This window comes from Pecten maximus, chromosome 12 (assembly GCF_902652985.1).
Source record: "Pecten maximus chromosome 12, xPecMax1.1, whole genome shotgun sequence".
Classification (NCBI taxonomy): Eukaryota; Metazoa; Mollusca; class Bivalvia; order Pectinida; family Pectinidae; genus Pecten; species Pecten maximus.
Window position 1 is genome coordinate 23,086,749 of NC_047026.1, and position 144,179 is coordinate 23,230,927.

Sequence of the window (144,179 nt, forward strand, 5' to 3'; positions counted from 1 at the left end):
TACATGCGTGTGGTGAATATACTCAGTCACATTATAGTGACAATGGGCAAACCAGTTGTCCCACTCCCAAAATGCTGAAGACGTTAATCAGGAGTAGAAACTAGAATCTACTGTCATAGACTCTGGTTTGTCTCACCAGGGGAGATAACCCAAAGCTTTCCTCAACTCAAGTCCAAAAGTGAGGCAGTGTCAAGGGAGACATAATGAAGAAGAAAGTTGTAAAAAACAAAAAAAGGGAAGTTCCCAATTTAGCGTTATTTACGATCATGCAATGGGACGACAGGTCAGTAATTTGAATACATACGCAATAGTAGACTACCATACTTCAGTATTTACAGAGCTGCTAATCAACCTAAGTATCATACTACTGTATAGCTGTTATTCAACAGGGCTGAGCACTTACCAAAGGCGCAATATCCAAAGAATACTGGTATAAACCAAATGCAGCTACGGATATACAACAGACTCAGGGCAATCAGGAATGACATATCTGGATTTTCTAGGACCCGACCTGTAGAAAGGCACGAGAAAAAGTTCTTCAAACGTACTTACAGTAGGCAAACCTATTCATGAGAGTGGTAGACCTCAGGTCTTAAATGTTTTTGTTTTGGTTTTAAAATGATGTAACAAACGCGCTGACGCCAAAGTGGTGGCGGTTTCATCATGACGGTTAACAATTCACGTCTGCATGGAGAAACCGATTTGAATTTTCGATTTTATGTTCAACTGATGATATACACAGCGAGATATCTACTTTGTTGACATAAGACAAGTACGATCTTACCCAGAGTCGTGCAAAAGTCAAACTCGTCTGGATCTAGGCAGACTCATATTTTCCCGCTAGATCTAGTAAGAAGAGTGTCTAAACCGTGAACCGGAGAACGGATACACGGAATATGGAGCGAAACGGAATCGCCAAAATGACGCAAGAACTCAAAATCATACGAAACAAAATGACATATTAGCGGGACATAAGCTACGTATCGCATAATCCTTGCCCCAAAGGTGAAATATATATCCGACCATCTGATCTGGAGCTAAGCTTACATTGTCTGATGAAAGTGCCAAATTGACAGACAAACAGAAACGTTGAGAATAAAAATGGTTGTGTTTATTCAAAATTAAAAAACAAAAAACAAAAAAAACTTGGCATCATTTCCTAAGTGATCCATGTGGTCCCAAATTGTTAGAAGTCGACTTTTTAATATGATAAATAAATAATTATAATGATTTTAAATTCTTTTACTCGAGGACCCCATTGGAAATAAGCTGTACATCGGCTTTCATGGGCAATCCTAGGTAAAGCAAATTCACTCCATAACAATAATGTGCAATATATAACCAGAGACATATATAGATTGGAAATTGAAAATCTGATGTTTCTTAGATTGGACAGAAAAGACAAAAAATTCTTCTGGCATTGTCTTATGTAGTGATCTCTATGAAAATAGTCTACGTTTACTTTTGGCTAAAAAAACGTGTAGGCATAGTCGGGGGAAAATAAAAATAGCATATAGACAACCGATTTTACTGCCTTTTATTATTATTGTTATTGTTAGTATTGTGTTTGCCCACTCATTCTATGATTACTGGAAATTCCTTGTGTCGACTTCTGCAAAACAGAGCCTGATATATAAGTCTCTGTGCAAAAGTTGGTGGGTTTTCTTTCATTTCGGGAGTCGGGTGGTCGAAAATCTGGATCCGGGTACAGATACGTGGTACGTGACATCTATTTTTTTTCATTTTTTTTTTTTTTCGTATTTTGATTTGATGTTGGAGGGAGGTCTTGTTCAACATTTTGATGTAGCGCGGGAAAAAGGGTGTATTTCCTTCTACGAGTCTAAATGTAGTCGCTCCTTCGAACAGCGCCGCCTGCCGTCTATTTTGAAAACTATTTCTTTCGGTGCAATGTCGGAGTCGAGTTCAGACGAAGGCAGTGGTCCCGTCTCGTGGACTCCCTACTGCCAGAGGGATGATTGGCGAGACGTGGTGCCCGTTCCTCAGGATGACGGACCACATCCCGTTGTGCAGATTGCTTACTCTGACAAGTGTGAGTATATATACAAACGAGGGTTCAAACGAGGTGACTAGTGTTATGCCGGGTGTTAAGCATTTGTTTGTTGTTATTAGGCCTACAGTACCATTTATAGTCTACTGAGGTCACGTGTTTTAGTTAAAGAGATCGACTGTCCAGATTTGTATAACAGGGTTAAACGAGATGTTATGAGGATGACAATACATGATAACAGTAATGTCGGGACCAACTGAAAGATTTGAAAATATTAGTGTAATAATAATGATAACTTACAAGCGGCGACCCCCCCCCCCCCCCCCCTCCAAAAGAGTGTTGACCTATGCTACATAGGCTATAGTCTTATTAGTCAGTAATTGATGAATAGTTAGATATTACATGTATTTCGGTGATCAGAAAACCGTAGTTAGTTCTAAAACACATTGGATACATTACTGGCATTTAATAACAAAAACGGTTAACTTATTATGATTACTTAACATGTAAGATAGAAAAATATGGCATAAAAAGGGAAAGCCTGGATGAAAAAAAAGGTTCTTTTTGGCATAACTCTTAGCAGCGAGTATGCATGTATGGGAAACTTTCTGAATCGCATGCAACATCACAATTAAGTGGCATCCCCAGGGGGGTGTCCTCCCAAGCGATGTTGGTTTTAATATATATTTCATATTAGTTATTTAAGTACGTATTAAAATGTTTACTGTCTGATGTAACTAAATAAATGAAAGGTATACAATCAATCTAATTAAAATTAGACTTGTAATTTCTGCTACTCTACAATACTCTACGATACACTTCCATACAAGATCTAACGATGTCCTGTAGGAGGTCATCTCAGCATGACATTTGAGCTCAGTCGGTGTGATTTCATTCTTCGGAAGTATAAATACTTACACAACGTTCCCGAGGTATATTCCGATGTTCGATAGCAATGGTAAACAACATGGCTTCAAACACTCCGGCTCACCAAGATACCTCATCAAATTGATAATTTAACAAACGTTTGCTTTGTCATTTGGTTTTTTCTTCATCGTTCGAGAGATAGACATGCAGTGAAGGCAATATAATAGCGTCATGAAAAAAATTAGTGTGAAAGGGAATATTATAACGTGTACAGTAACGATTTTCAAAATCCAATTGGCAACACAATCCGTCCTGTTGACAAGAGAATATTGTTTAATCGTTTTCTGTTCTTCTTTCAATGTAATGTCCAGAGGATTAGCAATATTTCTATTACCGTGGCCATTAACATAATGCAGTTATGTTTGCGAAATTTTGCGTATATGTATTTCAAATCAAGCACTGAATTGAGTCGTAAATACTAAGGAGATGCAACCAAAGACTTGTATAAGCCTCTTTGTCATTGGTAATGGTTGATGAATGACATCATTGACCAGTTTTCATTGGCTTATATTTGAAGCTCAAATTAAAGGTCATGCTGAGATGACCTCCTACGGGTATCGTAGAGGAGTGGAAATTACAAGTCTAATTTTAATTAAATCGGGTATACAATGTAGCAAGGATAGACAAGAGCTCCAAAATGATGTGGTTGTTAACATATTACAGCATAAAAACTACTGCAGGAATTTAAAAACCAGCTGTAGGGCGAAAATCCCAGTTCAGTAAGTCCCTTGGTAAAAGTACTTTGAGATAGCACTAGGCACCTGTCACAATAACTGAGTTTAAAATAAGATAGTTGTAGGCCGTTGGATAATTATAATTCTAACAAAAGGTAGGAAAATATTTTTATATAATATAAACTTAAATGAGAAAATTTGTCCATGGTAATCGTTACTGTTATATCCAGGTGAGAAATGCAGGCCCTCTTGGCCGCTTGTTTGAAGCTTACCCTGATTCAAGTTTCCCCTAACTTTCCATTGCCTGTTGACAGAAAATCTGATGTCTCAATGCATATGGTAGGGAAGAGACGTCTCAACAAGAAAAAGGCACCAGAGAGAATTAGTTGGGCTTACATCAAGGCAGAATATAAAACATGGAGTGGAGATATTTAATGAATCAAAGACTATTATTGACAATAATAGTTATTCAGATAGTACAAGCCAAATAGGTATAATAAAAGTGCATGTGTATTAATATTTTATTATGAATCAAAGTTTCATTTCAGTGTTCAGTAATTATTTATACATTCCTTGTATTTATATTTCAATCTGCAATGTAACAAGGGCAATGGAGGAAATGGGTGTCGATAGAAGGGAAATAAAGAAGTGGGAGTGTAGTAAGATGGTCATTGTAGGAAGTGGGAGTTAAGTAAGGAGGGGGCAATAAAGAATGGGAGTATAGAAAGCAGGGCAATGTAGGAAGTGTGAATATAGGAATGGGAGTAGTAAGTAGGGAAATATAGGAATGGGAGTAGTAAGTAGGGAAATATAGGAATGGGAGTAGTAAGTAGGGAAATATAGGAATGGGAGTAGTAAGTAAATATAAGAAGTTGGAGTGTAGCAAGCAGGGCAATATAGGAAGTGGAAGTGTAGTAAGCAGGGCAAATTTACACACAGTTATCTGAATATAATTATATTGCAGTCAAGGATGTGTACGACTACTTTCGTGCTGTGATATCAAAGCATGAGATCAGTGAACGTGCACTCAGTCTTACAAAGGATGCCGCAGAACTGAACCCTGCCAACTATACAGTCTGGTAGGTTCTCACCATCAATGTTTCAGGTTTACTTAACATTATATACTGATAAGAGGATTACTCAAAACTTGCAATTGGCTGATCATATATTCAGTTTACGTGTTTTCTATATGATTATTTACATGGATCAAAATAAAGACTTTTCAATGTTATGTTCTAGTTTGTAATTTAAAATCTTCTCAAATTCAACATATGTCATTTTCTTTATTCATGATTAAATTATCATTGTGTCTCATGTGTCTTGACAAATTGTAAAGTTTGTGTTATTATAATCAATTAATCTATATTTCTTGTTCATGATCTCAGAATCTACTTCTTTTTGTTTTGAATTTCAAGTGCCTGTACAAGTAATATTATATGTTTAAATGTAAAAAAAAGCTGCTGCAAAATACTTCAGTGTTTTCATTGTTCATGTATGTATGTAGGTTGTTTTTTTAGGGGATGGGTGTCAAGGTTTCATATTTGTATAAAGTACATTGAAAACTTTTTGACACTATATATATAATATATATATATATATACTGTATATCTCTTCCATTAAAAATGTTTGTGGCACATGTGTTGTCAATATTATAATATTGAAGATGACGCACAAGTATTTGACCAGTGTTTTCCTGCCAATTCAGAAAGTTGTTTCGCAATATATATATATTAAATCTCATTTATTGTTTCTCGTGTAGGTCTGGCTATGGTTATAATATATCTATATACAGTGTGCAAATCTCCTGATTGGTAATAATGCTATCAAAATCTTATCACATGGAATCTTGCCAACAGCTTCAGATTTGGAATTACATTTCTGGCACATTGTCCATAAATATAGACATACAAACAGATGTACCATGCTACCACATGTACATGTAATCACAACCTTTCTGGACAGTAATGATTATTGGAATATATTTGTGTAGATATACCGTACCTAGGTTAGACTTGTGTGTTTACTTTGTACAAGTGCTAAAACAGGGAAACATTGATGATAAGATTTTTGGAATCTCCTAACTATACATGTAGCTATATGTCCATGTACAGTTTGTAGTTGATACTGGATACTTTATACTTATCTTATTTGATAGATTTATTTACAGCATATCAAGGATAAATCTTAGTCTTGAATGTTACAGAAGAAATTCATGGTTTTTGAAAAAAGGCCATGGGAATTTCCTATAAAATAAAGTAGAATATTCTAAAACTTTCGATGAGATTTCCGAAAATAAAAAAATAATTGGGGTAAATAAAATCCAAAGATTTAGACCCAAAATTGGCCTTGATGGTGGTAACATATTTTACCGGGTATAAGAACCATGCTCGGGAATAGGCCTACCCCTATTATTCACTGCATTGGTTGATTACTAGGCCTGCATTTGAGATAGCCAATACCCTTCTTTGAATGTCCAATTCCAACAGAAAAAAAAGTGAGAAAAAAAATAATTTTGTGAAAAATTGACATTTTCTTGGAAGAAAAACTAGATTAATACCTAATGAAAAATATCATCTACAATCTTGGAAACAACAGGATTTCAGAGTTGAGACAGCCTCTAGGACCTGTGTATTCAACAATTTATTTTATTATCAAATGTGACAATTAATAAAATGATGTATGATACTAAATTGATCATGAAGAAAAGAAATCAATTATGAAAAGCATTACATATACTGAATAATGAAGCATCAACAATGCGTACTAGCTATATAGACAGACATTGAAAAATATTTCAAAATTATGTTCACAAATTTTCTTATAAAAAGGAGGCCAAGATTTTGGCATTATTCATAACAAAATATAGACCTAATTGTTACTTGCCAGGTATATGGTTATGTATTGATGATGGTATAATGAGTAAACAATTAATACCCGGAGGTTAACGTTCTGATGATTGGAACGTTAACGCTACACACGAATCCAATCCTTTAACCTTGTGTATGATAGAAGATACAGTCAACTATATATATGGGCTAATTGCTTGTTGTGATCTACAGTGATTGCTATACATTCCTTTGAAGTGCTATGTAAGCTGGTGAATGTTTATATGTAAAATCTTAAGTAAGTAATAATGATTTTTAATGTCACTTGGGTGTTACTTGGCTGTCGGGATATGAATGGAATAAACAATGTATCACATAACATTTTATATAATATTTCAATCATACACACTAGTGTTGATCTCACCATTGTCTTTCTTTGATAATCAAAGACGGCTGCCAAATTTTTGCTCTTGCATAATGGTTCATATCTGTGGGTGAGTCCATGCCCTACTTTTGCCCATTTTCAGTTCACTAGCCACAGGGCATACATGTATGTGCACATATGTGTATATGTATATCCACATATTTGTACATACACATGAAAACCTGAAATTACAGAATGATGAGAAAAACAGCTACTGCAGGAAATTCTAAAATTTGTTTATAGTAACTTTTATAATGTTTTGAACTTTTGCAGGCATTACCGCCGAGTTCTTCTGAAAGCTTTGAAGAAATATATTAAACCAGAGCTTAGTTACATCTCTGATGTTATAGAAGATCACCCCAAAAACTATCAAGTGTGGTAAGTACTAACAATGAATTTTACAGGTATGGTGATTCTGACTTGTACAGGTATGGTGATTCTGACTTGTACAGATACAGTGATTCTGACTTGTACAGATACAGTGATTCTGACTTGTACAGGTATGGTGATTCTGACTTGTACAGGTATGGTGATTCTGACTTGTACAGGTATGGTGATTCTGACTTGTACAGATACAGTGATTCTGACTTGTACAGATACAGTGATTCTGACTTGTACAGGTATGGTGACTTGTACATATATAGTATACAAATGTTTGACAGATTTGTAAGGTGATATACAATGTGATATCACATGGTCTGATGTGTAAGATGATATTATACAAGTCTGACAGACTTGTACTGATGTTTTACAGGCATCACCGCCGTGTCATGGTGGAGTGGCTCAGCGACCCATCACAGGAACTCAAGTTTACCTCACAGATACTGCGAGGGGATGCCAAAAACTACCATGCTTGGCAGCACAGGTAAGTTCATCTTACCCAACCAACCTCTGTTGCAAATAGCTACACAGGTTGGTTATACCCAACCAACCTCTGTTGCAAATGGCTACACAGGTGGGTTTATACCCAACCAACATCTACTAGGCTACTATCAATAGCTACAAAAGTCACCTTTCCTGCTTATGTGTTACAGACAATGGGTGATCCAACACTTTGGTTTGTGGGAAGGTGAGCTGGACTATGTGGATGCGCTTCTTCAAGACGACTTAAGAAATAACTCCGCCTGGAATCAACGCTACTTTGTTGTCAGCAACACAACAGGTTTTACAGGAGAGAGGCTGGAGGAGGAAGTAAGGTACACACTATGGGCTAGTAGCATATAACTGCAATAAAGGGCTGCCAACTTGTCAAGTCTCTTGAGTTGAGATGAATGACCTTGGCCTCCTTTGAATGTCAGTAGAGTAAAATGTCAACGGGCTAAGGTTCATTATATCAGGCCAGTAGCATGCTCTGATGAAAGGTTCGCGAAGTTTGTTTGAATGAATGACCTTGACCTTTCAAGGTCAGTAATGTCAAATTTATTCTGATATTTAATTCACTTTTTAATGATCAAGCATGCCTGGGTAAAATGTTCCTGAAATTCTGTAAGCTTACTTAATTTGATGCACTCAAATTTTAGTGCAAAAATAAATTGAAACCGATTAGCCGAATGGTGAATTAGAACATCAAAAATGATGTATATAATTAGCTACAATTAGTGCAATCATAGTTTAGTGGAATAGTTCCAGTGCGAAAAAGGCATTAAAATAAAATTATAGTTAAATATGTATGTTTACAGTAAGAGTATTAATTTTAAATCCATGCCGATGGTATCAATCAAATTTCACTTTAATAAATCTGCCCTTTATAAGATGCACACCATTGAACAGATGAGCAGTACAGTTCCATTAGGCCTCTTACTAGATCTATCTATACACCAGTTAGTATGTTTTCACCTGTTGACACAAATTCCTATCACTGTTAATTGTGTAAGACAGAATATACAGTGTAACATATCCAATAACTCTGTGAGAGGGGAAGCACCATTGATGAATTGTATGGCTCTGTGCGACTACAATGTGTTTCTCTTTTACAGATATGCTCAAGATTTTATTAAAAAGGCTCCAAACAATGAAAGTGCTTGGAATTACTTAAAAGGGTAGGTACCCAATGTCTCTGTGAAGGAAGGTGTGTCATATCAGTGTTAAGGTAAATGTGTATCATATTTGTGTGAAGGAAGGTGTGTCATATCAGTGTTAAGGTAAAGGTGTATCATATTTGTGTGAAGGAAGGTGTGTCATATCAGTGTTTAGGTAAAGGTGTATCATATTTGTGTACTGAACATGTCAATTTTCATTGCCCTCGTAACTAGAAAGGAGGCAAATTATTGTGTGATCAACTCCTCACATGGACTGTTGGGTAAATTTCAGCACAAGTCTACCATGATTATGATGGTAGGTTGCTGCCATGGTTACTGAAATCAAAATGCATATAAATTGGTCACAATCATTTTTCCAATAAGACCTTAATTGTTTTTTTCTGAATTTCTTCAAACTTGGTGTGTAAGCATACAGGCAATTGCGATGGCTTTTCTGTTGCCATTGTAACTAGAAAGGTGGTTGGTTAAAATGTAGATATTATCTGATTGATCTGTAAATTGGCTGTTGGGGATGTCAAGGAATTGTGAATACAGAAAAGGGGACCTCTGATTATTTAAAGTTAGCTTCTCCAGGCAGTACTGTATACCTGGTAATTTTTGCCCCCGTTTAATTTTCGCCATTTTCGCCCTTTGATGATAGGGCGATTTTAAGATGACAGCAAAAATTTCAAGCTCAATTGCAGGATTTACATGTTATCGTACATAGGCTAATTGTAGTCGGATCCAAAACATACCCTCGTACTTTTCAAGTGTGTTTTATTCTATACAATCACAAGCAAAACATGTTATATATTTACACCAAATTTATAAAATAATTTATTGTTTTATTCCAATCTATGCATGTGAAATAAAATCTAGATTTAAATCTAGGCCTAGTAAATTTGCAATATCTTGTGGAGTTAAACCGAGAATATGGGCTAAGACAGCGTAATAGGCTTAGTATATTTGATTTTTAAAAAAAACTATAAATACTAAGTAACTTTTAAACTTCGATCATTTTTTAAAATGATGAATACGAAATAGCATCAGATTCTTGCCATTGTGAAAACTGATTAGTTCACCTCACTTGTGGCTTCCATAGATGACAAATGAACAAGAGAAAACACTGGTCAGTAATTAGTCACGGCACGGTGAACTTACCACGCGTCTTGTTTGCTTAAAATCGACCATGCATACCCGATACTATTTTAATCAATATAGGTTGAAAGTAAATCTGAACACAGGTAAACGTTGTTTATTTCACACCTAATTACATTTTACACCTTAGCAGGATATGCAAAGAAAAGAAAATGGGGGAATTCGATAAATACCGAGTGTTCCGAGTGTGATTGTATCAAGAATTCCGAATGGATTTTTCGGATTGTAAATGAGGAAAAGACATTTCTTAAAAAGTAGTTTAGGGCAAAATTAAAACGGGGCGAATACCTTTTTTGTTGCTCTAGGGTGAAAATAACCTGGGCCAAAAAATACCAGGTATACAGTATTACTTAAATACATGTTCTTTAGATGATCCTCCTAGCTCGTCCCTAAGTTGGCCTTAAAGAAGAGGTTGTACTTAATTGAGTGAGAATTGGTAAGCTTGTTGCCGTAGCCCTTGGTACAACAAATGTATAAATGTTAAATTTGTTGCAAGTAATAATTTTAAAACAGGTTAACTGTTTTCTGTGTGAATGTTGAAAAATTGAAAAGAAAACACAACTTTCCTGGAGGTTATAATGCCATTCTGTGCACAGGGCGCTGATGGACCATGATCTGAGTAAGTACCCAGGCCTGATGGACTTCTGTCAACAGCTGTATGAGAACCGGTACCGCTCACCGTACCTGATGGGCTGTATGGTGGATACGTATGAGGAGATGCTAGAAAAGGACTGTGATGACAAACACAATGTGCTAGACAAGGCCACAGCAGTAAGCATATCTTATCAACAACAAATTATATCATCATGTGTCTTATCAGAAACAGACTGTAGGCCATTGTAAGTACTAGTATGTCAAACCTGTCATATGTGACCTTCGAAGGGAGTCAATAAAGAAGGTCACATATGACAGGTGGTCTCTTAATCCAGGTTCAAACAAAATGACCCTAAAAGAAAAGTTCATAATTATTTATATATATTCTGCCACATATATCAAATTTACAAGCTATAAGTAGGGGCACAAATATGAAAAAGGAATTTCCTTAGTCATCAAATAAATAAAGACAATATATAATATAAATGATAATAATGAAGAAAAAAAACACACAAAAAAAACTAAATATTCACTCTTCACTTAATAAAATGTCTATATTAATGAACAATATATTAAAAATATCCCCATTTTTACAGAGATGGTAAAATATTTATTTTTAATCTAATTCAGTTTCTTTTATTTTCATTAATGTCTTTTTTAAATTCTTTCATTATGGCAAAGCATTTCACATCATTTTTTTTTTATTTTGAAATAAAAAATGATCAAATACAACTGTAGTTTGAATTCCTGGTCCGGACTTCCGTCCAGATTATTAGTCACATAACTATGTTTCCTACATGAAAACGGAGACGTTTTTCACTGGCAAATATCTGTCCTAATGTCTAAAAAAGAATATAAATCTCAGTTTAATAGTAAGTTGACTGTTTATGCATTCTTTTTTTATACTTTTCAAGCTAATTTTTGTGTTTTTATCAATCAAAACTTCGTAAAAATCGTCTGAATGGCTAGAACGTCTTTTCGCCCCATCCCCTCTTCTATTTCAGAAATGAAGTTGTTTTGTTCGTTTTTGGGTGTTATCGGGGCAAAACTATGACTTAAAGACATTTTTTAGACAGAATAAGAAATATGCATTTCTGAAGTATTTTTTTATCTTAAAAGTGGAAAGGTTCTTGTGGTTTCATCAAAGAATCAAGAAAGAAATTAAGCAGATTATCCATTTTAATATAGTTATAAAATACAAAGTTTTTATATTGTTATAAAACAAGATATATCTGAGGTTATACTGACTTGGTATCATATATACCAGGGTGGTTATATTGCACTTGCCTATCACCTAGGCAACCAGGGTTTCTCTATGTTTTCAAGTCTCAACAAACCATAAGGCCTAGCATTCCTCCATCAGTACCAACAGGTGTGATTAGTATTAGTTTACAACTTGATTCATAATTGATGTAAAATAAAACCAGTTTATATTGCAAGCAATCTAATTAAAATCTAGATGGTCATTTTCCCTACGTTACATGAACATCTAACAACATCCCATAAGGGGTCACGTCGGGGTGACCTTTTGGATTAGCCAATCAAATGACTACTTCCAGAATCTTGGAAGTGAATTTTATTTGTCCGAATTAGAATGACTAGAGTGCATAGGTGGCACAATCTGTCAATTTGTTTCAAGTCATGTCGTCCCAGAAAGCATATAACTACATGTATATACATGCTGTGCCGAAATGGTTTGCTTCCGATGCATACTGTGACGAAATGGTTTGCTTCGATGACATCGACAAATTCACGATTCGCCCTGAAAGTGTAATACATATCTCAAAGGTCACCGCAACGTGACCCCATATGGGATGTTGTTAGATGTTCATGTAACGTAGTGAGAATGACCATCTAGATTTTGATTAGATTGTATTGCAAGGGGAAGCAATAAAAGTGACAATCTGGAATGTTGGGGCGATAATGCTGGGGAATAAGTAGCTATCATTTTTTCTGTCTATAGAAATTATAATTATGTGAAAGTGTGTATATTGAAATGTATATTGTTTATTTCCACAGCTGTGCAAGTCCCTGGCAGAGGAGTTCGATACCATCAGGAGTGAATATTGGAACTATGTTTCGAGAGTGTTATCTACTAAATTTGGAAATACAAACTCAGACACAACTCCTACAGGACCTTCCTAGTCCATGTTGTACCAGTATATTAATACCTCCCTACTCGGTGCCCAGAAAATGCTGCACTTTGTTACTAACACTATTCAGGAAATGTTTGGAGAATTCTGTATTATCGGGATGTTCAATGTCTGTACTAGACTGGGATTTATATACAATATATCTCTTGACAAGTGACCAGTTTCCAGAGTCTCGGAAATCAAGTGATCTCAAACTCATGCTTTATATTATTGATATGTGATATCTGTGTAGAGGACCTTCACGTTTTTGTTTCATATGAGATCAGTGAAGTTAGAAAAAATATTTAATTGATATTTTTTCCATATATTTCATATGAAATGGAAAGAAGATTCTGTTGATCACATTGCTAAAAATTGTTTTGCAAACATTTGTGAAAACAGTAAATTCTCCGACTAAAATGATCGACAACCTGAAGTCCATCTGTGTAAGGTGTTACTTATCAATAACACAGTTTATGTATTGGGTATTGTGACACAACATTATCAAAGACTACTTAATGTTTTCACAATAGCAAGAATAAAGTTACATTTTATATTCAAAAGAAAGCACAGTATTCACTCAGTGTTTCTGAATATTTAATATTAAATGCCATGTAAAATCCCTTGCATGCACCTGTCATATAGTGAAACCTTCCTGTGTATATATCATATTCAATCAGGTAAATAAATTGTAGTTTTGTTTTCAAAATAAGCAATGTTAATCATGTCAGTGTGATTATAAAGGAAAAGCAATTTTTGCTATGGTAATAAGGTCACTATTTCACTCGAATCCCTTAAGGATTATCATATGCTATTCAAATATGCAGGGATCTGTACATCAACAACGAAATCTTATGGCTGCAAAGATAGATGTTCCACCTCCTAGAAAGAAATAGTCCATTTCTTAGGAACACAGATGTTCCACAGGTAATCAGCCAAGGAAAAATCATGCCAAACTGGAAATTATATTGTAAATATATAGTATTACATGATATGGTTTACAAGTCTACTGACACGCAGATGAACTCAAGGTTCTGCAGTGTAAGTATGCATGTTTTGTGGTATCATTCAAGTGCCAGTTAATGTGGCCAGAAATTCTGGTTGAGGTGTTGAATTGGTCTATCTTACCAGAAGGTCTGATGTAAGTGCACCTCGTCCCAAAGTCGTTCAGTCCACATCTATATGTAGCTAGGTGTAAGCCGTTGTTGAAAGAAGCTTTTTGAGTTGTGTGGTCCAAAGGTCTGGGTGAGGTGAGCAAGTTCACCTGGTCCAAAGGTCTGGGTGAGGTGAGCAAGTTCACCTGGTCCAAAGGTCTGGGTGAGGTGGGCAAGTTCACCTGGTCCAAAGGTCTGGGTGAGGTGAGCAAGTTCACCTTGTCCAAAGGTCTGGGTGAGGGGAAAGTTCATATGGTTAGGAGGTATTGGCAAGGTCAAAGTTCACCTGGTCCAAAGGTCTGGGTGAGGGGAAAGTTCACCTGGTCCAAAGGTCTGGGTGAGGTGAGCAAGTTCACCTGGTCCAAAGGTCTGGGTGAGGTGAGCAAGTTCACCTGGTCCAAAGGTCTGGGTGAGGTGAGCAAGTTCACCTGGTCCAAAGGTCTGGGTGAGGTGAGCAAGTTCACCTGGTCCAAAGGTCTGGGTGAGGTGTGCAAGTTCACCTGGTCCAAAGGTCTGGGTGAGGGGAAAGTTCATATGGTTAGGAGGTATTGGCAAGGTCAAAGTTTACCTGGTCCAAAGGTCTTGGCAAGGTCAAAGTTTACATGGGCTGAAGCATATGAAGGCATTCACTTGATTAAAAGTGTAAGGGTCTATGGTGTTATGTTATATGTCAATGCTAGATTATATACTCACACTGTGTTCAGTATGTTGATGGAAAGTGCTAATTGAGTTGTGATCATTACAGTATAAGTGTTTGATAAATATTTAATACTTAATTGTACATTACAGATTCAGATTAAATTTGTTTGTTTTTTTACATTATTGTTTTCTTAGTATTTGTAAATGAACATGTATCAGAAGCAAGCTTATAAGTCGTGTAACTGAATAGTTTTTATTAATTCAAAAGAGTGTTGGAAAAGGAATAATATGAAGAGTATTGGAGCTGCAGATATAAAAATTGAAATTAGATGTTGCAAAGAAGTTATAGATTAATGAGTACTATACAACAACTTTTTCCACTCGGGCTTTACACAAATTTCGAACCCACAGTCCTAAACAGTGCTTAATTAAAACACAGTTACATCCTGAAAGCTGAAGTCAAACCATACTATCAATAATGACACAAAATAAGGTCAAAAAGCATATAACATACAAATGTAAGCTAGTCGGTTTTTACAAGGTATGAGTGCATGTGCCTCTTGTGTAAAAAAATCCCCATTGGATTGAGATTTGACTTGGAAATTTTGTGTTGTAAGATAAAGAAAAACCATGGATTTTAATGAGATTATATACTTATGTTATTGCTACCATATGTTAATCCATGAACACTGAAGGAATATGAATTTGACTATCTTGTGTAAAAACTGAATGCTGTTCGATTTTCACATTTATTGTACAAGGAGAGGTGCATTTATTTAGGATATATTAGTGCTTAAGCCTATAGGTGCCAACATAAGCCACATACTTATTATATTATTCTAACACACCTGGCATGATAACCAGTGAGGTTATGGTTTGGTGCATTCTTATCTATCTAACTCACATGGCCTGCACTGAGCTTGTGGTTTGGTGCATTCTGATCTATCAGAGTTAATTCCCTTTGTTTCACTCGGCGATACAGTAGTATAGGGATAAGCTAATTGACAGGCCATGGGTATGGTGCAGCATCTGTCGTTGGTATATCAACTTTTTTCTTTAATTGAACAACATTTTTTGGAAATGTTTAAGAATTTTTTATATTTAGGCAGCTGATATTGGATAGAGTGCGATGAAGTTTCCTTGTAATTTTAAGACCATAGAGGTCAAATATATATTAAAGTACAATGTACTGAAATTTTCTGCACCAGTTCTGGAATATCCGGTGCCATTTTGACCATGAGGTTTCTTGGATGAAGTCATGTGAACGAATTTGACCTAAATTAAATTTTTAGGCAAGCAGTGTGTTCATATTGTGTTCACGGTCAGATAAAGGATCAACTTTGTATATGTACATTGGCAAATATCCATTAAAAAGAAAAATGACCTCTGATTAAATACTTTGCCATTAACGTCAAATATCCTTGTGAGCGTTACATGTCCCTTCAGCTTCTTTTTCAATGTCAAATTGTTGAAATAAATGTCCTCTGTTTGTAAGATTCTTGACTTTGTTTATTTCATCATTTACGACTACATACAGCTTGCACAGATTTGTAGCAGTCCTTGTTTCTTGGAGAAACAGTATTTAAATTGTCTTTGAGTGAGCTGACAGTTCAGAATATATTGTGAAGAAAAGAAAAACAAATTACTACCGATTACTGGTTCATTCTCCTCTAAATGGTCAAATTCGGTTATGATATTTCCTTTAGCTAGTTATAATTTTTATTTCATTGTACTTTATAAAGTAGTTAAATATGCATACATGCTTATCATATATGTACATATCCCATTATGGTACAAAAGACTGCTTTGTGGTACTGACTAGTCTGTGGGCAAGTGAAAATATCCTGTTGTAAAGTTCAATCTGTTCCTGTACCAACAGTTTAATTGGCTTACAAATCTACATATTAAAAGCGTGTCTGCAGTTTCTGTATACAGCTCGAACGGTTTTTACAACTTCAGGTTGTTGACACTGGTCGACACACATTTCTCAAACGTAAATGACATCTTCATATAGATGTACCAAAAACTTAGTTATGCCATTGACGGAATTGAGAATTCAAGTGCATGAGTGACCCATATGCAAACATAGATTTACAAGCATGTCATCATACTCGCAGAGATAATGAAGATGAGAAATGAATTATGAAGAGAATGAAATCAGAGTGTATAAGTTGCATATCTAGGTCTCTGAAATGCAGATATATGCATACCATGTTTTAAAGTCCTGGACCAGTACTACATTAATTATAACACTAAAAAGAAATACTTATGACTAACGCCAGTTTTGAATTAAGTGAAAGTTTGAAATATTTTATCTTCATCGAATTGGACATTTGGAGGAAAGGAGTTATACCTGATTGCTGGAAAAAGGCTGAAGGATGTTTTGTACCAAAAGAGGAAAACTCTGAGGAGATCGGACAGTGAATCAGGATAATCTCTTTTCTGAACGTGGAAGGGAAGATCTACTTTTCAGTGCTGGCGAGGCGTTTAACAACATACATGACATCTAACCAGTACGTAGACACATCGGTACAGAAAGGAAGTATTCCGTGTTTTTCAGGATGCATTGAACATACCAGCATCATCAGTCGACTCATTGGTGAAGCAAGTGTGCATGAAAAGAGGAGACTTGATTGTCGTTTGGCTGGATCTTGCTAATGCCACAAACTGATCGAGGAGGCATTGGAGCACTTCCATGTCCCAGACCACATACAGAGAATGATCAGAAGCTATTTCAGCACCATTCAACTTAGATTCTCTGTAGATGACTTTACGACTTCGTGGCAGAGGCTAGAAAAGGGAATAGTGAGTGGCTGCACTATATCAGTAATGCTTTTCGTGATGCAGATGAACATGCTGATAAAGGCTGGGGAAAGAGAAACTAGGGGTCCAAAGACTGACACTAACATCAGGCAACCACAAAGCAGAGGGTTTATGGATGACTTGACCATCATGACAGGAACCCATGTTCAATCGCGGTGGGTACTGACTGCATTAGAGGAAACAACATGGGCGAGGATGCGCTTCAAACCTCAGAAGTCGAGGTGCCTCATCATCAGGAAGGGGAAGATTACACAGCAGTTCCAGCTGAAAGTCCAAGGAGAGACGATTCCATCAATAGTCGGCAACCCGATTAAATGCCTGGGGAAATGGTACGATGAAAGCCTCCGCGACACTAGCATACCAGTCACAAGAACGCTCATCACAATCGTTGACTTAGTGCAGATGAGCTAAAACTCGTGAACAGTGTATTGTATCTATCCAAGTACTTGAGATCTCCATGTCCGTTTTCCAGTTTTGATAGGTATGGTTATATTTGTTGAATTTCCTCCAAGACATCAACTCATAACACGGAAGATCAGAAAAAGCTGCTGATCCTGAAAGGGAATATCATTGATCAAACTGAACAATCAAATTATGTTTTACCCTTCCAATTTACATTAGATCGAGTTACATGCTCTTTCACTCAATAACAAGCAAAACCATTAAACTGTTGATATGTAATATATTTATTGGGTTTGATTATAAATTCAGAAAAATCATATTAAGTTATATACAGGTATACAATCAACCTATAGCATTTCTGTTTTGTGTACACAACCTGAAATCTCATTATCGTAATGCTGATCAAGGAAAATATAGGAGGACCAATGGACCTGTGTTGCTCGCCGGTAGCTTATGTAGAGAAGACTGCATGCACAATGTTTGAAGATTTTATTCATGTTACTTTCAAGTACTATTGGTCTTATTGTGGATCCTAAATCAATGAACCTTCTGGTATATTAAACATTGTAATTCTCTTCTCGTTATTCAGAAAAAAAAGGATAAATATTTTGGCACTTTTGACCCCGATGTAGGTCAAGGTCATTCATTTGTACAAACATGATAACCATTCATTTGGTTTGTTTTTGTTTAACGTCCTATTAACAGCCAGGGTCAAACCATTCATACCATGACCCTAAATCAAATGGTTTTTTAGAAGAAATTGATGCATGATGGACAATTGACAGAGTGATTGATAATGTACCACAATATAAAGTTACTTTCCACATTATTTCTATTACCCGGTATACCATAGACTTATGACATATGTAATAATAGTGTATATATACCTCTGTAATAATACACGAGCATTCAATATGTAACGAGAATTGTAAACAGAAGCTAACACATGTTTATATATAAGGGGCATAACTCTTGATAAAATAACTAAAATAAAAATCATAAACGGAGAGCACTGATCACATAAAGCTTATTTCAAAAGCATGGTTGACCGAGTGAACAAGAACTCAATTTATTCCACAACAATTATATAATCATAAACTGAAAATTATCTTAGCATCTTGATAATACACAAATATATATATATATCTGAATTACATTCACAACTGAATTCTTCCATAGTACAGGAGAACATCAACCTGATTACATATGACACTAAAAGTTCTTATAACAAAATCCCATCTACAAGTGTAGGTCATGTTTTATCATCAAGGTTATCACAACCTGGGGAGGATGTACTTGGCTGCCATGGCAACTAGTGGTGAACCTGTGGGGACCCCTGGGAAGGGTCCAGAAGATCCAGCTATGTCCAGATGTGAATAAGGAAGTGGCTGCTTGGAATCCACACCATGCTTTAATAGAAAATATGTGTTCATTGTCTAAGTATCTTGAATTTACATGAAATTAGATATTAAAGAGAGATCTTGGAAGTCCAACTATGAATGATCTCTATTAATTGGTTCTATGTAAAACTCATCTTTTCTCTTCTTTAATGATTTGATAACAAGGAGAACCTTATACATCTGAAATCTAAGAGAGATCTAAGGAGAACTTTCTGTTAATTAGATATAGCAATACTAAACTTCAACTCTCAGACATTTTATTTTCAGGGTCAGACTAAAAATCAAATGGGCACAACTAGGGACCAAGGGGGAACCTACATATGAAGCCTGAGAAAATTCCTTCCAGTACTTTTCAAGTAATAGTGATAGCAAGGATTGTTTATGAATGCACCATAGACCACCAATGCATTATCTGATAATGGTGGGCTAAAATCATGCAATATGTGTCATGAACAATTTGAAGTGGCATTTTCTTTTTCGATAAATCAGAAAACCCTTGATAGCCCATGTCAGTATGGCACGCCATTCTGTCATAAAATACACAAATCTTTTGACCTTAAGGTCAAATCAGTTTAAATCTTTTGACCTTATGGTAAAAAAAAGATTGGTTAGATAATGGCAAAAACGACTATTTGACATTATGTCCACTTCTATTTATGTTAAGGAGTAAGACACATAATGTAAAATCTTTTTACCTTATGGTCAAATCTTTTGACCTTAAGGTAAAAATTTGTTTTTACCCCATTATGTGACGTCAGACATGTTGACGCACCACTTGTAGGATAATGGAATCGTCCTCCGCATTGGACATGCGTAGTTTCCTCTGTTCGTCATATTTGAATTTTACAAAAGAAAAATGGAGGCGGATGCAGTTTTATCTAATCAATGGAAAAGGAAACACTTAACTTCAACATTGAAAAGTGTGTAGAAAATTATATTCAATATTTAGACTATATCAAATCATTTAATATTACAAGTGAGATTTATTGTGGCCATAATGGCAAAAAAGTTTATTTACCTTAAGGTTAAAAAATCATTTGACCTTAAGGTAAATAAAATTTCGACATTATGGCCATAATGGCAAAAAACTTATTTACCTTAAGGTTAAAAAATTCATAATTGTTATATACACTTATATTTCTGAATATAAACAATTTAAGAAGCATGCACAGAGAAAATGAGGAAAGATTGGACAAGTCCATTATGTTCAGGGTACAGTTTGAATCATGAATTTGGGTCTATTTTGACCTTAAGGTTTGACCTTAAGGTCAAATAATGTTTGTTTACCTTAAGGTCAAATCATTTGACCTTAAGGATAAAATCACATAATGTCAAAAAAAATAATTTGACCTTAAGTGTTTTGAGTATTTTATGATAAAATGGCATGCTATATGTCAGTATATATCTAGGACGTCAAGGCTATGATTCCCAAAATAAAGTGTAACACAATATCACTGCTAAGGTACATTTACACAGGGCACAGAGTCATGAAATGTCATCTGGGAGGATTGTATTGTTAACAAATGGCAAAATCATCATAACATTGGTAAAATATTTGGAAGGAGGTTGATGTTTACTTAAAGTGCTAGAAAATAATTAAAAATGATAGTAAACTGACCTTGTCAAGCCCTGAGGACATGATGAGGAAGGCAGATGGTGTCTGGTGTCCACGGGGTGTAGCAGACGACGGGATATTGTTAGCCTGGAGCACATCCTCATACTCGGACTTTCCTGTGTGGAACTCAAAATCCTGTTGACATGACAGTACAGGAGTAAAACACAAAAAATGTTAAACAGGATTTTTTTTGTTTATTTAAGGTGCTTAACTTCATGAGATAAATATGATGAGTTAATTGCTAACAATAATAAATCAATATCTTCCAATTTTCAAAACCTGAGGGGAGTTTCAGATAATTGGTTAAATTCAGTGACATCAGACATTTTAACGACCATTTTCAAAACAGATAAACACTGTAACTGTAAAATACAAACAACAAAAAATAAAAATTCCTAAAATTTTATCGAAAGTAATATGCAATGAGAATAAGAAAAGTGTTGTTATTGGAACTTCTACAAAACTTACTTCACGTCGGATCGTCGAGACCTCAAAGGGGTCACCCCAGACATCTCCAACCTCCTGCATAGAACGAGCTGTGTTAAGTTGTCGAGCTGGTCCATTGTCCATGATGATCTGCAGAAAGAGAAATGTCAAGGATGTAAATCATTCAACCAAACAATGATCGAGTTACAAATGGTCAATTTGACCTTTAACCTTTGCTCTGTGTCAAAAAAAATGATTTAATCAATACATGCCCATGTAGAATATTATAATGATTGAGAAGTTATTAATAAATTATACAACAGGTAAAAACCTTTTTCTGACAGACAAAACATCCACTTGAACGTGGTGGTTAGAGTAACACTTACAGAATATGTTGGTCCCATGGCTCGAATAGCGTGGCCAGTTAGTGTTGCTATGGTGAACAGCTCTGGATTGGTAGCATCAAGTGCCTAAAATAAAGCCACATATGAACGAACAGCTGCTGCATCTTTTAATCAAATGTGTTTCTGTGATTGAATCGCAAGCAATCTGGCACAGTATAAAGCGTTGCTGTGACAATGTTCAACATAGTGCCAAAATTTGGTCATAGTAACACAACTGTTATCAATCAGAATCCTCACTACGTTTGATTCATCTGTAGCGTATTACCAAGAATTTCTGTGACATCGATCAAAGTGACGTAACAATCACATCATGTGATCTAGACAGCCCAGATTAACATTAGGGTAATGGGAGACTGGTGTCAAATGTAAAATATAGTAAATACAAGAGGCCCAGAGGGCCTGTATCGCTCACCTGGTTTCATGAGATATGAAACAAGAATGATGCTTAAGTATATTTGTTGCTGGTATAAGTGGTATTGCTATGTCAATATATATCATCAGCATTTTATATGGGTACATGTACATTGGTTTTATTTTAATACTACAAATGCCAAAAAGTGCATTAATCCATGAAATTGACTTTTGGCGCGAACCTATATGGATGCTACCACACAAATGTGAGTGATATTCATTGCTTAGTTTCAGAGAAGAACTTGTTTAGACCAATTGACCCCTTTTGACCCTGCCCTCTGCCCCCTTGGGGGTCAGTTCCTTCCTTTATGCAAATATAAATCCCTACCCCAATAGGATGCTACAAGTGAAACCATTGCTAAGTTTCAGAGAATAAGTTGTTTAAATCAATTTAGCCAAATTGACCCCTTTTGCTTGGTTCAGGAGAAGAAGTCAATTATATGAATATAGCCCGATTGACCACATTTGGCCCCGCCCCTCAGGCCCCTGGGGGGTCAGCCCCATCATTTGTAAAATTTTGAATCCCCACCCCAAAGTGATGCTACCAGACAAATATGAGCGACAGCCATTGCTCGGTTTCAGAGAATAAGTCGTTTATATCAATATAGCCGGATTGACCACATTCGGCCCCGCCCCTCAGGCCCCTGGGGGGTCAGCCCCATCATTTGTACACTTTTGAATCCCCACCCAATAATGTTGCTACCAGGCAAATATGAGCAATAATAGCCATTGCTTGGTTTCAGAGAAGAAGTCGTTTATATGAATATAGCCGGATTAACCACATTGGCCCCGCCCCTCAGGCCCCTGGGGGGTCAGCCCCATCATTTGTACAATTTTGAATCCCCACCCCATAATGATGCTACCAGGCAAATATGAGCGATAGCCATTGCTTGGTTTCAGAGAAGAAGTTGTTTATATGAATATAGCCGGATTGACCACATTCGGCCCCGCCCCTCAGGCCTGGGGGGTCAGCCCTATCATTTGTACAATTTTGAATCCCCACCCCATAGTGATGCTACCAGGCAAATAGGAGCGATAGCCATTACTTGGTTTCAGAGAAGAAGTCGTTTATATCAATAGCGCCAAATTGACCCCTTTTGGCCCCGCCCTAGAGGCCCCCAGGGGGTCAGCCCCATCATTTGTACAATTTTGAGTCCCCTACCCATAGGGATGGTTCTGACCAAATTTGTTCAAATTCCGATCAGCTGCTATGAAGAAGAAGTCAAATAAGTCAATTGTTGACGGACGGACGACGGACGGACGGACGACGGACGGACGGATGGACGACGGACGCCACGGTATGGCATAAGCTCACCTTGGTCCTTTGGACCAGGTGAGCTAACAATGTATATTGAAATGGAATGACCAATACAATATATATTGTAATGGAATGACCAATACATAATGTATATTGTAATGGAGTGACCAATACAATGTATATTGTAATGGAGTGACCAATACAATCTATCTCAGTTGATTAAGCAACTGATTCTATTAACTCAAACATGTACAATCACCAGAAGCTATCATTGCAATGAGTGTTTGGTCCAAATTTGTCAATTTTAGAAAAACACTGCTCAGGTTTTGAATTTTTCATCTAAATTTGCGTGAGTACACAATATTCCTGGGTGTACCAAATTGTTTACATTCTTTTTGAAGTTTTGAAAATCTGAATTTGAAATATTCATATGTCACCTTTAGAATGAGTTCATTTCACAAAACTTTCAGAATTAAGCAATATAGGTCTACACATATGTAAAAATCAAATTTTAAAATTAACATCAATTTATTCTTGTTAATATGTAACCTTCACAATTCTCACAAGCTTGTCATTGTGGTCATCTCTATGGCAAAAAACACTAATTATAGTAACAATGTCCTAATTCTTAATTCAAGATACCTACCATTTCCTTACAGTGACACAATACATCTGCCATCACCATACGACCTTCAGCATCAGTATTTCCTACACGAACTCTGACCCCAGCCCTGGAGGTAATGATTTCGTCTGCCACATAACACTCTGTAATAGAAAACAGATTCGATTGTAAACGTCAAAGAGATAAATAATATTGGGGGTTTCTAGAAAAATTAGTTATATTTCACAAGTGTTGTAAATCTTTCGATACATTACAGGAATAATTAATAGGAATAAAAAGGATGAAAATCATTCAATCACAAAATAAATGTTATTCATCAAGAAACTATTAAGACAAGAATATTCTGCTTACTGTTAACGTATCTATTTTTGTGCACTTAAGTTTTGGCACATAACTAAATTTAAAAGTCTAGATTATTTGTACTATAATGAATTGGAGCAACAGTCAATATCAGAGAGGGTCACCAGTCATGATCAGCTATAAGTTATCATTCTCACAAGAGGCCCATGGGGCCTGCATTTCTCACCTGGATATTTCAGGGGTAATGTCAAAACACTGCAAGTTATATTGCAAATTCTTTTCCCAGTTTAGAATCTGCCACTCATTTAAGATTAAAAGCTTTCTATGTTGAAAAGCACTTAAAGTGCTTCTTAATCTAATGACTTATCTCTAATATAACTTTTGGGTACCCATGGGTAATAACAGCCATCATTTATATATAATATGTTAATAGGAATTCGCTAGTATACTCAAGAAATAGTGGCAAGAAGGACTGTATAAAGACGAACGGACATATACATCGGATCACAGACGAAAGGCGTTTTCAACATAAAAATTGATGCTACACAATTAGGGTTTATGGCCAAATAGACCATCTCTACAACATTTTGTAATCCATACACAACTGAGAAAAATATATTTTGATGTATGAATAGATCCTGAATGAAAGGTGATTTGAAAAGCCCATCAGCTGATGATGGTAGGCTAAAAAAAAATCAAATAACCAAAATTGAATAATTGCAAAAAGGTCACTTTACCTGATCCAACACTGTTCCTAACCATACAGAGAGCTCCAACCACTCTGAGGCCTTTTGGTTTCAACTCTGATAATGTCTGAAATAACAAAATATCCTGATTGATCATTTTATCATAGCAATCACTCACATGACCTTTTCTTCTCTCTCAAAGGATATCACTCTTAATAACAAACAATTAAATGTCAAAAATCACATGGATATCAGTATTATTGATATCAACAATGGCATTATTATCATTGGAATCTCTGACCTCAATGGTGAAATCAATGAACTACATACTGATATTACATGATAAAGATTTGGAGTACCATATCACTGCCTTACCTTGTAGACCCCCATCACTGCCTTACCTTGTAGACCCCCATCACTGCCTTACCTTGTAGACTACTATCACTATGCCATATACCATGTAGACCCCCATCACTGCCTTACCTTGTAATCTCCATCATTGCCCTACATTGTAGACCCCCATCAAAGCCTTACCTTGAAGACCCCCATCAATACCTTACCTTGTAGACCCCCACTTACCTTGAAGAATCCAGCCACAGTAGCAGCACCACATTTGTCTCTGTGCATGCCAGCCATCACTCCTCCAGCCTTTATATCAGCTCCACCTGTGTCATAGGTGATCCCCTACAGAGGTCAAGGGCAGTTTTTATGTTAACAATCTAACCTTGAGAGTTTTAATCTTAACAGGTGATATACAGGTGTTTTGAAATATTGAATTTAATTCTTTATTTTTTTCAAACAAATGTAGATGTTCAACTCCCCCAAACTTTATCATTATCATAAACAGGTTTAGCATATGCTAATATAGCATCTCAGTCTTTCAGTGGATGATCATTCCCCAAACCAAATCAGTGGATGATCATTCCCCAAACCAAATGTCAGCAATCTAGTACATAATTATATCAGACTGCTATATAATACTGAATAGTTTTGATACCTGAAGCTTACAAGCATATCTACACCTTCTGTTGCCTCATTGTTGTAACATCTGGACATCCTAGCATTAATATTGTTACAGCATAACAAAGATGTTGTGGATAAGGTGTAAATATCTCAAATCACAAAAAGAGACAAAGTTGTAAAATTCTCTACACATCAGAAATAGGCAAAACAAATACATGTACCAAGGAGATGCTAGAGTGATTACAAGACCATTGTTCTAAAACAGCCAGACAATGACTGACAACTCAATAGAAACATGCAAGAATAAAAAACAGAGAAATGTAATACGTAACTATGAGAAAAACAGTGATTTTAACTAGGAATCAAAAGAAACCTAGCTACCCCTGATGAACTTCTCCAGATATTCTCTGAGAAATACAAATAATGTAGAAACTTTCAAATGTTAAAATCTGAAATAGCCACTTAGGAGATATGCTTTGTTCTAGCATTAGTCCCACTCTTGTAAAACAACTACCAGACGTGTTTTGTTTGTTTGTTTGTTTGATTGCACTGTGAACAGCCAAGGTCATTTTGAGGTGGGGTCTCCTTGTAGTAGTTGGTGACTACCTCACTGAACAACATACAGGAGGCCCATCGCATACAATCCAAAACAATTAGGGTAGAGTGTCTTGCTCATGGACATAACCATGAAAGCAAAGACCAGCTCATTTCTCAGCTTCCTGATAAACACAAGACACCAATAAGATAAGAGTCGAGCCATGCACCTCGGACCATTACCTGAGGTTACGTTAACTTCCAGGAAGTTAATGGGAGGTTTTGTCAAACAGGAACCAGTAACAGAAGTAATTAACATGATGAATGTCAAATTTACTATAGGGTGGTAATGCAGCAATGCTGCCACAAAGAAATGGAAAGTTCTATATGCCACAAAGAAATGGAAAGTTCTATCTGCTAATTGTTATGTACCTTTCCCACCAAAAACAGGGTTTTCTCCACCTTGCCCTCCCCTTCATACTCTAGGAAGATCAGACGACCACGGTGTCTGTCCACTTCTGCAAATAAAACACATGTGGGAGTACATAGGATTAATTTGTCACCTATTAATCAAAACACAGTGTCAGGAATTGATAGTCAGATTAAATTAATATATTGAAATAAATATGACATCATTTGGCCAAATTGGAACCTAATTGATCAAAGGACTGCATTGTATATGGATCTACATACCAAAACATGTTTGTAGTGACCAGATTACCATGACAAGCTACATTTCCACCACAAATAGTGAATACACGGCTACATTTGGTCCCTAAAATTCCTTTGCTGTTTGTAATTGGTTATCTTAAAGGGAGTAGTCTGGACAAGGTTTGTCCAAAATGGTGAATTTTTATTTGGTTACTGTGTTAACAAAATGACCTTTATTTAGAAAAAAAATTACCATTATGATTGAATTCAGTGTTTAAAAAAATACCATTATGAATGAATTCAGTTTTAGGTTGTATGAAGATCTAGAAACAAGCAATGTTTTTTAAATTTTAGGTTTTGATTACTTACACCATTTGACCAAATGTGCATAGTGACCATGTTACCATGACAAACAAGAGGCCCATGGGCCTTAACGGTCATCTGACAAACACTTACACTTACAGCAGGGACACACTCCTCAATCCAGCATTATTACCATAAATTATTTATCGCAGCCAGTTATGTTTTAGATCAAATTTGGTTTTTATCCATTTAGCTTGTCCAGGAAGAGCAGCATCTTAAAGCAAAATTTTAGCCAAGTTCCCATTTTTGGGGCATGCCCCTCTGTCCCAATGGGTCAGTCAATACTCATTTATATTAATTAGGATTGCCTTTCCCCAATGATGTTTCATACTAAATATGGTTGTAATCAATTAAGGCATTAAGGAGAAATTGCATTTTTTAGAAATGTTTAACCTAAGTGCTCCTTTTGCCCCATCTTTTTTTCCCCAGGGGTCAGACCTGTCTCATTAAAAAATATGATTGCTGTCACCTTATGTTTCACATCAAATTTGGTTGTAATCCACCAAAAGGTTAGGGAGGATTAAGATTTAACAGCAAATATTCACCAAAGTTCCCCTTATGGGGCCCTGCCCCTCAGGCCCCAGGGGTCACACTAGCCTCGTTTATATAAAATATGACCACCCTTCCCAAAGGATGTTTCACACCATATTTCGTATTAATCCACCCAAGGGTTAGAGAGAAGTAGGATTTATAGCAAAAATTCACGAAAGTTCCCCTTTTGGGGCCCCGCCCCCCTGGCCCTAGGGGTCAGACCAGCCTCATTTATATAGAATATGATTGTCCTCCTCCAATGATGTTAAACACCAAATTTGGTAATAATTCACTGTGGGGGTTAGGAGGAGTAGTATTTTAAAGCAAAATTTCATCAAAGTTCCCCTTTTGGGGCCCCGCCCCTCTGGCCCCAGGGGCCACACTAGCGTCATTTATATAAAATATGATCGCCCTCGCCGAATAAATCCACCAAAGGGTTAAGGAAGAGTAGGATTTTATAGCAAAATTTCATCAAAGTTCCCCTTTTAGGGCCCCGCCCTTCTGGCCCCAGGGGCCACACCAGCCTCATTTATATAAAATATGTCCACCCTCCCCCAATGATGTTTCACACCATATCTGGTTGAAATCCATTAAGGGTTAAGGAGGAGTAGGATTTTATAGCAAAATTTCATCAAAGTTCCTCTTTTGGGGCCCCGCCCCTCTGGCCCCAGGGCTCACACCAGCCTCATTTATATAAAATATGACCACCCTCCCCCAATGATGTTTCACACCAAATTTAGTTGTAATCCACCCAAGGGTAAAGGAGGAGTAGGATTTTATAGCAAATATCCACCAAAGTTCCCCTTTTGGGGCCCCGCCCCTCTGGCCCCAGGGGCCACACTAGCGTCATTTATATAAAATATGATCGCCCTCGCCGAATAAATCCACCAAAGGGTTAAGGAAGAGTAGGATTTTATAGCAAAATTTCATCAAAGTTCCCCTTTTAGGGCCCCGCCCTTCTGGCCCCAGGGGCCACACCAGCCTCATTTATATACAAGAGGCCCATGGGCCTTAACGGTCATCTGACAAACACTTACACTTACAGCAGGGACACACACCCCAATCCAGCATTATTACCATAAATTATTTATCGCAGCCAGTTATGTTTTAGATCAAATTTGGTTTTTATCCATTTAGCTTGTCCAGGAAGAGCAGCATCATAAAGCAAAATTTTAGCCAAGTTCCCATTTTTGGGGCATGCCCCTCTGTCCCAATGGGTCAGACAAGACTCATTTATATCAATTAGGATTGCCTTTCCCCAATGATGTTTCATACTAAATATGGTTGTAATCAATTCAGGCATTAAGGAGGAATTGCATTTTTAAGAAATGTTTAACCTAAGCGCTCCTTTTGCCCCATCTTTTTTTCCCCAGGGGTCAAACCTGTCTCATTAAAAATATGATTGCCGTCACCTTATGTTTCACATCAAATTTGGTTGTAATCCACACAAAGGTTAGGGAGGATTAGGATTTAACAGCAAATATTCACCAAAGTTCCCCTTTTGGGGCCCTGCCCCTCAGGCCCCATCGGTCACACTAGCCTCGTTTATATAAAATATGACCACCCTTCCCAAAGGATGTTTCACACCATATTTCGTATTAATCCACCCAAGGGTTAGAGAGAAGTAGGATTTATAGCAAAAATTCACCAAAGTTCCCCTTTTGGGGCCCCGCCCCTCTGGCCCTAGGGGTCAAACCAGCCTCATTTATATAAAATATGACCACCCTCCTCCAATGATGTTTCACACCAAATTTGGTAATAATTCACTATGGGTGTTAGGAGGAGTAGGATTTTATAGCAAAATTTCATCAAAGTTCCCCTTTTGGGGCCCTACCCCTCTGGCCCCAGGGGCCACACCAGCCTCATTTATATAAAATATGACCACCCTCCACCAATGATGTTTCACACAATATCTGGTTGAAATCCACCAAAGGGTTAAGGACGAGTAGGATTTTATAGCAAAATTTCATCAAAGTTCCCCTTTTGGGGCCCCACCCCTCAGGCCCCAGGGGTCACACTAGCCTCATTTATATAAAATATGACCGCCCTCCCCAAATGATGTTTCACAACATATCTGGTTGAAATCCACTAAAGGGTTAAGGAGGAGTAGGATTTTATAGCAAAATTTCATCAAAGTTCCCCATTTGGGGCCCCGCCCCTCAGGCCCTAGTGGTCACACCAGCCTCATTTATATAAAATTTGACCGCCCTCCCCAAATGATGTTTCACAACATATCTGGTTGAAATCCACTGAAGGGTTAAGGAGGAGTAGGATTTTATAGCAAAATTTCATCAAAGTTCCCCATTTGGGGCCCCGCCCTCAGGCCCTAGGGGTCACACCAGCCTCATTTATATAAAATATGACCGCCCTCCCCAAATGATGTTTCACACAATATCTGGTTGAATTCCACCAAAGGGTTAAGGAGGAGTAGGATTTTATAGCAAAATTTCATCAAAGTTCCCCTTTTGGGGCCAAGCCCCTCAGGCCCCAGGGGCCACACCAACCTCATTTATATAAAATATGACTGCCCTCCCCCAATGATGTTTCACACCAAATTTAGTTGTAATCCACCCAAGGGTAAAGGAGGAGTAGGATTTTATAGCAAATATTCACCTAAGTTCCCTTTTTGGGGCCCCGCCCCTCTGGCCCCAGGGGTCAGACCAGCCTCATTTATATAAAATATGATTGCCCTCCCCAGATGATGCTTCAAACCAAATTTGGAAGTAATCCACCCAAGCGTTAAGGAGAAGTAGCGTTTTGAAAGAAAAAGTTTACGGACGGCGCACGGCGCACGGCGGACGACGACGGACGAAGCACGATGGCTATAGGTCATCCTGACCCTTTGGGTCAGATGACCTAAAAACTGTTAATTATATAACCATATCAACAATCCTTATCCCAGATTGCCAGATTGTGAAGCTCAGAATCTATAAAAATCAGATTCCTCCGATTGTTGACTAGGACCAGCTGTGGTGCTTACTGTTAGCAGCCCTGTTAACTGCAGACAGTAGTGGGTATTCCTGTTGGAACTGACCAGCATCAGCATGCACTGTTACCTGTAAATCAATAAAGCATTAGTCAACAATACTGCACAATCAGTTTTTCATTAAGAATGATCATAAAAATACATTTTTCTAATTAAAACTGATCAAAAAGGGATCTTGGCACCTACCAATTAGTGATCTTATTATTAAATTTGGTTCTATGATAGCCAGATTTTTCTCTACTGTTCACCTGACATCTAAGAGAGATCTAAGGAGAACTTTCTGTGAATTAGATATAGCAATACTAAACTTTAACTCTCAGACATTTTATTTTTTGGATCAGACTAAAAATTCAATTGGCACCATGCACCAGGTACCAAAGGGAACCTACATATGAAGTTTGAAAAAAAAATTGTCAAATTCTCAAGAAATAGTGATAACAAACTTCAACTGTAAAGATCAAAGATGACTGCCTGGTGGCTTTTTGTTTTCTGGATCAGACTCACAATCTGTGTTCAGACCCACGGTTTTTACAAAACTGATTCAAGGACAAAATATACCAAATCCTTTCATTCCTTTTAGTCATTTTGTGCCAAGGCCCGGGGATGACCACTATAAGAGTTATTCTACGCTGACCACTGTAGTTAAGTTAATAGTAACATACCTTGACCGCCGTGTTCCGGAACATTGATGTAACATACTCCTCTACCCGTGGGGCGGCCATGCGTTCTGGGTCTGATCCCCCGATGTCACGTGTCATGATTCTGTCAATCAAGAGAGAAAACATCTAATTTATAAGCAATCTGCCATTATTAGATAATTTTTATTATGTGTATTGATAGTTCCTTACAAGTATTTAGGATACTACATGACTTTTGATGATGGGCCGCAGTAGCTCAGTTGCATATATTCAGGCTGTAACACATACATGTATGAGAACCCTGTGACTTTGAAAGAAGGTTGAGGTCATTCCTTTAACAAACTTGACAGCCTTTGACCCCAGCATTCTATCGACAAAATGCCAGATTCATATCCTTTGACCCCAGTATGCTATTGACAAATATCAGGTTCGTGATCATTGACCCCCAGCATGCTATTGATAAAATATCAGGTTCATGACCCTTGACTCTAGAATGCTATAGACCAAATATCAGGTTCATGACCCGTGACTCAGGCATGCTACTGACCACCAAATATCAGATTCATGACCCTGGACCTCTTGATTATTAAAAAAAATGTACATTCTTGTATTTAACTAATTTGTCCCCATAACCTTTAAAAATCACAGGCTAAACGTGGTAGCCCTTGTTATGCTACTTTCTAATATCATTTCCCTTAACCTCTTGGTTACTGAGAAGCTGATTAAAGGAAAACATTTACAGAAGAGGCATGCGATACCTTGGCACAACCTGTAAACAATGGCCATTTTACTGGGAAATGACATTAGGTAATCAACTGATCATGCTAATTGAATCATCTCAGACATTCTTTCCTTGTTAGTATTGGGTAAATTAGGTGAATTGGGAACAATACTTAACTAGGTAGCTGTCATGACTGGTCACACTGGTGATAGACTGGTCACACTGGTGATAGACTGGTCAAACTAGTGATAGACTGGTCAAACTAGTGACAGACTGGTCAAACTAGTGACAGACTGGTCAAACTAGTGACAGACTGGTCAAACTAGTAATAGACTGGTCAAACTAGTGATAGACTGGTCAAACTAGTGATAGACTGGTCACACTGGTGACAGACTGGTCAAACTAGTGAGACTGGTCAAACTAGTGATAGACTGGTCAAACTAGTGACAGACTGGTCAAACTAGTAATAGACTGGTCAAACTAGTGAGACTGGTCAAACTAGTGATAGGCTGGTCAAACTAGTGACAGACTGGTCAAACTAGTGATAGACTGGTCAAAGTAGTGATAGGCTGGTCAAACTAGCAATAGGTTGGTCAAACTAGCAATAGGTTGGTCAAACTAGCAATAGGTTGGTCAAACTAGTGATAGACTAAGTAAACTAGAACTGTTGTCAGGATGGCTAACTAATACCCCTGCACATCTACACTTGATCATTAACATTTGTGTGAAGTTTCATTGGAATTGGTCCTTGGTTTAGGAGGAGTTGTCCGGACAAACTTAAAGTTATGGTACTTATCGGAAAACCTGGTTATAGTGACCAGTTGCCATAGCAAACATAATTCTGAGAAAAAGAAAGTGGCATGCACATCTACACTTGGTCCTCTATATTTGTGTGAAGTTTCATTGAAATCGGCCCTTCGGTTTAGGAGGAGTTGTCGTCCAGACAAACTAAAAGTTATGGTTCTTATCATAACCTGTGTATAGTTACCAGTTGCCATAGCAACCATAATTTTGAGAAAAAGAAAGTGGCATGCACATCTACACTTGATCATTGATGGTCCTCTATATTTGTGTGAAGTTTCATTGAAATCGGCCCTTATTTGGTTTAGGAGGAGCTGTCCAAACAAACCTAAAGTTATGGTTCTTATCGGAAAACCTGTTTAGAGTTACCAGTTGCCATAGCAACCATAATTTTGAGGAAAAGAAAGTGGCATGCACATCTACACATGGTCCTCTATATTTGTGTGAAGTTTCACTGAAATCGGCCCTTCGGTTTAGCCCAGCATTTCTTAATTTTTTTAATTTCTACTTTTATTCTAAGATAATAATTTACTGATCACTAAAAATGGGAGACAAAATCACTTTTTTCTTAATTAATATCACTTACCATGTCGTCTAAATGTGCATTTAAAATATCTAATGCTTTATCCTGTTTGACTAATAAAACAATTTTGGTTTATTTATGATGGAAATGACTGCACAAAAACAACTTCATGTTGTTAAAATGTTGTCACCCTAAACCCCCTACTTTGAACTATCCCGTGGTGGGAGATCTCCCACTTTGGCATCTCTTTAGGGTGGCAACCCTGTAAACTTAGGCCTGCTTCAATTTTCATATTTAACGATCTGAATGGTCATGATTTAATCAGTTGACAGAATCCTTATTGCTAATGAGACGTTATCGTACCTTCCTTTTTCCAAACCATTGGCAAGGTCAATGCCCTGGGCTACCCGCTTCAGATCATTGCACCAAACACCAAGTTTCGAGATCTTTGAACTCTTGGCTGGGAGATCCTCCCGTATCTCAAGGGGCTAAAACAAAAATACTCCTATCCATCAACACAGCATCTCTTATTTGGATAGATTATATAATAAAAGATTAAATCACCAGTTTATTTATTTTACTACAATTAAAAAACAAGTGATATCAACTTAATCATGCTTATAACTCTTGATGGCACAGATGGAAGTGTGCAAGGGGTTTTACTGTTGGAGGAAGCCAGAGTCTGGGCAATTTAACCCTGGTTGACTATGTGAAAGGCGCCAACTGACCAAATACGACTCGACTCGAGAGGCCCTATACTAGTTTGTAGTAGGTATACTTTACCACATAGACGGCCTGTAGAGCAGCTAGTGTTGTAACACTTCCGGCCTTGGGAAAACTGCTGTCTATGGGTCGGACCAGTAGGGGACATTTACATCCTGCCTGCATCGCCCTGAAATACCATTTGTACAGCGTGAAATAAGATTTTATAATTGTAGATTATTTCGATACTGAGAAACTTGAGGTATAGATTTATATTTTAACTTGAATGCCTACAAGATTCTTCTTTCTTCTGAATAATTCTATACTACATTATACAATAGTATGTGATATACCCATTAGAACTGCACTCTTGAAGGTGACCTTGAGGTATAGAATTATATTTTAACTTAAATACACGAAGATTCTTCCTTCTGAAAATGTATTTTGGTAATCATCTTCTAGGAATTGAAAAAAGCTAACATGTTTACTATGGAAAAACAATCACATACTCTCTAAATTTTTTACAAGGAATACACAAAATGAAGACTTGTTGTTGCAGAATACATTATAGTCTGATCATGGTTCTATTTCAATGCTAGGCCCTTTGTGCTCTCAAATGTGTTTAATTATCTGCAATAGCCTAGTTCTAAAAAAGCCTAGTTCTACTCTAGACCATATGGAACACTAATGCTATTAATTATGACCAAAGTGACTTGACCTTTGACCCCTGACTCTGAAAATCAAGAAAATCCATCATCTGATGAAAGGAAAAACTAAGAACTTTGACTATCCATGAGAGAGATTCTTGCTTAAATGGAAGGGCTGTCACAGTTATGTATCCCTTTGAAAACTCAATCCCTGTACTGAGCTGACTAAACCCCAAGGGGAGATTTCGGTTGGACCATGATAATATCAGTTTTATTAAAATCAACTAGTTAGCTCTTCACAAATATAACATTTTGTTGGACAAGAGACAATATGGTTTTTTTGCGATGAATTATTTGCATTCAGATTCTGAAAGAAAGCTTTCTTGAAAATCCCTTTTTCTTAATCTATGAGTGCTTAATTCAAAGCTTTCGAAAATAAATTTCCTTGAGGCCTTCTATAATTACAGATATTCTATATTGATTTTTTCTTTAAGATCAACAAAAAATGAATTTTATTGAATGTGTTTATTAGGTCATCTGACCCGAAGGGTCAGGATGACCTATAGCCATCATGCTTCGTCCGTCGTCGTCCGCCGTGCGCCGTCCGCCGTCCGTAAACTTTTCACATTTCAATCTTCTTCTCAAGTTCCACCAGTGGGATTAAGCTGAAACTTGCCAGAAATGATCCTGAGATGGTCCTGACCAAGTGTTGTTATTTTTCGGGTCGGTCCGAAATCCAAGATGGACGCCATAGCCGCCATTTTGAAAACACATTTTAAACTTCTTCTCAAGTTCCACCAGTGCTGTTGGGCTGAAACTAGCCAGAAATGATCCTGAGATGATCCTGACCAAGTGTTGTTATTTTTCGGGTCGGTCCGAAATCCAAGGTGGCCGCCATAGCCGCCATCTTGAAAAAACACATTTTAAACTTCTTCTCAAGGTCCACCAGTGCTATTGAGCTGAAACTTGCCTGAAATGATCCTGATATGATCCCGACCAAGTGTTGTTACTTTTCGGGTCGGTCCGAAATCCAAGATGGCCGCCATAGCCGCCATCTTGAAAAACACATTTTAAACTTCTTCTCAAGTTCCACCAGTGCTGTTGGGCTGAAACTTGCCAGAAATGATCCTGAGATGATCCCGACCAAGTGTTGTTATTTTTCGGGTCGGTCTGAAATTCCAAGATGGTCGCCATAACCGCCATCTTGAAAAACACATTTTAAACTTCTTCTCAAGTTCCACCAGTGCTATTGAGCTGAAACTTGCCTGAAATGATCCTGATATGATCCCGACCAAGTGTTGTTATTTTTCAGGTCGATCCGAAATCCAAGATGGCCGCCATAGCCGCCATCTTGAAAAACACATTTTAAACTTCTCAAGTTCCACCAGTGTTATTGAGCTGAAACTTGCCTGAAATGATCCTGATATGATTCCGACCAAGTGTTGTTATTTTTCGGGTCGGTCTGGAATCCAAGATGGCCGCCATGGCCGCCATCTTGAAAAACACATTTTAAACTTCTTCTCAAGTTCCAGCAGTGCTGTTTGGCTGAAACTTGCCAGAAATGATCCTGAGATGATCCCCACCAAATGTTGCTATTTTTCGGGCCGATCCGAAATCCAAGATGGCCGCCATAGCCGCCATCTTGAAAAACACATTTTAAACTTCTTCTCAAGTTCCACCAGTGCTGTTGGGCTGAAACTTGCCTGAAATTATCCTGACATGATCCCCACCAAGTGTTGTTATTTTTCGGGCTGGTCCGAAATCCAAGATGGCCGCCATAACCACCATCTTGAAAAACACATTTTAAACTTCTTCTCAAGTTCCACCAGTACTGTTTGGCTGAAACTTGCCTGAAATGTTCCTGAGATGAGTCCGACCAAGTGTGTTATTTTTTGGATTGGTCTGAAATCCAAGATGGCCGCCATGTCCGCCATCTTGAAAAACACATTTTAAACTTCTTCTCAAGTTCCATTGGTGCCATTGAGCTGGAAATGGCTGAGGATGTCGAGGAAGGCGAGCCAACATAGTGTTGTTATTTTTTTGGCCTCGTAAAAACTTTGACATGGCAGCAATGGCGGCCATTTTGTAACATGATTGCGCAATCATAGTTTTCCTGAACAACACCTATTTCAACCTTCTTCTCAAATTCCACCTGTGGGATTCAGCTCTAACTTACCAGATATTATCCTTAGATGGTCCAGACCAAGTGTTGTTATTTATTGGGTCGGTCAGAAATCCAAGATGGCCACCATGGCCAACAGTGCCGCTATATACTTGCTAGAGAGAATACATACTACAATAATATAAAGGTTTTAATTTAGAGTCAGATGACCGTTAAGGCCCCTGGGCCTCTTGTTTCCTATCTGATAGGATGACTAACTGAAAGAATTTATCAAAACTTCAATACTGCAGTAAAATGGTATGGTACACTGTAGTAACCTTTGAATGCCTTTCTTTCCTGCATCAGCAAATCGTCGCACATCATCATAGTCTCGGTTCAGAGGTCCAGTGGGAGAAAATATCTAAACAAACAATAAACTTGTCAAAGTTATTCCCCTTACTGTGAAAACAGTCCTAACCATGGTGAGTTAGCAGAATCATGGCCAGTACAATGGCTCCATACCTTATCCAGCTGACTGTTCAAAGCACTCTATATTCACAATATCAATGCGGAGATGATTTTATGAAAATTTTAATGTAGATTATAATAGACTAGACATTGTTTGAGGAAAGTTTCATATCGCAAGACTAGTAAATGTAATACAGTAATCTTGTATATTTTACCTCAATTTATAACTTACCAGCCGTCTGGATGGAATAACATCTGTATCAATCAGTGTCACGTCCTTACCAAAGGCCAAATCCACCTACAACATCAAACATCATATACAAGTATTTTCTTTATCAATGACCAGTAACTCTGAAAATTGAAGATAAACTTAATATGCAGAGCAATGAAATATGCAGTACATATAAATAATTAATTTGAGAATTAGGATCAGGTAGCTTTTATGATCTGTGCTATCTTGGATCTGATCAGTGCAAACCAAAGTTTGATATGCATTACAAGAATATTGAATAGATCAGGTCTTCATACTAACCTGGTTATAACTCTCTAGTGGAGATGGAATTGGTGAGGTTATCATACTAACCTGGTTATAACTCTCTAGTGGAGTTGGGATTGGTGAGGTTGTGGTACTAACCTGGTTATAACTCTCTATTGGAGATGGAATTGGTGAGGTTATAGTACTAACCTGGTTATAACTCTCTAGTGGAGACGGGATTGGTGAGGTTATCATACTAACCTGATTATAATTCTCTAGTGGAGACGGGATTGGTGAGGTTATCATACTAACCTGATTATAATTCTCTAGTGGAGATGGGATTTCTGAAGTTTACTAGTACTAACGTACTAACCTGGTTATAACTCTCTAGTGGAGACGGGATTGATGAGGTTGTAGTAGTAACCTGGTTATAACTCTCTATTGGAGATGGAATTGGTAAGGTTGTAGTACTAACCTGGTTATAACTCTCTAGTGGAGATGGAATTGATGAGGTTATCATACTAACCTGATTATAACTCGATCTCTAGAGGAGATGGAATTGGTGAGGTTTTAGTACTAACCTGGTTATAACTCTCTAGTGGAGATGGAATTGGTGAGGTTATAGTACTAACCTGGTTATAACTCTCTAGTGGAGAAGGAATTGGTGAAGTTATAGTACTAACCTGGTTATAACTCTCTAGTGGAGATGGGATTGGTGAGGTTATAGTACTAATACCTGCATGGTTATAACTCTCTAGTGGAGATGGAATTGATGAGGTTATCATACTAGCCTGATTATAACTCAATCTCTAGTGGAGATGGGATTGGTGAGGTTGTAGTACTAATACCTGCATGGTTATAACTCTCTAGTGGAGATGGAATTGATGAGGTTATCATACTAGCCTGATTATAACTCAATCTCTAGTGGAGATGGGATTGGTGAGGTTGTAGTACTAACCTGGTTATAACTCTCTAGTCTCTAGTGGAGATGGGATTAATGAGGTTATAGTACTAACCTGGTTATAACTCTCTAGTGGAGATGGGATTGGTGAGGTTGTAGTACTAACTTGGTTATAACTCTCTAGTGGAGATGGGTTTGGTGAGGTTGTAGTACTAACCTGGTTATAACTCTCTAGTGGAGATGGAATTGATGAGGTTATCATACTAGCCTGATTATAACTCAATCTCTAGTGGAGATGGGATTGGTGAGGTTATAGTACTAACCTGGTTATAACTCTCTAGTGGAGATAGAATTGGTGAGGTTATCATACTAACCTGATTATAACTCTCTAGTGGAGAAGGGATTGGTGAGGTTATACTACTAACCTGATTATAACTCTCTAGTGGAGATAGAATTGGTGAGGTTATAGTACTAACCTGGTTATAACTCTCTAGTGGAGATGGGATTTATGAGGTTATAGTACTAACCTGGTTATAACTCTCTAGTGGAGACAGGATTGGATAGGTTATCATACTAACCCGATTATAATTCTCTAGTGGAGATGGGATTTGTGAAGTTTACTAGTACTAACGTACTAACCTGGTTATAACTCTCTAGTGGAGACGGGATTGATGAGGTTATAGTACTAACCTGGTTATAACTCTCTATCGGAGATGGGATTGGTGAAGTTTTAGTACTAACCTGGTTATAACTCTCTAGTGGAGATGGAATTGGTGAGGTTATCATACTAACCTGGTTATAACTCTCTAGTGGAGATGGGATTAATGAGGTTATAGTACTAACCTGGTTATAACTCTCTATTGGAGATAGAATTAATGAGGCTGTAAGTACTAACCTGGTTATATTTCTCCAGTGGAGCCTTCAAACATTCCAGATTGTCATTAACGCCTGATAATTTAGTCACACTATCTGTTACCACAACAACACCATCAAACTGTGTATCCTTGACATCAAGGCAGGGAATCAGTTCTGGAAGTCTGCAAATATCACAAGTGCCTAGCGTCAATAGTTCAGTATATGATCAAGTGCCTAGTGTCAATAGTTAAGTATATATGATAAAGTGACTAGCGTCAATAGTTCCGTATATAATCAAGTGACTAGCGTCAATAGTTCAGTATATGATAAAGTGACTAGTGTCAATAGTTCAGTATATATGATAAAGTGACTAGCGTCAATAGTTCAGTATATATGATAAAGTGACTAGCGTCAATAGTTCCGTATATAATCAAGTGACTAGCGTCAATAGTTCCGTATATAATCAAGTGACTAGCGTCAATAGTTCAGTATATGATAAAGTAACTAGCGTCAATAGTTCAGTATATATGATCAAGTGCCTAGTGTCAATAGTTCCGTATATAATCAAGTGACTAGCGTCAATAGTTCCGTATATAATCAAGTGACTAGCGTCAATAGTTCCGTATATAATCAAGTGACTAGCGTCAATAGTTCCGTATATAATCAAGTGACTAGCGTCAATAGTTCCGTATATAATCAAGTGACTAGCGTCAATAGTTCAGTATATAATCAAGTGACTAGCGTCAATAGTTCCGTATATAATCAAGTGACTAGCGTCAATAGTTCCGTATATAATCAAGTGACTAGCGTCAATAGTTCCGTATATAATCAAGTGACTAGCGTCAATAGTTCCGTATATAATCAAGTGACTAGCGTCAATAGTTCAGTATATCATCAAGTGCCTAGCGTCAATAGTTCAGTATATGATCAAGTGCCTAGTGTCAATAGTTCAGTATATATGATCAAGTAACTAGCGTCAATAGTTCAGTATTATGATGAAGAATAAGAATATTAATACCCCGGGAGTGGAATGTACCCAGTTATCATCTTCCTCACTAAAACTTGTAAACTGCATGTATGTACTGATCAAAATGTGACAATTAACATGAAAGAACAACTAATGATCTAAAGATCAAAAATATTTGCCAACTTTATTGTAATCCTGATGTTGTGGGTTTCATTTCCAGATTTACTTTATATAGGATAAAATACATTGGTGATATAATTACATATATTAAATGTATACAAAATACACATTCATGTACAGACTACGGAGCACACCTAGCTCTTCTGATTATAAAGAAGAAGTTGTTTAAATATTTTAAACGTCTTTGACTAACTGTGAGTTTGAAAATATATTAAGGTCATCCATTGAACATCAACAACCTACATTGTTCATCCCAGCAAATCACTGGTCAAATATCATCACTCTAAGAAGCCTTTTGAGTTTCCAGAAGATTTTGTTCAATGGTTCTAAACAAATTAGACCTCTGTGACCTTGGATGTAAGTCAAGGTCATTGAGCTAGGCCCAATATAAGGTACAGGTCCTCCTGGTTATTGAGAAATTGCTTAAGAATTCAAACACATTGGACACCTGTAACTTTTAAAGTTGGACACAGGTCATTCAGTTTAGCAAACTTGATAGCCCTTATCACCCAAGCATGCTACAGGCCCCATATCAGGGACTCTTTGTTATTGAGAAGAAGTTGTTCTAATATTTTAGAACAACTGTGACCTTGAATGAACTTGATAGCCCTTCATCCCAGCATGCTACTGGCCTGATATCAGGTCTCTAAGCCTCTTGGTTGTTGTGAAGAAGTTGTTTAAATAAAAGGTTGACACCAGATTGACGCCATAGATACCACAGCATAAGCTCGTCACTTGCACTTTGAACAGGTGAGCTAAAAACCAAAAGGCTGCGGCCGCAGCATGCAAATAGAGGACCAAACTACCATTGTATATACAATTTCAATGTTGACAAAGCTCCCTCTTTACCATTATAATCCCATCCTATTTTTTGTCTAAATATATTTGACATTAACTTTAGTATAGGGTTATTTTATGTGTAGTGCATATATGTACATGTAAGTATAGGAGAAATCACAATATCCGGAACACCTTCCTATCTTTTATTTAGAAATGAGCAAACATTGCATCATATGTATTTGTGAGTTGAAGATTTTAGCAGATAATTATTTGTTTCTGAACAATCATAAGTGAAAATTTTTATCCATCATTTCATGATCAGCACTGATCATCTTTGTATAAAGCACTTTTCAGTCCAGATTACAGGGTAAACACTGTTTACGCTGTCCATTAGCCCCAGGGTATATTACCTGGCTGCTAACACAGGTATGTTTATAATACATGTACCTTTATTAAAATACATTACAAATTGAGCACATAAATATAACATTACACATTAATTACAACATTTCCTAAAACATATCATAATAATTTAAAATACAAATATTACACTACTACATCATCAGTGAAAATAAAATATTATAAAGTTTGTCTTTAGTTAATCATTAAGCCGGAGAGTCTTTTCCCTGAAAACTGGGCCTCATTTTTACACCTGTATATCATAGATACTATTACTTTGATTTCAGAAATATCCTTCCAGCACTACTGAAGAACTAGGGATAACAATCTTCAACTGTCAAAATCCAAGAAGGCTGCCTATTCACCATTTTGTTTTCCTGATCAATCTAAAAATTGAATGGGCACAACTAGACAACAAACTTTCAATATCAAAATCCAAGATGGCTGTCTGTCGGTTATTCTAGATCTATGTTTTGAATAAATAAGACTCAAAACCAAATGGCACAACTATATTATATTAAGGGAGCAAGGGGATGCATGCTTCAAATACTTCTCAAGAAAAAGTTACAAACTATAAAGTCATAGATGTCCACACAATAGCCATCTTATTTTTGGTTCAGACTGCAAATAATTTTTTGTTTTCCTGATCAGACTCAAAATTAAAAGGGAAGAACTAGGGACCATGGGGAACATGTAGCTGATGAAATCTAAAAATGATGATGCAATATCCCACCTTTCTCACATATACGTCACTTGTTAGTCATAAGAATTTCTTGGTAATATTATAATTAGCCTAGCTATAGTCAAAGCAGAATGACCTGTCACGTTGACCTTTTCGTGGAATATTCAAAGTGGGTACCGTAGTTCCATTTGTGCTCAGGTGTGTTATCAAAACATATTGATTAGGAACACTACTGTGTCTAAGCAGCAGGATCTGTTTTGGACCATTTGTTTTTATTACAATTTTATATTGACAACACAGGAATCGATTGTATCATTCATTTGCATGGTTAATACACATATTCAAGTAACTATGTGATCAATTGTTCACAAGATAACAGTTTTGTTGCTAAATCTAGACCAGTATAAATACACATTATGCAGCTGACGATAAGGTTTGTTACATTATAAACAACTAACAGGTATATGTATATATACATAGCACATATTTCCCCTAAATGACTATAGACTCGTCTGTAATCAATATGCTAATCAAAGTTCAACACGACCGGTCATTCTGATCGGACTATACAAGGAAATCATGTTTGTACATATAGAGACCTAAATATAGAATATACAGAGGTGTCTGATAGCTACACTTCAGAGATACCTGTATTATCACAATGTTACTGTTATGTTGATACATGCTTCTGGTGTGCTTAATAACTATTGTCTGCTTCATAAATAAATCATCAGGGCTGTCTAATAAATTAAAACGAAACATTCCAAAATTTTCTTCTATACGAGTTGTTCAAAATGATTAATTATATAAAATATCTATAATAATTTTAAGTTTTGAACACTAATTGTATGAAGTATGTACTCTATTCTTTACATCACAACTTAATTAATGCAGTCTTATTCACAAATTGCTATTTGAGTACACCAGAAGCATATATTAAAAGTCTTTAAAATGCAGATACATTATTGTATATGCATAAACATGTTTTAATAAATTCCTGGAATTGGGTTAACTATAACAGATTGAGAAATATTAACAAGAAAGACTTATGACTAACAACTATTTGGGTTAACATGTTCCGTGTGTTGAAGTGATGTATGTTGGAAAAATGGAGCATTCGTGTTGCATCATCTTTTTATGTCCACATCATCAGATGGTGTGCTGTAGTCCACATAATCAGATGGTGTGCTGTAGTCCACATCATCAGATGGTGTGCTGTAGACCACATCATCAGATTGTGTGCTGTAGTCCACATCATCAGATGGTGTGCTGTAGTCCACATCATCAGATGGTGTGCTGTAGACCACATCATCAGATGGTGTGCTGTAGACCACATCATCAGATGGTGTGCTGTAGTCCACATCATCAGATTGTGTGCTGTAGTCCACATCATCAGATTGTGTGCTGTAGTCCACATCATCAGATTGTGTGCTGTAGTCCACATCATCAGATTGTGTGCTGTAGTCCACATCATCAGATAGTGTGCTGTAGTCCACATCATCAGATTGTGTGCTGTAGACCACATCATCAGATGGTGTGCTGTAGACCACATCATCAGATTGTGTGCTGTAGACCACATCATCAGATGGTGTGCTGTAGTCCACATCATCAGATTGTGTGCTGTAGTCCACATCATCAGATGGTGTGCTGTAGACCACATCATCAGATTGTGTGCTGTAGACCACATCATCAGATTGTGTGCTGTAGTCCACATCATCAGATTGTGTGCTGTAGTCCACATCATCAGATGGTGTGCTGTAGACCACATCATCAGATGGTGTGCTGTAGTCCACATCATCAGATGGTGTGCTGTAGACCACATCATCAGATTGTGTGCTGTAGTCCACATCATCAGATTGTGTGCTGTAGTCCACATCATCAGATTGTGTGCTGTAGTCCACATCATCAGATAGTGTGCTGTAGTCCACATCATCAGATTGTGTGCTGTAGACCACATCATCAGATGGTGTGCTGTAGTCCACATCATCAGATGGTGTGCTGTAGACCACATCATCAGATGGTGTGCTGTAGACCACATCATCAGATGGTGTGCTGTAGTCCACATCATCAGATTGTGTGCTGTAGTCCACATCATCAGATTGTGTGCTGTAGTCCACATCATCAGATTGTGTGCTGTAGTCCACATCATCAGATTGTGTGCTGTAGTCCACATCATCAGATTGTGTGCTGTAGTCCACATCAGATTGTGTGCTGTAGTCCACATCATCAGATAGTGTGCTGTAGTCCACATCATCAGATTGTGTGCTGTAGACCACATCATCAGATGGTGTGCTGTAGACCACATCATCAGATTGTGTGCTGTAGACCACATCATCAGATGGTGTGCTGTAGTCCACATCATCAGATTGTGTGCTGTAGTCCACATCATCAGATGGTGTGCTGTAGACCACATCATCAGATTGTGTGCTGTAGACCACATCATCAGATTGTGTGCTGTAGTCCACATCATCAGATTGTGTGCTGTAGTCCACATCATCAGATTGTGTGCTGTAGTCCACATCATCAGATTGTGTGCTGTAGACCACATCATCAGATTGTGTGCTGTAGTCCACATCATCAGATTGTGTGCTGTAGTCCACATCATCAGATTGTGTGCTGTAGTCCACATCATCAGATTGTGTGCTGTAGACCACATCATCAGATTGTGTGCTGTAGACCACATCATCAGATTGTGTGCTGTAGTCCACATCATCAGATTGTGTGCTGTAGACCACATCATCAGATTGTGTGCTGTAGTCCACATCATCAGATGGTGTGCTGTAGTCCACATCATCAGATGGTGTGTTGTAGTCCACATCATCAGATGGTGTGCTGTAGTCCACATCATCAGATGGTGTGCTGTAGACCACATCATCAGATGGTGTGCTGTAGTCCACATCATCAGATTGTGTGCTGTAGACCACATCATCAGATGGTGTGCTGTAGTCCACATCATCAGATTGTGTGCTGTAGTCCACATCATCAGATTGTGTGCTGTAGGCCACATCATCAGATTGTGTGCTGTAGTCCACATCATCAGATTGTGTGCTGTAGTCCACATCATCAGATTGTGTGCTGTAGTCCACATCATCAGATTGTGTGCTGTAGGCTATAAATAAATGGCGTTGCACAGTCAGTGGTCTGTCCTTCGGGGAAAAAACAATCTTGTTTCTTTGGTGTCGCTCTATCCATTAAAAACAATCCTATTTTGTCATCTAATTTCAGAGCAAATGATCAATCTATAATTATTTTAATTGCTATTTAAAACTCCTGCTATATACATTATATAATATCAATTAAGGTGCTTCAGTACACTTGTGCAGAGTAAGATTTGAGAAATAACCGAACGGTCTATAATTAATGATGAACCCTCCACGAATATTTTGATGTGGTATACTTACAGAAACATTAAAAATAGATACAGGGCATTTCAATATAAAATTGTTTGAACTAGATAAAATAACCAGAATCTACATGTAGTTTATATAAGGCTTTTGTTTTTTTGGGGTTTTTTTCTTCAAATGATCAAAGAGTGATGTATTGATAATTTTCATGATAAAAACGGCTTTTCATATTCATGTAAAACCATAAATTGTCTAATTAGAGCTTTTTCACATTGTTTAAAAATAAAAAATAATATTGGCATGACATATCAACACTATCAAAATGATATTATTATAACAGTTTCATAAACAATTTTTTTTTTAGATAAGCTCTCTCAATTCTTTAGCTTTTCATTACACCCCAAGGAGGTGTGTAAGTTAACCAGACATAGGTATGTATGTGGCTAACCCGTGTAGACTTATTCCATGAGTGTCTTGACAAAGATGACCCGGCAAACGTTCGTCGGCTAGTCAACTTTACGATGAATTTCTCAAATTTTCATACAAAAGCTTAAGATCACTGATCAACACCAGTCTTTATTGATATCAACTTTATAGTTGGCATAAATCTAATAATTATATATTGATTTAGCATTCCGTTATTAGATCTACAATGTATATATTTGATATGTTGAATAGTTTATGCTATGCAGAGACACATATACATATATACGGTACGTCTCTGATATATGGGGATACAATTGAACTGTCATTACCTTTGCTTATTATGGTAACACCATAAGGCGCTGTAATATTATATCATGAACATATAGGAAATATACACAATACCTGAAAATCTGACGTACATGCTGCACACAGGCCCCTTACGTGCGCGAGTTATATTATCTATCGATCGATAGATCGCAACATCGCCACTAGGCCTAGTGAATTCGGACGAGTAGACATTTTAGTGACCTGTAGATATCTTTTCAGTTCCACTGACTTGCCTCGTATTACATTTAACACACACATACCTAAATAGCTAAATTTGTATATCCAAATTAACACCAGGAGAGTCCCTGGGACCCATCACAAACATGCACACTTACCCGGTGTTGTCCATGCTGGTGCTGTTTGGCCTATAGTGCAGGGATCTTATTATACGTCCCTGGCCTATGTGCTGTGTTTCAGAATCGAAAGAAGAAAATCCACGTGACAATTCTATGTATAGAACGGACTCACCAAGGTCAGATTATACCCAATGGTTGATATCTCGTGATGTCATAAATGTCATAGGTCAACCGATAAGGGATCAGATGTAGGCTATACTCGATCGGTACTTCTTGCAATTGCATTTAGGCCTAATTAAAGACACTGCATGCGTACTTGCATCAGAACATTTAATTTACAGACCTCTTTATAAGATAATTACTTTTAAAGAAATAAAGTGCAAACTCAACCAGATATGTTGTTGTTGTTTTGTTTGTTCTCTCTCTCTCTCATTTTTTGATGTTTCGTTTTTAACATTTGAACTGATTAATATACATGCTTGACCACCGTGTGATTTTTGAAGAAAATAAAACATTTGAAAATGCCATTAAAATATTAGGCTACTAAATACCTCGATTTTTAATTACTTTAACAAAAGTTATTTTTTCTTCAACGCGGTGGTCGCGTTATTAATCATTAATCAGATCAACTGCTATCTAACCGAAATATTCAGAATAATAATAAAAACTTTTTCATTGAGTTCGCCCCGCCCGTGACTTTAAACCTATACGTATTTCTGCTGATTTAAATCTTTGAAAACAAGCTTGCAGTTTTGTGTTACATGCAACACTCGTCCTCTGTCGTCAATAGAATTTTCTAATCAACACCGACCTTGATAATAACAGAGACGTATATACCAATCTCTGATAATAATTAACACAAGCTTCATTTTAACAGAGACCTATATTAATATTTAGTATATAGGTCTCTGATTTTAACAATCATTTCTTAACTATTTTATGAGGCTGATCGTGAAATGAGAATATGCTATTATATTAAATATCAAAACGGCTTGCCATATGGTGATGAACACAGGGGGTATAGGCGCGGACCTACGTCACACAAAAAAAAAAAATAAGGATATGTAGAGGAGTCGTGGGACGGGCCATACTCGGGAAAGGCTTCTTTTTTTTTAATCTGACAATAATTTTTTGTGTGACATAGGTCCGCGCCTACCCCCCGTGGTGATGAACACCTTGTTTCAGTGACAGTGACCTTTGAGTTTGAGTTAACATTTTGACTTGGTATTGTCAGAGACCTATGTTAGTATATAGGTCTCTGGTATGTTAAAGTACAAGAAAATTAGCACTATTCCATTAAAATATTTACCCGGCCCGAGTATGTACTCCAAAATAGATATCTTCTATCCCTGGCTGTTGGATTTCCACCCTATTTGCCTACTTCTATGTAATTTAGCAAATAAAATGTATAGGTGGTACCCCTAAACAAAACTTCTTTTGGGGCCGCGGTGGCCGAGTGGTTAAGGTGTCCCGACACTTTATCACTAACCCTCCACCTATGTTCGAAACCTATGTGGGGCAGTTGCTAGGTACTGACCGTAGGCCGGTGGTTTTTCTCCGGGTACTCCGGCTTTCGTATTGAACACCCTTGGCTAGCGAAGTTGGTCCTCAATCTAATTAAAATTAGACTTGTAATTTCCACTCCTCTACGATACTCTACGATACACTGCAATTAGTTCTAATTTAACTGCTCATTGTGTAAATACATTTCATAAGCATTGGCTCGGCGGCATCATAGTTGAAGTTTTATTTATGTACTGTTTTGGTTGGAAGCTGTAGATTAGAATGACCGTATGAATTCTTGTGGGGCATAACTTGTGAGGGAGGCCGGATGAGCTGACATCCGAGTTCATTTTAGAAAGTCTTATGTATGAAGGTCAGTCAAAAATTATCCTTATCAGCAGCATAATTGTAGTGCGACAGGATTCTGCCAAAGGGGCATATTTCGTTTAGGGTGTTTGGAGAGAACGGTCGGTCAGGAGTCTGGAAGTCAGATGGTAAAGAGGAGGTCTGGAGTGGAGTATTTGTAGTTTTAGAGCAGAGAATAGAAGTTAGGAGACGTGGAGGAGCGACTCGAGAAGATAGGCCAGAGATCGGATAGAATACTAGTACTAGTAGAGTTACTGCTCTGTGGAAATGAACATCTGCCCTTAGACACAAACATAATTATATCAAGAAATGTCGAATGTTTAAAAAAAACCAGGAATAGATTTAACAATCATTGATTTATTTTCTTTTCCCTTTGCTTTTGAATCTTCGGAGAACAATGTTAGAAGAGTATTCAATTGATGACCTTCAAGTTTTACTCTTACTATAAAAAATTCTGCTGAAAAACTTTTAAAGATATTTTGCAGATCAAATGGGAAAAGGTTTTTCTTTCTCAAACTGATACAAACATGTGGTGCCAGTGTGCTTACTTTTCAGTTTTTCATGAAAATATTCTTAAGTGCTCCAGCTACACTAAAATGTGAAAATGAAATACAAAACCTCTGTAATTTCCCACTGTTGATTATTATTTTCATTGTAATGATCAATGTAAAGTTTTACAACAAAAATGGATTAGACACATTCCAAATTGCCAATACAATGATTGTTTTAGTGAAAACAGAGTCCAAAAATGTGAAATTGACATCGAAAATGCAAGAAAAAAGTTTTACAGCAAAAATGGATTAGGAACATTCAAAATTGCCAACACAATAATTGTTTTAGATACAATGTTGCTATAGAATTGCAATTTTTTGTTATACATTACAAAACCTTTTTATGCAAGATCGAAATGAGACTTCAACGTGACTGAAACCTCAGAAGAGCGGATCCTTTATTTATTTTTATTCGGCTGTGAACTATCGTCAATATCTCGTTAAATACGATAACATCAGTGAAAATGAATTATTGTAAGGGTTTCTTTATTCTTTCGTTAAACCTCTTAAACCTTTAAAGTCTTTTACCTAAAAACTGAACGTCATTTTTACACATATGTCATAGAAACTGTGACTTTGATTTCAGAAATATCCTTCAAGCACTTCTGCTGAAATAGGGAAAACAAACTTCAACTGTAAAAATTCAAGATGGCTGCTACTCCACCATTTTGTTTTCCTGATCAATTTTAAAATTGAATGGACACAACTCGACAACAAACTTTCAATATCAAAATCCAAGATGGCCGTCTGTCTGTCAGTCATTCAATTTTTTGGATAGGACTCAAAACCAAATCGCACAACTAAATATATTAATGCACCAAGGGGAACCCACATGTGAAGTTTGTGAAAAATGCTTCCAATACTTCTCAAGAAATCGTTACAAACAGTAAAGTCATAGATGTCTGCGCAATAGCCATCTTATTGTTTGGTTCAGACTGAAAGTCATTTTGTTTTCCTGATCAGACTCAAAATTAAAAGGAAAGAACTAGGGACCATGGGGAACATGTAGCTGATGAAATCTAAAAATGATGATGCAATATTCCACCTTTCCCACATATACGTCACTTGTTAGTCATGAGAATTTCTTGGTAATATTATAATTAGCCTAGCCACCTGAAAATCATGTTTGCACATACAGAGATCTAAATATAGAATATACCGAGTTGTCTGATAAAATTTCTATCAAAAGCCACCACCCTAATCACAATGATAATGTTATGTTGATACATGCTTCTGGTGTGCTTAATAAATATTGTCTGCTTCGTGAATAAGTCACTAAGACTGTCTACTAAATTAAGCAAAGGGACATTCTAAAATTGTCTTCTACAAGAATTGTTCAAAAATAATTTATTTAGTAATACATATATGAAATTTTTTTTATACTAATTTAAGTATTGAACGCTGGTCGTATGAAATATGTACTAGACTATATTTCTTTCATGACAACATAACTAAAGTATACATGTATATATAATGCAGCCTTATTAATCAGTTGCTAATTGAGTACACCAGAAGTATATATTAGAAGTTTTTGAAATGCAGATATATGCATAAAAGTATTGAACACTGGTCAAACTAAGTGAAGTGTGATGTATATTACCATTACTAGTATTTACACCATGTAAATGAATACTTATTGACCACACCAGGGTCCAGTTGTTCGTTAGGCCACATCAGGACCCAGTTGTTCGGTAGACCACATCAGGACCCAGTTGTTCGGTACGCCACACCAGGGCCCAGTTGTTCGGTAGGCCACACCAGGGTCCAGTTGTTCGGTAGGCCACACCAGGGTCCAGTTGTTCGGTAGGCCACACCTGGGACCAGTTGTTCGGTAGGCCACACCAGGGCCCACTTGTTCAGCAGGTGATTAGGCTAATCACAATTTAACAACAATTTTCAAATCGTGATGAAATAATTCCTGGTGACACTAACCTGACAACATTTTATGAAGCTATAACACTCATCAGTATCTTCCTACCTGCCCATTTCAAAGTATACACACACTGGGGTTTGGAAGTAAAGGGGAAAATGTGATTTTCACTTAATCAAGTGATTTTAAAAGCTAATCACCTTTTGAATAACTTGGCCCAGGAACATATCAAGGTCTCTGAAATGCAAATATCTGCATAAACATGTATTAAATTCCTGGTATTAGGCTAATTATAGCACTTCCAAGAAATACCCTTATGACTAATGAATATTTGGGAATTGAGTGAACGTTTGTTCGATATATAACTACCTTATAATAATATCTGGGTCTAAATTTCACTCTCATCTGACCGTAGCAGTACATTAGAGCGAATAGATTAAATCATAATAATTTGGATTATACATTTAATTAAATATGTTAAACAAGTTCCCTGTGTTATAGTGCCGTATTGGAAAGGCTTGCGTCATCTTGATCATCATTATATGGTATGCTATAGGTCTGTCAATCCGTAAAATCAATCCTATTTCGTGGTCTGATTCCAGAGCAAATGATGATTAATTCATAATGATTGTAATTGCTAATTAAAACACATGCTGCACACATTATACGGACCTACAGCTGTTCCAAGAAGGACTATATTTCTGAATATTACGTCATATCCCATAAAATATCTAAGTTACGACCCGGTTGTCTACCTCTATAGTGATAGAGATTGGTCGTTACATAAACTTACCCTGAGGACCAACGATTAATTATGTCCGAAATACATTTCCTATGTGAATGTCCTACTTACAACGATATACGTATATTTCAACAATCTAGTACACTATGTAACGATTTTTAAATGTCAGAGACAAGTTTTAATATATTTTGCAAACTAATGATTTTCGGTACTAAAGTAAAGTATCTTATATAATTTATAATGAAGCATTGACATGCGCTCTTAGGTTAAATGATCAGAACAAAACTTGTTAATATATATGACTCCATTACCTATCTGGATTTAGTTATGCATCTATCAATACTACAATAATGTAGCTTTTAGATGAGATGGCCTTTTTTTGTCAACCATGTCATTCAACATCCGGCAAAATATCCCTAAACCCTCCATCAGCAATAACATTGTCATTTTTCTCCAGCCACGAGAGACTATCTATGGTGTTTTTTTTGTGATTTTCACATCATTATCCCTTTCAAGAATGTAACCATCAGACAGGGCTATTTCTGGTCACAGTAGGGGATCCTCTGGAGCTTGTGATCAGAACTCTAAGGAATGAAGATATATTATATGTACAGTCAATTATGACAGTCGTCTGCATGCCAAAAAATGCTTCGGAGAGCAGTTTGTTGTGCTCTAGAACACTTTGTCTTGTAAGATGCTCACGTCCAAGGAACAATGGAATAATAGTGATGTGTAATGTTTTTACTATGGAATGAACTGTTTTCGATGATACTGGAAAGTGACCCTGTTAAAAAGAGTTGAACACTGTTTCCATACGTTCGTCTTCATTTTTACCCAGAACAACAGTTGTGCATCCTTGTGGTTTCGAGTGTATATATACCAGTGCCAATAGAGGACCAACAATGTGAAAGAATGTCTAGAAACTGTGTTCTAGTCCAACCTGTCCAGGCTTTACAATCTGCATCATCCAGAGAGGAGTAACGTAGAGTAAAGAAAGACCCCTGTTTTCATAGCGTATGTGATATCTCCAAAAGATCATTGATGATTTCCTTTGATCTGGAAGGTAACTGGGAAGTCAGCATTTCTCTTTCATCAGTTCGAATTTCAACGTCAGGGTTAAGATCTTTCCCAATGAGATCATATGAACTAATACATGAGGACCAAGGACACCATAGTTTGTGATGAAAGATGAGTTGGTGTTTTGATTGAAACTCCTCATACATAATGTACATTTGGCGTGGGAAGACTGGCCATAAAATAGATCATCTATGGGATAATAATGGGATAAGCTGCCACGTATACTCATCAACACCAACGTTTTGATCTTCAGGTTGTGGCTTTCGTTTCTGATAATTCTTTAAACACTTCGCACACATGCTAATCTCTTGATCATTAGCAAAGTTATTGCCATCTGCTTTTAAAACATCAAGTTACCAATTGTTACCATGTAATGTATCGTATTTTATGTCCTTATTATAATTAAAATCGATCGTCATTTAAAGACGTGGCCTCCATAAGTATGTCAGCATTACGGTACTTGAATGCATGCTACAAGTTGTTCATTAAGGTCTGGAGTGTTACATGGTGGTCTGCTATGTCTTCTATCGTTCAACAAGTCATTGAGGTGACACACATCAAAGCCAAAAATCAACACCTTGCATAAATGGTGAAGTTTTGATCTTAAGGCAGGAATGGGGTAAGTAATAAAGCTCCCTTTACGCTAAATATTTTTGAATGAACTGAATATGGAAGACATTCACAATGTCCTTTGATCACAAAATTTTGTGTTTTTTCACAAAATGCTTAAAAATAACTATTATCGGCGATATACTCATTGTTTTAGTATTTTGGTATTGAGTTTATCGTTCAAACTTTCCTATTTTGTTAAAATAAACCATTCATTGTAAACGTTTTATGACATCAATCTGCATTCTTAGTTTAGTAATTAATTTACTTAATAAGTTAATAAGGCGAGTGCATCATCGATTAATTTGGGTTGATTGTACAACCAAGGGGACCAATTTTGATGGCACATAGCAATATATCAGTGAGTCGTCTCCAAGTGTAACAAAAAACTTAAGGCTAAGCACTATAGGAAATTAAAATTGCTGGAAACCCCACCTTTAATTTGTTGGTCAAGATACCTGGTACATTTTATGTAGGAGGCAAAGCTAAGGAAATTTGCATGTATGCTTAAGTTACATTTAGGTTTTCCTAGTTGATAAATAGATAGCAAAACAACAAAGAATTTGTTATCTATTAATCCGGAAGAGTTATTACCCTTGGTTTATTTCAGTACTTTCCTGCACCAGTAGATTACCTGTGAGCTATACACTGAATTTACTTGTTTTACAGCGGGTATCTGTTTTCCAATCAACATTGGTGTCCAAAATTACTTATACTTATTTAGTAGTTATAAGTAAGGTTATGTTACTCATCTGAAGATATATCTAATATATTAAAGTGTACAACACCTATATATACATGCATCAAGCATTTGTGTAGAAACAAGAAAATTAAGAACACATTACAGTCTGCATCATCTTTGCTAGCCAAGGATTTTGTTCATTTACACGTATATATATCACCTTTGACAGATTGAGCTCTGTTTTCTAAGTTTTCAAATTATTCTGCCATTACTTTCCAGGGCATTCAATGAAATTGAATCTTACATACAGGTTTTGACAGTTTGTGTAGATATAGTAATTGTGGTGGCTAGTACTACTGAGTCGCATTGTCAACAGGGAAAAAAATATTTGGGGAAATATTCTCTGTATTTGGTCAGCAGGAAGGGATAATTGACTATTCTAAATATAAATGACAACTAATATTCAAAGGAACTTCATTGGCAGCCACTATCGCTGAAACAGTCTTAAAAGTTATGCTAGTATAGAGAGCGATAACTGTGTCTGCTAGCAGGGTGGCAGTGGAGGGAAATTGAAAGCAAGGCAAAATTTACCTTTAAAGAGTGAATACAAAATTATGAACCTTAGCCAGTAAAAACGGCACCTGTTATACAAGTTGTACAATCTAAACATACTGTAACACAAGAAACCTTAACTCATACATTTCTATTTATACTTGTTTATTTTCTCAGACACAAAAGAAAAAACATGATCTACATTTCCATACAAACAACCATCACATATTACAATTCACATTTAAGTTTTGATAACCAGCTCTTAAGTTAATACATCGATCTCTGGTAATATAAATTTCAAAATTCTAGCAGAAACTGTTGATGCATTCTAGTAGGAATGGGTACAATAATTTATAATTCTAGCAGAAATGGATACTGTAAAGTACAACTTGCACGTTGATTTATTGTAAAAGACTTAAGAATCATTATCACAGTCCATTGTATTTGTAATGAAGTCAGATAGGACATTAGCAATGTGTTTCCTTTTGATATCCTTACATACCTACAATCACACATTAAAATTTTGACCTTCAAAGTTGGTGAAAGTGCCAACTTTTTAAGGGTCAAAGTTCAAGGTCACTTTCCTACCCTCATTTTTTATTGTTAGTAAGGTAACAGTTAACAGAGTGATACGCAGGAGTTTTCTTAAACTGAAAATAAGAAAATAAATGAGAAGTGTTGATGGTATTGATCAAGTAATGGAGTTGTACAGTGGTAACACACTTGCCTTTCCCTAGACAGGCAGGCTTTGATTCTCTGATCAGATGTGAAAAGGTATGGGGTCACCTGCTTGACCATATGGATTTTCTCTGGGTACCCCGGTTTCTCCCCACAGTAATATCCCTTGTGTCCTTCCATCCAGTTAACAAGTTAGATTAGTTTGTAATACATTGTATTTGTTTTACAATTGTTGTAAAATAAAAAAAGCTTCCAGTAATGAGATTTTTAGCTGGAGGTAATTTTTTCATATTTATAAACAATAGGTAGCAATCTGGTCCCTTGATATCAACAGCATGTTAAGTCCTTCTCTGCTATCCGTTGTACTACATAAATCTATTACTGAAGGTGAGAGCAACATACACATCCAATTCATTTCTGCAATTCATAATCCATACTGGTTTGCTCAGTGAGTTTGTCAAAAACAAAACAAAAACAAACAAAAAACATCTATTAGATAGCATTTCAAAACAAGAATTCAACAAAATTAAGTGTCTCGCTGTCCAAATTTAGACTCTTAAAAAGGAAATAAAATAAAATAATTAAAAATAAAATAAAATTGTGATTGAATGAGATACAATCATGTTGTAAAAGTCCAGAGTAGCTACACATTCTTTAAACAACAACTTAACAGTTATTTATAATAGATTCTACAAGCAATTTTAACTTTGTGATGTGCAAACAAAAATAAAACTAGAGAAGGCCTGAAACATTTATACCCTTTGCTTTAAGGGAAAAGAGCTAAATGGAAAAGTAAAGTTAAAAACATTTAAAAATTAAGAAGAAAAAAAGAGAAAATAAATCCACTTTGGCTATACAGCAATGGTATTTAACCACCAAAAGAAGTTTTAAGTAAAATACATGTTCAGGGATTAAGTAGATGCCTTCAACCATTTTTGAGTGTTTCTTATTAAAGTCCTGTATTGTGACAAATTAGTTTTACAGAGAAGTATGTTATATACAGAGAACAAGTCTTTCAAGATGGTCACTTGAAATTTCAGTTACAACCAAATAGAACCTTACCCACAAACTTAAAGAAAGTCTTGTCTCTGTACCTTCATCTACATCCAAGATGGTAGCAATTGTAGCCATTTTGAATGTGGTACAGGTTCAAACTTTAGTAAAAACAACTTATAGACTCTACACAACTAATTAGAGAAATTCACAATACAACTTTAATAGGAAGACAAATGTCATACAGTAATCAGTATATGGTAATACCTGGTGGAGGATTCAAATCAACAACAAGAGGCCCAGATGGCCTGTATAGCTCACCTGGATATTACAGTGATTATGACAAAACACTAAAATTATAAAGATTTCAAAGAATTTGCTATTTTTCCCCTATTGGGATGCCGCTCCTCAGGCCCCTGTGCTGGCAAGACCGACCTTTTACAGAAAATTGGTTTCCCTTCATCCAAGGATGCTTCAGACCACAAACATGAACCAAATTCTTTCATTTCTACAGCATAATAAGAATTTTAAAGAATTTGTTACCTTTCCCATACCATACTGGGCCCACTGTTCAGGCCCTTGGGGGGGCAGACATGAACACAGTTCCTACAAAACCTAGTTGCCACGTCCCTTCAGGGGATCAGGCTCTATAAGAAATTGGTTCCACTTCACCCAAGGATGCTTCAGACCAAATATGAACCAAATCCATTATGACAAATAGTGATTTAAAGTACATTCCTCTTGCCCGAAGGATGCTTCTGACCAAAATTTGGTCCAAAATCTGCTACTTGTTCATTCCTAGTAGTAATTTAAAGGACAAACCTCTATTTCCCCTATTGTGCCCTGCCCATTCTGCCTAAGAGGGGATAGAGTCACTATTTATGCAAAATTTGTCCCCCTTGCCCAAATGATGCTTCTGACCAAATTAAGTCAAAATCCATGCAGTACATTATGACTAGTAGGGATTTAAGAGAAGAGTTGACGGAACCAGTTAAAAAATGGCGAGTCGCCTGACGATGGATACCGCGCAATGGCATAAGCACACCAGTCCTTTGGATCAAGTGAGCTAAAGATTTTCTTTAAAGTAATAAAATCATCAGACAACAGAACTAAAGACAAAAACAACTTACTGACAAACCAGTGTATCTATCATTGAGATAAAATGTATATTTGACCTGATTATGAAATCATTTAAAAGAATATATGGCGGGTAAAAGGGTGAATATTTCTAATCAACGTTTTTAAAATTACAATAAAATCTGAGGTAATAAATTTATTGCAGTCAATTTACAAGTATATCTACCTCCCTCACAAGATGTTCAACATGTAATGTTCAATTATATCTCTCACATAAGATGTTCAATATGTGATGTTCAATTATATCTCTTAATGTTCAATTATATCTCTCACATAAGATGTTCAACATGTAATGTGTAATTATATCTCTCACATAAGATGTTCAACATGTAATGTTCAATCATATCTCTCACATAAGATGTTCAATATGTGATGTTCAAATATATCTCTCACATCAGATGTTCAATATGTGATGTTCAATTATATCTCTCACATAAGATGTTCAACATAGGATATTCAAAGTCTATCACTCAAGATTTTAAATATTTCCCCTTTGAGATATTCAACAAAAGATGTTTAAAACTATTCATTCAAGATTTTCAGATCTCTCGATCACCAGAAAATGTTCAACATTTCACACAATAAATTCAACATATCCTCACCATTTCTCACAAATTATCTTCTACATCCTCCAATGAGATCTGTAACATTACTCACATGGGGTGTTGAAAATGAGACATGGAATATCAACTTATTTCTCACACAGGATAGTCAACATCAGATGTTCAATATTCCTCACACAATCTACACATTCCTGACATCTTGTAAAGTGTGAATGATTTCATCATAACATTGACCCTCACAGTATCACAGTCTAGAGCTTTGACCTGGCCTTCTGTAGGTCTATATAGGGCTTGGGGAGAGGAAACAAGGCCATGTCCCTCTTGAAGTCGGCTATGTTTCTCACAATGATTGGCTGAAATAAAACAAATACATGCATTCTTAAAACTTTTTGACTTTTGCATTATTTTATACTACTGTAATAATTCAGTAACAGATCGTTTAATAGAAAGAAAAAACAAAAAAATGCTGCTGATAATGACAATGACAGCAACATTTGTACTTGAAATATTCTCAAAGCACTTCTCTCCCTGATACCCAAACCGAAGTACTGTATAACAGGAAACATTCGTTGTGTATGTTAAACTTTTGTTGTTTTCCTGGTTGCTATTATAATATATATTAAACACAACAAATGTCAAGGTATGTATTATTGTTAAATTACCGTTTCATGGGCATACCATAAAAGTTTGAAACCACGAAATAATTTGAAAGTTCCAAACCACGAAAGAAAGTACACACAAACATTTCATGTTACACTATATAGGCCACACTAATATGGATGGTCTTGTCCAATAATGTGGCTGTATGAATTGTATTATTAAAGTTGGATGTGGTTTGAAAGTATTAGACCCTGATGACCTTAAATATTGATTGTGATTATATCTACTAGACTAGCATGTCATCCCAACAAGTCATAGCCCAACAACTACACCTCCAGTTTTTGACGAGTCAACTGAAAGTATCCTAACATTCATCTCAATGTCCATGAATACAAACAAACCACACACGACTTTACCTGTGGTAGTTCAGGTGTGGAGGCGAGGCTGTCTGGAGTACCATCGGAGTTCTGACTGTCTGGGCTTCCATTTCCTTCAGCAGTTGACATCACATGTACAGAAAGTTTGTGTCTCCTAGGTGCTCCGATACATATATGTTCCTAACAGAACAAAACAAAATTTAAGATGTATGAGAGAGATGGTCTTTGCTTAAAAACTATTTTTGGAAAACTTTGCAACATTTTTAGGTTAAATTATTACCCTGAATTCTGTTTAGATAAGTATGAAGTTTGAAAATGACTTCTTGGGCATGTATGGTATGAGCACAATATTGAAGTAATGATAATTGAATTTTATAAAAATAGGTTCAGTTGCCTATAAGTATTAGTGATTTGTCAAAAGTCTGTAGTGGGTGAGTGACATGTTGGATGCCTGAACTTCACAGACAATAACAACATGATCCTTCAGAAGTGTCTAGCTCATACAAGACTTCAAAAATGAGAATTTTTCATTTTACAGTGACTCTAGTGGGTTTAAAAATATTGCTACAAGGTTTAAATCAAACGGAAATAAATTTAAGATTTGGTTGATCATTAAAAGTATCTAACCCTAATTAATGTGAAAACAACACTTTATCAGACTCAGAAGTTGATAATGGTAATTATTTCTCCATTTCTTATTATTGCGCCATCACATTTGGCGATGTGACAATGCATTTGGTGACACTACATTTGGTGACAACACAAAGGTCACAATTGTAAACTGAGACAACCATACGCATTACTTCAACAGGTGTTAATTGACATCTTTATAGTGTATGACAAAACAAACCTTGTAAAAACTGTAAACATCATTCTTCTGTATTCCCCTCAGGTAGGCAACTTCAATTTCATCTGAAATAAAAATAAAAGCTTATTATTATAGAACTTTCTGAAGCAGAAGCCAAGATATGAATACACAAAAGTAATAATAATTGAATATAAATGTGACCAGATATTACCAGCAATGTCTAGATATAGGTGTCTGATGTAGCTGAGGAGAGATTACATACAAAATATTAGTTTGACAATACTGTCAGTCTCTAGATAGTGTGAGAAGATTTTCGATTAAGAGCGACACTGATGATCGTATATATCTATGTACAGGAGTGTGGGTTAAGTTGTTGAAACCATAATTACAACCCACTCAAATATAATCAGTGTGGGTTAAGTTGCTGAAACCATAATTACAACCCACTCAAATATAATCGGATTGATTTCCATTTACAATGAATATTATCAGTACCATCTCTTCGGTAACTTACCCCGGTCAAAGTTAACTGTTGAATATTATCAGTACCATCTCTTGGGTAACTTACCCCGGTCAAAGTTAACTGTTGAATATTATCAGTACCATCTCTTGGGTAACTTACCCCGGTCAAAGTTAACTATTATCAGTACCATCTCTTGGGTAACTTACCCCGGTCAAAGTTGAACTGTTGGGACACGATTTCCCCCCAGTATCGAGATTGTTGGCCACTGATCTTTTTGGGTTTTTCCAGGCGCTTGGCAGCCAATGCTGTTACATGCTTCTGAAAACTTTCCTCTGTCATTTCTTTAATGTAAGCCTGGGAAGTCAACAAATAAACGCTGTATCAGACAAACAAAGGGACATAACTCTTTATACAGAGGAAGTGTGAGACATCCGTACACAACACTTCATCATTCTATGTGGTACCATGTACTCGCTCGTATAAGTAGATGGTTGGCTCGCATCAACTTACAGAGCAAAAGTCACAAATATATGATCTAATTTATAAATGTGGGAGTTCAAGTAATGTTGAATTTATTGAATGAGTGTATCAAATCTATAATATGAAACGTCTGTGATGTAAACACAGTAGAAATGCTTCTAACTATCATAACATTGTGACATAAAATACAAGGTCAGCATTATAGTGTTTCTGAAGTGATGAGGCTCGTCTGTATATCTATTGTCATAGTACCACGTCATTTTCAATGAACAGCTGCATGACAAATGGCTCTTGTTATATTCTAATGTACAATTATGATTTATAGAGGGAAAATGACCGATATTGGTTATCCGAGCTCTGTAAATCATATCGATATTTGCTTGGAAGTGATACTTACATCCATGCTCTGAAGGAAAGCCTCTACCCGGTTCTCCACATACTGAGGTTTACGGTCGGACTGTACAATGATTCTCATGCCCTGAACACCACTTGTTCTCCTTATACCACTGAACACGATATATCCTGTTCGTAGCAAGAATAACTCATAATCAAATGTCTTGCCTGTCCCACTTTGTCAATATTGCGTTAATCTTCATGCAAATTTCAACTGCTGTTTCACATTAATATCATATACTGGACCAGACATAACACTAAATTCATATCTAAAGGTTCACGCGTATGTGCTTTGTCAGACCAAGTTTACCTCCCCTGTACTGGTATCTGATGGTATAATTACTACCGAGTTCTTTGTCAGACCAAGTTTACCTCCTCTGTACTGGTATCTGATGGTATAATTACTACCGAGTTCTTTGTCAGACCAAGTTTACCTCCCCTGTACTGGTATCTGATGGTATAATTACTACCGAGTTCTTTGTCAGACCAAGTTAACCTCCCCTGTACTGGTATATGATGGTATAATTACTACCGAGTTCTTTGTCAGACCAAGTTTACCTCCCCTGTACTGGTTTCTGATGGTATAATTACTACCGAGTTCTTTGTCAGACCAAGTTTACCTCCCCTGTACTGGTTTCTGGTGGTATAATTACTACCGAGTTCTTTGTCAGACCAAGTTTACCTCCCCTGTACTGGTTTCTGGTGGTATAATTACTACTGAGTTCTTTGTCAGACCTAGTTTACCTCCCCTGTACTGGTTTCTGGTGGTATAATTACTACCGAGTTCTTTGTCAGACCAAGTTAACCTCCCCTGTACTGGTATATGATGGTATAATTACTACCGAGTTCTTTGTCAGACCAAGTTTACCTCCCCTGTACTGGTTTCTGGTGGTATAATTACTACCGAGTTCTTTGTCAGACCAAGTTTACCTCCCCTGTACTGGTTTCTGGTGGTATAATTACTACTGAGTTCTTTGTCAGACCAAGTTTACCTCCCCTGTACTGGTATATGATGGTATAATTAATACTTCTTTGTCAGACCAAGTTTACCTCCCCTGTACTGGTTTCTGGTGGTATAATTACTACTTCTTTGTCAGACCAAGTTAACCTTCCCTGTACTGGTATCTGATGGTATAATTAATACTTCTTTGTCAGACCAAGTTTACCTCCCCTGTACTGGTTTCTGGTGGTATAATTACTACTGAGCTCTGCTTTGTCAGACAAAGCTTACCGCCTCTGTAATGATTTCTGTATAATTACTACTGAGTTCTCATGTTTGTCCTGACAAAAACGGTTCCATTGAATGTTATAAATCATTACCCAGTTGTTCCTTGGTGCGAAGTATATCGAAGCATGGCTCGCCGATGATCTGTATGAAGAGTTCGAGCAGCATGTTGCCATCTGTGAGCTGTACCCCACACTGGTAGTAGATCTCTATACTGGAACTTTTATGCACCTTGTTATTCTCCTCGCACACATAGTAACATCCTGTAATAGTGGTTTCCTCTGTGTTATATTCAGCTGACAGATCTTTTATATCAACAGTTTGTTAATTGTGTTTTACTGTTAAGGACAGTATTCTTGTTATCTATTATATTTTTTCATCTATGAATACTGCATACTGGGAAACTTTCAACTGATTCTGACAAAAAACACTGATTTTTTCGGCTATGAGCACATGCAAGATGTTTATATAGTACAGAGAAGTGAAAGTTTCGATAAATCTTAATAAAAATGATGAAAATGAATGTTGGTTAAAGTTTCCCACAATACAGCACTTAATTTACTAAAAAAAATTGTGCACCTATAGATTTAGTTTTTTGTCGTTTTTTTTGTTTTTTTTTTCCTTTTTGAAGCAGGCAAGGATATGATGATTTGTTCTGTTGATTCTGACTTATCCCTGTTTTACTGTTAATAACTTAATTTGACCTACCATCTGGCAGTTGCAACTCCCTGAAATGTTTTTTCTGACTGGGTAGCAGTGACCTAGTTCCACTCTGCTTCTGTAGAATGTCTTCGATCATCTCTGTCACCTCCAGGGCTTTCTGCAACACAAATATTTGTTACCAAAACTTTCCTGGAAGGGTACATTTGGGTCCATTTAATCAAATAACCAGCAAGAGCGAGCCATCAGTGAACAGAACTGCAAATTCAGATATTTATTGAACACCCATTACTAAATCTTGATAGTCAAAATATTCGAAGCTGAATTGTTAAATCTGCTTATCAAAAGTTACTTATTTAATAAGTACAGTAAAATTTGGATAAAACGAAGTCGATGGGACCAAGCAAAATGTTCGACTTATCCAATGGTTTGACTTATGTCTGTGTGTATAGGGAGACAAAATATTTGAGTATCATCAGATGTATACTGAACAATTAAATGCTTGATAACATAGTCTAAAATAAGCAACAAATAATAACAAACTAAATTTATTTAATGAATTTTACATTATAACGATTATTCCTTTATCTAATAGACAATAGTATGCATGGTTACAAAACAAAACAAAATACATGTACAATGTATAATATTATCTTTGTCATAGACACATGATTTACACAGATAATTGTACACATTAGTTACACATGGCATTCTATGAAAACGATGCATATAGTATAACAATATACAATGTACATATATTGTATATATTGTACTCACATTACTTCCCTTAAAATCTGTCTATATTGTTCTACAATAACATAATATAAAACGATAAACAGTTCAGGAAAATTTGATCGACCGTGCTGATTTTGTATAAAAGGTGAAGGTCGCGATCATGCAGTGTTTATCGGCTACATGATCATGATCGCCACGAGGTTTTGCACATAATGAAATAATCCAGAATATTATTGTTAGTATAGCATCAGTGTATTAAGAATTTAGGCATATATAGTTAAATCAATGACAGACAAGTACATTGTATTTTAAATGTGCATGTTTTGGGATGATACATCAAATTTGATTTTCTTTTATTACCCTCAGCCGGTTTTGCCTGGTCTTGACGCAGCCCAAAGTTCAGGGTGAAACCGATTGGCAGTTATTAAAGAAATTCAGCTGATCTCGAGCTTGTTGCGATTAACTATTCTGCTTTGAAATTAAAATTATAAAGTGTTCACCTGTTTGGTAAAATTGCCATATATGAGTCCCTCCAGGTAAAGTTTTGACAGTAGATCTGGTATAAAGGCCTGTAATTTCTCATCCGTGATATCTGCAACATAAACCCTTTAAGTAAGAACATTACAAAGGTCTGGATGCATCAATTCAATAATAACTTTTGAGAGACTTTGGACGCATTAATCTAATATAAACATTTTTAAAGTTACTGTTAGTAAACTTACAATGTATTTATCCTCAAGGCAATAGGTTTATTAATGTAGTAGTTTATGCAAATAGAGACTTTGTTCAATGTTTGACCTTTGACATACCCTCTAGAGACTGCATGAGTTCCTCATTGGTCCACTTGACCTCTGACATCAGGATGTTTGTGTAGTAGATTGCGTGTCTGTGAGGCTGTTCTGCCTGGAAGTTCCTCATGGACCTTGCATACTGTAAATAAATCAGATTTTTTTTTTTACCAAAATTAGATCACTTGCTTTTTGTGAACAAACAGTTAGATAATTTATTTTGTTAATTTAAATTACTGTATACATTTTAGATAATAAATCATTCATCTTTTATACAAAGAGGCATTGCAGACAATACTACTGGCACCAGGAATTACCAGGTAATCAGAAATTGATAGGCTGTATAACATCTCATGACATTTAAATAACACCGGATACAAAATGGACTCAGTGTAGTGAAGATGTTGAAAATTCTATTCATATCTTCTGCGGGAGGTACAGGTTGTGAACAAGTGTATGTAGTTTTCATGAAGGTTGGATTAAAAGTACAGTCAATAGACCGACCACATGACTGGGGTTACATACATTTGTATACCCGTATCTCTATATATCCCGATTTGTTGTCAGGAGATGAACATGTTCACTAAGACTGTACGATAGATCAATACTAAAATCTGTTAAAAATGTTATCAACTTAAAGGTTACATTTATTTATCATTATGAAGTTTGTGAACTGCACTTACTAACCTTGTCTTTGTACTCACCATTTCTTTGAATATAGCAAATCGTTTGGAATCAACCTTGAAGGTAGTGAGCTTTTCCATTATTTTACGAAGAAGCACATCCTGCTTCTCATTGTATCCTCCAACGGCCAGCTGTAAAACACGAGTCAGTCATTACTACTACTGATAGTCAGCTGTATAACACAAGTCAGTCATTACTACTACTGATAGCCAGCTGTAAAACACAAGTCAGTCATTACTACTACTGATAGTCAGATGTATAACACAAGTCAGTCATTACTACTACTGATAGCCAGCTGTATAACACAAGTCAGCCATTACTACTACTGATAGCCAGCTGTATAACACAAGTCAGTCATTACTACTACTGATAGCCAGCTGTATAACACAAGTCAGTCATTACTACCTGGTACTACTGATAGCTGTATAACACAAGTCAGTCATTACTACTACTGATAGCTGTATAACACAAGTCAGCCATTACTACTACTGATAGTCAGCTGTATAACACAAGTCAGTCATTACTACTACTGATAGCTGTATAACACAAGTCAGCCATTACTACTACTGATAGTCAGCTGTATAACACAAGTCAGTCATTACTACTACTGATAGCTGTATAACACAAGTCAGCCATTACTACTACTGATAGTCAGCTGTATAACACAAGTCAGTCATTACTACTACTGATAGCCAGCTGTAGAACACAAGTCAGCCATTACTACTACTGATAGTCAGCTGTATAACACAAGTCAGTCATTACTACTACTGATAGTCAGCTGTATAACACAAGTCAGTCATTACTACTACTGATAGTCAGCTGTATAACACAAGTCAGTCATTACTACTACTGATAGCCAGCTGTATAACACAAGTCAGTCATTACTACTACTGATAGTCAGCTGTATAACACAAGTCAGTCATTACTACTACTGATAGTCAGCTGTATAACACAAGTCAGTCATTACTACTACTGATAGTCAGCTGTATAACACAAGTCAGTCATTACTACTACTGATAGTCAGCTGTATAACACAAGTCAGCCATTACTACTACTGATAGCCAGCTGTATAACACAAGTCAGTCATTACTACTACTGATAGTCAGCTGTATAACACAAGTCAGCCATTACTACTACTGATAGTCAGCTGTATAACACAAGTCAGCCATTACTACTACTGATAGTCAGCTGTATAACACAAGTCAGTCATTACTACTACTGATAGTCAGCTGTATAACACAAGTCAGTCATTACTACTACTGATAGTCAGCTGTATAACACAAGTCAGTCATTACTACTACTGATAACCAGCTGTATAACACAAGTCAGTCATTACTACTACTGATAGTTAGCTGTATAACACAAGTCAGTCATTACTACTACTGATAGTCAGCTGTATAACACAAGTCAGCCATTACTACTACTGATAGCCAGCTGTATAACACAAGTCAGTCATTACTACTACTGATAGTTAGCTGTATAACACAAGTCAGTCATTACTACTACTGATAGCCAGCTGTATAATACAAGTCAGTCATTACTACTAGTGATAGCCAGCTGTATAACACAAGTCAGCCATTACTACTACTGATAACCAGCTGTATAACACAAGTCAGTCATTACTACTACTGATAGCCAGCTGTATAACACAAGTCAGTCATTACTACTACTGATAGTCAGCTGTATAACACAAGTCAGTCATTACTACTACTGATAGCCAGCTGTATAACACAAGTCAGTCATTACTACTACTGATAGCTGTATAACACAAGTCAGTCATTACTACTACTGTTAGCTGTATAACACAAGTCAGCCATTACTACTACTGATAGTCAGCTGTATAACACAAGTCAGCCATTACTACTACTGATAACCAGCTGTATAACACAAGTCAGTCATTACTACTACTGATAGTCAGCTGTATAACACAAGTCAGTCATTACTACTACTGATAGCCAGCTGTATAACACAAGTCAGTCATTACTACTACTGATAGTCAGCTGTATAACACAAGTCAGTCATTACTACTACTGATAGTCAGCTGTATAACACAAGTCAGTCATTACTACTACTGATAGTCAGCTGTATAACACAAGTCAGCCATTACTACTACTGATAGCCAGCTGTATAACACAAGTCAGTCATTACTACTACTGATAGTCAGCTGTATAACACAAGTCAGTCATTACTACTAGTGATAGTCAGCTGTATAACACAAGTCAGTCATTACTACTACTGATAGTCAGCTGTATAACACAAGTCAGCCATTACTACTACTGATAGCCAGCTGTATATCACAAGTCAGCCATTACTACTACTGATAGCCAGCTGTATAACACAAGTCAGTCATTACTACTACTGATAGCCAGCTGTATAACACAATTCAGCCATTACTACAACTGATAGTCAGCTGTATAATACAAGTCAGCCATTACTACTAGTGATTGTCAGCTGTATAACACAAGTCAGTCATTACTACTACTGATAGTCAGCTGTATAACACAAGTCAGTCATTACTACTACTGATAGTCAGCTGTATAATACAAGTCAGCCATTACTACTACTGATAGTCAGCTGTATAACACAAGTCAGCCATTACTACTACTGATAGCCAGCTGTATAACACAAGTCAGCCATTACTACTACTGATAGTCAGCTGTATAACACAAGTCAGTCATTACTACTACTGATAGTCAGCTGTATAACACAAGTCAGCCATTACTACTACTGATAGCCAGCTGTATAACACAAGTCAGCCATTACTACTACTGATAGCTGTATAACACAAGTCAGTCATTACTACTACTGATAGCCAGCTGTATAACACAAGTCAGCCATTACTACTACTGATAGTCAGCTGTATAACACAAGTCAGCCATTACTACTACTGATAGTCAGCTGTATAACACAAGTCAGTCATTACTACTACTGATAGTCAGCTGTATAACACAAGTCAGCCATTACTACTACTGATAGTCAGCTGTATAACACAAGTCAGCCATTACTACTACTGATAGCCAGCTGTATAACACAAGTCAGTCATTACTACAACTGATAGTCAGCTGTATAACACAAGTCAGTCATTACTACTACTGATAGCCAGCTGTATAACACGAGTCAGTCATTACTACTACTGATAGCCAGCTGTATAACACAAGTCAGCCATTACTACTACTGATAGCCAGCTGTATAACACAATTCAGCCATTACTACAACTGATAGTCAGCTGTATAATACAAGTCAGCCATTACTACTAGTGATTGTCAGCTGTATAACACAAGTCAGTCATTACTACTACTGATAGTCAGCTGTATAACACAAGTCAGTCATTACTACTACTGATAGTCAGCTGTATAATACAAGTCAGCCATTACTACTACTGATAGTCAGCTGTATAACACAAGTCAGCCATTACTACTACTGATAGCCAGCTGTATAACACAAGTCAGCCATTACTACTACTGATAGTCAGCTGTATAACACAAGTCAGCCATTACTACTACTGATAGCCAGCTGTAAAACACAAGTCAGTCATTACTACTACTGATAGCCAGCTGTATAACACAAGTCAGTCATTACTACTACTGATAGTCAGCTGTATAATACAAGTCAGCCATTACTACTACTGATAGTCAGCTGTATAACACAAGTCAGTCATTACTACTACTGATAGTCAGCTGTATAACACAAGTCAGTCATTACTACTACTGATAGCCAGCTGTAAAACACAAGTCAGTCATTACTACTACTGATAGCCAGCTGTATAACACAAGTCAGTCATTACTACTACTGATAGCCAGCTGTATAACACAAGTCAGCCATTACTACTACTGATAGTCAGCTGTATAACACAAGTCAGTGATTCCGTAACAGCCATAACAGCTGTAGTTGGTAGTCATGGTGATACTTACAGACATGTCGTAGTTGGTAGTCATGGTGATACTTACAGACATGTCGTAGTATACTTACAGACATGTCGTAGTTGGTAGTCATGGTGATACTTACAGACATGTCGTAGTTGGTAGTCATGGTGATACTTACAGACATGCCGTACTTACAGACATGTCGTAGTTGGTAGTCATGGTGATACTTACAGACATGTCGTAGTTGGTAGTCATGGTGATACTTACAGACATGCCGTACTTACAGACATGTCGTAGTTGGTAGTCATGGTGATACTTACAGACATGTCGTAGTTGGTAGTCATGGTGATACTTACAGACATGTCGTAGTTGGTAGTCATGGTGATACTTACAGACATGTCGTAGTTGGTAGTCATGGTGATACTTACAGACATGCCGTACTTACAGACATGTCGTAGTTGGTAGTCATGGTGATACTTACAGACATGCCGTAGATGGTACAGTTGAGATCGTAGTGTAAGCCAGCTAACTCAGCATCGTATGCATATTCATTTAATGCGTCTTTGAACAAGGTCACAAACAGGTTGGTCATGTTACAGTTGGTAGGATCAGAGTACGCCAGCGGGCTAAAATAGAGGAAAGCAACTGCATTTCATGTACAAATCTCAAATGATTATCCACAGAGTGTTTATATAATTATATAAAACATTCTGTCTAACACCAAACTGTCTAGCTAAAGAATCCTCTATATTGCCTATATTTCACCATCGCTGAAGATCCAAAATGTTGCTTTGATGTTACTTTCAACTTTGGTCAAAGTCTAATAGTTCCTCGCCATCAACATAGTGAAAAATTATTTAATATTATTTTAATAATACAATTCCAAATAAAAAGGGGAAATTCCACCTTTTCCTTTTCAAACAGTTAAATGGTACTGTTATACTGCCATTCAGAGCCTTTTCGTGTGACAAAGGAGGGGTATTCTGCAGCCCCTCAGACTCCGTGATAAGCATTAGTTTTTGTACGCAGATAATGTAAGGATTTTTTTCTGGACTCATACAAATTTCAGGGGTCAAAGGTCATAGTGTAAAAATGCTAATTTCATTATTCAAGTTGATACAAATTCAACATAACTGGAGATTAAATATTAATTTTTGAACAGTGACCTGATTTTATGTCGTCTGTTTTGGTCGCAAATACTTTAGAAAAATGATCATCTTTGAAACTTCCATAAACCATCCTTAATTAACTTTTCAACAGTAATTAAGCCCCAAATTGGGATCATAATCTACATGTTTATCTGGCAAGATGCATACACAGGGGCCCTTTAGAGCCCTCGGGTCCAAATGGGGGGGCCCCAAATGGGGTCACCTGGTGCATTTTCAGACTTCATAAACTTTGTTCAAACAAGGTAGCAATGATCCCTGGTGGGTGATGCTGTGAACATATACCCAAGCATGCTTAATTATTAAATGTGACCCATGGGTGTGAGAGTTGAGGGATTACTTGAGAGGAATTTTAAAGAATTTACCAAGATTTCCCCTCGTACTGTTTAGTTTGATTGTTACCTGCTGATTTCGAAGTTGATGCATGCTTTTGGTAGAAGGAATGTATCATCCTGTTTAAACCATAGTCTGGTGAGGGCACCGTCCTGAGAAAAGAAATTAATCATTCTTATCTAAAACAAAGAAGATGCTGTTTCTCCAAAATTGTCATTGTTGGAGTCATACATTCTGATAATCACAGACAATCATAGGCAATTATTCTTTTACAGCTGTATATTGTGTTCAGTTACTCGACCAAACCATGTTAAGTTATACAATAATTTACTGAGACAATACGGAATGATAGTTCAGTTGAGTCTGCCCCAGCTAATGTCAACATTTATAAAAATCGGTCATTATATTTAAGTTCATATTTACTCCATAATTAAAAAAAAAAAAAAAATTCATGTAAGATATCTAATAAAGCATTTTCCCCCCTTAGTGGTCAGAGTAATGGTTTGAATATGAGCTAATTCTGGTGCATGGATCAGGCAATATCTGTTACCCAACCTTTTTATTTAAAAATCAATCAAGTGTGGGTGTTGACATTTTAACATTGACAGACGATCACCAAAATCTTTCCAGGTGTAGGACTTCATGAACAGTTAGAATCTGTAGTTCACTAAGTGAATGATTACTCTCCCCAACTAACTGAAGGATTACCGGCCCTGACCCCACTTACTAGCTATAATGTTGTAACACAGACCCCACTTACTAGCTATAATGATGTAACACAGACCCCACTTACTAGCTATAATGATGTAACACAGACCCCACTTACTAGCTATAATGATGTAACACAGACCCCACTTACTAGCTATAATGATGTAACACAGACCCCACTTATATATAATTACTAGCTATAATGATGTAACACAGACCCCACTTACTAGCTGTAATGATGTAACACAGACCCCACTTACTAGCTGTAATGATGTAACACAGACCCCACTTACTAGCTATAATGATGTAACACAGACCCCACTTACTAGCTATAATGATGTAACACAGACCCCACTTACTAGCTATAATGATGTAACACAGACCCCACTTACTAGCTATAATGATGTAACGCAGACCCCACTTACTAGCTATAATGATGTAACGCAGACCCCACTTACTTGCTATAATGATGTAACGCAGACCCCACTTACTAGCTGTAATGATGTAACGCAGACCCCACTTACTAGCTATAATGATGTAACACAGACCCCACTTACTAGCTATAATGATGTAACGCAGACCCCACTTACTAGCTGTAATGATGTAACACAGACCCCACTTACTAGCTGTAATGATGTAACGCAGACCCCACTTACTAGCTGTAATGATGTAACGCAGACCCCACTTACTAGCTGTAATGATGTAACGCAGACCCCACTTACTAGCTGTAATGATGTAACGCAGACCCCACTTACTAGCTGTAATGATGTAACGCAGACCCCACTTACTAGCTGTAATGATGTAACGCAGACCCCACTTACTAGCTGTAATGATGTAACGCAGACCCCACTTACTAGCTGTAATGATGTAACGCAGACCCCACTTACTAGCTGTAATGATGTAACGCAGACCCCACTTACTAGCTGTAATGATGTAACGCAGACCCCACTTACTAGCTGTAATGATGTAACGCAGACCCCACTTACTAGCTGTAATGATGTAACGCAGACCCCACTTACTAGCTGTAATGATGTAACGCAGACCCCACTTACTAGCTGTAATGATGTAACGCAGACCCCACTTACTAGCAATAATGATGTAACGCAGACCCCACTTACTAGCTATAATGATGTAACGCAGACCCCACTTACTAGCTATAATGATGTAACGCAGACCCCACTTACTAGCTATAATGATGTAACACAGACCCCACTTACTAGCTATAATGATGTAACACAGACCCCACTTATATATAATTACTAGCTATAATGATGTAACACAGACCCCACTTACTAGCTATAATGATGTAACGCAGACCCCACTTACTAGCTGTAATGATGCAACACAGACCCCACTTACTAGCTGTAATGATGTAACACAGACCCCACTTACTAGCTGTAATGATGTAACACAGACCCCACTTACTAGCTATAATGATGTAACACAGACCCCACTTACTAGCTATAATGATGTAACCACTTACTAGCTATAATGATGTAACACAGACCCCACTTAGTAGTTGTGATAATGTAACAGACTAATTTTCTGCACTTCATGTTCCCATGTCAGGAATACATTTTGTCTGGACAGTGACAAACATTCAGTATGATTCTGTTCAAATATGATAAATATTACATTGAGCATGCATATACTATATTTGTTCACTTACCTTTACCATTTCTGGGAGAGGACTTGGCTAAAACAAAAACAAAAGATAATAATTATGAATATTAAATAGATATTTAAAATTAATATTAAGCCTGCCTTCAAGATACTTATACTGCGGGTCAGTCAGGGTCAATATGTGCATACCATCAAACTGCCAGCCATCTCATACTGATAATTCTAACCAAGTTTGCATGAATTCCAAAAGAAATGATCCCTATATAAACTATAGCCAGGTTTATCCCATCCCCAGGGGGAAAATGAAACTCTAGGGGGTCATGAAATCCACAATTTTGATAAAGCACCATCAGACCCTTCCATCTATTAAGAGTATTTGATTCTGCCATATCTGTGTCTTGAGAAAAAGATTTTTGAAATTCCTATCAATATGACCCCTTTTTGACTGTCCCTAAGGCCACTATGGGTTGGGGACTATAAACATAATTCATAATTTTAATAGGCTTTTGGCTACAGAAGGTTTCTGCAAAATTTCATTGAAATTTGTCTTGGGGTTTCACAGAAGTTAAAAATATAAATTGTTTGGACGACAAACAAAAACGCAATTAGATTAAAGGTCACCTTAGGACAAGTGACCTGAATATGGTTGAAATACCAATATTTTCCTCCATTGTTAGAGTTGTATAACCTTTAACATCTGTCATATATTACCATAATATGATACAACTCATAATTTTCACAACATACAAGTATTTTATAAATCCTTGTCAAATTCATCATAGAAACACATCTTAACTTACAACAATTATATGGAAGCCCATACAGACTTTTTATCATAAACTCACATCAACTTCTCGAGGTGTCAAGTCAAAGACTGTCGGTATAAACTCGTTTCTGGCTGGTAGAACGAGTTTATCATTCACGCCACAGGAAGCCCATTGCTGTAAAAGAAATCAATTAAAATTTATGTTTGAGTTTAATACTTAAAACATCAGCAATATACATGTGATCAATCTCTCCATCAGATACCCTAATCTACACTATCAACCCCTCCCTGTGAATCTTAACCACCAGTAATCTATCTCTCCATCAGATACCCTATTCTACACTATCAACCCCTCCCTGTGAATCTTAACCACCAGTAATCTATCTCTCCATCAGATACCCTATTCTACACTATCAACCCCTCCCTGTGAATCTTAACTACCAGTAATCTATCTCTCCATCAGATACCCTATTCTACACTATCAACCCCTCCCTGTGAATCTTAACTACCAGTAATCTATCTCTCCATCAGATACACTATTCTACACTATCAACCCCTCCCTGTGAATCTTAACTACCAGTAATCTATCTCTCCATCAGATTACTCTAATCTACACTATCAACCCCTCCCTGTGAATCTTAACTACCAGTAATCTATCTCTCCATCAGATACCCTAATCTTCGTTATCAACCCCTCCCTGTGAATCTTAACTACCAGTAATCTATCTCTCCATCAGATACCCTAATCTTCGTTATCAACCCCTCCCTGTGAATCTTAACTACCAGTAATCTATCTCTCCAACAGATACGTACACCTAATCTACACTATCAACCCCTCCCTGTGAATCTTGACCACCAGTAATCTATCTCTCCATCAGATACCCTAATCTACACTATCAACCCCTCCCTGTGAATCTTAACTACCAGTAATCTATCTCTCCAACAGATACGTACACCTAATCTACACTATCAACCCCTCCCTGTGAATCTTAACTACCAGTAATCTATCTCTCCATCAGATACCCTATTCTACACTATCAACCCCTCCCTGTGAATCTTGACCACCAGTAATTGACCACCAGTAATCTATCTCTCCATCAGATACCCTATTCTATCAATCACACTACCTTTAATTAACCTACCTGTAGCTTCACGTCAGGTATGGTCTCCACCAGATACTCTGTACCATACCACTTCTCTTTCTGATTGACACGATCCTGGAACTTTTTCCCAATAACACCAATCCTATTAAACACATAAATTATGAACATTTACAAAACAACAAAGACAGGACACATATAACAAGGCAGCATACAACAGACTTTTTGTATTGTATAGTTTAACCTCCTATTAACAACTGTGGTCATTTAACGACATAGACAACCCTTGTTTTTTTGTATTGCACAGTATAAGGTCCTATTAGCAGCTATGGTCATTTTAGGATGACAATGAAACTTGTCAACATGGCAAAACCATTGTTCATTTACCCAGACAAAGATCTAGTCCATGTCTTTGCACACAGACCTCAGGACAGACTGGCTGGGTGTTTTTGTTACCTCATATTGTCAGGTGTTATTTTCTCCAGGATCATGTTGATGAGGTCCGGACGGAACTCCGTCAACAGGTAAGGTCCACTCAGTGTTTCAGTCATCGGAAAGTCCTACAACAGAGGTCAGAGGTCAAAGGTCAAATAGACAATGTACTGAAATGACATGTTCAAACATGTACAGTAATGTACAGACTGGCAATTCAGATTATACAGTTAATGTTGGGTAGCGGTAATTACAAATGTCTGATATTCTGTACGAAAAAAGAAGTTTTGGAATGTCACAGTAAATGATTTAAATGATTTTGCTGGATATAATTAAGATATCAATATGACAACACACGGGCAATATCCTAGTTTGCCAAACAGTGCAACATCAGCATCACATACTGATCACATGTTATACAATGCCGGGGCCTAAAGATGCAATAACCAGTAGCAGTCTCATTATGCATGATGTATTTTAAAACAATGTTAAGAACTGAGTCAATACTAAAATTTGTGGCACACATTTTTAAGATAACATGTCTGAACTATTTGCTGATTTGGACTGACTTTAGGTTTCTTAAAACTTTAATATTTTTTTATAATTATGTTTTCTTCCATGAGAAATTCCTTTCAACAGATCTGTCAGGTTTTACATACATAGTCTTGCTCCAGTTCTGTTTTCACAGTATAATAGTGCTCCTATGAAAGAAACAAAGACCAAGCTTATAAAGGTTATCTTTAACGTCAATCAGACAAGAATCAGGCTTACTTACATGTAAACTACCAGAGAGGCCCGAGACGTAATTTCTTGGCTTCTCCTTGTCTTTGAATCTGAAGGTCATGGCACTAAGGTCCTGAAAAGATCAAAAAATAAAATAATAAAAAAATTCTCCTGGTTTTATGAAAATGGAGTTAAAGGAAAAATTTAATGAACTGAGGGAAGCAGAAAGTGTATGTGACAGATTAATCAAAAGGAGTATTATTAAATGAAATTTTGATCACTGATCTGGGGTGTAAAATTTCACCTCACCTGACATTCCTTAAATATCCAGTCCTGCGGTCCAGCCTTTAGTAGTAAATTCACATACTGGTAGGTCAGGGTGACTATGTCATCGAGATGCTCTACAACCAATAGTTACAGAATCATTAGACTGTGACAATATCTCGGGCTCTCTTGTCTACAAACATCTCTGACCAAGCCTTATTTCAATAACTCAATACCAAAATTGAAGTTATTTGTTGAACAACAAAAACAACAAAAATATAATGATATTATCAATCATTCACCCATTTTGAATTGAATATTAATTAAAAAGTCTTCCAGTACCTGATTCAGATTATGATTTCCCTCTGAATCACAACAAGTTTTTAAGGTTGGATGTACTGCCAACAGACCACAGACACAAAGTATGATGAAGAAGGTGATAAGCTTTTATGGACATACAGATAAACAACAGACCAGTCACAGGGCATGATGAAGAGGGACATCAGTTTTTATGGTCGGGTAGATTGGCAACAGATCACAGTTGCAGGGCATGATGAAAAGAGTGATTAGTTTTGTCAAGCTGAGATCTATAGATGTTATTTTCTGAGGCTTGAAACTTGTACTTACACACACACAAACTCGCCCATGTGAATTGCAAAAAGGATCATGTACATGTCTGTCTTTGAGGGGAAACAACAAATGTGTCTGTCTGGGGAAAGAAGTATCACACATTTCTCTGACATCATAGACTGGAATATCAGTCAATAAAGCTTGATATTAAAGAAGAAATTGTAAACATATATTAACCACAAATCTGTATACACTTACAGCACTATACTGCGAAGACTTACCTATGCCTTCTTCAGTCAAATCAACATCCACTTTGAAAAACATGAATCCTTTTGCTCCACTAGACTGACCACCACATAGAGTGTTCACCCAGCCTGGAAATAATGAAGAAAAGTATTACTGACCACTACATAATGTCACTGAACTCCACATTAAGTTTTTATTGTCAATATTACAGGAATTAAATTGAAGTGCAGAAAAATTGAGATGTGCTTTAATAGTTATACCTTTGGCTTTGAGCTCAGATAACAGACTGCCTGGGCCCTCATGTCCAACCAGGTGTCCTAGGTAATGTCCAGGCTGGAAATAAAACAAAGTTCAATAATTGTAATATTATACAATGTTGAAAAATATATATTGATTAAGAAACGGGGATGAGCATTTTTCACAATTATGTTATTTTTTGTATTTCCAAACTTCTCATTTACACATAGTAAACCTATATTTTCATTGTTCTAAATGATTGGAACAACAGCTTTTGTGCTTGATAAATAGTTCTATTGTCTATATCACCTGTTAAAGTGCCTTTAATTCCCCAAAATAGACCCCCTTCTTCATTTTTGCCGAAACATCAATTTTAAATTCATAGTATTTTTAAAGCTAAAAGGGGTTCACAAATAAGCCCTCCACAAATTTTAAGATAACTCTAGGCTAGGGGATTATTTGAGGATAAATATATCATTGTAATTATCCATAGGTCTATAGTAGTCTATGTTTTAGCTTGTATCACTGAGAAGTTTAGAAGATTTAATTAAAATGATCACTTAGTTACATTATATTCCATCCCTTCTGGCCCCAAATAAATGTTTAAGATTCCTGCCGAAAGTGCAACTTGATTTGAGGTAAATGATCAACGAGCTAACTGTTACAGTGATACAGGAGCTAAGTTTAGAGCGATTTGAGCTACTCGCATTAGAGCTGTAGTAAGGACGCAGCCAGGATTAGTGTGATTTGAAGTACTTGTGTTTGGGGATTAGTAGGGACAGAGCCTATGATCTGACAATGAGGTTAGGGTGATTCGAGCTACTTACATTGGAGGCGTAGTAGGGATGCAGGTCTGGGATTGACCATGACATGTACAAGTTCCTCACATCCTTGACTGGCACAGCATAACAGATCGTCTGTCAAAAACAAAGGGGTTATAGGTCAAAGTTAGTCAAAACAATTAACATTTAATCTGATTATGGTAGAATATATTATATATTTGGCTATCCAAAGTGTGGAGAGATGAAAACAAGTGAGTTTAGGATGAAGATTTCCTCTCTATTGATTGAATTGAGGATCTGTGAGTCATCCATCAAACAAGGGATCCATCTTTGGTCACACCATTGTATGATTATTCAGGTTCGGTTGGATCTTTTATCCACTTTGCTATTTTTTTCTCTTAGTTATCTGTTGTATTGACTGGTTTTATTGTCAAAATATATCTGTGGTTTCCTTCTTCTGTGCATGCACAGCTAGGGACAGAGGGATTGGACCAAAGAAACATTTAAAAATTGTAAACCTTTTTTCTAAATTAATCTTAGTCAATGATTTATGACATCACTTTTCATTGATAAGGTTTGTTATTGGCTAAGTCAAAACTCTTGAATTTTTTACTTTGATTATCCTTAGGATACCCTGAGTAAGATTCAGAGATATGATCCAAAAGATCTGAAGATACCCTGTGTACAGTTAAGAGATAAAAACCAGGCGATCTGGGGATACCTTGCATTGCTCTGGTCCATAAGGATGTTCTGACCATTCCGGTACACTGGTGCTCTTGTTTATAACATCGGCCAGTAGAGGGGCTACCATACCTGTCAGCTCGTCCAGGGACTCTGTAACAAACATAAACAAGTAACCATTAGATTCATCCAATAATGTTTACAAATGCATGGCGAGCAGCAATTTATCAAATTTTGTCTACAATTGAACTTTTTAATGACACTGTTTTTATGCTGGGCATTTCAATGGATATGCCCCATATGTTTACAATTCATGCACTATTGCCCAGTTATTCCAAGAAAACAATAAACTTCAACTTTTATTTGTTCTCTAATCTGGTCTAGTCCCATTTAGATTCAACTGTTTACAATTATATCTGTTGGAGTGTCATGAAAAACATCTAAAATAAAAAGTTAGAAATTTAACTCATGCACCATCAAAATTAGTGCCAGAATAGGGTTCAAAACGCCCAGTGAGAGGTGGTACTGGCTGACGATGTTAATGGTAAATGTTCTAGACAATAGTTTTAAATGATTTATAAAATATAGTTTTGACTTGTTTTCCTTGATTTTGGAAATTAAGGTATGAAATAAAAGGCAAAAATAAAAACATAAAAGTTCATTTAAAAATCAGTCAAATCATAATACAGCCAAACAAAAATGGCAGTGTTTGATGTTCAACCAACATGGCAGAGGCAAAGCCAAACCAATAAGAGAAGCCAGAACAATAATGTATTTTAACGGATTTATTTTAAAAACTCACCTTTGCCAAGAATGGAAAGTGCCATGATGTTAGACGAATAATACTTGGAATGAAATTTGAGGAGTTCTTCACGAACATCCTGTCCTCGACTCTTGGGTATAGTGTCCAGACTGTCTTTGTTTCCTGTACCAAAAACAAATCAAACAAAATTTATCTTAACTCAAATCATTAAACAAACTAAGACAAGATAATAAGGAAAAAAAGTTACAAGCTGACCATATAAATATTTATTAAGCAAAATGTTTGGTCAGTCTTGTATATGAAACTGTGGGCCCATAGATATTGGGTATATGGGAGGGCTCATATATTCTGTATAATTTACAGGCCTATAGTTTTTTATGTTCAGGTTGGACAGTAAAATCTGGAGTTAAGGATCTCCTTGTACATCCATTTGTCAATTCTAGTGTATAAATTCTAATATTACACATTAAGAGACCAGTTATTGTTTTACCTGTAAATCTGATTTGTTATAAAGGTAGCACAAACTTGTACTAACAATCAGAGACTAGCTATTATTTTACCTGTTCCAAATTTGATGTAGTCGTGATCAGGTTTAGCTAGAGATCTGTCTAGTTGATGAAGACGCCAAGGATCACTCTGAAGATTTTTATCATTTTCGGAGTTGACAGCATTGATTTCCCGTTCTGTTGCAGATGATGTAAATAATGGACCAAGGAAAAACTGTGCAAACCTAAAGAAAGAAGATGTATATAAGATACATTATCTAACTCAGTAATTCCACTTAATATTATCATTTGGAATGTGAAAGAAAGCTATTATCACAAGCAAGCTGTAATTTCTTTGAAATTATTCGTTTAATGTTCTGTAAAATGTAAATCTGGTTTACTGCATGGAATAAATAATGACTCCAAGATCTGTTTAATTCCAGCAAGTTTAGGAATGGTAAAGGAAGATTTATTCTACCATTATAATATAACTCAGTATCACATGTATGGCAAATTGTTCAATGACAAAATTGTAGCAAAACCATGGAAATTTATTGAAAAGATTGTTGAGTCTTCAGTAACTATCTATGACACTGCTTGGTGTACCTTGTAATGTATGGAACATTACAACGTGTTATAAGACTGATGTAAGACAAAAACTTTAGTGCAAACTTGAAATATACTGAGTACTCGCCTGTCCAAGGGCAAGTTACCGGGAGCGACATCAAAGTAGAAGTTTGTCTACAGTTGGAACAATATCTTCAAATATACTCACCTGTCCAAGACTTAAGTTATCTCGAGTGATATCGAAGTAAAAGTTGATGTTGGAAAATTATCTACAAATGTACTCACCTGTCCAAGGCTAAGTTATCTTGAGTGACATCAAATTACAAGTTGGGGTTGGGACACAATCTACAAATATACTCTGACATCTGTTGAAGGCTAAGTTATCCGGAGCCACATCAAAGTTGAAGTTGATGTTGGAAGGTAATCTACAAATATATACTCACCTGTCCAAGGCCCCCACTAAGTTATCCGGAGCCACATCAAATTAGAAGTTGGTGTATACGTAGCTATAGGAACACTATCTATAAATATACTCACCTGTCCAAGGCCCCCGCTAAGTTATCCGGAGCCACATCAAAGTAGAAGTTGGTGTGTTCTCCTGAGGTATAAGCATTAGAGCTGCCACCATTCTCATTCAAGAACTGAAATTTTAACCATTATTAAGATCAATCACTTTAAGAATAATTAATCCCAAGATGATGATGTTTTCAAAATGACGGAGACATGTACAGCTTCTTCATACTAAAAGGAAGAGACAATATCACCAGCATCACTACGACCACCTTATTATTATCAATTATATTGTACAGTGTATTTAAATGTTACTTCTATTCTAAAAAAATGTTATAAAAGTTTATTGAAAAGTTGTTAAATGCAAAGGAACTAGACTAATTTCTTTGCATTAAACATCTTTACAAAAAAATACTATTTTGTTTTTTCTATTAAGACAGATAAATCACAGAATTAAGGTGTCCCGACAAACAAGGTTCCATATATGTTGTGACGCATGGTCCTAGTTTTTGTAAGTATGGATCTGATTTTGGTATATCACAACTAGTATTGGGTTCTAGCATGATGTCATGTTAAACTAGATATAAACATAGTACACTACTAGTATATACCGAGGTACATTCACTATGTTTAATATACACACTCAAAACACAAACTAGTGTCCACACTGAAAAGATTTCATAAAAAATAGATAAATAAAAAAAAAAACATCTTACCTTGTTATATTCATTTTCCTGTTCATACTGGAAAAAAGAATTTTGAAGATATGTTTAAATGTTGTAGCTGTTTTATCAGTAGACCTGTAGTATCTGAATACCTGATGTAATACTAACAATATAACTATAATGGTACAGTACACTACTAGTGTCTTAATTAACAATATCACAAAATGGCCAAACAGTTACCGCTATACTAAGCTTTAGACATGAACTTCACAGGATTTTTATATTCAAACAAAAGGCAATACAAGACTACAAGTTTTTTTGTCGTATTATCATGACCATTTGATACTTTGCGTACATGTTAAAATGATGAGATCATGCAAAAGTGCCACTGTGACAATTACTTAAATCCATAGAGATCAAAAGTGCCCATATAACTTAAGTAACATAGAGTGCATGATTTAGATTAAAATCACTGCCTCCACTAGGGATCAAACCCAGGACCTTTGGTTTAATAGTCTTACGCCCAACTGACCAAACTAAAGAGAAGATCTCTCTAGCTGAGCGATATATTATGGCCAGTATTTACCAGGGTTATACACATAAATCCATGAAGGGTTAAAATTCTAAGGGAATGACATGATTCACTTATGTATGCAGAGAGTACTGACTTTTTGGAAACAAGATAGAAATAAGCATTGACCAAAGACAACTTTTGCCCCAGTGGCCCAGATCCTCGGCCCTTTGGGCTAGCAAGTTATCAAACTTTTGGGAAATTGATTTAATTGGTTAGACTAAAGAACAACAAACAATACTAACCTTTTTGGTTCCCAGGAAAAGCATGTGTTCACAGAAATGAGCCAAACCAGGAAGCTCCCAGGGATCCGACATTGAACCTGGCAGAAATAATGAAAGAGTTACCTCTCTCCAATCACACATTTAAATCATAATTTTGAGAAAAAAAATTACATTGTCATTTCAGAGCTTTGTCCTAAAGTTGCAATATCTGGTAATATATTTACATGAATTATCAAATATACATACCAGTTAATCTTAAATATTTTGGCATCACTTGCACTTTTTTATAGTTGGGTGTAGAAACAAACGTTTAAACCAAGTGTATTAATTTTAGAATAGTATATAATATTATGCACTTTGTTTAGACTACATAGGGGTTTATATTGTTTTATGTCCTATCATCAGCCAGGGTCATTTGACAATGTGGCAGGTTTTTGAGGTTGAGGAAAGTCGGAGTACCCGGAGAAAAACCACCGGCCTATGGTCAGTACCAGGAAACTGCCCCACATGGGTTTTGAACCAGCAACCCAAAGGTGGAGGGCTGGTGATGAAGTGTCGAGATAACTTAACCACTCCGCCACAGTGGCCCCTTTTAACCTACAGTTAGACTAAAAGTGCACTATGTTTAGATTACAGGTAGACTAGTAGTACACTAGGTTTAGACTACAGGTAGACTAGAAGTACAGAGTGTTTACACTACAGGTAGACTAGAAGTACAGTGTGCTGAGACTACAGGTAGACTAGTAGAGCACTATGTTTATATTACAGGTAGACTAGTAGTGCACTATGTTTATATTACAGGTAGACTAGTAGTGCACTATGTTTAGACTACAGGTAGACTAGTAGTGTACTACATTGAGACTACAGGTAGACTAGTAGTGTACTACATTGAGACTACAGGTAGACTAGTAGTGTACTACAATAAGACTACAGGTAGACTAGTAGTGTAGTGTGTTAAGACTACAGGTAGACTTGTAGTGTACTACAATAAGACTACAGGTAGACTAGTAGTGTACTACAATAAGACTACAGGTAGACTAGTAGTGTACTACAAAAATACTACAGGTAAAGTAGAAGTGTTTTACATTTAGACTAAAGGTAGATTAGTAGTGTATTACATTGAGACTACAGGTAGACTAGTAGTGTACTACATTGAAACTACAGGTAGACTAGTAGTGTAGTGTACTACAATAAGACTAGTAGTGCAGTGTGTTAAGACTACAGGTAGACTTGTAGTGTAGTGTACTACAATAAGACTAGTAGTGCAGTGTGTTAAGACTACAGGTAGACTTGTAGTGTATTACAATAAGACTACAGGTAGACTTGTAGTGCAGTGTGTTTAGACTACAGGTAGACTAGTAGTGTACTACATTGAGACTACAGGTAGACTTGTAGTGCAGTGTGTTTAGACTACAGGTAGACTAGTACTGTTACGTAGTTTACTACATTAAGACAACAGATAGACTAGTAGTGTATTACAATAAGACTACAGGTAGACTAGTACTGTTACGTAGTTTACTACATTAAGACAACAGAAAGACTAGTAGTGTATTACAATAAGACAACAGGTAGACTAGTAGTTTACTACATTAAGACAACAGATAGACTAGTAGTTTACTACATTAAGACAACAGGTAGACTTGTAGTGTACATGTACTACATTAAGACAACAGATAGACTAGTAGTGTATTACAATAAGACTACAGGTAGACTAGTAGTGTACTACATTGAGACTACAGGTAGACTAGTAGTGTACTACATTGAGACTACAGGTAGACTAGTAGTGTACTACAAAAATACTACAGGTAAAGTAGTAGTGTTTTACATTTAGACTACAGGTAGACTTGAAGTGCAGTGTGTTTAGACTACAGGTAGACTAGTAGTGTACTACATTGAGACTACAGGTAGACTAGTAGTGTACTACATTGAGACTACAGGTAGACTAGTAGTGTACTACAATAAGACTACAGGTAGACTAGTAGTGTACTACAATAAGACTACAGGTAGACTTGTAGTGCAGTGTGTTTAGACTACAGGTAGACTAGTACTGTAGTTTACTACATTAAGACTACAGGTAGACTAGTAGTGTACTACAATAAGACTACAGGTAGACTAGTAGTGTACTACATTGAGACTACAGGTAGACTAGTAGTGTACTACAATAAGACTACAGGTAGACTAGTAGTGTACTACAATAAGACTACAGGTAGACTAGTAGTGAACTATGTTTAGACTACAGGTAGACTTGTAGTGCAGTGTGTTAAGACTACAGGCAGACTAGTAGTGTACTACAATAAGACTACAGGTAGACTTGTAGTGCAGTGTGTTTAGACTACAGGTAGACTAGTAGTGCAGTGTGTTTAGACTACAGGTAGACTAGTAGTGTACTACAATAAGACTACAGATAGACTAGTAGTGCAGTGTGTTTAGACTACAGGTAGACTAGTACTGTTACGTAGTTTACTACATTAAGACAACAGGTAGACTAGTAGTGTACTACAATAAGACTACAGGTAGACTAGTAGTGTACTACAATAAGACTACAGGTAGACTAGTAGTGTACTACAATAAGACTACAGGTAGACTAGTAGTGTACTACAATAAGACTACAGGTAGACTAGTAGTGTACTACAATAAGACTACAGGTAGACTAGAAGTGTACTACAATAAGACTACAGGTAGACTAGTAGTGCACTACAATAAGACTACAGGTAGACTAGTAGTGTACTTCAATAAGACTACAGGAAGACTAGTAGTGTACTACAAAAATACTACAGGTAAAGTAGTAGTGTTTTACATTTAGACTAAAGGTAGATTAGTAGTGTACTACATTGAGACTACAGGTAGACTAGTAGTGTACTACATTAAGACTACAGGTAGACTAGTAGTGTACTACATTGAAACTACAGGTAGACTAGTAGTGTAGTGTACGTACTACATTAAGACTACAGGTAGACTAGTAGTGTACTTCAATAAGACTACAGGAAGACTAGTAGTGTACTACAAAAATACTACAGGTAAAGTAGTAGTGTTTTACATTTAGACTAAAGGTAGATTAGTAGTGTACTACATTGAGACTACAGGTAGACTAGTAGTGTACAACAATAAGACTACAGGTAGACTTGTAGTGTACTACATTGAAACTACAGGTAGACTAGTAGTGTAGTGTATGTACTACATTAAGACTACAGGTAGACTAGTAGTGTACTACAATAAGACTACAGGTAGACTAGTAGTGTACTACAATAAGACTACAGGTAGACTAGTAGTGTACTTCAATAAGACTACAGGTAGACTAGTAGTGTACTACAATAAGACTACAGGTAGACTTGTAGTGCAGTGTGTTAAGACTACAGGTAGACTTGTAGTGTACTACAATAAGACTACAGGTAGACTTGTAGTGCAGTGTGTTTAGACTACAGGTAGACTAGTAGTGTACTACATTGAGACTACAGGTAGAGTAGTAGTGTACTACAATAAGACTACAGGTAGACTATAGTAGTGTACTACTTTGAGACTACAGGTAGACTAGTAGTGTACTACAATAAGACTACAGGTAGACTAGTAGTGTACTACTTTGAGACTACAGGTAGACTAGTAGTGTACTACAATAAGACTACAGGTAGACTAGTAGTGTACTTCAATAAGACTACAGGTAGACTTGTAGTGTACTTCAATAAGACTACAGGTAGACTTGTAGTGCAGTGTGTTTAGACTCCAGGTAGACTAGTAGTGTACTACATTGAGACTACAGGTAGACTAGTAGTGTACTACAATAAGACTACAGATAGACTAGTAGTGCAGTGTGTTTAGACTACAGGTAGACTAGTAGTGTACTACATTGAGACTACAGGTAGACTAGTAGTGTACTACAATAAGACTACAGATAGACTAGTAGTGCAGTGTGTTTAGACTACAGGTAGACTAGTAGTTTACTACATTAAGACTACAGGTAGACTAGTAGTGTACTACATTGAGACTACAGGTAGACTAGTAGTGTACTACAATAAGACTACAGGTAGACTAGTAGTGTACTACATTGAGACTACAGGTAGACTAGTAGTGTACTACATTGAAACTACAGGTAGACTAGTAGTGTACTACATTGAGACTACAGGTAGACTAGTAGTGTACTTCAATAAGACTACAGGTAGACTAGTAGTGTACTACAATAAGACTACAGGTAGACTAGTAGTGTACTTCAATAAGACTACAGGTAGACTAGTAGTGTACGACATTGAGACTACAGGTAGACTTGTACTGTAGTGTACTACAATAAGACTACAGGTAGACTAGTAGTGTACTTCAATAAGACTACAGGTAGACTAGTAGTGTACTTCAATAAGACTACAGGTAGACTAGTAGTGTACTACAATAAGACTACAGGTAGACTAATAGTGTACTACAATAAGACTACAGGTAGACTAGTAGTGTACTACAATAAGACTACAGGTAGACTAATAGTGTACTACAATAAGACTACAGGTAGACTAGTAGTGTACTACAATAAGACTACAGGTAGACTAATAGTGTACTACAATAAGACTACAGGTAGATTAGTAGTGTACTTCAATAAGACTACAGGTATAATAGTAGTGCACTAGAGCCAAACAGGTGATATCATGTTTGACAAATTAAAGGACCAAATATGTACTGTAAGTTTTATCAGCTTATCAATAATTTAAAAACAGCTTACACTTAAATGTTTGGCTATCAATTTGATTTAGAACAGTCCTGATTAAATGCATAAGATAAGTTAATCATATACATCCAGAGACATATATACAGAGAGATTAGTAACATCGCTATTTCCCCGTACACATAGTGGCTCCCTTTATTCGTGACCACTCAAGCATATCACTTATCGAGAGCGTCCTGTCTCCTATCAAACACACGCGAGCGCAGGTAAATCGGGCTATGCGCATGTGTGTATCGTAGTATTGGAACTTATTCGACATGTTCTGGTTAATCCGCCATTACGTCAGACCAAAACATCGTCATTTTAAATGCACACAGAAAGCACATCGTTTTATTTTGGCAACTACAAAAGTTACCACATTAACCAAAAACTATCAAACTTATGGGATATAGTCTTATTGATCATGCATATTGTTGTCATTTATCCGTATTTTCGAAAATCCATTGGGTCCTATTCGACATGTCCAAGTTTGTAATTAAGCCGCCATTACGTCAGACCAAAACATCGTCAATTTTAAACGCACACAAAAAGCACATCGTTTTATTTAGGCCACTACAAAAGTTACCACATTAACCAAAAACTATCATACTTATGGGATATAGTCTTATTGATCATGCACATTGTTGCCATTTATCCGTATTTTCTAAAATCCATTGGGTCCTATTCGACATGTCCAAGTTTTGTAATTAAGCAGCCATTACATCCGACCAAAACATCGTCAATTTTAAACGCACACAAAAAGCACATTGTTTTATCTAAGCCACTACAAAAGTTACCACATTAACCAAAAACTATCATACTTATGGGATACAGTCTTATTGATCATGCACATTGTTGCCATTTATCCGTATTTTCTAAAATCCATTGGGTCCTATTCGACATGTCCAAGTTTGTAAATAGCCGCCATTACGTCAGACCAAAACATCGTCAATTTTAAACGCACACAAAAAGCACATTGTTTTATCTAGGCCACTACAAAAGTTACCACATTAACCAAAAACTATCATACTTATGGAATGTGGTCTTGATTTTCATGCACATTGTTGTAATTTATCCGTATTCTCGAAAACCCCATAGGGACTTTTCGAAAATTGGAGATTCCCGCCGATCTTTCCTGCGTTGTGCTTGACTTTCATACTCAAAATACAAACACTTGGACAGCAAATTGTGATATATTTCATATTGATGACACTTCTGCACTTTGATATTAATAAAATTAAAGCACATAATTGGATCTTGGTGATGATTTCAAATAGAAATTATCGATAATTATGTGTCTGGTTTTCAAGTTTTCTCCAATATGGCGTCTAGTGAAGACTGAACCGAGCGACCGCAAAGGATTGTGGGAAGGTCAGGGGCCACTATGTAAACACAAGGGCAAATAGAGAGCTGCCAATCTCTCTGTATATATGTCTCTGTATACATCCATGTTTCTGTAAACATAATTTAATATTTAACAATCTGTTAAAGAATTAACATAACAGGAACGCACTGGGATATCTGGTCTCCTAGCCAGTGAACTGTTGAGAACATGCAGCTTGACTATTTTATATATAAGAACCCCCCCCCCCCCACAAAAAAATCTTTTATAATATATAGACTTTTCTGCACATGTGCCCAGGAGGGATGTCATACACTCTTCAGAGTTTACTATTCCCTAAAGAGAAGAAGAGCTCCACAGGTGTACTTGTATTGAGGGTGTTAGTTACAGGTAAAATCGATCATGGCCAGAGGGCAAGTGATACTTATCCAGGTACCATGTAATACAAATACATGTACACGACAGAGGGGAGGGGGGTACTGTCATCTATGAACACAACTCTATATATTGAAGGATATGATATCTCCTTAAAATAATTCAACTCAACTGAAATTTAAACTTATTGAAAGGAAAACTTTTAAAATCTAAATCATCTTACAATCATTATTACAATATAAGTACTCTCCAATAATTCTTTCATTAAGCACTCATACAAGTACACTCCCCTATGCAATTGAAGATTTAAGAAAATATTACAAAATAATACAAAATTCATAAAATGTTCATGTATATTCCTATGAGATACTTTTGGCCTAGGCTAGATAACAATGTTTTTGAAATGCCTTCAGCAAAACATACAAACTGAGAAAAAACGTCATATTGATACATTATTTATTAATTGGACATTTATTAGTTAGAAAGCAATTTCAAATATTTTAGCAATACATCATGTATATGGATACTACATTTAAAATATGACTACAGGTAAACTCTGGTATCTACTTAGGTCAGGAGGCTGAATTAACTTAACAGCATGCTGTGAATGGACCCCCTGTGGGGTAATTTTCTAATGAAAGTAGAGGAGAACTGACCATGTGTTGTGTCTGACACACCTGATAACTGATATAGTCAATGGTAGGGTGTGGTGTCCATTAAAGTTGGTGGGGTTCTGAGTAACAGGGGTGCACATGACGGTGGTGCTAGGGATACACAGGTAAAGATGGCCATAATTACAAAAACAATTGTCTTTTGTCTTGAAACCTGACCCAAGTTGGCAAGTACATGCATGTATAAACACAGGTCATATACAATGTATATATATCAAGTTAACTTCAGCAACAAGCTAAATGGTACATTGGTGATGTATTAGAAATGGGAGACAAATTTTAAGAGATATGAGAGTCTTAAAACTCAGGGAAAACAAATAATAAATTTTGTTTTTATTAACTGACACTTATATACAATGCAAGTAATTGAAAATTTAGAAATACTTTTTTTTCATATAATTAAATATTTATGAGTAAAAGAAATTCTTTGACCAATGTGCATCCACTTTGTACCTACTCATACAATGTATATGTATTTTACCACCTAAAATACCACTAACTTTAATAGGTAATATGAGAATATATAGCATCATGACCAAGTTATTCAAAATTGGAATTTAATTAATATTTCATTTAAGTACAATACATTCATTTTCATAAAGTCTAGATTCATGGATGAAAGACATTTTTGGCAATATAATATATTATACATAAAATTATGAAAATGTTAGCTAAGCAGAGTTGTTGTGTTGATTTTATTTATTCAGTTACATATATTTATTTATTGCATTTTTGCCAGCATGCAGTGGAACATAGAAATTTATCAAACTAATTAATAAAAGTTATATTTTCACTGCAGCGATATCGATGAGCAGTAAAAATATAAGTTATTTGTTTTTGACCAATAAGAGCGAACCTTTGTATTCACCACATTGAAATTTGCCGATGACAGAATATTTTGATATTTTTCACTCATGCTTCACACTCGATATTCTGTCATACTCGTGAAAAATATGATATATTAAACGGGAAACCATTCAATATCCTCTAAATATATATATATACAACATGACTGCTAAGTTTTTTGGTTTGCAATAAATATTTTTTTCCATGTTTATATCCTGGTTGATAAAATAGGGGACAATATGCATAAGTACAAATTAACATAAGAATATAATTCTAGTTTGTTAGATAAGTCCACATAAGACAATGGTACAGGATGATAACCGTCAGGTATAAGGCAGCTGAGACAGACTACAGCTGTACATGTCAGAGCCACTGGTAACCAGGCAAGGGCACAATTCTTAACCTGTATTTACTCGTCACACCTGATTGGCTCTAGTGCATACTACTCTACCTGTAGTCTAAACATAGTGCACTACTACTCTACCTGTAGTCTAAACATAGTGCACTACTACTCTACCTGTAGTCTAAACATAGTGCACTACTACTCTACCTGTAGTCTAAACATAGTCTAAACATAGTGCACTACTACTCTACCTGTAGTCTAAACATAGTGCACTACTACTCTACCTGTAGTCTAAACATAGTGCATTACTAGTTTACCTGTAGTATAAACATAGTGCACTACTAGTCTACCTGTAGTCTAAACATAAAGCATTACTAGTCTACCTGTAGTCTAAACATAGCGCACTACCAGTCTACCTGTAGTCTAAACATAGTGCATTACTAGTCTACCTGTAGTATAAACATAGCGCACTACCAGTCTACCTGTAGTCTAAACATAGTGCATTACTAGTCTACCTGTAGTCTAAACATAGTGCACTACTAGTCTACCTGTAGTCTAAACATAGTGCACTACTACTCTACCTGTAGTATAAACATAGTGCACTACTACTCTACCTGTAGTATAAACATAGTGCACTACTACTCTACCTGTAGTATAAACATAGTGCATTACTAGTCTACCTGTAGTCTAAACATAGTGCACTACTACTCTACCTGTAGTATAAACATAGTGCACTACTACTCTACCTGTAGTATAAACATAGTGCACTACTACTCTACCTGTAGTATAAACATAGTGCACTACTACTCTACCTGTAGTATAAACATAGTGCACTACTACTCTACCTGTAGTATAAACATAGTGTATTACTAGTCTACCTGTAGTCTAAACATAGTGCACTACTACTCTACCTGTAGTATAAACATAGTGCACTACTACTCTACCTGTAGTATAAACATAGTGCACTACTACTCTACCTGTAGTATAAACATAGTGCACTACTACTCTACCTGTAGTATAAACATAGTGTATTACTAGTCTACCTGTAGTCTAAACATAGTGCACTACTACTCTACCTGTAGTACAAACATAGTGCACTACTACTCTACCTGTAGTATAAACATAGTGCACTACTACTCTACCTGTAGTATAAACATAGTGCACTACTACTCTACCTGTAGTATAAACATAGTGCACTACTACTCTACCTGTAGTATAAACATAGTGCACTACTACTCTACCTGTAGTATAAACATAGTACACTACTAGTCTACCTGTAGTCTAAACATAGTGCACTACTACTCTACCTGTAGTCTAAACATAGTGCACTACTAGTCTACCTGTAGTCTAAACATAAAGCATTACTAGTCTGCCTGTAGTCTAAACATAAAGCATTACTAGTCTACCTGTAGTCTAAACATAGTGCACTACCAGTCTACCTGTAGTATAAACATAGTGCACTACTACTCTACCTGTAGTCTAAACATAGTGCACTACTACTCTACCTGTAGTCTAAACATAGTGCACTACTACTCTACCTGTAGTCTAAACATAGTGCACCAGGGTGTAACAGGTATAGTCTCATTCTTGGCCCTTATCGGCTGTCAAGCTATCACTCTACCATCTGACAGAGTGAAATGAAAGGCAGTAATGTTAACTCTGATAGATCAGAATGAGGTAGTCTAAACCCAACTGAACACCTGCATCTATATTAGATGAAACTACCCTGTTAACCACAACACTGGTCTGAGTAATCCACACTGTTAACCACAACACTGGTCTGAGTAATCCACACCGTTAACCACAACACTGGTCTGAGTAATCCACACCGTTAACCACAACACTGGTCTGAGTAATCCACTCCAGTGACATCCGAATGGGTTACATATATAAATATACCACAACCAATAAATGTCCAGCAGAATGCAATAGATACTATAGTTTCGGATTAAGATTGGTCTTACTCAGCGAACAAAATGTTTCCTGTATCGATATCTTACCTATATTGATATCTTACCTATATTGATATCTTACCTATACTGATATCTTACCTATACTGATATCTTACCTATATCGATATCTTACCTATATTGATATCTTACCTATACTGATATCTTACCTATACTGATATCTTACCTATATCGATATCTTACCTAAATCGATATCTTACCTTTATTGATATCTTACCTATATTGATATCTTACCTATATTGATATCTTACCTATACTGATATCTTACCTATATTGATATCCATAGCAGCTGCAGACTTATCCGTGTCAGGGTCGCTGATTACCATCACCTTAAGACCATTGTTCAGCTCAAGGCCACGATACTGTCGTTTGTCTTGCGGGGATTTTATTATCTTGTCATGATGGATGGTGGTCTTCACGTGCTTGCTCGCCATACTGGACAAACACCTAGAAAAGCTGATGGTTTGATTTGTGTAAATATGAAAGAAAACATTATATACATAAAAAAATATGTTGACAAAAAAAAAAATGAAATAAATTTCATAATCCTCCTATCTCTTACTGGTAAGTTATTGTCTCAAATTTACTTAAAATCAAAGCATGTTTATGTTTTAATGCAGAATAATACATGCAGTCCTTTTCCTGCCTAAATAACTGGGTGTGGTAAATTGGTAATAGACCCCATTCCCCTTGCATTTTTAAACCCTGAATTTTGCCAAAATGAACTTTAAAAATTCCCAATTGTTATATATGATTACTTTATAAATACAATGCCTGAAAAATACGGGAAAATATACACGTAATGGTTTCAATAGGTTTATTTAAAGTTTTCACATTTGGTCAATCAGCATTACTGTAAACTAATTAAATATTAAATGGCAAATATTACATAAAATAGATAAAAATGATCAATCTATAGCAAGAGATAAATTTGGTGTATGCATCATGCATGTACAGCTAGAATTTGCATTGTGCTCTTCAAAACCAGTTAGCTTGTCACTCATAAAAACAATATGTGGTTATGTGAAAAATTTTCAAAGTTTCCTACTACAACCTGTGTGTCAAATTTCTCCAGTTTAAAATTGATAAATAAGATTTTTCCAAAATACCCAGGAAACAGAATACATGACTAGTATACGTAGTTAGTAGGCAATGGTAAAGAGTCAAGTTCATATACAACTATATATATATAGGTCATAAAAATTCAGTCAAGATATTCTTTTTTATTCCTGTGATGGTTGACCTCTTGTATACAAGCTTATATAATTAACATGCATATCATATGTGTTGTGATTTAATTTTCAATGCTTGTGACAATTCTTTTACATTGTGAAGTGTCAGAAAAAATGACTGTAAGCATATGATAATTTCAGATCCAATGTATCTTTCTTTTTTAAATGAAACATAGCCCCCACCCAATCCCATAAAAAAACACACATTTATATAATATATACATGCATACAAACATAGGCTGTACATATGAAGTTTGACATCAGACAGAGGAGGACCACTTAGCCGCGCCTACGTATGTCCTTCCCAGGGAGATGTCCGGCCCTGTGGACGTATACGTACTGGATGGGACAAGACTCACCTGAGGGGGACACAGACAGGCACCGGAGGCACTTGACCACCGGCCCCCACATGTCGCCTGAACATAGTACATGCAGTGGAAGGAGACATTAAACCAGTACATTGTAACTAACTAAACATACACTTAAATTGTAGCTAGGCTGTAACAAATTCTCAGCTCACTTTGTTCCCATCCTGATTAAATAGTCATTGAGTCTGGCGATTACAGCCGCATACTTTCAATGTTTTGTCTTCATTCATATCATTAAAGGCCCGTCAACATCCATGGTCAATTTGCTTAAATTTTGTCTATTGGTCGTGGTCAAAGGTAAAACCGGGTTAATCTATGAAAAAAATAGCCTCGCTAACAATTATGTTTGCCCGATTGACGTTTTTTTGTTTATTGTCTAAGAAATAAATCGAAGGAGACATGCTCACAGATCAAGATCATTCGTATTGTTTGGAAAGCTGGACGGTGACAGCAAGCTAAGACCTATCTCGACCCGGGCGTCCCACCCGGCTGGAATCGAGTACTGTCTGGACAGCTGGACGGTGGCAACAATGTAAGACCCGGTCGGACAAAGCTGGAATCGATTATAAATGCAACCCTTAGGATTCGTGTTACCTTTGTAAATTTAACGAGCTCCGCACCACAACGCGACTCTTTGGAATTTGTGAAATCAGTAGTCCTAGCATACGCAGATCTGTGTTTGTGCAATATCATTCACAGATGATTACGAGATCATGATCACTCTCCTGTCATTGGAGGTAGAACTGTTAACGTAGATATAAATGTTAAATCATTGGCGGTCCGGAACCCTTCGGAACAATGTGGTTGTTTTGATGCCTCCTTCTAAAATACTGAATTATTTTTATCAAGCTTTCAAATAGTACACATGTTCATAAAAACTGTACTAATGTGCAGTACAATAAATTTAACTTATTTCAATTATCGATTCAATGACGTGGTTTTTATTTTTCTTGTTTGGGTTTACCTACTTTCGGTTTCGTTTTAAATTCCTGTTAATGATGGCGGATTGTTGGACCAGGCACGTCGGGCGTTAAAAACTGATGAATGTAAAGGCATACATATATATTCATATGTACGATACATTTCCTTAACATTGACTGATAGCTTTATATTTTTACAGGGACTTTTTTTATCGCTTCTGAGACAGCATAACGTCACGTAGTCGTAGTCTAATCGACATTGGAAGAACACAAAAATGAGTAGATTTTGTTTGTTTATGTTTTACGGCCCATCGACAACTAGGGTCATTTAGGTCCAAATTAGACCTTACAACACTAATGACTATATACTCTACTGAGTACACACAAAAAAATTAAGATTAATACTTCTATAGATCGAAGGATATAAATTCTTGTTACTGCCTGTATTTGTTATTTTCAATTTACAGTTTATGCATGGCGGAAATGTATAAACCAAACAACGCAGACAGCTGATCACATGATACCCTATTTTCTTAAATATTTTTTTATGTAATTGATATTTGCGGCACGGTTGTTCCTTTAAAGATGACAGAGATTTTTTTGACTTACAGGTGTGAACTATAGAAATGGCTCAGTCAGGCAATCTCAGGATAATAGATAACGATGGTACAATTGTGAAACCACAACCAACCCGTGCTGAGTCTGAAGTAAGTCAAACATGATAATAATAAACGGATTAAAAAAAACTATCATATATCTCATTGACCTATATCTAGCCTGTGCTTCAATTATTTGTCAAGTTTTAATTGTCCTGTGGCTCAATGGTTCATGTAGTTGTCATATAAATTATGTCCTGTTGTTTAGTGCATGTATGTTCTCAGTAGTTGTCCTGTTGTTCAATCAGTAGTTGCCCCATTGTGCTGTTGTCCAGTATTATGATTGACCTGTTGTCAAGTAGTTGTCATGTTATTCAGTAATTGACATGTTGTCAGTAGTTGTCATGTTATCCAGTAGTTGTCCTGTCAAGTAGTCTTAAGCTTGTTGTTTAGTAGTTGGCAGCTTGTGTAATAGTTGTCATGTTATTCAGTAATTGTCATGCTATTCAGTAATTGACATGTTGTCAGTAGTTGTCATGTTATTCAGTAATTGACATGTTGTCAGTAGTTGTCATGTTATCCAGTAATTGACATGTTGTCAGTAGTTGTCATGTTTTCCAGTAATTGACATGTTGTCAGTAGTTGTCATGTTATCCAGTAATTGACATGTTGTCAGTAGTTGTCATGTTATCCAGTAATTGACATGTTGTCAGTAGTTGTCATGTTATTCAGTAATTGACATGTTGTCAGTAGTTGTCATGTTATCCAGTAATTGACATGTTGTCAGTAGTTGTCATGCTATCCAATAATTGACATGTTGTCAGTAGTTGTCATGTTATCCAGTAATTGACATGTTGTCAGTAGTTGTCATGTTAGCCAGTAATTGACATGTTGTCAGTAGTTGTCATGTTATCCAGTAATTGACATGTTGTCAGTAGTTGTCATGTTATCCAGTAATTGACATGTTGTCAGTAGTTGTCATATTATCCAGTAATTGACATGTTGTCAGTAGTTGACATGTTATTCAGTAATTGACATGTTGTCAGTAGTTGTCCTGTTGTCCAGCAGGTGTCCTGTTGCCTGGTAGTTGTTCTGTTGTTTTGTAGTTGACCTAATATCTAGATGTCCATATATTGACTTGCCTTGTTGTCCAGTAGTTTCCCTGTTGTTTAATTATCCTGTTGTCCAGTAAAATATTGTTTTGTTGTAAAGCAGTTATCCTATTGTCTAGTAGTTGTCACCTGTCCAGCAATTGTTCTCTTGTTGTCCAGTAGTTGCATTGTTCTAATCTAATATTTGTCATTGTACCCAGTAGTTGTGTTGTTGATCAGTAGTTTTCCTATTTTTCCAGAAGTTGTCCTGTTGTTTAAAGTATTTGCCAAGTAATTGTAATGTAATCAAGAAGTTGTCCTCTTATCAAGTAGTTGTCTTGTTATCAAGTAGATGCCGGTTTAATCCAGTAGTTGTCTTGTTGTCAATCAGTTGTCTTGTTATATCATTATCAAGTATCTGCCCTGTTATTGAGCAGTTGTAATGCTATCGAGTAGTTGTCCTGTTATAAACAGTTGTTGTTATCCAGTATCCCTCTCCCCATGGCATAGTTGTTAGATCCAAAGCGCAAGTGAGCTTATGCCGTCCATTTAAACTTCTTCTCAATAACCAGGAGGCCCAGAGACCTGATACTGGGTCTGTAGCATGCCGAGGTAAAGAGCTACCAAATTTGATCAAATGAATGACATTGACCCACATTCAAGGTCACAAGGGTCGAATAGGCTGAAATCTTTTAATGACTAGTCTTCTTCTCAATAACCATGAGGCCAAGAGACTTGATATCAGGTCTGTAGCATGCTGGGGTAAAGAGCTATCATATTTGTTCAAATGAATGACCTTGAACTGCATTCAAGGTCACAAGAGTCGAATAGACTGAAATCTCTAAATGACTTCTTCTCAATAACTGAGATGCCCAGAGACATAATATTTGTCTTATAGCATGCTGGGGTGAAGGCTAGGAAGTTTGATCTTGTTTGACCTTGACCATGATTGAAGTTTGAAAGAATTAAATTGACCAAAATATTTAAAAGTCACCTTTTCAAATAACTGTGAGACCCTGAGATCTTATATCTGGTCTCTGATACACTTGTTCTTAATTTTGTTTATGTATAAAAAGGATCACTGGACAGCAGGGGAGCAATTCGGGTCCATTAGGCCCTTGTTGTGTCACCAGTGTCCTCAAATTGTTGTTCATCTATTTTTCAGTAGTTTCCCTGTAATGAAGTAGTTGTCCTGATGGCCTGTTATGAAGTAGTTGTCCTGATGGCCTGTTATGAAGTAGTGTCCTGATGGCCTGTTATGAAGTAGTGTCCTGATGGCCTGTTATGAAGTAGTTGTCCTGATGGCCTGTTATGAAGTAGTTGTCCTGATGGCCTGTTATGAAGTAGCTGTCCTGATGGCCTGTTATGAAGTAGTGTCCTGATGGCCTGTTATGAAGTAGTTGTCCTCAGATGGCCTGTTATGAAGTAGTTGTCCTGATGGCCTGTTATGAAGTAGTTGTCCTGATGGCCTGTTATGAAGTAGCTGTCCTGATGGCCTGTTATGAAGTAGTTGTCCTGATGGCCTGTTATGAAGTAGTGTCCTGATGGCCTGTTATGAAGTAGTGTCCTGATGGCCTGTTATGAAGTAGTTGTCCTGATGGCCTGTTATGAAGTAGTTGTCCTGATGGCTTGTTATGAAGTAGTGTCCTGATGGCCTGTTATGAAGTAGTTGTCCTGATGGCCTGTTATGAAGTAGTTGTCCTGATGGCCTGTTATGAAGTAGTGTCCTGATGGCCTGTTATGAAGTAGTGTCCTGATGGCCTGTTATGAAGTAGTGTCCTGATGGCCTGTTATGAAGTAGTTGTCCTGATGGCCTGTTATGAAGTAGTGTCCTGATGGCCTGTTATGAAGTAGTTGTCCTGAAGGCCTGTTATGAAGTAGTTGTTCTGATGGCCTGTTATGAAGTAGTTGTCCTGATGGCCTGTTATGAAGTAGTTGTCCTGATGGCCTGTTATGAGTAGTTGTCCTCAGATGGTCTGTTATGAAGTAGTTGTCCTGATGGCCTGTTATGAAGTAGTTGTCCTGATGGCCTGTTATGAAGTAGTTGTCCAGTAGTTGTCCAGTAGTTGTCCTGGTGTTTAGTAATTGTCATATAGTCACCCTATTGTCATGTATTTGTTCATTTCCAGTAGCTGTCCAGTAGTTGTCATTGTTTTCAAGTAATTGTTGTGTTGTCCAGAAGTTGCCCTGTTGTAACTTATGTATTCATCCTTATTCAGAAGTTACCCTGTTGTAACTTATGTATTCATCCTTATTCAGTAGTTGCCCTGTAGTACCTTATGTATTCATACTTATTCAGTAGTTGCCCTGTGTAGTACCTAATGTATTCATACTTACTCAGTAGTTGCCCTGTTGTACCTTATGTATTCATACTTATTCAGTAGTTGCCCTGTTGTACCTTATGTATTCATACTTATTCAGTAGTTGCCCTGTTGTAACTTATGTATTCATCCTTATTCAGTAGTTGCCCTGTTGTAACTTATGTATTCATCCTTATTCAGTAGTTGCCCTGTTGTAACTTATGTATTCATCCTTATTCAGTAGTTGCCCTGTTGTAACTTATGTATTCATCCTTATTCAGTAGTTGCCCTGTTGTAACTTATGTATTCATACTTATTCAGTAGTTGCCCTGTTGTAACTTATGTATTCATCCTTATTCAGTAGTTGCCCTGTTGTACCTTATGTATTCATACTTATTCAGTAGTTGCCCTGTTGTACCTTATGTATTCATACTTATTCAGTAGTTGCCCTGTAGTACCTTATGTATTCATACTTATTCAGTAGTTGCCCTGTTGTACCTTATGTATTCATACTTATTCAGTAGTTGCCCTGTTGTACCTTATGTATTCATCCTTATTCAGTAGTTGCCCTGTTGTACCTTATGTATTCATACTTATTCAGTAGTTGCCCTGTTGTACCTTATGTATTCATACTTATTCAGTAGTTGCCCTGTAGTACCTTATGTATTCATACTTATTCAGTAGTTGCCCTGTTGTAACGTATGTATTCATCCTTATTCAGTAGTTGCCCTGTTGTACATTATGTATTCATACTTATTCAGTAGTTGCCCTGTAGTCACCCTGTTGTCATGTATTTGTCCAGTTCCAGTGGTTGTCATTGTTGTCCTTTAGTTGTCGTTGCTGTCAAGTAATTGTCATGTTGTCTAGAAACTGCCCTGTTGTTATGTATTCATCCTTATTCAGTAGTTGCCCTGTTGTTAATTAGCAGTTCAGTAGTTGTCATTATTGTCCAGTAATTGACCTGTTGTCCAATAATTGCCCTGATTTCTTGTTGTTCAGTATAGTTTTAATGTTGTTTAGTAAATATCATGTTGTCCATTTGTTGTCCTGTTGTCATTTATTTGTCCTTTTCCCAATAGTTGTAATGTTGTTCAGAATAGTTGTCCAGTAGTTGTCATTCAGTAATCATCCTGTCTTCCATAGTTTCCCTGATGACCTGTTGTTCAGTTGTTGTCCTGGCTACCTGTTGTTTACTTGTTGTCCTGATGACCTGTTGTTCAGTTGTTGCCCTGATGACCTGTTATTCCGTTGTTGCCCTGATGACCTGTTGTTCAGTTGTTGCCCTGGTGACCTGTTGTTCAGGTGTTGCCCTGGTGACCTGTTCAGTTGTTGTCATGATGACCTATTGTTCAGTTGTTGTCCTGATGACCTGTTGTTCAATTGTTGCCCTGGCGACCTGTTGTTCAGTTGTTGCCCTGATGACCTGTTGTAATTTTGTTGTAATGATGTTTAGTAGTGGTTATGTTGTCAGATAGTTGTCCTGTTATCTAAGAGTTAGTCCGATTCAGATTGTAAAAGTCTATGCAACTGTACATACATGTAGTATCATTCTAAAACAGATTTTGTCTGATATAGTTTTATGAAAACATAATTATGTTTATATCTTGGACACAAAGCTTATAGTTTTTAATACCATCAATACTGATCCAATTTCCTGATCATTTTGTATGAAAATGAATTTAACATAAAATGAATATTGATCATTCCATTATATATGCAATGTTTTTAGTATTGTGATTTTAAACTTAAACGACTATATTTCTCTTACAGTAGTGATTTCCTTATATTTCAGAAATTATTAAGAAAGTTTAATGAAGATGACTCAAAAAAGCTACTTGGCATTTTTAATGAAGAATTAAACGATGAAGAAAAGGATTGGACTGTTAAAGTACAAGAGAAAGGACCAATTGTAGATATTTATTGTAAATCTGTCAGTGAAAGAAGATGTCAAAATGATGTTGATCATCTGCAGGAACTCTTACAAAACCTGGAAAATGATGTTATAGATTGTCAGCGTCAAACAAAATCCAGGGAAGAAATATTGAAAATTCTGAATAAGGAGGTAAGAGTGGTTTGTATTCCTTCTAGAAGTAAGGGAGATATCATCAGAATTTATGCTAAAAACCAAGGTGATCTTGACAAAGCTAGAACAAAATTGATGGTTTCCTCGGAAAGAAATGATCAAAAGCCAAACAGCAGAGCAAATCGACACTTTAATTCTAGCATTACTGAACGTGATTACCCAGATGCTGGTGCAGGAATAGCACAAGGAGGTAGAACTGCCTCCCCAGAAGACATTAAGAAAACTTTTCAAACCAGCAATGGACTCACCGTAAAAATCTACAAGGGAGCTATTACAAAGCTCAATGTGGACTCTGTAGTGAATGCTGCCAACGAACGACTGGCAAATGGAGCAGGTGTTGCAGGGGCATTGTCAAAAGCAGGTGGGTGGGACTTTGACCAAGATTGTATGAGAACTATCAGGAAAAATGGTTTGATTCCTGTCACAAAGAATGTAGTAACAAAAGCAGGAAGCATGGATTATAAGGGAGTGGTGCATGCTGTTGGTCCACAGTGGTACAACTTTAATGATAAGGTGGAATGTGTGGAGAAAGTCCGGGACACTGTCATAGAAATACTGAAAACCTCGGTTGAGTTTGGATTCCGAAGTGTCGCCATGCCTCCCATAAGCTCAGGTAAGGAGACTTAGTGTATTATCACAGACTACCATACAACTGTCCTTCTGACCTTTGGAAATTTCATTGTCCTTAACTAGGTCACTTCTTACAAAAGTAAATATCATAAATTGTGCAGTTATTTATACCATGTACTATCAGATGTTTGTTATTTAACTAAGCTGTTGCTGGGATATGGCAAATGCTCTCTGCTCCCTTAGCAACACTGACTCCACAAGCATCCTCCTTCCGTCTTTAAGGGGCCATGATAGCTTAGTTGGTTAGAGCGTCAATCACGTTAGCTCAGGCAAAGTTCCAAAGTGTAAGGTTTTCACTCCCTATCTGTGTTGGTTTGTGTTTCTCGGGAAGCTGAGAAATAGGTTGTGTCCATGGGCAAGACACTTTACCCTAATTGGATAGCATGCGACGACCCTCTAATAATAGTATTATATTGTTCAGTGAGGTAGTCACCAACTACTACAAGGAGACCCCCACCTCAAAATGACCCTGGCTGTTCAATGGGCTATAAACCAAGTCATTGATAGTAAATATATGTGGAAAGAGAATTTGAAATGTAGAGTAAACAAATTAATATGTTAATCATGTAATGAAATTCACATCTTTTATAAATGGCTAAAATCATGAAACAGGTTGAGGGAAACTATGTAAGGCCACCTGTGACTTGTGAATAGATGTTTTCCCACTGGTTGTTTGTTTTATGAATGAGTGTAGTCACTAACACATCCTATAAATCAGTGATAATCTTTACACTGATATATAAAACCAATGATAAAATAGGCTAAGATGAAACCTACACGTGATAGTAGTAACTTTCCCAGGGAAATATGATATGGAGGAACTTCTTTAAAAGAAGAAAATGCTGATGTTCTGATGATTCCATTTGGTAAACAAATGTATTATTTATTACATTTATTTTGTCCTTTCATGTTTTAGTCTTGGAAAGCTTTTGTTCAAAACTTCCATTATATACAGGAAAAAAACAGACTGTTTTTATACGCCCATCAAATTTGATGAAAATGGTGTGGTGTCATCAGTCCAATCGTCATTAAACTTTAGTTTGTGCAGCTGTCTCCTCCTACATTTAACAACTGATCTAGCTCTTTGAAACTTGGTATTAATTATAATTTTGATATCAGTTTGTGTTTCTTTGAAAAGAATTTTGATTATGCGGTTATGCAAAAGTGGATGCCCTTTGGTTATTTCAGTATTTGGTTTTATTTTTATCTAAAGAACTTCTCCTTCAGTTTTTCACTGATTTCTTAGAAACTTTGTAGGCTTTATAATCATGATAATATATGTTGGTGTATTTGCCTGAAAAGAAATTTCATTCAATAATTGCTGTAAAACTTATGCCCTTAATTTGTTCATTTCAGTTTTTGATTTTTCCCACATACCTCCTTCTATATTTTTCAACCCATTTCTTTGAACCTTTGGATGCAAAAATCATATTATAAAGTTAGGTTTCCCAGAAAAAAAATGATTTGTCTAATTTTGCAGAAGTTATTGCCCTATGTTTATTTCTTCATGTCTTGAGATCTTCTTCTACATTTTTCTATTGATTTCTATGAAACTTTTTTTCCTTCAAAATTTTAGAAAACTGACATTGACTAAGTAAATAGTGAGATTTATAGCATGTCAGCTAGCCACTCTTATGGTGATACAAATCTTATTTTAATGCAGGATAACACTTTATGGCATTTGACGGGCGTACATGTATATATTGTTCCACCCCGCGGTATTCTTGTTTCCAATACATATTTTTCTTTGTAGAATAATGTGTAGTAATTGTTGTCTATATTTTAGGTCTGTTTGGTGTACCCACTGACCTATGTGCTGCCATGTATGTCCAGGGAATTGTTGACTTCTCAAAAACTACTGACAGCCTCAAGAGACTCAAAGAGTTTCACATCATTGACATCAAGGATGATATTCTAGACATGGTGATTGATTGCTATGAAAAGTGGAGAAAGAACCCCAGTGCATTAGCTCCGGATGTGTTGGTTTCTCGACACCCAAAGGTTGACAAAGGCAAGAACTACAGCCAAAGTTGGGATGACAAAACAGATAGGAATAGTAGACAGGGTCGTTGGCATAGTCAAAGTCATAACCAAGGTCGTCGTGATAATCAGTCTGAAGACAAAATGGACTGGAATAGTAAACAAGGTCGACATGGTAATCAGGATCGGTCTGAAGACAAAATGGACTGGAACAGTAAACAAGGTCGACATGGTAATCAGGATCGGTCTGAAGACAAAATGGACTGGAATAGTAAACAAGGTCGACATGGTCAAGGTCAAAAACAAATTTATGGTGATGGTCAAGGTTACACTCACAGTCATGGTGGTGGTCAACGTAACACTCAAGGTCAGAATCAGCAAGGCAGAGGAAGACCACACAACTACAAATCTTGTGTATTTGAAGAGAGAACAAAATCTTTTATTTTCAGAGGACAGTTGAAGGTTTTCTTTCATTGTACAGATATTGTTACCTTGAATGTTGATGCCATTGTGGCAACAGATGGTAAGGAGCATAAGGGAACAATTTCTCAGGCTATAGAGAAAGCTAATGGTTCAACGTATTGGGCACAGTTCAAAGATTGGCTCACGATAAAGAAAGAAGGAGATGTTATTTTAGCAAAACCGAACAAAATGAAACATTTGCGATGCATATATCACATTATCATGGGGCGCTTCTCACCCTCCATTCCTCCATCACAAGAAAAACTTCATCTTTTGAAAAATGTTGTATTAAAAGTCTTGGAACAAGCCAACAATTTACCAACAAAGGAAAAGAAGGCCAACAAGAAGGCCAAGGAGTCGCAAGCACTGAAGAAGATGGCCATGTCCATTCCTGGTGCAGGTAAAAAATTTACCATTGGTGAATGTGTTTTAAAAATTCAAATTCAGGGTGGTAGAATGTTAATATCTGAAGAGGGGGGGGGGGGGGGGGGGGGGGGGGGTGGTAGCATTGGTTTCAGGATATCTCTCTAGAGGCCAAAATGTTATAATTTATAAAAACCAAAAACCACTGACATTTGAAATAAATAAACAAAACAAGGAAGTTTAGTTTTTAGTTGAGAGGGTTTAGTTGGCCTATGTTTTATGCCCCTGTAGGCCCACATATGATTGATTATCCGCGTTTTATGCCCCTGTAGGCCCACATATGATTATCCGCTTTGTTTGCTGTGTGGGATCAGTAAACAGTGAGTGTGGGTCGGGGGAAGGAATGATTACAATATGTAGATTGAACTCTACAGGAAAAATAATATTCTGGAACATTTCTGCTAATATGTCATTTCATGTGTGTGATCATCAGTCTATTCTAAAATTACTTTACAGACATATCAAAAGTCAAAATCATTTAAGATCAGCTGCTAGAAGTAAGTTAATTCCATAGTCTTTGGATAAAACCTAGCAGTCAGAGCAGTAATATATGCTAGGATGAAAGACAGTAGTCTTTGTTTTGGGTTAAAGATCTTCACAGCTTTCAATATAACAGGCAAACTGGATAATTTAAAAAAAAATGTATTTGAACTTCTAAATAGCAACAATATCCTGGATGATATGTTGCCAGTAACATGATAGAATGAAGAACACTACTTATTATACCCCTGCAACGAAGTTAGGGGGGTATACTGGAATCAGGTTGTCCGTCCGTCCGTCCGTCCCTCCGTCCGTCCGTCCGTCTGTAGACGCATTTTGTCCGGACAACTCCTCCTAAACCGATGGGCCAATTCCGATGAAACTTCACACACATATTAATGATCATGTGTAGATGTGCATGCCACTTTCTTTTCTTTCAAAATTATGGTTGTTATGGCAACTGGTCTATAAACAGGTTTTCTGATAAGAACCATAACTTTAAGTTTGTCCAGACAGCTCACCTTAAACCGAAGGGCCAATTTCAATGAAACTTCACACAAATATAGAGGACCATGTGTGGATGTGCATGCCACTTTATTTTTCACAAAATTATGATTGCTATGGCAACTGGTCACTATAAACAGGTTTTCTGTTAAGAACCATAACTTTAAGTTGGCCGGACAACTCCTCCTAAACCGAAGGGCCGATTTCAATGAAACTTCACACAAATATAGAGGACCATGTGTAGATGTGCATGCCACTTTCTTTTTTTTTTCAAAATTATGGTTGCTATGGCAACTGGTCACTACATTACTGGGTTATCTTAGTTAGCCTCTAATCAACAGTTCCAATTCACCATTGACTCGTGCAGATTGCGTGGGTATTAGTCAGCCATCCTGGGGACAGTTCTGGTTTCATTCGCAATAAGTTGCAGGGTTGTATAACATGGAATGTTTGTTTGTACTTTCTTTCTTGGTTTGGAGCTTTCAAATTATTTTGTGAGTACAAACTTTATTGGTTTGCCCATGAAACAATAATGTAGCAATAATAGGTACAACAATATTCACTGTTCCATAGCAATCACTTAAGCAATGAAAGTACAAAAAAGTATAAACACTATGAACGTTTCATGTTGTGGGGTATTCTCAAAGCTGCTGCTTCAAGTTCCATCTAATTTTTCATGTTATATAATGTACCATTATCCTGTCTGTCTTTGTATATTTAAGGATCCCTGGAAACCACCCTTTACATTGAGAGATGTTCTGAGGTCATGTTTAGTGCCATTGATGAGTTCACATGGAGGAATAAACAGATCCGTTTGATGGAAGTTCATCTGGTCGACATGAGAGAAGAGGTTGTCAATGTGTTAAGGCAAACGTTTCACAAACAGATGAACAAGTCAATGGAAAAGAGACCCCTGCCTCCATCACCTCACCCTGTAAACAACCCTTCATTTACTGCTTCTGGTCGCTATGATTCCATCGCTGATACCAGGTCAAAGAAAACAAACTCTCAGGGCAAGTTTCAGCCAGAACGATATCGTAAACTGGAGGAATGGAAGAGCAGCAGATATAGCTCCTCCAGGACATTAGATATTGATGAGTTTGTGAACAGAGTGCCAAAACAGAAAGGCAACATGATGATACTGGGTGGTGACTCCAGTACATATAGAGGTGCTTCCAAGGGTGCCACAGGTGGGGATGAGGACGAAGATAGTTGTGTTATATGTATGGACACTTTTGATGATCCGGTGAAACTGAAGAGATGTGGTCATATGTTCTGCAAGGATTGCATTTCTGAATCATTCCAACAGAAGCCAGTGTGTCCTGTATGTGCCACTGTGTATACAGTTGTACAGGGTGATCAACCAGTTCATGGGACCGCCATTGTCTACACTGATGACAAACCTCTGCCTGGATATGGACAAAGTAGAACATTTATTATCAACTACATTTTTCCAGACGGCACACAAGATGTAAGTAGCAAAGTCAAAATCACATAGGTAAGTGATCCACATCTGTGGTTCTTCATGTAACATCCGTATATCCAGATGTCTGGAGTCAACATTTCCCTTTTAGCAACTTCTTCTGAATACAGAGAGGCCAAGAGCCTGACTGCCAACTTTGTTCAAATAAATGACCTTGATCTACAAACAAGGTCGCAGTGGTGCAAGGATGTTAAAATCTTCAAACTCTTCTTCTCAATAACCAAGAGGCCATGGGACCTGGTATTTGGCCTGTAGAATTCTTGGGTGGAGGGCTACCAATTTTTTCAAATGAATGACCTTGACTTCCATTTGATTAAGGTCACAGAGTGAAATATGTTCAACTCTATACACAACTATTTTCAATAACCAAGAGGTCCTGGGACATGGTGTTGGGCCTGCATCTTGCCGGGATGAAGGGCTACCAAATTTATTCAAGTTTCAAAGTCATAGGGGTCCATATATATTCTGACTGTGTTGATATGGGTTGTTATCTGACCTGGGAACCACATATATTGTGCATGTGTTTAGGTGAGTTTTGATCTGACCTGGGTGTTCCATATATTTTGTATGTGTTGGATTGGGTTGTAATTTGACCTGGGTGTTCACTATATATATATTCTTTATATGTTGAGGTGGGTTTTGATCTGACCTGAGTGTTCACTATATATATATTATGTATGTGTTGAGGTGGGTTGTGATCTGATCTGGGTGTTCTATATATTTTGTATGTGTTGGATTGGGTTGTAATTTGACCTGGGTGTTCACTATATATATATTCTTTATATGTTGAGGTGGGTTTTGATCTGACCTGAGTGTTCACTATATATATATTATGTATGTGTTTAGGTGGGTTTTGATCTGACCTGGGTGTTCCATATATTTTGTATGTGTTGGATTGGGTTGTAATTTGACCTTGGTGTTCACTATATATATATTCTTTATATGTTGAGGTGGGTTTTGATCTGACCTGAGTGTTCACTATATATATATTATGTATGTGTTAAGGTGGGTTGTGATCTGATCTGGGTGTTCTATATATTATGTATGTGTTGGATTGGGTTGTAATCTGACCTGGGTGTTCCATATATTGGGTTTGTGTTGAGGTGGGTTGTGATCTGACCTGGGTGTTCTATATATTTTGTATGTGTTGGATTGGGTTGTAATTTGACCTGGGTGTTCACTATATATATATTCTTTATATGTTGAGGTGGGTTGTGATCTGACCTGGGTGTTCTATATATTATGTATGTGTTGAGGTGGGTTGTGATCTGACCTGGGTGTTCTATATATTATGTATGTGTTTAGGTGGGTTGTGATCTGACCTGGGTGTTCCATATATTTTGTATGTGTTGGATTGGGTTGTAATCTGACCTGGGTGTTCACTATATATATATTCTTTATATGTTGAAGTGGGTTGTGATCTGACCTGAGTGTTCTATATATTATGTATGTGTTGAGGTGGGTTGTGATCTGACCTGGGTGTTCTATATATTATGTATGTGTTGAGGTGGGTTGTGATCTGACCTGGGTGTTCAATATATTATGTATGTGTTGAGGTGGGTTGTGATCTGACCTGGGTGTTCTATATATTATGTATGTGTTGAGGTGGGTTGTGATTTGACCTGGTTGTTCCATATATTATGTATGTGTTGAGGTGGGTTGTGATCTGACCTGGGTGTTCCATATATTATATATATGTATGTGTTGAGGTGGGTTGTGATCTGACCTGGGTGTTCAATATATTATGTATGTGTTGAGGTGGGTTGTGATCTGACCTGAGTGTTCTATATATTATGTATGTGTTGAGGTGGGTTGTGATCTGACCTGGGTGTTCCATATATTATATATATGTATGTGTTGAGGTGGGTTGTGATCTGACCTGGGTGTTCCATATATTGGGTTTGTGTTGAGGTGGGTTGTGATCTGACCTGGGTGTTCTATATATTATGTATGTGTTGAGGTGGGTTGTGATCTGACCTGGGTGTTCCATATATTATGTATGTGTTGAGGTGGGTTGTGATCTGACCTGGGTGTTCTATATATTATGTATGTGTTGAGGTGGGTTGTGATCTGACCTGGGTGTTCCATATATTGGGTTTGTGTTGAGGCGAGTTATGATAAGACCTGGTGCTCCATGTAGTATCATATAAGGTAACACATATGTGTTGAAGTGGGTACACATGTACATGTAGTGTTGTTGTCCCTGACACAGGATGAACATCCTTATCCTGGAGAGAGCTACAGGGGCCTCAATCGACAGGCATACCTTCCAGACAACTCACAGGGGCACAAGGTTCTCAAGATGCTCAAAGAAGCCTTTGAACAAAGACTGACTTTCACCATAGGTCAGTCACGTACAACTGGAGAAGATAATGTAGTTACCTGGAATGACATCCACCACAAGACACATCGGGATGGTGGCCCAGAAAGGTTGGTAATCGATTCATCTTAATAGTAATGGTATATTTTATGAATGAATTAGTATTTGGACCAACATACAGACCTTAGCCTATCTTTGAATTTTAGACTCTATTTTAATCACATTTCCTTCCAGTTTAGGTCAGCATAATTCTGATGTTAGACCCTATATTATTGTGATGGGAATCAGATTTGTGTAGGTTTAGTAAGCTTTATACTAGCGAAATTGGGGAGAGCCACGGCTTTTGTTTACGATTGCTAATTTGGCGCTAATTGTAAGTGTGTGCAGGCAACGCCCCCTTTTGGACGTAGTCCATTGGTTGGGAATGCCTGCACGTGCATAGGGGAGTTGGGAATATAAAAAGCCGTGAGCATTAAGAATTCGGTTACTCTGTTTCGGACTTCCAAGCAAAAAGGTAGGGGTAAAATTAAAAGTCCCGGTTGATCCGGCCATTTATAATAGAGTTATCTTATATTTATAAATACTGTGCAATCGTACAAATCTGATTACCAGACAAACCTAGTGTTTGTAAATATCAAAATGTAAATAAATATCTCCGTTAGAGTTAGCGAACCTTATACAACTCTTCTGGTCTTCAATACTCGTCAAACCACTTTACGATCATCTAGAAGCTTAAGTCGGGATAGATATACATGTATATATATGCAGCTATAGTCGGGATATGTCGTCCCAAGCTCCCGTTACATTATTACACTCTCCTACCCATTCAGGTCGGAGACTTCTGATGTGAGACCCGATTTTAATCACACTCTATTTAGGTTGGGACACTTCTGATGTGAGACCCTATTTTAATGTGCACATATGTAGGCATATATATTTTCAATAAAACTCAATCTTTCATAATTATAAAGAAAATACTCAAATAAATCTAAAAGAAACTTATCTAAAGATCTTTATATTTGATCCTGTCTTCTCCACAAAAATATCTAATTGTTATATTTTAAATACCATTGCTCTACTGAGCTAAGACCCTTAATTCTAATCCAAAGGTTTCCGAAGTTTATTGGCCTCTCCAAAATCTGATGTGGGCTGACCTCCTTTGTTACAGGTACGGCTACCCAGACAGCGACTACCTTCACCGTGTTACTGATGAACTGAACGCCAAAGGAATAGGCTTGTAGTTCAATAGAAGCCTCACCAAATCATCTCCTACTATATACATCATACATTCAACTGTAAACATTTCAATACCCTAGGTATACAGTATAATCATAAAATTACAGTTTCAGTGTTGTTGAAAGCTTAGTTTAGCTTAATGAAGGCACTTTATCATCATTTCTTAAGGAGCAATGGTTACGTCTCCATGCTTGATTACATACCGGTTGTGCATTGATTAATTTGTTTTTCCAATAATTATTTTGCAATAATAAAATTATACCTCTTGGTTGTGGAGGTAAACATGTAAATTCTCTCTATATATATATAATACAAATTGTTGATTTTAGTATTATATATAGTTCATAAAATGTACATGTATATATCATAATATATTTAATGCTGTCAACCATGCCTGTGTGAGATTTCAGTTTGAGCTCTTCAGAATGAACCTTGTTTCTTTAGTAGAGTATTATATCACAAAAGCATCCTTATATCTGGCTGGAAGTGTCACTTATCACCTTCCCATATATCTGGCTGGAAGTGTCAATTATCACCTTCCCATATATCTGGCTGGAAATGTCACTTATAACCTTCCCATATATCTGGCTGAAAGTGTCACTTAACACCTTCCCATATATCTGGCTGAAAGTGTCACTTATCACCTTTCCATATATCTAGCTGTAATTGTCACTTATCACCTTTCCATATATCTAGCTGTAAGTGTCAATTATCACCTTCCCATATATCTGACTGAAAGTGTCACTTATCACCTTTCCATATATCTAGCTGTAATTGTCACTTATCACCTTCCCATATATCTAGTTGTAAGTGTCACTTACCACCTTCCCATATATCTGGCTGTAAGTGTCACTTAACACCTTCCCATATATCAGGCGGGAAGTGTACTTATCACCTCCCATATATCTGACTGTAAGTGTCACTTATCACCTTCCCATATATCTGGCTGTAAGTGTCACTTATCACCTCCCATATATCTGGCTGGAAGTGTCACTTATCACCTTTCCACATCTGGTTGGAAGTGTCACTTATCACCTTCCCATATATCTGGCTGTAAGTGTCACTTATCACCTCCCATATATCTAGCTGGAAGTGTCACTTATCACCTTCCCATATATCTAGTTGGAAGTGTCACTTATCACCTTCCCATATATCAAGCGGGAAGTGTCACTTATCACCTTCCCATATATCTGGTTGGAAGTGTCACTTATCACCTTCCCATATATCTGGCTGGAAGTGTCACTTATCACCTTCCCATATATCTGGCTGGAAGTGTCACTTTTCACCTTCCCATATATCTGGCTGGAAGTGTCACTTATCACCTTCCCATATATCTGGTTGGAAGTGTCACTTATCACCTTCCCATATATCTGGCTGGAAGTGTCGCTTATCACCTTCCCATATATCTGGCTGGAAGTGTCGCTTATCACCTTCCCATATATCTGGCTGGAAGTGTCACTTACCACCTTCCCATATATCTGACTGTAAGTGTCAATTATCACCTCCCCATATATCTAGCTGGAAGTGTCACTTATCACCTTCCCATATATCTGACTGGAAGTGTCACTTATCACCTTCCCACATCTGGCTGGAAGTGTCACTTATCACCTTCCCATATATCTGGCTGGAAGTGTCACTTATCACATTCCCATATATCTGGCTGGAAGTGTCACTTATCACCTTCCCATATATCTGGCTGGAAGTGTCACTTTTCACCTTCCCATATATCTGGCTGGAAGTGTCACTTATCACCTTCCCATATATCTGGTTGGAAGTGTCACTTATCACCTTCCCATATATCTGGCTGGAAGTGTCGCTTATCACCTTCCCATATATCTGGCTGGAAGTGTCGCTTATCACCTTCCCATATATCTGGCTGGAAGTGTCACTTACCACCTTCCCATATATCTGACTGTAAGTGTCAATTATCACCTCCCCATATATCTAGCTGGAAGTGTCACTTATCACCTTCCCATATATCTGGCTGGATGTGTCACTTATCACCTCCCCATATATCTAGCTGGATGTGTCACTTAACACCTTCCCATATATCTGACTGTAAGTGTCAATTATCACCTCCCCATATATCTAGCTGGATGTGTCACTTAACACCTTCCCATATATCTGACTGTAAGTGTCAATTATCACCTTCCCATATATCTGGCTGGAAGTGTCACTTATCACCTCCCATATATCTGGTTGGAAGTGTCACTTATCACTTTACTATTATCTGACTAGGAATATCCTTTGACTTGTTGGCTTAGTTATACATTAATTTGTAGTAATTAGTAATTGATATATGAATATAAAGTTGGCTGCATAACATGTAAGCAGTTCATAGCTTATACTAAGCAGCAATTTTTTGTGTTTGAGGTGCAGCAAATTGCAACATTTTTTAATTGTTATTTTTGTTTGCAAGAACTAAAATTTGCACCATTTTCCCACAATGTTACAAGTTTGATTGTTATCACTAGGTACTTGTTGTAGATATAGATACATCAGTTATTGATATATTTATATTGATATTGATCACTTGTATATATAAAATCATTGCAGTGTGTAAATCACTTTCTCTAATACATACATGTACATTTTTTCGCCTTTTAAATTTTCATTTGTCTGTCAATCTCTCACATTCTTTTACCAATCTTTGTTTAACTTGGTATACATTATGATCATGATATGAAGTTTCCTTCAAAGAATTCCAATGAAACTAGTTTTGTAAAGGTTATTGCCATTGTTTTTTTTTGTTTTTTTTTTTAAGTTTAAAGTTTTCTTTTTTTTTGTTTTGAGATTTCCTCCTACATTTTTTGACCGATTTCTTTAAAAAAAAATGTAGATTTGATAGTTATGATATGTTGTTGTGTCTCCATGAAAAAAATTGATTTGATGATTTTTTTTCAAAAGTTATTGCTCTTTGTTTATTTTAGTATTCATTTTCGTCTGGCATGGTCCTCCGACATTTTTCAACCAATCTCTTTGAAACTTGGAATACATTATGATCCTGATATGAAGCTATGTCTCCCAGAACAAATTTTGATTCAATTGTTTATTTCAGTATTCAATTGTTTGTCAGGATATCTGATGTTAATTTGTGTTGTTTTTAAAACAGAATTAATTTTAATTTGTGTTGTTTCTTGAACAGAACTAATGTTAATTTGTGTTGTTTTAGAACAGAACTAATGTTAATTTGTGTTGTTTTAGAACAGAACTCATGTTAATTTGTGTTGTTTAGAACAGAACAAATGTTAATTTGTGTTATTAAAGAATAGAACTGATCATGTTAATTTGTGTTATTTAAGAAGAGAATTAATGTTAATTTGTGTTGCTTTAGAGAACAGAACAAATGTTAATTTGTGTTGTTTAAGAATAGAACTGATGATTTTGTGTTGTTTAAGATTTGTCTGTTTTTTTGTTTAACGTCCTATTATCAGCCAGGGTCATTTAAGGACGTGCCAGGTTTTGGAGGTGGAGGAAAGCCGGAGTACCCGTAGAAAAACCACCGACCTACAGTCAGTACCTGTTGTTTAAGAACAGAACTCATGTAAATTTGTGCTATTTAAGAACAGAACTAATGTTATTTGGTGTAGTTTTTATAACAGATTTAATGTTAATTTGTGTTGTTTTCGAACAGAACTCATCTTGATTTGTGTTGTTATAGAACAGAACTAACGTTAATAAGTGTTGTTTTAGAGCAGAACTCGTGTTAATTTGTGTTGTTTTAATTAATATTTTCATTCATTTGGAGCATTGAACTGCCTTACTCTGGTCCACCCTCTCCTCCATGCCTGCATGGGGTGCCTACAATTATGACGTCATGATGGGCACACTAGTGCTATGGAATTGTCGTTGACAGTCCTTTGAATCACACTAAGCTGTACCGGTATATATTTTATAATATAACACTGAAATAAATCATTATTTTTTGTAGATGATAGTAATATAAATATTTATTTGTATCCACTGTACTGTGTAATGTTGTACAATATAGTGGTCAGCTTGTCAACAGAGTACAGTCAGGGAAGCTTCCACCTCTTCATCCATTTGGTTTCCCAAAAGATCATTTTCATTTCATTCCAACATATTTTATTGTGAAACAATTGGATTGAACATCAGGCTAAGGCTATATCAAAGTTCTCTCAAGAACATTAGTATATTTATTACAAATAATGAGTGAATCTGGTTATTTTAGTCAAGAATGAAAAATATAATATATACAGTGTATATATATAGAGTTTATCAACATTTGTAAATAATATATAGTGATAATATTATTTTACAATTTGTAAACTAAAGAAATACTAGTGCCCAGTTACTCCACAGGAGGGAGACCAAGTGTTTGCTCAAAACCAGTTTAAGACTGTAATGTCCATTTTATAAATACCAGTAGTCACCCTTGTTGTAGATGCCTGGAACAACTTGTCACAACATGTTATAGATGCAACAGAAGTAAAACAATATGAAATTCTAACGGACTATCATTGGAGATGTTTAAGCCATATTTATATACAAATTGCATTATACAATGTAAATACACCAGAAGTATTAAATATTGTAATATTAATTGATTATTTATCTTATAGTATTAAATGAACTGATCAATGACTCATCTCCCTACGGCATATAAATTTAGGATTTAGAATACAAAGATTATCTATTAAGATTGTTCGAGTACCTGTAAGTCACCATTACTCTTTCAATGTTCAACAATGCAATTAAGGCATGTAAATAATATAATGGTATTAGTTAGTATCATGATTGTATGTACTGAGGAATAGAATCAGTAATTGTTCTCACCAACTGTGATAATTACTATAATAATTACTAAGATTCCTTATTCAACTCAGTATATATATTTACACAGGTACAATTTGATAGTGTACACACATGATAATGATGGCATCCAGATACAGTTCATGGTGGCATCCAGGTACAGTATATGGTGGTATCCATGTATGATATATGGTGGCATCCAGGTCAGGTACAGTACATGGTGGCATCCAGGTACAGTATATGGTGGCATCCATGTACATATTGTATGGTGATAATATTACTCAACAGGTGTATGTTGTCTGCTATAGGAAATACTAAATAGCACAAGTACACAATGTCAGTGTAAATGTATGTCAATAATATTGTGCAAATCAATGTATATACATTGTATTTACTACATTACAAAATAGGAAATGGTTTACACAGGTACATAGTGACATATTTGGTATTAATATTACTCAACTGGTGAATTTTGACTATATAATAGTAAACAGGTGTATATTTCCTATTGTAGGAAATTAAAATGAGTCAACACAGGTACATAGTGACACTATTCATGTATGTTAGCAATATCAGAGGTATACAAATCCAGACAGGCGATTATAAGATTGATAGACAGATAGTGTGATTACATATATCCCTTTATTCATTGTATTATATAACTATGTAAATGATGAATCTGAGTTTGTATAGGTATAATCACAGCTTCCTTGTTTTATTTAGAAATTAAATTACATTATCTGGGATGTGAATATTTTCATCATCAACAAGATCCGTCGATCCATTCAATAACATGTTAAGGTTAAGTATTGTTGATTGTGAAGAAATTCCCAAAGAGTATCCCTATGTATATTATAATGTGGGCATAAGAAGAAGAAATGGTATGATGTTTCAAACCCAATACCACAACTAACAGACAGGTGAATCCTTCAGATGATCTTTAAATCAAAGTTAAACTGGCTTGCACCGTTCCTTACTAGACATAAAACTATATCATCATGTCTAGTACCACGATTGTTGAAGATAACTGAACTGTATTCATATCTGTATTTTCAGTAGATGTCATCCTTTCAAAAACTAGTGGAGGGTCATTAAGAATTTCAACTCTTAAATAATTACTAAAATCAAGGAACATAGAAGGAAAGAAGCTATTATAAAAAAATCGCTGTGGCATTGTGGAGGGCGAACAGTTATGTATTATATTGAACATAAGATGTTTATTTTTTACGTCTGTTTTCAAGCTTTTCCCATCCCAATTGACAGGTAGGTGTACTATTATGTAGTATATTGTACATGAGAAGTTTGTTTTACGTCTGTTTTCAAGCTCTTCCCATCTCAATTGACAGGTAGGTGTACTATTATATGTAGTATCTTGTACATAAGAAGTGTATGTTTTACGTCTGTCTCAAGATTTTCCCATCCCATACGTTTTGGATTCTTGTTAGCAATTATCCCAGTTCACATCTGTGTACTCTCCAAGTATAAGTCTGAGAAAAGAGGTTAAAATATTGATAAGAAATTTTCTGTCAACCATGTGTTTAAGATATTTAAGTCTCTTAAATACGCTTAATATCCTGTATGTTTTGTATGTGTTTGTTCCATGTACCATCAGTAGATAATTAAAAGTAACTCCTAAATGATTACTTAATTCACATGTCATTATCATCAAACTTAAGGGACTTTTTAGGAATACATTGTTCCAAGAAATTTGCAAATCTGTAGTCGAAATTCTGATATATGTACTATGTGATATCATCTATAGCATAATTACCAACTAATTGTGTGATCATATAATGCTACATTAATTGCTTATTATAGAATTTGTCATTTTATTAGCTCACCTGGTCCGAAGGACCAAGGTGAGCTTATGCCATACCGTGGCGTCCGTCGTCCGTCGTCCGTCCGTCGGTCAACAATTGACTTCTTCTTCATAACCACTGATCAGAATTTGACCAAATTTGGTCAGAAGCATCCCTATGGGTAGGGGACTCAAAATTGTACAAATGATGGGGCTGACCCCCCAGGTGCCTGAGGGGCGGGGCCAAAAGGGGTCAATTTGGCTACATTGATATAAACGACTTCTTCTCTGAAACCGAGCAAAGGATATTGCTCCTATTTGTCTGGAAGTATCACTATGGGGTGGGGATTCAAAATTGTACAAATGGTGGTGCTGACCCCCAGGGGCCTGAGGGGCGGGGCCAAAAGGGGTCAATTTGGCTATATTGATATAAACGACTTCTTCTCTGAAACCGAGCAAAGGATATTGCTCCTATTTGTCTGGAAGCATCACTATGGAGTGGGGACTCAAAATTGTACAAATGGTGGTGCTGACCCCCTAGGGGCCTGAGGGGCGAGGCAAAAATGGGTCAATATAGCTATATTGATATTAACGACTTCTTCTCTTGAACCGAGCTATGGATATCACTCATATTTGCCTGGTAGCATCACTTTGGGGTGGGGATTCAAAATTGTACAAATGATGGGACTGACCCCCTAGGGGCCTGAGGGGCGGGGCCAAAATGGGTCAATATAGCTATATTGATGATACCGACTTCTCTGAAACCGAGCAATGGATATCACTCATATTTGCCTGGTAGCATAACTTTGGGGTGGGGATTCAAAATTGTACAAATGATGGGGCTGACCCCCAGGGGCCGGAAGGGCGGGGCCAAATGTGGTCATTTGGGCTATATTTATAAAAACAACTTCTTCTCTGAAACCGAACAAACGATATTGCTAATATTTGCCTGGTAGCAACACTATGGGGCGGGGATTCAAAATTGTACAAATGATCGGGCTGACCCTCAGGGGCCGGAGGGCGGGGCCAAATGTGGTCATTTGGGTTATATTTATAACAACAACTTCTTCTCTGAAACCGAACAAACGATATTGCTCATATTTGCCTGGTAGCAACACTATGGGGTGGGGATTCAAAATTGTACAAATGGTGTGGCTGACCCCCGGGGGGCCTGAGGGGCGGGGCCAAGAGGGGTCAATTTGGCTAAATTGATATGAACAACTTCTCATCTGAAACTAAGCAATATATATCGCTCAATTTTGACTGTGAAAATCCCTTTGGGGTAGGGTTTCAAAATTGTACAAATGGTGGGGTGTACCTCCCTGGGGGCTGTGGGGCGGGACCAAAAGGGGTCAATTCGGCTAAATTGATATAAACAACTTCTTCTCTGAAACTAAGCAATGGATATCACTCATATTTGCCTGGTAGCAACCCCCTAGAGTAGGGATTCAAAATTGTACAAATGACAGGACTGACCCCCAAGGGGCCTGAGGGGCGGCGTCAAAAGGGTTCAATTTGGCTGTATTGATATAAGCGACTTCTTCTCTGAAACCGAGCAAAGGATATTGCTCCTATTTGCCTGGAAGCAATCACTATGGGGTGGGGATTCAAAGTTGTACAAATGGTGGTTCTGACCCCCTAGGGGCCTAAGAGGCGAGGCAAAAATGGGTCAATATAGCTATATTGATATTAACGACTTCTTCTCTGAAACTTAGCAATGGATATCACTCATATTTGCCTGGTAGCAACCCCCTAGAGTAGGGATTCAAAATTGTACAAATGACAGGACTGACCCCCAAGGGGCCTGAGGGGCGGCGTCAAAAGGGTTCAATTTGGCTGTATTGATATAAGCGACTTCTTCTCTGAAACCGAGCAAAGGATATTGCTCCTATTTGCCTGGAAGCAATCACTATGGGGTGGGGATTCAAAGTTGTACAAATGGTGGTTCTGACCCCCTAGGGGCCTAAGAGGCGAGGCAAAAATGGGTCAATATAGCTATATTGATATTAACGACTTCTTCTCTGAAACTTAGCAATGGATATCACTCATATTTGCCTGGTAGCAACCCCCTAGGGTAGGTATTCAAAATTGTACAAATGACAGGGCTGACCCCAGGGGACCTAAGGCGGGGCCAAAAGGGGTTATTTTGGCAAAATTGATATAAACAACTTTTTCTCTGAAAATAAGCAATGGATATCTTTAATATGTGACTGGTAGCATTCACTTTGGTTAAGGATTCAAAATTGTACAAATGATGGGGCCAACCCCCTGGAGGCTAAGGGGCTGGGCCAAAAGGGGTCAATTTGGCTAAATTGATATGAACAACTTCTCTGAAACAGCTCATATTTGACTATTAGCATCCTATTGGGGTAGGGATTCAAAATTGTATAAAGGAAGGAGCTGACCCCCAGGGGGCAGAGGGCAGGGTCAAAAGGGGCCAATTGGTCTAAACAAGATCTTCTCTGAAACTAAGCAATGGATATCACTCACATTTGTGTGGTAGCATCCCTATGGGGTCATGCCAAAAGTCAATTTCATTTCATGGATTAATGTACCTTTTGGCATTTTTAGTATAAAATAAAACCAATGTACATGTACCCATATAAAATGCTTATGATATATATTGACATAGCAATACCAGCGACAAATATGCTTAAGCATCATTCTTGTTTCATATCTCATGAAACCAGGTGAGCGATACAGGCCCTCTGGGCCTCTTGTTTTTGTTTGTCTACCTGACAATTGAGCTAAGGACTTGATATATTTATTGTCTGTCCAATTGTGTCATTTTCTAAAACAACTTTTTTTTTATGAACAAAGAGTCCTAAAATAATCAACTATGAAAGTCACATCCCTAAAATGTTAAGTCAGGCCCATTAGGCCTGTTGTTATATTTTTGTATCAAACACACTTCTGTATCTTAATGTATAAACATGGAAATATTTTTTTTGGAGGAAGGAAGATAACACTTGTAGTTTGATGGTAGTTACTGTTAACCTAGACTGGCCCCCTGTCTCTAGAATATTAAAATTATAAATAAAATTGAGCTTTATGATTTTGATCCCTAGGATATGTCTGATTCTAGAAGTTTCAAACTAGGGGCAGATAATCTGATATTAGAATTTAGCTTGGTAATTCTTAAAAAACAACAACTTCTGGTCTGGTGGCCAGTCTACTTTTAACCCTAACCATGATAATGTTGTGATCTAGAAGAGATTCATCTCCTAACATATTTTTATCCCAGTTTAAAGGAGTTGTGAATCGTTGTTACAATTCTTTAATGTTGTATTACACAATCTGTCACATCTCCCTATACAAAATCGAAGTATATCATGTCACACGAACAAAACACACAAAACTAGTGTCTGTACAAGTATTTATATTTCAGCAGCCTGCATGTAATTAATACATTTCAGAGGATACTTATATAAACTCTGGCAGGCTCAGCAAATATTAAAGGCCATTATAAAAACTGACCTGCTATCTGCTCACAAACAAAATAAACTGACTAAAAGACTAAAATTTCATAGGAAGCTAAATAAATACAAATTACCTTCCTAGGTTGGTCTAAGCCTGGTAAAGTCTGATGATGATATGACCAGGATGAGATGCCTGCCTCTAAATTGTCAAATTAAACTAGCATGGTAGGCCCAGTTTATCAAACCACTTGCACTCCCACTTTCATGATTTTCTTCACTCACATGTTTAGACAATTAACTAACAGGTGAACCAATCATTACCAAATATGGTAAACACCAATATGCACAGTGAAATACTAAAACTGTACACCATATATGGCGATTCAGGTGACCGACACAAAGACACACCATATATGGCGATTCAGGCGACTGACACAAGGACACGTGGAAGACAGTACTGAGTAATTGAATACGCACACAAACAAATAACACCATAGTGCGAAGAGAGTGTGTTTGTATATATATATACATCTCCTTACCAATACTAACTTTGACATTATCTTCATATTGTACAGTTTTGACTCCTGCAATCTTTTCTAAAGAAACTCCAGACTTCAAAAAGTATATTTTGTTCCTTCCCCTGCAGCAGTTCAAATTATTAAACTGTAAAGGCATTCTAGACCTGTAAAAAAGAAAGTTTTTTCTGTTGGTGAAGTAAAGGCCCGGGGGTAATTTTGATCCTGGTGGAAGCTTACTTCTTCCTTTCTGCTACATGTTTATCAGCATAAATATTGCCACACGTTTTAAATTTCAAGGTTTTTTCCCCCAAGCATTCCTGTCTATATAATGGACAATGATTGATGTACCCCAGGTGTGTTAGCTGTACTGTATATGTATCTATATGCAATGTGAATAAATTTTCAAGATAACGCTTGCTTCCGATTAACTGTATTTGTTGTTTTTAGGTCATCTGACCCAAAGCCATGGTCCTTCATCCGTCATCATCCGCCGTGTGGCGTCCGTAAACCTTTCACATCCTATACTTCTCTATTTCCACTTAGTACGGATGTTAAGGGGAACCAGCGGAGTGTTGTTATTTTTTTAGTCTGGTAAAAATTTCAACACGACAGTCACGGCAGCCATTTTGTAACATGATTGCACAATCACTGTTTTCCTGAACAACACCTATTTTAAACTTCTCAAGTCCCACCATAGGGATTCAACTCCAACTTTCCTGAATTAATCCTGAGATGATGGCAGGTATTGTTATTTTTCAGGTCGGTCCAAACCACTGATGCCAATTAACTTAAAATTGATGAGGATATCATAAGGGAAGGAAGTCGACTGTGATCTGGTAAAAACACAAACTTTTGACACTTTGACTGTTTTGTAACACAAATACACATAGTTTTCCTGAACAACACCAATTGTAAACTTCTTCTTAAAGGCGAAGCTGTTAAGCTAAGGAAACAAAAAAGTGTTATTTTTTCAGCCTACGTAGGAAATCTACGAATGATCCATTCTGTACTTGAGAAATAGCAGGAACAAGAATTGTTGATGGACGGACACATAGACAAAAGACAATTTAAATAGCCTACCATCACCATGTTATATACATACAACACTTACAATTGAGTATTGATAGCACTTCATGTTTATCATTACATATTATAAATAGCAAAATTTCATTACCTGTAATTGGTGCCTACATGTACTATACACAATAAACAATTGATTTTACACCTATAGTCACCTGGCATCTCTGCTCTTATAAGGACTAGAATTCATGCATTGCTGAGTGACAAAACTGGAAATATACAGCATGAAATAAGAAAACCGTGATATAACAACTACATTACATAATTTCTATTGTAGATTACTTGCTTGTCTGATTTTTGTAACATTATCTCCAAATCCTCATCATGTGATAAAACATTTCAACACGTATTTCCATTTAATAAAGGAAAGTAAACTCATCCTGAATGTTTCATTTTAGCTTTCTACTTGTTTTATAAATCTTTTACGCTATGAAAACTGCTGACAGATTTTAACAGCAACCGAGAATACATTTGTAATTTGCTCATTGTTGTTAGCTTGTCTTTATTTCTGTGTTTGGAGACGATCGGGAGTAAATTTAGTACACCCATCTAACCATTTTGTAGACAAACAACATCCTTAAATAAGATTGAGCCCAATGCAATGAACAAAATACTCTTTAAAAACAAAAGCACAAAAACAAACAACAAAATATTCAACTGGAAAGTGTCAATTTACCGCCATTTCTCCTTTAAATAATGGCCGCTTCATACGAAGGTAATGGGAACAAGGCAACGAAAGTGACGGGTTGTCTTCATATCAACGCTGTTAGTTATAATTGGTGGATTTGTATTCAGTTTCTAATATACTATGATTAAATGATATTGCCCTCAATGCAAACGCACATCACAATCAACAACTGGGATTATTTAAAATGAAATATTAAATCATCCTGTATCCAATTTCACTGAAGAGAGTCGTATCATTCAGATTTTGTTTTCAAAACGAACTTGATCGCAAGTGATATATTAGAAATAGCAAAAGTTCGACGAAAGTCTGACATAAGTCACCATATAAACAAAAAACACAGTCTAGGCCACTTAGAGGGGAAAACAATCATCAGGTGTGCGAATTAACGTACTGTGCGAACGTACCTACCCATGCTCTAGTACAACTAATAGGTATAACAGAAACTGGAACACCCGAGACGCTACATCACGACTCATAGAAGGAGTAGAGTCCTTCAACAATATATGCAGCGCCGATATAAATTCAACTCAAGACAGAGGTGGGGAACGAAACTCGATCCAAGTGGACTCATCCCATGACACAACCATCTATCTATTGCAGATGTAAAATGGGAGAAGTCAATAAAATAAGAGTTTGAGATCACATAACATAACTCCCCGTCTGCAATGTAAAACAGGATTCTTAGAGGCCCCAATAAACTCGGTAAAGAAAACTACCTTAACAAAGGAACTACTTTATTGAAGACAAACAGTCAGCTTGCAGAGCGAAGATTATTCGCCTTGATGATACTTATAGATTCAGCATTCTGATTCCAAATAAACTTTGGTCCAAGAAGAAAGTTATAAGAAACATAACCACTTTTGTCCAATGGGCACAAAAGAAGCATATGGAAATTAAACAAGAAACATACAAACAGGGCTCATCTATTCCACAGCCAAGGGAGACTACCAGACTACAGAAGAGAGAAAATACTAGACAGAGACAGACATGAGGATGCTGTCACATCTACTGAAACTCCAAATCCAGGACAGGAGGTCCTACCATTGGTCACATCCCTACCAACACAGATAGGAACTAACTCATCCCAGCCAGACCTGTGAACCAAATCATACAACAACACATCAACCACAGGATGTCTCAAGCTGGTTACCTATAATGATACCTACTCACCGAGCAGTGAAGAACCCAGGTCGATAGCCATACAATCATCAGACTTTTCTTGTGAAACTACATCTACTGCATAATTGCCCGCATATCTACCAAGAAGAGACTGATAATGAAGAACGACATTGTTCCGACCTCCTCTTCACCAGCAGAGTGAAAATACAAGTAGCAAACCAACCATTACATCTGGCTGGAATCTTATGTCTTTCATCTGCCAAAATATGAAACGTAATTGCCTATATATTCAGAAACTGATAGAAGACTTCGACATATTCTGCATATGGTTTTTAAATTTTGAACATAATATCCTATATCAACGATTCCTATATTATAAGAACCTCATTTAATCCACCCACATCAAGCACGTTGTATCACCTAGGGAAAGAATCTGTGGAGATGGTGGCGTGGTGATGTTATGGAGAAAGAACATAGATGTGTAGTTCAAAGGGCAACCTGACGCAAGCTCCAGAAAAGACGCCATAAGTACAATCACAGGAAATGACATAACAGCAATTAAGAAGTTCTTCTCTTTAACACATATTTCTAAAGCATTTATGTTTAAATTGCACGATATGTCTAAGATTTAAGAGTTCAAGTGTATGAGCATTGAGAGTTTAAATTTTGATTATCAAGTGATAATGTTTCTTCGAGGTTTTAGGAGTTACATCAATACCGGGTATGTTCATTTACTTAAATATTGAGGTTTCATCAATATAGAATCCTATTCCCCATATTTACAATTTATAATGATATTACATCTCCCCTATCCAACAGAGGCAGTATAATAAATCTAAGAATTAAAAGTTTAAGAGTTATGAGTTCTAGCTCCTTTGCAATGATTTGTGGAGCATTGGGTTTCAACTGCCTGATCCGTTCAACATCAGAAGTTTGGTATGTCTAAGTGTTTATGAGTTTCGATTTGTTGATCATCAAGTGATGTTGGAATTTTCCTTAACTATCAAGGAGTTTTATAGATATGTTCATGAACATAAAGAATGAGATGTTCAAAAGCAGATTATAAGCTGTCATTCCTTTGTATATGTATCCTTTCACTCGTCAAAAATCTAATTTAATGTTACAACTAAAGCTTAAAGTGTTTATATTAATTAAGTGTCTGAAAAGTAATGTTTTTAATGTTCTGATCATGAAGTGAATTTTCCATAACATTCAGGAATTAAATTGATAGGTTTAGAAGAGTAAGGTGATCTTAGTATATGTAACCTTAATTTCATTTTTATCTGTATCCTGCCCCTCATCCAAGATTAGGAGTTTAATTTGTCTAGAACTTATGAGGTTAAATATCCAAGACCTACGAGTTTTCATCTCCAAACATAAACTTGTTTACAATTAAGTCTTTAATGATGGTTCCTCTTCCTAGCATTAGAGAAGTAAACATGATTGGAGTATCTGATGTAAGAAAATGTTATTGATATGATGTGTTCTGTCTAAGAAATAAGAGTTTATATCTGTCTATGAACGTTGGAATTTATATGTCTGAGAAGTAAGGGTTTTCTTTCGGAACCTCTCTTCAATTTTTTACCAGAAGAACTTCCAAATCAGTGAGATCCTCCGTAACCTGAATCAAGAAAAGGCAGTAATGACACATCAAGTTTGGTCACTGTTGATTTACCCATACTTGGCGGAAACGAAAACATAACCGGTTCAGTTCAGAATTTAAAAGCTTAAACATATGATGATGATGGATATTTTTAATGGCATATGTCAGTAAATATGGGAAACGCTCTACATTTCTACAAGGGTTTTGAAGAATTTGATTCATTTCCATCATTTGGCCCCATCCCTCAGGCCTCTGTGGGGCGAGAACCCACGGCTTATACTAAATTGGTTCCTCTCCACCCAATGATGATTAAGACTGACACATCCCTTTCATTCACATAGAAGAAGGATTTCAAGCAATTTGGTGCACAGTTCCCGTTTGGCCCCGCTCTTAGGTCCTTGAGAAAAGCCAACCGCTCGGTTCTCCTTAAACTCAACAATGATTCGGGCCGAATATGATTAAATCCTTTCATTAAAATGGACCAAATCCATTCATTCCCCCAGTCCCCTAGGTGGCCAAACTGACCATTTTTATAGGGGGTGTTAGGTCCACTTTTTATACAAAACTAGTTCTCCCTCACCTATGAACGCTCCACACCAAATTTGGCTGGAAGCTGCTCAGTGGTTCATGAAAAGTAGTGTATAAGTGACGGACGATGATAACTGCGCCATGGTGTAAAATCACCAGTCCTTCAGGCCAGTTAAGCTAACAAAAAACCTTTTTTCTTTCGTTTCGGAAGGAATGTGACAGCTAGGGTATCAAATTATTTGTAGTAGCTTGATGCTAGATACGTTGTAGCTATATGTTCAAACATCACAGGCTGTTACAAATTGACATATTTTACAGTGTTCTGCAGTATTCTATTTTGGGAAATTTGTCTGCACCTTTGCCGATGTTGATTCTTATTAGGCCTCACGCCCTGTTATATTTATGTCCGACCGATGACTTTTTCTAATGTAACTGGTAGTTGTTTAAGCGGTGCAGATTTGAAATTCCCTTCCGTCGCTCCTTCGCCATCGTGTTTTCGCTCCTTCGCTCCTTTTCTTCTTCGCCCCTTCGCTCTTTCGTCATCGTGTTTTCGCTCCTTCGCGTTTAGATCGAAGGAGTGAAGGAGTGAAGGAGCGACATTGGAAAGTTGGCCCTAATGGAACATCATACGCAGGAGCGAAATTCCATCTCTCTTTCGCCATCGTGTTTTTGCACCTTCGCTCCGTCGAAGGAGCGATATTGGAAATTTGGCCCTAACGGAACACCATACAAATTCATCTTTGTTCTATTATCGATTTAATGACGTGGACTGGGCAAACACATGCAAATTTATCTGGTTTGGTTTTACCTACTTTCGTTTTCGTTTTAAATTCATGTTATTGATGGCGGACTGTTGGACTTGACACGTTCGACGTTAAAAACTGATTACTACTGTAAAGGTATATATGTTTATATGTACGATACTCTTCCTTAAAATTGACGGATATATTTATATTTAACAGAGATTCCTCTCGTTGCTGGCACAGCGTGTAGCGTAATCGATCGTTGGTATCCGCCATTGGAAAAAACTCAAAAACGAGTAGTTTATATCTTACAATATAATCATTATATACTCTACTTCTACTGAGAACAGTATTAAAAAGAAGGTTCATATTTTAAAAGATCGGAGGACAAAAATTCATTCTATGCTCAACACTCTTAACAAGAAAACTCAGATAACAGATATGATTGAAAATGGCCACCAAAATGGCGACAATTTGTTTTATAGTATATACTGGAGTCATGACCATGACTCACAAAATAAAAAAAATAACATATTGTAATTGCCTACAATAAAAAAAAATTACTACACAAATAAAATGTATAATCTCCTCTAGCCTAAATGGGGTTGCCAAAAATTGCCTAAAATTGTACTCAATAGTATTGTCTGTGTGTTGTGTGTTTGTGTTTTTCGGCATAGCTGCAGTTTTACATTACATCACCAGCATTAAAACTATGCCGTTTATCTTTTTTAAAGATATTTCCTGTTTATAATGTGATTATACAATTGTATATACAGATCATTCACAACTAAGTAATGTGTTATTCGTTATCAAAACATCCAATTAGTAAACAAGCAAGCTAAACATCATATCATATCTCTCTCTAAAAAATAAAAGAATATGGAACACTCATTTTCTTTTGAAAAACCAGACAAACAATATTTATATTTTGTATTTTTATAATGTTAATTTACACTATAATATTTGTATTGCATTGGTTATTCTTGCCTGGTGTTTGTTATCTTATGCAATATCTTTCAGAGCTGTTAACAGGCTCAGAGCAGAGAATGGCGGGGAAACTTGAATTATATCATAGTGATTTAAAGTTATAGTGATTTCTTTAAATCACAAGAGGAAATATAAGCATTACACTGCTTTGATTCGGCAGATAATGCCAACAGGACAAAGGGGCAGTTGCCAGGTACGGACCGTAGGCCGGTGGTTTTTTCTCCGGGTACTCCGACTTTCCTCCATCCCCAAAACCTGGCACGTCCTTAAATGACCCTGGTTGTTAATAGGACGTTAAACAAAAACAAACCAAACGCTATAATATAAGTGAATATAGGTCTATATTAGGATTATTCAGGCATAGGTATTACAGTGACAGCCCAAAACTACTCACAATTATCTTTTTCTCTTATACGATCTTTTTTCTGATTAGATTTTTTGGCGATGAATAAGGAACTGCTCCTAACTATTGCCCCTACCTACCCTCCCCCTTAGTGTCCTGAGTTTGGTTATAACAGGAACAATGAGGTTAAGCTCCATCAGTCAGTCAGTCACGGTCAGTCAAAACAACATAAACACCGAGTTCGTAAACATTTTAACAAATGATAAATAGCACATTTAACCAAAGTAAGGATGCTGATGAAGTTAAAAGAACAACAAAACTAAATAACTTGTTGCGCTGTTACGATCATAAATTAAGCTATAATTACTAACTATCTTTTACAGTCTGCGAATTGTATTTTCAAATATACAGTATTGTAGCGAAACTTAAGTGAAGAACTCTGTATCCATAGTCCCTCGGGAAGCCGTTTAAATAACCGAGATTTTTTTAGCACGATGACGCATACCTTATAGTGTGATTCCTGGTTTTGAAAAAGCACTTTGTGGACTGGATATCTAAAATTAAACATCATCTACTGTAATCAAATTTGGTGAGGACATGTAGTTATAGATAAGGACGGGACTGATAAAATGTGGAGACAAATAGACATGCTCTGTGGGATGACAGAAGGGGTTACTTTAACTGTGGATAGTTTGAATTAATGTATTCTGCTATGGAGACCCCTTTCCAGGGCGTACATTCCAGAGCTTTGATAACTTACTGATAAGATTTGGTAATTGACAAGTGTGTTTGGACAGTAGACACATTATAGTTGTAGCATATTTCAAATGTAGCAAATGTGAACATATTTCGAAAACTTTAAAATAAAAAAATTGTATCAATTGCTACCTGCAATAAAAACTTTATTGCTATGTTAATGAAGCAAGCGCTATATTGATAAAAAATATATCAATTAACAATTTTGTATTAACAGGTATTGTTATGTCCTTACTTTTAGCGTAGCGTGACCTACTTTTGTATAAACTGCCACAGAACAATGAAAATTTTAATCGGGATAAAAACTAGATGCTGAATTTAAGTTTTGCAAAATTAAGTCACTGTGACTCACTTTTCTGAACATTGCCACAGAACAATGAAAAATGACATCACAGATGAACAATCAATGCCGAACTTTAATATTGCAAAATTAGGTCACTGTGACCTTTCGAAAAAATGCCTGTCTTAAAATTGTCATAGGGATTTTTTTTCAAGAACTGTCATTAAGGATGGCATGTATACGAGTGTATTGGAGCTAAGGCTGTGGTATCATTCGGCATGTTAGTGTAAGCTTGACAAAGACCTGAGTAATTTCAGCGATCACTTACTCGAATCTCTCAACAGGTAAAACAAATTTGTTGACAAATTGATAAATCAAGAAATTAGTCTATAGCATTCTTTGAACATTAATTAACTAGATCATCGTGCTACAAGGCCAGTGGCCTCTTGTTAAAGATAAGTATGGGCCGTGAACACCCTAAATCCCGTGGTAAAATGATACACTGAATTCTAAGTTCCAGGTTATTAATTCTGTATTCAAGATATTCAACATATTCGTATAATCCAGTAAAATGTACAATATAGCAACATCTAATGCTCACTCTTGAATCACTCGCTCTCGTCTCCCCTCCCAAACTTATTACATTTTCCCCTTTTGTACATCTCTATCACCCAGACACAAATCCTATATTAGATATTAGCCCGGACACATTGCACGCTGTACATACGAGTAATTCATTTGCGGTTGAGTAATATATAAAGCGGTTGAAAAAAAAATCGGCATTACCGCAACAAAAGGTAAGCACTAATTCATTAATTTATGCGTATGTCTAACATTACTGACCACACATTTTATCTACGCACATGCAGATATACAGTTCTTATAGAATTTAAAATGCAAAAGTGGTTTGAAGTGATATTGCAAACAGAGAGAGCATATATAATTAGCATTACTTATTTTATTTTTGGTTGTTACTAGATTTGGGCACTATTTTGGCGATTTTCACATCATTAAACATAAACATGAATAGAGACTGATGTGTATACAGAAATATATATTGTTAGTGAATAAATATAATCAAATGCAGAGTGATGTAAAAAAACGAAAAATGTATTAAACATCAATATAATCAATACATATTGGAAGCCGTCGAGTAAAGTACCCTCGCGATTTCATTTCAGTAATCAGTAATTTCAAGTGTATCGATTCCCAGTGTCCATAAAGTGCCGTTAAAGCAAAGATAAGCATCTGACTCTGTCATCAACGATATGTAACTGATACCGTTTCAAAACAAACAGTTGAGCTTAAAGTCGGTACACTTTATAAATTTGGTGTCTTTATAAAACTTATCATATACGAGGAAACCGAAAAATTGTCGAGAAATACTTGCAGGCGCATGGAAAACTCTTTATTTACTCAATTACTAATTGTTTGGGTTTAAGATATAATGTATTGATACAAATAGTATTTTCAAAAGTAGCGGTGACAAGTTTTAAATACGACCTCAATAACAAATGAAACTAATGATTTTCTCTTACCTCATGAGGATGTCAGCATATATATTACTCCACTACACATTACCTTACAAAACCGCATTCAAAAGTGTATTACTCGTATGTACATCATGCATTACCCAGACAGTAGAACACACTCGCGCTGTCGGACATACATTGTTCTCGGGAGCCGAGCCGGGATAGCAGTGGTACAATAGTGAAACCAGAACCATCTAGTACTGACCCTGAAGCAAATCGTCACTCTCACCCTCCCGCTGTTCCGTACCTCATCAGTTGTCTGTGAAGTGCGGAAACAGACGGAACTACCGTAATTGTTTCCGCACACTCTTACACTCTTAACTGTCATCCAATCTCATCTGTATCAGAACCTCGGCTCAGGACTAGCCCACTTGCATGCTTACCATAAACAGACCGGTACTGCTAACATTTACCGGCACGGGTCCGAGTGTCTTGTTACTTTTTATACTGTTGAACAATTGCCAGCTAAGACAGATCGGTGATCATATGATGCACTATTTCCTTATGTTTTTATTATGAAATTGATATTTTCAGCAAAGTTGTTCCCATAAAGAATGTTTTACTTGCAGCTGTGAACTAAACAAAATGGCTCAGCCAGGCAATCTAAAGATAATAGATAGCAGTGGTACAATTGTGAAAATACAATCAACTAGTGCTGAGCCTGAAGTAAGTAAAAAATGATAATGATCAATGGATTCAATTTTTTTTTTATTATTTCATTGACCTGTGTTTAGCCTGTAGTCCAATAATTGTCTAATTCTAGTTGTCCGTTGGCTCAATGGTCCTGTAGTTGTCATATCTGTCCAGTTGTTTGATAATGTGTAGTTTGTTCAGTATATATAACTGTCCTGTTGTTATTAGGTGTTCTAATTGTTTAGCAGTAATTGTCCAACATTTGTCCTGCGGTCAAGTTGTCCTGTTGTTTATTAGTTAACATGATGTCATGTTGTTCAGAAGTTTCTTTATTGTCCAGAAGTTTCCGTGTTGTTCAGTAATAATCCTGTTGTGCAATAATTATTTTGTTGTCAAGCAGTTGTCCTGTTGTCCAGTAATTGACTCATGCCCTGCAGTTATTTTGTTATTCAGTAGTTGCCCTGCTGATCATTAAATGTCCTGTTGTCATGTAATACAGTAAATGCGGTGTCGGTGATTGTCCTGTTATCTAGTAGTTGTTCAGTTGTTACCCTGGTGTCAGATGTCTTTTCCCCTGTAGCCAAGTTACCATGTTGTCCTGTTGTCCAGAAGTTACACTGGTGTCATTTAGTTGTCCTGTTGTTTTGAAGTTGTCCTGTGCTGTTTAGTAGTTCCCTATTGTTCAGTAAATGTCTTGTTGTCTACCAGGGCCCAGTTGTTCAAAAGGTGATTAGCTTAATCACTTGATTAGTGAAAAAATCATTTCTCATTTGTTGCAAAACCTGTGAGTATATCATCTTTAAATTATGCCAGTTGGAAGAGAATTAGGAATTACAGAAATTCATTAAGTTTTGTCAAGTTAGTTCTACCAGAAATTATTATATCAGGATTTGAAAAAAACGTTGTTAAAATGTGATTAGCCTAATCACCTTTCGAACAACTGGGCCCAGTTGTCCTTTTATCCAGTAGTTATCTTCTGTTCTGAAATTCGAAATTGTCCTGTAGTCGCTCTGTTGTTATTTATCTATCTTTTTTTTTTGTAGTTGCCCTGTTGTCCAGCAGCTTAGTAGTTGTCCACTAGGTGTCATCGTTGTCCTGATGTGTACTAGTTATCATTTTATCCAGTAGTAGTATTATGTCAAGAAATTGTTGTCCAGTTGTAAATCAGTTGTCCAATGGATGTCGCTGTTGTCCTTTGTTCAGCAATTGTAATGTTGTTTAGTTATTGTCCTGAAATCACACTGTTGTGATGTATTTGTCCAGTTCCAATAGTTGTCCTATTTTGAAGTTGTCGTCCAGTTTTTGTTGTTGTTGTCCACTTGTAGTCGATGTTGTTTAGTTATTGTCACTGTTGTCCATTGGTTGTAAGTGTTATCCAGCAGTTTCCCTAATTACTCGTTGTCCAGTTGTGTCTATGCTGTCCAGTAGCTATCAGTGAATGTTATCTAGTAGTTGGTGTGATCCAGATTGTAAAATTCTATAAAGTATCGTTTCAAAACAAATTTTGTCAGATATACATGTGTAAATCAATCATCCATACTGATCTAATTTCCAGGTAATTTTGTATCTGAAAATGAAATTATGAATAAGTTTAAGGTTTTATGTATTGTGATCTTTTATACTCTATTACGTAGTGTTTTGTTTATATTTCAGAAAGTATTAAGACATTTTAATGAAGATGATTCAAAAAGACTTCTTGGCATTTTTAATGAGGAATTAAAAGGTGAAGAAAAGGAATGGACTGTTGAAGTACAAGAGAAAGGACCATGTGTAGATATTTTATGTGAATCTGTCAGAGAAAAAAGATGTCAAAACGATGTTGATCATCTGCAGGAACTCTTACAAAACCTAAAACATGATGTTATAGATTGTCAGCATCAAACAAAAACCAGGGAAGAAATATTGAAAATTCTGAGTAAGGAGGTCAGAGCGGTTTGTATCCCTTCTAGAAATAATGAAGATATCATCATAATTTATGCTAAAAACCAAGGTGATCTTGACAATGCTAGAACAAAATTGATGGTTTCCTCGGAAAGAGATGATCAAAAGCCAAACAGCTTAGCAAATCGACACTTTAATTCTAGCATTACTGAACGTGATTACCCAGATGTTGGTGCAGGAATAGCACAAGGAGGTGAAACTTCCTCCCCAGAAGACATTAAGAAAATATTTCGGGCCAGCAATGGACTCACCGTAAAAATCTACAAGGGAGCTATTACAAAGCTCAATGTGGACTCTGTAGTGAATGCTGCCAACGAACGACTGGCAAATATAGCAGGTGTTGCAGGGGCACTGTCAAAAGCAGGTGGGTGGGACTTTGACCAAGAATGTATGAGAAATATCAGGAAAAATGGTTTGATTCCTGTCACAAAGAATGTAGTAACAAAAGCAGGAAGCATGGGTTATATTGGAGTGGTGCATGCAGTTGGTCCACAGTGGTACAACTTTAATGATAAGGTGGAATGTGTGGAGAAAGTCCGGGAGACTGTCATAGAAATACTGAAAACCTCGGTGGAGGTTGGATTCCGAAGTGTCGCCATGCCTCCAATAAGCACAGGTAAGCAGGCCTAGTGTATTATCATCATCAACTGTCCTACTGACCTTATGCAAGATCTCTGTCCGTTATTAGGTCACTTAATACAAAAGAAATAGAGGATATCTAACAGTGTTTTCAGTAATACCAAATATATTTCACGAGTGGGGCTAATATTTTGATATTTTTTACGAGTGCGCAGCACGAGTGAAAAATATCTAAATATTAGCCACACGAGTGAAATATATTTGGTATTACTGAAGACACTGTTAGATATTCTGTTTATTACATTTTTTATCAACGAAAAACCTACCCAGTATGCTAACTAGGCCAACAACGATAATTTGTAAACAAAAAAATGTAGTTCCCCCTGTCCAGGTGCTGAGATATATGTCGGGCTTTCTGATTGGTCAATTATTTTGGTATTTTCTCATAATTAATTAAAATATCACTTTTATAGAATGAATAATTTTTGATATTTCTCTGGTAAAAATGTAATAAATGCGTATACGTGTATAAGTTATTTATACTATGCACTATTTAATGTTTGTAAAACTAAACTATTGCTGGGATGGCTAATACTCTCTGCTCCTCTAACAACACTGACTCAATTCCTTCATCCTTCTTAAAGGGGTTTACGATAGCTAGTTAGGTCACACCCCCACCTAAAATACCAATAAGTTTATCCCGTGTAGAAGTGTTAATAGAACAATCAGCTCTTGTGGCTGTTTCGAGAGCAGTCAATTTAGTAGATAGGTCCAATTCGCCATTTCGTCCACTGTGGGTATCTGCATGTAAATCAATTATCAAGTGTTAATGATAAGTTCATCCGACATTCCGTGTGAATATTCGCGATGTCAAAAACATTTAGAAATGCAGAAACCCCTCAAAGATATTACTTAACTTCACTTTCCTTTACATTTGTCACCATTTCTTTTTTACTACAGTCTGTGCTTTGCAGAACAACAGTTCGGCTTTGGAACAATAGCCGGTTCCTTTCCCTTTACCAGTGTAGTACTGGAGACTTAAAATTTGATAACTTAATTTTCTTTAAACGTTTAGAAATAATTTGAACGTTGACTTATGGTAAATGGTGAGATTGATAGTATGTCAGCTGGCCTCTCTTAAGAAGATTTTAAATTAGGTCTTGATGCAAGAATATGTAACACTATATGGCATTTGACGGGCATATATAGATGTTACACAACGAGTGGTTGTTGGATATGGAATTTATTTCACTCGAGTAAGTTTTAAAGTTTTAAAAGACACCAGCTCTAGCGAGTGTCTTTTGTAACTTTAAAAAATTACTTACGAGTGTGAAATAAATTTCGTATCTAAAAAACATGGGTTGTGTGACCTGTTTCTACTACAATGATATTGGCTTGAATCAAAGGGAAACGTGACCAAGTCTTATTTCGCGTATGCAAATAAGGTGTACAGGTGACGGCTGGGACCCGGCGATGTGACGTCTTTCGATTATTGATGACGATAATAACAATTGCAGCGCGGGTCAAAGTTCAAATTCTTGACCAATCAAGTGACCAGAAGGTTATATTCAACTAGTGGAATATTCAAGCATTGAACTGTTACCAAATGGTAGTATATACACTCGATATGAAAACAATTTGGGTAACAGATAAATAGATATTGCCCGTTATATTACCATTTGGTATCAGTTCAATGCTTTTATATACATTCTTAAAGATTATTTTTATTTACTGTAGCTTATGACGCGTTTAAAGCTGCTTACCCTATCACTGACGACATCAAGTTCAAATACCGGAACAGCCAAAATTTCCAGAAGGAATAATATAGACCCTCGTTATTAATAGCAAAGACATAAAATGGTTTTTATTTTGTACAAATTTGACTTTATTTTATATTTCATATACGTTTGTAGATATCACCAAATTGTTCACAGCTGCGTAATTTCTGATTGTCTAAAATCAAAGGATATACTCGATTTCTCTGAAACACTTATGTTTCCATCGACTGGATTTTCGTTATTTTCAAAGGAATATCAGCTCGGAAATTCTAAATAAAAGTCGTCTTGACAGTAGGTAAAAATTATTCCAATGATATTTTGTTCGAAAAAGGTTCCAGTCTAACCGGTCACATCAGTGTCGCTAACTTATCAGACGATGTTCAACTTCATAGGGGCTCGATTTTGTAATGTTGGCTTTGACATCAGTGAATAACCACAAAACTAAAATCCAGTATACTCGCACAACTGGGAACCGTGACGAGTAGCTATGAGTGTGACGACATTGACATATTTGATAGTTTCGTATAGATAAAAAAATGGCGCTTATGATAATTTTGTGTTGACTACATTTTTCATTATAAAATATAACTCTCATAACTTTTGAAGTTGCTTTAATTTTTGTGGTGGCAAGTAATTGGCGGCCAGTATTTTAACTTACAACACAGGGAGCTGTATTCCTACACTGACCGAATCACTGTAAATTATAGTATATAGTCTCATAAATAGAATTGGGTTTACTAACGACATATAGGCGCATGCAACACAGAATATACATATAACATACATATATATACAATCGGCACATTTATACAATGGCTTGAGAGTTGAATAACACAGCGCAGTACTCTTGTTTCCAATGCATATTTTTTTCTTTGTAGAATAATGTGTAGTAAGTGTAGTCTATATTTTAGGTCTGTTTGGTGTTCCCCCTGACCTATGTGCTGCCATGTTTATCCTGGGAATTGTTGACTTCTCAAAAACTACTGACAGCCTCAAGAGACTCAAAGAGTTTCACATCATTGACACCAACGATGATATTCTAGACATGGTTATTGCTTGCTATGAAAAGTGGAGAAAGAACCCCAGTGCATTAGCTCCGGATGTGTTGGTTTCTCGACACCCAAAGGTTGACAAAGGCAAGAACTACAGCCAAAGTTGGGATGACAAAACAGATAGGAATAGAAGACATGGTCGTTGGCATAGTCAAAGTCATAACCAAGGTCATCATGGTAATCAGTCTGAAGACAAAATGGACTGGAATAGTAAACAAGGTCGACATGGTAATCAGGATCGGTCTGAAGACAAAATGGACTGGAGTAGTAAACAAGGTCGACATGGTAATCAGGATCGGTCTGAAGACAAAATGGACTGGAATAGTAAACAAGGTCGACATGGTCAAGGTCAAAAACAAATTGATGGTGGTGGTCAAGGTTACACTCACAGTCATGGTGGTGGTCAAGGTAACACTCAAGGTCAGAATCAGCAAGGCAGAGGAAGACCACACAACTACAAATCTTGTTTATTTGAAGAGAGAACAAAATCTTTTATTTTCAGAGGAAAGTTGAAGGTTTTCATTTATGGTGCAGATATCATTACCTTGGATGTTGATGCCATTGTGGCAACAGATGGTGAGGAGCATAAGGGAACCATTTCTCAGGCTATAGAGAAAGCTAATGGTTCAACGTATTGGGCAGAGTTCAAAGATTGGCTCACGATAAAGAAAGAAGGAGATGTTATTTTAGCAAAACCGAACAAACTGAAACATTTGTGTTGCATATATCACATCATCATGGAGCCCTTTTCATCCTGCATTACTCCATCACAAGAAAAACTTCATCTTTTGAAAAATGTTGTGTTAAAAGTCTTGGAACAAGCCAACAATTTACCAATGAAGGAAAAGAAGCAAGCACTGAAGAAGATGGCCATGTCGATTCCTGGTGCAGGTAAAATTTTCAATTGGTGCATACACTTGTGTTTTCAACATTAAGGGCAGTATAATGGTAAATTCGAAGAGGGTGAAGTTGTTGCTTGTGATCTCTCTGGAGGTCAGAATGTTCTAATTGATGAAAACAAAAACCTCTGAAATTTGAAATGCAGGACTGTAGAACAAGTATCGAATTACATGGGGGTGTAAGCCATATAAGATATAAATATCAAAGACAAAATGCCATGGATTTTTCTTGGACCTTTTCGCTGCTTTATACCCCTGTAGACTACAAATAATTTAAGTTACTTTAGAGATATCTCAAATGTCAAAATCATTCAAACTCGGCTGTCAGAAGTAAGTTAATTCCGTAGTACCGAGTATGTTGTTAGAACCTAGCAATCTGAGACGTAATATGCTGTGATTAAGGCAGTAGACTTTGTTTATCAGATATATCTTGGCAACTTTCAATATAAAAGAAACAAACGGGATATATTTTAATGTATTGCATTTAAACTTCTATATATCCTGGATGATATGTTGCCAGTAACATGATTGGATGAAGAACACTACCTAATACGTTTTCAGTAAGTTAGAGTATTGTATAACAAACTATTTTTGTGTACTTTCTTTCGTGGTTTGGAACTTCCAAATTATTTTGTGGGTACAAAATTTCGTGGTTAACCCATGTATCAATAATATAACAATAATGCGTGCAACAATATCCACTGTATTTATATATCCGGTTCTATAACAAGCACAAAAACGAAAGGTTATACACAAGCAGCGTTTCATGTTATATAGCATCCACGAAGTTCCTGGTTCAGTTTGATTATCCTGTCTGTATTTGTATGTTTTAGAATCCCTGGAAAACCCCATTTACATTGAGAGATGTTCTGAGGTCATGTTTAGTGCCATTGATGAGTTCACACGGAGGAATCAACAGATCCGTTTGATGGAGGTTCATCTGGTAGACATGAGAGAAGAGGTTGCCAATGTGTTAAGGCAAACGTTCCACAAACAGGTGAAAAGTCATTGAAAAAGAAAGCCCCGTCTCCTACCTTGATGTTAGACCCTATTTCAATCACTTTCCTATCCGATTAGATCGGGAGAATTCTGATGTTAGCCCTATATTAATCACACTCGCCTCCCTATAAAGGTCGTACGTCTTCTGATCTTAGACCCTATTTTAAATTACATCCCATTCCCTATTTAGATCGGGAGAATTATGATGTTAGCCCCTTTTTTAATCACACTCTCCTACCTATTTAGGTCGGGAGACTTCTGATGTTAGACCCTTTTTTGATGTTGGAATAAATTGTCAATAAAATGCCATTGTGCATAATTAATAGGAAATTAATCAAATAAATTTGAAAGAAAACCTCCTTTTTCATGTTAACTATCAAGACAACGACTATCTTCATCAAGTTGATGATGAACTTGACGCCAAAGGAATAGATTTGTAGTTCACTAGAAGACTAACCAAACCCTCTCCTACTGTAAACCTTGTACATTTAACTCAATACGAGGGCTGATTGATAAGCTGTGAGTCTTGTTTTGAAGAATTTGAATTTTGCTGAACATATTGTATTATTTTTCAACACAACCCCCTTCAGTATCTATACAATTTTGCCAGCAGTGTTTAAGAGCCTCAATGCCACTTTTATAGAACTCCTTTTCTTGGCTGATCAGAAAGTCATCCACTGCATGTTAGGGTTAGGGTTAGGGTGCCTGAATTAACTGTTTTCAGTTTTGCAAATAGATGAAAGTCTGATGCAGCTGAGATTAGGTGAATAAGACGGACGCTCAATCAATCTAAAGCCACAATTGTGAATGGCAGCCATGGCAATGACAGACTCTTTCATCCTAACCCTAACCAATTTTGTTCATTTTGCAATAGCCGCTTGTCTTGTTTACTTTAGAGTGCTACCTCGTTGATATGAACTGACCAAATTGGGGATACGGCCCTATATAGTCAGAGAATAGTAGGACTTAAAAACAACAGTACCTCCTCAATATGAGACTCATAACTTATCAATCAGTCCTCGTACATTACAATATACTACTGCTAGATATGCATTATAATGGGCATTTATATATTATAATATATTTAATGTTGTTGACCATGTCCGTGTGAGATCTCAATCTGAGCTCTTCCACCTTTTTTTCTTTAGTAGAGTTATATATCCCAAAATCGTTCTTCAGAATGCCTTCCCATATACATTTATATAGCAAGAAGTGTACGTTTTTATCCCTTTCCCTTATATCTGGAGTGTACTTATTGTCTTCCCATATATCTGGCTGGAAGTATCATTTATCACCTTCAATTTCAACATATTTTATTGACTGATGTTAAAATCAATATAGGATTGGACATCAGGCAGAGCCTATATATGTCCTCTCCTTACATAAAACAGGTAAACAAACCTAAACATATTTACATACAACCAATATGTATTATACAATTAGAAGGGAGGTATCTTCTTAGATTGTTCTGATTTTTGCATGATTAGAAGAAATTAACTTCTTAAAAGAGGGTTGAATTGTTGTGAGATGTATAGATATGCCTATTTGGTAAAATTGAGCCCCCCCCCCCCCCCCCCCCCCCCCCCCAACAACAACAACAACAACAACAACTACAGGCCCACAGTCCATATGTATATAACATAATAGCCATCCACTGATGGGGATCAAAACCCAATTTCACCAAATAGGTATATATAGTTTGTGAGTGGAGTTATAATAAAGCACACAGATTATATTTTCAGTCTAAAATTGCTGCTGTAGAAGTTACCTCGTTTTAACATGTATATTATATACACTATATTACAACAATGCCAATTTCCATCCAGTCCATTCTCCACCATTTGTGCATTAATAGGGTGTTAGAGGTATACTGTACAATGTATATGCTGCATAACTAAATAAGTTTCAATGAAGAATAAAAATAAGAAATAAAATAAAAATCAAAAATGGGGGATGATGCATGTCAAATATCAAATCTTTCAGTTTCATGTATGTACTGTGTTACACATTTTAATTTAGTATGTCAATATTGACATTATTGTTACATAGATTACATCCTTTTACAAGAGCATTAATATTATAGTGATTGTGATCATCTTGAGTGTTTATTTATGCTAAGCTTTGAATTAGATGTTATCTAGCATTATCCAAGAAAGGACATTCAAACATGAAATGTTGATTATTTTCATTTTCATAGTTACATACACATGCTACACTCGTCCTCTGTCGTCAATAGACTTTTCTAATCAACACCGACCTTGATAATAATTAACACCCTATTTGCCTACTTCTATGTAATTTATCAAATAAAATGTATAGGTGGTACCCCTACTTCTTTTTGGGGCCGCGGTGGCCGAGTGGTTAAGGTGTACCGACACTTTATCACTAGCCCTCCACCACTGGGTTGCGAGTTCGAAACCTACGTAGGGCAGTTGCCAGGTACTGACCGTTGGCCGGTGGTTTTTCTCCGGGTACTCCGGCTTTCCTCCACCTCCAAAACCTGGCACGTCCTTAAATGACCCTGGGACATTAAACAAAAACAAACCAAACATACACATGCTGCTGATTCAACTAGGTGATCATTATAAAGATTTGAGTTTAGGTTTTGAGGCATTGTTTTTTAATTGGCAGAGTATTATGTTATATTTCCTTTGTCCATTGTACTTGAATATATTACTTACCTCATATATGTCATTATTATTATTATATGTATATTTAATGAGTTTTTTTTAATTGATTTAATGTACATGTATTAGCATTTAAGACTTCTCTGTCTAGTTGATTAAACTCATTAAGGGAAAAACCTTTTTGAGTAACTTTTCAGTTCTGCAAAGTGGGGGATTGAAATGTCGATTATTTCTAAGTAGATATCTAATGTGTTTGTTGTCATGAATGTGTGGTTCAATAATATCTGCAAGGTATTTAGGTGTTTCATTGTTTAATATTTTGTACCTATCGCCTTCCCATATATCTGGCTGGAAGTGTCACTTATCACCTTCCCATATATCTGGCTGGAAATGTCACTTACCACCTTCCCATATATCTGGTTGTAAGTGTCACTTATCACCTTCCCATATATCTGGCTGGAAGTGTCACTTATCACATTCCCATATATCTGACTGGAAGTGAGTTTACCTATCACCTTCCTATATCACCTTTCTATTATCTGACCAGAAGTATACTAGATAGCTTAGTAATATATGACTATCATATAATACAGTGATTCGATTATAATAGTTATTATTGATACATAAATATAAAGTTCACTGCAAAGTTGCTTGCCAGAACATGTAAATTGCATTTTTTTTTCTAATTGTGTGTGCAAGAACAAAAATTTGCATTAATTTTCCACAATGTTACTAGTTTGATTGTTATCACTAGGTACTTGTTGTAGATATAGATACATTAGTTATTGATATATTTATATTGATATTGATCACTTGTATATATAAAATGATTGCAGTATGTACATCACTTTCTCTAATACATACATTTCCTCTTCTGATACGCCTGTTAAATTTGTCGGGATTAGTATGGTATGGCGTAAACTTTCGTTTGTCCGGCAATCTCCTCTTACATTTTTCGACCAATCTCTTAATATACTTTATGGTCATGATATGAAGTTTTGTCTCCCTGAAAATAATAATAATTCCGATTTCTTTACACAAATCTTTGTTGTTTTTTTTATTATTATTCATTTCGGTTTTTATTTTGTCTTTGTCCGGATATCTACATTTTCAACTGATTTCTTTGGTATTCGCTAGGTTTTATAAATATGATATTGTTGTTGCTTTTCCCGGCAGTGTCCTCCTTCATTTATGACAGATCTCTTTGAAACTTTGAAGACATTATGATTCTGATATAAAGTGATGTCCGTTTGAAAAGAATTCCTATTGAACTGCTTTTGCACAAGTCATCCCCCTTTCTTTATTTCATTATTCTTTTTTCTTCTTCTGGAGTTATTGCTACCAATTTTTTATTTGGAAGACTTGAGTACTTGTATATTTGTTTTCTTCAAACTGTCTGAAAATTAAATAGACTTTGTAATGAAAAGATATATTGATAGTATGCCAGAAAGCCACCCTTTCAGGTGATGAAAATTATATTTTAAAAGATAAAATATAACAATGCATTGACATTTTGACGTACTTATATTATTTATGTCTGCAGTACTCTAGATAAATTTCATATTGTTTCGGGTGATAAACAAAAAACAGAACTATATTAATTTGTGTTGTTTAAATTAATATTTTCATTCATTTGGAGCATTTAAATACAATGCATGGTATATATGGATGTTATAAATAAAATGTTATTAAAGCACATCACACTTAGTGCACAGTACGATGTTTTCCAACAAATTAAGCTCGATCACTTATATTGTTTACACTACATGTAATTTGAGCTGTTCACTTTTCCGAGTAATATTCTTATAACTGTTAAACGCACATAAGTTATTCTTTACATTGAACAGCCTCCCTCTCCTCCATGCCTGCCGTGCCATATTACGTCATAATGGGCACACTAGTGCTATGGTGTTGTCGTTGACAGTCCTTTGAATCACACTAAGCTGTACCGGTATATATTTTATAATATAACACTGATGCAGTTGTAAGTAATCACTTGTTTTGTAGATGATATTAGTATAATTATTTATTTGTATCCCCTGTACTGTGTAATGTTGTACAATATAGTGGTAAGCTTGTCAACAGAGTACAGTCAGGAAGGCACCACCTCTTCATCCATTTGGTTCCCAAAAGATCATTTTCATTTCATTCCAACATATTTTATTGCTTGAACATCAGGCTAAGGCTATATCAAAG

The 144,179-nt window shown here is 36.6% G+C and overlaps 5 protein-coding genes across 13 annotated transcripts; 3 read left to right on the forward strand and 2 right to left on the reverse strand.

Moving 5' to 3' along the window:
• The first annotated feature begins 1,879 nt into the window (after positions 1 to 1,879).
• On the forward strand, positions 1,880 to 16,049 carry LOC117339444 (protein farnesyltransferase/geranylgeranyltransferase type-1 subunit alpha-like). 9 transcript variants are annotated; one of them, XR_004535213.1, is made up of 9 exons: positions 1,880 to 2,050; positions 4,574 to 4,688; positions 7,132 to 7,236; positions 7,613 to 7,723; positions 7,893 to 8,054; positions 8,835 to 8,897; positions 10,631 to 10,805; positions 12,648 to 14,107; positions 14,212 to 16,049. XR_004535213.1 is itself a non-coding variant. In XM_033901024.1 (8 exons), the coding sequence occupies exons 1-8, from the start codon at positions 1,909 to 1,911 to the stop codon at positions 12,771 to 12,773; spliced, it is 999 nt and encodes a 332-aa protein (XP_033756915.1). In that variant the 5' UTR covers positions 1,880 to 1,908; the 3' UTR covers positions 12,774 to 16,044. The 9 variants fall into 9 exon arrangements, 1 of the variants encoding a protein (XP_033756915.1); XR_004535216.1 differs by having other exon boundaries at positions 12,648 to 14,071; XR_004535215.1 differs by having other exon boundaries at positions 12,648 to 15,421; positions 15,473 to 16,044.
• Positions 16,050 to 18,043: 1,994 nt separating this feature from the next.
• LOC117339445 (putative aminopeptidase W07G4.4) lies at positions 18,044 to 47,318 on the reverse strand. Its single transcript, XM_033901025.1, has 16 exons — positions 47,201 to 47,318; positions 39,801 to 39,942; positions 37,762 to 37,827; positions 37,400 to 37,482; positions 34,395 to 34,503; positions 33,975 to 34,099; positions 31,591 to 31,690; positions 30,923 to 30,998; positions 26,830 to 26,915; positions 25,480 to 25,584; positions 24,952 to 25,027; positions 23,939 to 24,057; positions 21,606 to 21,689; positions 21,262 to 21,369; positions 20,797 to 20,928; positions 18,044 to 19,187 (listed from the first exon to the last, which is right to left on the reverse strand). Exons 1-16 carry the CDS (start codon positions 47,212 to 47,214, stop codon positions 19,053 to 19,055), a joined length of 1,560 nt encoding a protein of 519 aa, XP_033756916.1. The 5' UTR covers positions 47,215 to 47,318; the 3' UTR covers positions 18,044 to 19,052.
• Positions 47,319 to 58,176: 10,858 nt separating this feature from the next.
• On the reverse strand, positions 58,177 to 95,550 carry LOC117339446 (insulin-degrading enzyme-like). Its single transcript, XM_033901026.1, has 29 exons — positions 95,395 to 95,550; positions 93,469 to 93,656; positions 82,997 to 83,073; positions 82,232 to 82,258; positions 81,543 to 81,646; positions 80,514 to 80,683; positions 79,993 to 80,115; positions 79,231 to 79,343; positions 78,555 to 78,644; positions 77,751 to 77,823; positions 77,526 to 77,618; positions 76,720 to 76,811; positions 76,463 to 76,543; positions 75,712 to 75,815; positions 75,298 to 75,400; positions 74,236 to 74,331; positions 73,437 to 73,463; positions 71,129 to 71,211; positions 70,042 to 70,186; positions 65,718 to 65,828; positions 65,035 to 65,155; positions 64,726 to 64,817; positions 63,539 to 63,650; positions 62,926 to 63,093; positions 61,610 to 61,734; positions 60,939 to 61,086; positions 60,312 to 60,373; positions 59,501 to 59,641; positions 58,177 to 58,837 (listed from the first exon to the last, which is right to left on the reverse strand). Exons 1-29 carry the CDS (start codon positions 95,463 to 95,465, stop codon positions 58,736 to 58,738), a joined length of 3,042 nt encoding a protein of 1,013 aa, XP_033756917.1. The 5' UTR covers positions 95,466 to 95,550; the 3' UTR covers positions 58,177 to 58,735.
• Positions 95,551 to 96,337: 787 nt separating this feature from the next.
• Positions 96,338 to 115,238, forward strand: LOC117339448. The gene is made up of 6 exons (XM_033901027.1): positions 96,338 to 96,427; positions 101,500 to 102,403; positions 104,207 to 105,262; positions 106,992 to 107,740; positions 109,965 to 110,182; positions 111,241 to 115,238. Exons 1-6 carry the CDS (start codon positions 96,347 to 96,349, stop codon positions 111,311 to 111,313), a joined length of 3,081 nt encoding a protein of 1,026 aa, XP_033756918.1. The 5' UTR covers positions 96,338 to 96,346; the 3' UTR covers positions 111,314 to 115,238.
• Positions 115,239 to 137,409: 22,171 nt separating this feature from the next.
• Positions 137,410 to 139,901, forward strand: LOC117339449. Its single transcript, XM_033901028.1, has 2 exons — positions 137,410 to 138,349; positions 139,191 to 139,901. The coding sequence occupies exons 1-2, from the start codon at positions 137,452 to 137,454 to the stop codon at positions 139,367 to 139,369; spliced, it is 1,077 nt and encodes a 358-aa protein (XP_033756919.1). The 5' UTR covers positions 137,410 to 137,451; the 3' UTR covers positions 139,370 to 139,901.
• Positions 139,902 to 144,179: the final 4,278 nt, after the last annotated feature.

What these genes read in the sequence shown, in the direction of transcription:
- LOC117339445 (XM_033901025.1), bottom strand. An exon ending in CCCTGTTTTTGGTGGGAAAG is followed by an intron (nt 25,585 to 26,829) that starts GTACATAACAAT and finishes TGACCTCTGTAG; the next exon opens with GGGATCACCTATGACACAGG. An exon ending in CTGTGGCTGGATTCTTCAAG is followed by an intron (nt 25,028 to 25,479) that starts GTAAGTGGGGGT and finishes TTGTTATTTCAG; the next exon opens with ACATTATCAGAGTTGAAACC.
- LOC117339446 (XM_033901026.1), bottom strand. Translation starts at nt 95,465, where the DNA reads ATGCTAGGACTACTGATTTCACAAATTCCAAAGAGTCGCGTTGTGGTG. An exon ending in TGCTATGGATATCAATATAG is followed by an intron (nt 83,074 to 93,468) that starts GTAAGATATCAG and finishes TATTTCTGCCAG; the next exon opens with GTTCAATGTCGGATCCCTGG. An exon ending in ATAACACCTGACAATATGAG is followed by an intron (nt 75,401 to 75,711) that starts GTAACAAAAACA and finishes TGTGTTTAATAG; the next exon opens with GATTGGTGTTATTGGGAAAA.
- LOC117339448 (XM_033901027.1), top strand. Translation starts at nt 96,347, where the DNA reads ATGGCTCAGTCAGGCAATCTCAGGATAATAGATAACGATGGTACAATT. An exon ending in CAACCCGTGCTGAGTCTGAA is followed by an intron (nt 96,428 to 101,499) that starts GTAAGTCAAACA and finishes CTTATATTTCAG; the next exon opens with AAATTATTAAGAAAGTTTAA. An exon ending in CGGGATGGTGGCCCAGAAAG is followed by an intron (nt 110,183 to 111,240) that starts GTTGGTAATCGA and finishes CCTTTGTTACAG; the next exon opens with GTACGGCTACCCAGACAGCG.
- LOC117339449 (XM_033901028.1), top strand. Translation starts at nt 137,452, where the DNA reads ATGGTTATTGCTTGCTATGAAAAGTGGAGAAAGAACCCCAGTGCATTA. An exon ending in CATGTCGATTCCTGGTGCAG is followed by an intron (nt 138,350 to 139,190) that starts GTAAAATTTTCA and finishes TGTATGTTTTAG; the next exon opens with AATCCCTGGAAAACCCCATT.
- LOC117339444 (XM_033901024.1), top strand. Translation starts at nt 1,909, where the DNA reads ATGTCGGAGTCGAGTTCAGACGAAGGCAGTGGTCCCGTCTCGTGGACT. An exon ending in CCCAAAAACTATCAAGTGTG is followed by an intron (nt 7,237 to 7,612) that starts GTAAGTACTAAC and finishes GATGTTTTACAG; the next exon opens with GCATCACCGCCGTGTCATGG. An exon ending in GCTTGGAATTACTTAAAAGG is followed by an intron (nt 8,898 to 10,630) that starts GTAGGTACCCAA and finishes TTCTGTGCACAG; the next exon opens with GGCGCTGATGGACCATGATC.